Source organism: Bos taurus, chromosome 19 (genome assembly GCF_002263795.3).
Source record: "Bos taurus isolate L1 Dominette 01449 registration number 42190680 breed Hereford chromosome 19, ARS-UCD2.0, whole genome shotgun sequence".
In the NCBI taxonomy this organism is placed as follows: Eukaryota; Metazoa; Chordata; class Mammalia; order Artiodactyla; family Bovidae; genus Bos; species Bos taurus.
This window is the reverse complement of record NC_037346.1, coordinates 36216965-36356913: the sequence shown is the minus strand read 5'-3', so window position 1 is coordinate 36356913 and position 139949 is coordinate 36216965. Positions and strand designations below refer to the sequence as shown.

At 48.7% G+C, this 139949-nt stretch overlaps 7 protein-coding genes, 1 long non-coding RNA gene and 1 other non-coding gene across 16 annotated transcripts; 4 read left to right on the top strand and 5 right to left on the bottom strand.

Moving 5' to 3' along the window:
* Positions 1 to 27198: 27198 nt before the first annotated feature.
* Positions 27199 to 40481, top strand: XYLT2 (xylosyltransferase 2; the record flags this gene model as incomplete). Its single annotated transcript, NM_001008667.1, is given in 10 exon segments — positions 27199 to 27333; positions 33374 to 33863; positions 34142 to 34317; positions 34612 to 34814; positions 35283 to 35363; positions 35565 to 35781; positions 36579 to 36755; positions 37580 to 37783; positions 38361 to 38714; positions 40179 to 40481. Coding segments are annotated over 10 exon segments (2340 nt in total), but the record flags the coding sequence as incomplete, so codon positions are not given.
* A 6704-nt stretch (positions 40482 to 47185) lies between these two features.
* MRPL27 (mitochondrial ribosomal protein L27) lies at positions 47186 to 52016 on the bottom strand. Its single transcript, NM_001037453.2, is given in 4 exon segments — positions 47186 to 47582; positions 49300 to 49367; positions 49785 to 49916; positions 51950 to 52016. Coding segments are annotated over 4 exon segments (447 nt in total). The 5' UTR covers positions 51990 to 52016; the 3' UTR covers positions 47186 to 47375.
* Positions 52017 to 52051: 35 nt separating this feature from the next.
* Positions 52052 to 58421, top strand: EME1 (essential meiotic structure-specific endonuclease 1). Of its 5 annotated transcripts, NR_198889.1 has the most exons (10): positions 52052 to 52094; positions 53581 to 54380; positions 54464 to 54591; positions 55376 to 55465; positions 55557 to 55678; positions 55883 to 56009; positions 56215 to 56354; positions 56959 to 57093; positions 57319 to 57508; positions 57755 to 58421. NR_198889.1 is itself a non-coding variant. In NM_001435030.1 (9 exons), exons 2-9 carry the CDS (start codon positions 53606 to 53608, stop codon positions 57929 to 57931), a joined length of 1725 nt encoding a protein of 574 aa, NP_001421959.1. In that variant the 5' UTR covers positions 52052 to 52094; positions 53581 to 53605; the 3' UTR covers positions 57932 to 58421. The 5 variants fall into 5 exon arrangements, 3 of the variants coding, with proteins under 3 accessions (NP_001421959.1, NP_001421960.1, XP_010814417.2); XR_009491478.1 differs by lacking the exon at positions 57755 to 58421 and having other exon boundaries at positions 56239 to 56354; positions 57319 to 57408; NM_001435030.1 differs by lacking the exon at positions 56959 to 57093 and having other exon boundaries at positions 56239 to 56354.
* Positions 58422 to 59525: 1104 nt separating this feature from the next.
* Positions 59526 to 71273, bottom strand: LRRC59 (leucine rich repeat containing 59). Its single transcript, NM_001034578.1, has 7 exons — positions 70981 to 71273; positions 69188 to 69247; positions 67214 to 67372; positions 66879 to 66983; positions 63924 to 63996; positions 61476 to 61649; positions 59526 to 60090 (listed from the first exon to the last, which is right to left on the bottom strand). Exons 1-7 carry the CDS (start codon positions 71083 to 71085, stop codon positions 59846 to 59848), a joined length of 921 nt encoding a protein of 306 aa, NP_001029750.1. The 5' UTR covers positions 71086 to 71273; the 3' UTR covers positions 59526 to 59845.
* Positions 71274 to 74023: 2750 nt separating this feature from the next.
* On the bottom strand, positions 74024 to 84846 carry LOC104975061 (uncharacterized). Its single transcript, XR_009491730.1, has 2 exons — positions 84476 to 84846; positions 74024 to 74444 (listed from the first exon to the last, which is right to left on the bottom strand). It is a non-coding gene; the product is annotated as an uncharacterized lncRNA (long non-coding RNA).
* ACSF2 (acyl-CoA synthetase family member 2) lies at positions 83758 to 115260 on the top strand. The gene is made up of 16 exons (NM_001078112.1): positions 83758 to 83959; positions 102299 to 102494; positions 102872 to 103000; positions 103243 to 103296; positions 103584 to 103702; positions 103808 to 103973; positions 104510 to 104605; positions 104737 to 104894; positions 105177 to 105268; positions 105574 to 105650; positions 112057 to 112164; positions 113360 to 113511; positions 114326 to 114467; positions 114549 to 114659; positions 114792 to 114860; positions 115121 to 115260. Exons 1-16 carry the CDS (start codon positions 83832 to 83834, stop codon positions 115169 to 115171), a joined length of 1848 nt encoding a protein of 615 aa, NP_001071580.1. The 5' UTR covers positions 83758 to 83831; the 3' UTR covers positions 115172 to 115260.
* Positions 97024 to 109966, bottom strand: CHAD (chondroadherin). Of its 2 annotated transcripts, none has more exons than XM_005220480.5 (4): positions 109139 to 109966; positions 106983 to 107146; positions 106571 to 106716; positions 97024 to 97896 (listed from the first exon to the last, which is right to left on the bottom strand). In XM_005220480.5, exons 1-3 carry the CDS (start codon positions 109916 to 109918, stop codon positions 106575 to 106577), a joined length of 1086 nt encoding a protein of 361 aa, XP_005220537.1. In that variant the 5' UTR covers positions 109919 to 109966; the 3' UTR covers positions 97024 to 97896; positions 106571 to 106574.
* On the bottom strand, positions 114992 to 115080 carry MIR584-2 (microRNA mir-584-2). Its single transcript, NR_031337.1, has one exon. It is a non-coding gene; the product is annotated as a microRNA mir-584-2 (primary transcript).
* A 1580-nt stretch (positions 115261 to 116840) lies between the features above and the next one.
* RSAD1 (radical S-adenosyl methionine domain containing 1) lies at positions 116841 to 126496 on the top strand. 3 transcript variants are annotated; one of them, XM_059878246.1, is made up of 11 exons: positions 116841 to 117080; positions 117459 to 117592; positions 117698 to 117902; positions 120387 to 120524; positions 120630 to 120752; positions 120939 to 121002; positions 121413 to 121560; positions 121771 to 121825; positions 122718 to 122821; positions 123001 to 123161; positions 126049 to 126496. In XM_059878246.1, exons 1-10 carry the CDS (start codon positions 116946 to 116948, stop codon positions 123116 to 123118), a joined length of 1224 nt encoding a protein of 407 aa, XP_059734229.1. In that variant the 5' UTR covers positions 116841 to 116945; the 3' UTR covers positions 123119 to 123161; positions 126049 to 126496.
* Positions 126497 to 139949: the final 13453 nt, after the last annotated feature.

Below are 139949 nucleotides of genomic sequence, written 5' to 3'. Positions count from 1 at the left end.
AAACCACAATGAGGTATCACCTCACACCATTCTGACCATTGTCAAAGTCTACGAGTAATAAATGCTGGAGAGGGTGTGGAGAAAAGGGAACCCTCCTACACTATTGGTGGGAATGTAAATTGGCATAGCCACCGTGGAGAACAGTATGGAGGTTCCTTAAGAAACTAAAATTAGAGTTACCATATGATCCAGCAATCCCACTCCTAGGTCTATACCTGGAGAATACAAAAACTCTAATTCAAAAATACATACACCCTAGTGTTCATAGAGGCACTATTTACAACAGCCAAGACTTGGAAACAGCCCACGTGCCCATCAACAGTTGATTTGTTTAAGAAGATGTGGTATACACATATTAATAGATATATGATGGAATATTACTCAGCTATAGAAAAGAATGAAATGTTACCATTTGCAGCAACATAAATGGACCCTAGAGAATATCATACTAAGTGATGACAGAGAAAGACAATATAATATGATATCACTTATATATGGAATTTAATACAAATTAATCGGTATACAAAATATAAACAAGCTCACAGACATAAAACAAACTTATGTTTACCAAAGGGGAAGGGAGGGGGGAGGGATAAATTAGGAGTAGGAGATAAACAGAAACAAATTACTACACATAAAATAGATAAGCAACAAGGATTTACTGTATAGCTCAAAGAACTGTGCTTTCAAACTGTGGTGCTGGAGAAGACTCTTGAGAATCCTTTGGACAGTGAGGAGATAAAACCAGTCAATCCTCAAGGAAATCAACCCTGAATACTCATTGGAAGGACTGAGGCTAAAACTGAAACGCCAATATTTTGGCCACTTGATGTAACAGCCAACTCATTGGAAAAGCCCCTGATGCTGGGAAAGATTGAAGGCAGAAGGAGAAGAGGGCAACAGAAGACGAGATGGTTGGATGGCATCACCGATTCAATAGACATGAACTTGGACAGACTCCGGGAGATGGTGGGGAACAGGGAGGCCTGGCGTGCTGCAGTCCGTGGAGTTGTAAAGAGCTGGACATGACTTGGGACTGAAGAACAACAGAGAACTATATTCAATATCTTATAGTAACCAAACGTGTATACACATATACACATACATTTGAATCATTTTGCTGTACACTTGAAATTAGCACAACATTGTAAATCAACTATACTTCAAAAAAATTCACTTGCAAGATTATTTGCTATGGCAGAAATAGGGGTGGGGCAGGGCAGGCAGTGGTAAATTACAAAGGGAAAAGTAGATAAAAGAGAATAAACAGATGATTAAAAACAGAAAAGGCGGGCTGGCATGGAATAATGATCATAGAGTGCCATGAACAGCAGTATATGATTAACCCAAATTTCTGCACCTAAAGCTTAAAAATGGGGGGAAATAAAAGCAAAGGAGGGAGGAAGGAGACATGGAAGGAAGAAAGCTGGTGTAGGAAAGGAAATGTATGAATAGGGGCTGCCGAAGGGTGCCCAGCCTCTAGTCCAGACAGACCAAGCCTGTATGGGGAAGTCATTGTCTCAAGGAGTTCCTCAGAACCTTCTTCACATTTTTATGAAAATGAGAGACACGTCAAGAGATTGTACAAGGTCCTCATTTCCCAAAAGGATTCCAGAATTTTAAGGCCACTAAACTTGACACCTTTGATTTTGGGATGAATTCAAGTCCAAAGACCCAAATGGAGCCCTGACTTTGCATTCAGCCAGGCGTAAATCATCCAACAGATGGTGGGTGCACATTTAGAAATGAGCCCGGTGCACCCTTGGAGCTACCGAGGCTCCTAAAATGAGCCCTGCCAAGCTAAGCTGCCATCTTCGGGGAGTGGCTGGGGGACCAGGCAATGATTGAGTTCAAGTTTTCTGGCTGCTGGAAGATGTGATTCTGCAAATGCAAGTAGTATTGGAGGAAGGGGCATTATGTGGCTACTGCCAGGAAATGAAAGCAGATACTGGGATCTAGCTCAGCTTCTCTTCCCCTTGCTGGGTCCCTCAAAGTCTTCCCAAGCACCTTCTTGTTGTCTCTCTGCTTCTCACCTTTGACCTTTTCAAAGACAGAGGCTTTCATTGGATTGTTCAGTTACCATCCACAACGTGGTGACTTCTGACTGAATTAGCTTTTGGCTCAGTCATGTTGGCTCATCCAGGCAAACAGTCCTGCTGAAGCACAAGGCTATTTTCTTTTTTTAATATTATTGATTATTTCTGGCTGCACTGGGTCTTTGTTTCTACGAGTGGGCGTTCTTTAGTCGCAGAGAGTGGGGCTACTCCCTAGCGGCAGTGCACGGGCTTCTCATTGCGGTGGTGTCTTTTGTTGCAGAGTACAGGCTATAGGGTGAGAGTCTCCATAGGTGTGACACATGGGCTTAGTTGGTCCAGGCATGTGGAATCTTCCCAGACCAGGGATCGAACTTGTGTCCCCTGCATTGCAAGGTGGATTCTTAACCACTGGACCACCAGGCCTTGTGGTGGTCATTTTCTTATGCATGGATGCCTGGAACTGGGGCTTTGTGGTCTGTCCAGGAGATATATGATGGAAATAGTGGTTCTTAATTTACTAAGTATAGCTCTGTATTGGTCCTGTGCCGGATGCTTGGACACGGCATAACTGGTTGCCCAGGCCACACACCTCTGGAACTCCAGTTAGTACGAAATGAATGCAAACCCTTGCCCCATGGCTCTGCCCCAAGTCAGCCATGTGTCATCACTTCCTTCCCCAAGGCCAAGTCTCAGAGGGGAAGGCTCACAAGCACATGTACTCCTGGTCCCCACTTGCGGACGGACCTTCAGTGGGTCAGGCCCTTCCACTTTAAAGCCTTCTGGGGACTTCCCTGGTGGTGCAGTGGATAAGAATCTGCCTGCCAGTGCAGGGGACACAGATTCAATCCCTGGTTTGGAAAGAGTCCATAAGCCGTGGAGCAACTCAGCCCGGGAGCCACAACAGCTGCGCTTGTGTGCCACAACTACTGAAGCTCAAGTGCTTCAACTACTGGAGCCCACACACCTAGAGCCTGTGCTCCACAAAAGAGAAACCACTGTGATGAGAAGTCCATGCGCTCTATGAAGAGTAGGCCCTGCTCACCACAGCTAGAGAAAACCTGCAAGCAGCAACGAAGACCTAGGACGGCTGATAAATAAATAAGAGTAAATTAACCCCCCCGGACGGAACTAGACTGTTCCATCTAACGTCTCATATTAGTAAATGTTTGGGCTTCATTGACTTCAGATTCTCTCCTCTGAGCCCTTGAGAAAAGTAGAATAAGACACAGATGATGGAATCAGTGCTGGTGATAATTTTGCCCAACAAAGTCCAGAATAACTTGGCACAAAGTGAGCTTCTGACTGGTCTCCTTGGTGGGTACAATCCTGGGGGGAAAGGCAGACCCTCCCCAGAGGGGCATGGGGCTTGATGAGGCTCTGTAAGCCTGCCGACTGTGTCACCCTCCTAAGAACAGAGGATAGGGCTTCCAGGACTATATTAAATCACAACAGTGAAATGTCTCCTTTGAACAGGGTGTTCAAAGGGATGAGATTTAATTTAAAATTTTAAGGGGGGTGGATTTCTGTTTTTATTTGCCAGTGTTAGAGGTTACTGCATCCACGTCATCAGTCCTATGCGATCCGTGTTGCTGCCCCATACCAATCTTGCATTTTCTTGAATTAGTGGGCAGTGTAGAGGTTTTTACATCACTTGCTCCACAAGAAACTCTTCAGATTCTTCCTCTGCCATGTCTTCTTCCCAGGATCTTGGCAGGATTCCCTTTTGGGCCTTCTGAGGCAGCCTGCTGCAATGCTCAGCCCCCTACCCTTTGGCCTTGGTTCTGACTCTCACTGCATCTCCCCTGATTGATCCTCTTCCTTCTGTGAGATGGTTTGGCTTCTCTCTGGGCTTCTGACCACAGTCCTCTGCTTTCCATAGCAATGTTCAGGAAACCCCACCTACCAAGACTTACCCTCCTCTTGGAACAATCACTGGGTCCAGGAGGATATACTGCTAAGTTGGGTCTAGAGTCACATGGCCATGACCCACAGCATTCTCACCAGGACTACAGGGAATTGGGTACATTTGCTCCAAAAGAAAGGGGTACTGCTGGGCACACAAAATCAGTAGCTACCCCAGCCCTCAAGGGTCCCCTTGGAAGTGGGAATAGGATACAGGGAAGGAGGGAAAGAATTCCCTTTCTTATTTTGTACAAAAACAAACATTTTTGGTTATTTTAATCCTGCATTGCCCTCTATGCTGGATTTCCATCCCATGCCATCAAAAGAATCTCAACTGTTACAGAAGCATTGCATAAAAAAAGCATTTTTACATTTATTTTTAATAAAGAAGGCAATGCCAAAGAATGTTCAAACTACTGCACAACTGCGTTCATTTCACATGTTAGCAAAGTAATGCTCAAAATCCTTCAAGATAGGCTTCAACAGTACATGATCCAAGAACTTCCAGATGTACAAGCTGGATTTAGAAAAGGCAGGGGAACCAGAGATCAAACTGCCAACATCCCCTGGATCAAAGAAAATCAAGGGTATTCTAGAAAAACACCTACTTCTGTTTCATTGACTACGCTAAAGCCTTTGACTGTGTGGATCACAACAAAGTAGAAAATTCTTAAAGAGATGGGAATACCAGACCACCTTACCTGCCTCCTGAGAAACCTGTGTGTAAGTCAGGAAGCAACAGTTAGAACCAGACATGGTTTGAAATAACAAACTGGTTCAAAATTAAGTACATCAAGGCTGTATATTGTCACCTTGCTTATTTAACTTCTATGCAAAGTACATCATGTGAAATGCAGGGCTGGATTAAGCTCAAAGTGGAATCAAGACTGCTAAGAGAAGTATCAACAACCTCATATATGCAGATGACATCACCCTAAAGGCAGAAAGTGAAGAACAAAAGAGACTCTTGATGAAGGTGAAAGATGAGAGTGAAAAAGCTGGCTTAAAACTCAACATTCAAAGAACTAAGATCATGGCATCTGATCCCATCACTTCATGGAAAATAGATGGGGAAAATTTGGAAACAGTGACAGACTTTATTTTCTTGGGCTACAAAATCACTGTGGACAGCTACTGCAGCCACAAAATTAAAAAAACGCTTGCTCCTTGGAAGAAAAGTTATGACAAACCTAGACAGAGTATTAAAAAAGCAGAGTCGTCATTCTGGGGACAAAGGTCTGTCTAGTCAAAGCTATGGTTTTTCCAGTAGTCATGTACAGATGTGAGAGCTGGACAATAAAGAAGGCTGAGCACTGAAGAATTGATGCTTTTATACTACGGTGCTGGAGAAGACTCTTGAGAGTCCCTTGGAGATCAAATCAGTCAATCCTAAAGAAAATCAACACTGAATATTCATTGGAAGAACTGATGCTGAAGCTGAAGCTCCGATACTTTGGCCACCTGATATGACGAGCCGACTCATTGGAAAAAAACCCGATGCTAGGAAAGACTGAGAGCAGGAGGAGAAGCAGGCAACAGAGGATAAGATGGTTGAATGGTATCACTAACTCAATGAGGTGAGTGTGAGCAAACTCTGGGAGATAGTGAAGGACAGAGAAGCCTGGCGTGCTGTGGTCCATGGGGTTGCAAAGAGTTGGAAACAATTGAGCAACTGTACCACAACAACAAATGTGCTTTGCTGAAACTGTTTTAAGGTTGTTCAATTTGAGCCTTGAACAACACAGGTTTGAACTGCGTGGATCCACTTATGCACAGATTTGTTTTCTAATAAATATGTCCACCATACCACATGATGTGGAACCATGGTGACAGGGCCCACTATGGGACATGAGCATCCCTGGATTCTGGTATTGGGGGCAGGCCTGGGAACCAACCCCTCAACAGTTACTGAGGGACACTGGCATTTATTTCAAAAATTTTCAGGTTAACTCTCAATTTGATGTGCATTTAAAGAGATGTTTTCAGTGGTTTATATTTTATCTCTTCCACACAAAACTTTTAAATTGCTTATGGTAAATGTGACTTGTTTAATGAGCTAAGTTAGTGGTTTTTCAGGATGTAGATGGAGCATGACAACTTGCCAACAGACAGCCAGAGAATTTAGGTCCTTGTCACTCTGACGAACATGTCCTGGCCTGGTTTCCCACAAGGAAACTTCTTGCTTCATCTGATAACCTTGCTTCTATAGTTTGTTTTTAGCTTCAAGTACTTGTCTGAGCATGCCTGTTTTTCCATAGGTGACTGAAAACACTTTTTGAAGAGGTATCCTTCACAAAAGTTAATAACAGAAAGCACTGTGTCAAAATTCAAGACATGAATATAATTAAAATCACGTTGTATTTCCTGTTGGTCTCTGAAGCAGACATTTAGCAAGTCTTATCTTCAACAGGACATTGAATACCTGTCATAGAAAATTATCTTTAAATGATTGCTCAGAAAGGAAATACAAAAAGCTCTCGTGTCATTTATTATTAATGTGATTTATGTTAAGCTTCTCAGTAGAATGCTGAAAACATGCCAATAAATTAGTTCAAGAAATGATGCAAAATTAAATATTAATGAAGTGTGCAAACAAGCACCAATTACACTGCAGTATAAGCTTGTAAATATTTCCATAAGTAATTCTCACTCCATATTCAGGTAGCACCGCAGTCCAAAAAAGAAGAATCATCATTCATTTATACAGAAACCTTTTTTATTAATAAATTTTCCAATCCACCAATTTAATCCTAGCTTCCGGTTTTTTAAAAGGCAATAAGCTTTACTATTTGTGCTTAGATTCATAGATCATGGATAGATTCTTCATCTCCTCTCTGCTTTCTGCTGGGTCAACCTCTCTCTTGGAGTGATGGACACTGGAGGCACGACCTCTCTCTCGCCCCATCAGGACCAGAGCACTTCATACCCCCAGCTGCTGGAAGGACTGAGTGAAGGCTTGCAGCTGAATTCTTCAGGCATCGTCTCATTTTAGTAAATGCTCAGCCCTATATATTCCCCTCCGAATACTAGCCTCTGTCTCTCTCAAGGTTACATGGCCTCCCAGTGATTGGTTAGTACAGGGGTGCGAAGGCCAAGTCCTCTTCCCTAAATCTAAAATGACTCTGCAGGGCCGCCTCAGCCCCAGAGCTTCTGTGGGACCGGCTGCAGCCTCTGGGACAACTGCATTGCAGGTCACCGCCTCCTGCTCAGCCCTGCTTCATTTACCCTCTTAACATTATCTTCCAAAAACCACACCCTGATAAATTTCTGGCATGAAAATCTCTACCACAGAATCTATTTCTAGGGACCCAGACCTATGACGATTGGGACTAGCAGTGATTTTAGGGAGCAAACTCTAAATACAGGAGTTTGAAGCTAGAAGTGAAGTGGTGCAATTGGTCAGACTTCACTGGGGATGTACTGGGATGGGAGAGTGGTGGAAGAGAAGGCACTGGCGGAGGCAAATTCCCAGCATTTGAGGGGTTTAAGAGAAGTCGTAACATAAAGACCGTGGAATCACATGGCTGAGGTTATCAATGCTTGAAGAAAGACAATGAAAGCTTGAGGATGCCTAATCTAATTTAAGGCAAAGCATGGAAGTCTCCTTGGCAGCACACACAGAGACTCTCATCTTCTGCAGCTGGAGGGTCGGGTCCGGAACATAACTCTAAGCGGAATGGAGCTCAGGAGAGTGTTGTCTCAGTGAAGACAAGTCTGCTCTGCCAAGGTCATGCCCTGATAGAGAAGCAGCAGGACTCAGAGACTTGGAATGGGAACATCTGGGTCAACGCACTTGAAAACCTTAAATCTCCAGATTCCACTGAACCCTCTAGACTGCAGAAATACCCTTTCCTCCCTGCTGAGGGCTAAACCACCATCTTGCTTGAAAGTGACGCCGGAGCCTCTGCTTTGTAAGACAGGAGACATCTCCTTCCAGGCCACCAGACAAAGAACTAGAGTCAAGTCACAATAACATCCAAGGAAGGAAGAGTTGTAAGAACTTGCCAATATGCACTGATAGGAATCAGAGAGTAAATATGGAGATGGGTCCTCAGGATAAAGACCAAGGAGGCAGAAAACAAAGTTCGATTAGAGAGAATTTATTAACGTGGAGCACTGTCCTATGATACAGGACTTCACTCCCTGGCAAGAACCCCAGGAGAAGTGCTAGGCTAGCTCTTTGAAGCCTGCAAATAACAATGGCCCATGAAGTTAAAAAGCCCAATCCGCCACAGTGGTGGTAGAAGAAGGGATCAAATGGCTCAAACAGGAGGGCCTGCTAGACAGGGTTATCCTATGGAGGGCTTGCAGGCTCCCCAGCTGACTGTGTTCTCTGGGAGAGCACACCGGATACTCTTAGCCAAGCTGGTAGAAGGAACACCAGCATCACTGAGAAGTTCACTCCAGTTGTATTCTCCATAGGCCAGGGCTGGGGGTTGGGAGATGCTCTTATAGATCAGTGCTCCTTGATAATAACGGGGATAAGAGGAATGTAGAAGAATAGAGGCCAGCGGGTAGCACTTACCTGTCGGAAGTGGCTATGATTTTCATAAAGAGCAGGAAGATCAGAAAATCAGTAGGAGAGCCATGGAAACAGTTAATAGGACATGGTGTTCCTAGAGGCAACATATACAGCCAGAAATAGTGCTGCTTCAGTTCAGTTCGGTTCAGTCGCTCAGTCGTGTCCGACTCTTTGCGACCCCATGAATCGCAGCACGCCAGGCCTCCCTCTCCATCACCAACTCCTGGAGTTTACCCAAACTCATGTCCATCGAGTCGGTGATGCCATCCAGCCATCTCATCCTCTGTCGTCCCCTTCTCCTCCTGCCCCCAATCCCTCCCAGCATCAGGGTCTTTTCCAATGAGTCAACTCTTTGCATGTGGTGGCCAAAGTATTAGAGTTTCAGCTTCAGCATCAGTCCTTCCAATGAACACCCAGGACTGATTTTCTTTAGGATGGACTGGTTGGATCTCCTTGCAGTCCAAGGGACTCTCAAGAGTCTTCTCCAACACCACAGTTCAAAAGCATCAATTCTTCGGCGCTCAGCTTTCTTCACAGTCTAACTCTCACATCCGTACATGACCACAGGAAAAACCATAGCCTTGACTAGACGAACCTTTGTTGGCGAAGTAATGTCTCTGCTTTTCAATATGCTATCTAGATTGGTCATAACTTTCCTTCCAAGGAGTAAGCGTCTTTTAATTTCATGACTGCAATCACCATCTGCAGTGATTTTGGAGCCCAAAAAATAAAGTCTGACACTGTTTTCACTGTTTCCCCATCTATTTCCCATGAAGTGATGGGACCAGATGCCATGATCTTAGTTTTCTGAATGTTGAGCTTCAAGCCAACTTTTTCACTCTCCTCTTTCACTTTCATCAAGAGGCTTTTTAGTTCCTCTTCACTTTCTGCCATAAGGGTGGTGTCGTCTGCATATCTGAGGTTATTGATATTTCTCCCGGCAATCTTGATTCCAGCTTGTGCTTCCTCCAGGGCAGTATTTCTCATGATGTATTCTGCATATAAGTTAAATAAGCAGGGTGACAATATACAGCCTTGACATACTCCTTATTTAAAAAAAAAAATCAGCCACCCCAATAAAAAGCCATAATCCCTTGTCTAGCTCCCAATTTAAGGTAATATCTGGAACCTGCTGAACAAAGAAGGACCTTTATCTGCCGGCAGATGTTCAGGGTAAGGTTCCCCCAGGTCCTCCCCAGGAAGATCTTGGGTGATTACTTGAGTGATCGCATACTAGGGAAAGAGACTAACCCAGACCTCTTTCGAGAACTGTTGGGCACAAAGTCCAAGTTGACATTGATACCCAGAGATCTGAAGAATCACCATGGCCCTTGTTAGAGTGGGGACATACAGGGTCAGGTAATGAGTGTAGTGTAGCCCATGGACAGCTTTACAGTGGGTCCTCTATGTTCATAGACCACCTATAGTTATTTTCTTGGCCTCTTAATCTGTAACTGGAACAGGCACAGCTGAGGGTTGGCAGAATCCTTGCACTAGTTCCTTGGCGCATAGGGTAAGGGCCATGATAATGAGGCAAAGGAAAGGCAAATGTCTGACACTGCCTCCCACCCAGTCAACTGAAAACTATGTCCTATCCTGGAAGGAATGGCAGAGATCAGTGCCACAGGGAAGACCTAAAGGGCAGTCTTCATCCTTTCTCCCATTTAGTGCCCCAATCTGACCCTCTTTCATCAGCCGCTGCTGAGTTGTGCCTGCTTAGATCACATCTATAGATGCCACCTTCCCTGGAGAGGGCATGGCAATCCACTCCAGTATTTTTGCCTGGAGAATCCCACGGACAGAGGAGCCTGGCAGGCTACCATCCACAGGGTCATAAAGAGTCGGACATGACTGAAGTGACTTAGCACGTAGATGCCACCTTGGGATAGAGGCTTGGGGGCTTAAAACCAGCTGATGGAGGAAGCAAAAAACCAAGTTTGGTTCATGGGTGAGTTGACTTGTTATGTGGGTCAATGGACTACTGCTGCCCTATAGCTGTACACAGGGATGGTCTTGGAAGAGCAGGGAGGAGAACTCTCAGCTTCAGGGGTAAATCCAGTAGTCAGTCCGCTTTGTGTACAAAGAGAAAGACCTGAAGTAAGAATGTACATGGATTCAAGGGTAGTGGCAAGTGGTCAGGGACCTCGAAGGAGAAACATTGGAAGATCAGGAAAAAGGAAGTCTGGGGAAGAGGCATGTGGATGGATGGATGCACGGGAGGGGCACAAAGTGTGAAAATTTTGTATGGTGTTAATGTGATCAGTGAGAACTCGCCTTCCTCCCACCCTCCACCACTAGGGGCTGGGATGCAGCCAATCCTTCCCCAAGCCAGAGGGAGCTCGATGGCAGAAATAGCAGATACCCACTAAAGTGACAAAGTTATTTTTGGAAACAAATAGCCCAGAAAAATTTCCCTAGGTTTATACTTCTAAGACAGATTTGAGGGGTTGTTTTGTCCAGGTTCTCACCAAGAGGTAATTAGCCAGTCTCCACTGAATACTTTCAAACAGACTGCTCATTACCTTTCCAGGTAACCTGCCTCCCTTTAGGACAGTGCAGGCACTCAGGAGTTTCTCCTCCTGTATCAGGTTGGGATTTTCTCCTCCTACCCTCTAAGGAAGGGTACTGCCCCTTCCCATCTTTAGGCTCCAAGCTAAGCTAGGATCTAAAAGAAAGTATTTTGGTAGGAGAAGTGACAGATGCATTGTTAGCAGAATAACCAGTGAGGTTATGCTTGGAGAAATGATCCATTTTAATAAGAGAAAGAACTGTTTGATTGGTCAATATTTCCCTTGGTGGGAACTAAAATCCTTTCCCTTATACAAAAAACACCTCCACTACCATTGAGAGAAAAATTCAGAAGCAGATAGATAAAATGACCCTGAGACTGGCTGGGGACAGAGGGTGGAGAGAGGGGAAGAAAACAAGGAGAAACCAGAGAGAGTGAGCTTTCGGATGCTTATAGGGTTGTGCTCAATGGAAAAAGGAGTAAATTTTTCTGAAGGTTCCAGTAAATTTTCTGGACAATCTGTAGGGTAGATTGTCTAATGATACAGTTTTACTTTCCCAGACTTTCAAATTTGAAGGGTTATACTTACCTTTAGCTGAAACCAGCACTAATTATTTTTGAGTGCAACCCGAACATCTTTTGGTGGAGCCACACTGAGAGGGAGGCCAGCATGGCAGTTCCCTGGGGGTAAACTATTGGCATTAATCAGAAAGGTGGTGCCGGTTACCCGTTTCTCCAAGTGCCCTCTCACATAAGAGGCAAGGTGTAAATTATCCCCTCTCTGGGAGATGCCCTTGGATATCAAATTTTAAAATACTGTTCATCAGGCCCAAACAGTTTCTAGTGAGTATTTCTACAAACATTACAAGGTGCAGCCACAGGCATGGCACCAACTCCAAACCAGCTGGCAGCTCTGATGGGCCTCCCTGAAGCTGGCTGCTGCAGTCAGCTGAAATTGTGAAACCAAATCACATCAGAGGAAGACTGCTTACCCAGAAGGAGAGATTTATTCTATTGTTTAATATTTAAACACTTTAACATGCCTCCCAATAAATTGTCCGAATGGTTCAGAAAAGAGCGTGTAAAAAATAACATGCAATAAATCCCTCCTTTTTAACATAAAGAAATTTATGCACAGATTTTATTAGCACAGCATCTGTTTCTGTCTACAATTAGCAAGTGTTTAGAGAATCCTGGTTTGAAGGGGCATCCACATCTCTCAGTCCCCTGGCCCCTAGCCTCAAAAGCCTATGGGTACAAATGAGGCCACACCATCACTAACGCTCAAACCACAGAAGTCCTTTGCTCTGGCCGGCAGCACCTCAGAGGCTTGGCCACTCTTCCCTGGAGTTTCTGAATGAGGGGCCTCAGCCTCTCTGCGCCCAAGGACAAGCCTTTCTCTGAGGCCTTCTCTGCAGGGTGCCCAGAACGGCACTGCTTCTGGAGCTCTGCGGTGACTGAGGCCTCTGCTGATGCCCTCAGTCATCTAGTCTTTGCTGGGGGACCCAGAGCCCTCAGGCCATGAAAGCTGAGACCAGGGGATGCAGGAGCAGCCGGACAATGACATCCATAGCTCCACACCACGTCCTATCACCTGGACTTCAGAGAGGCAGACAGGTGTCCAGGAGTCTCCTCACATTCTTGAGCTACGGTCCTGCATCTGTTTCCACCAAGGTCCCAGACCAATTCCTTCACTCGGCCAGGACATGAAGCCACTCCATTCCCTCCCCTCTCCTTCCCCCTCACTTTCTCCCTCTTTTCGATTTTCCTGTGTGAGTGCGTGTGTGTGTGTGTGTGTGTTCCATGAGGGAAGGGATTTTTTTTTGGCCTGTTTCATTCACCATTGTATCTTTATTGCTCAGAAGAATATTCAGCAAATAATAGATGCTCAAGAAACTCTGTAGCTTGAATGGGGGGAAAAAGTGAATCCAAGAAACCCTCCTGCATTCTCCTTCAGCACAAAAGCCTATACCCCCGTGTGTATCCTTCCAGACAGAGCCCACAGAGTTCCCAAGCCACTGATTTTATAGCTCAGCCAGGACGCAGCTGCATGATGATGCTGTGGTCAAAACTGTGTTGTCAGCATGCACTGGCCTCAACAGCCTGGGTCCACAAATGGGCACAAGTCTCAGGGACTCCAGTTCCCTCCCACTCCACTACAGAAGGTCCAGCTTCCGCAGATATTCCATGGGGATCCCCGGGATCCTTATGCCATCCTGTGCTCTTTGCTGCCTCACCTGGCCTTCTGCCCCTACTGCTGCTCTGCTCTCTACCCACCCACTGCCTGTTTTGCCACAGCCTCTTCCCAGCCTCTCCTCGTGCCTGGCACTGGCAGGGCAGCTGCCCTCAGGTGCACGGCTTGGCCTTGGCCACCACTCCAACTCATTCCTCTCCTTGCTCATCAACCTGCAGCCCCTTGAGCCTTCATTCTGTTCCAAGAATGTAGCTGGCTCACTTCTGCTGCAGGACTTTTGCTCATCCTGGGACACTTAGCTTCAGGATCTTTGTTGGCTGGCTGGTGTCTTCTAATCTAGTGATCCTAGCGTTGCTCCAGGAGGTCTTCTCTGAATGCACCGTCTACTAGAGGCCCCAGCCCGTCTACTAGGGGCCCCAGTCCCCACAAAACCTCAGCCTTTTTTATGGCCCTCATAGTACGTATCACTGACTGACTAGTTCTCGTTCATTTATTCTTGCTTGTGTATCATGTATCTCTCTTTGGTAGACTGTGGTTTGGTTTTTGGTTTAGTCGCTAAGTCGTGTCCGACTCTTGTGACCCCACGAACGGTAGCCTGCCAGGCTCCTCTGTCCATGGGATTTTCCAGACAAGAGTACTGGAGTGGGTTGCCATTTCCTTCTCCAGGGGATCTTCCCAACCCAGGAATTGAACCCGGGTTTCCTATATTGCAGGCAGATTCTTTACCACCTGAGCTATGAGGAAAGCCCTTGGTAGACTGTAAACCCCATGAATACAAGGGCTTTGTTTGCCACTGTATCCCAACTTTTAGAATGCTGGTGTTCAATTAAAATTCACTGGAAGTTGAATGCTGAATATCCTCCCTACTTGGAGTCCAGGTCCAACAACCGTCCACCCCAGAGAGAAGAGGTTTCCCTCCTCCCAGCTTTAGGCCTGTCTCTGAGGCTCTGGTATTCTATGACAGGATCTGGCTCTTCCCAGCCTGCCTGATGGTGGAATTATTTACATCCTCTGGGGAGACCCCACAGCAGTATTGTCTAGCCCTTAGCCCCAGCCAACCCAGACAGAATTCTCCAACGTCAGGACATTTTCTAGTGATAGTCATTAGGCATGGAGATTGCTCTGTGAGAGCATCAGCAGTCTGGTCAAAATCAAGCCATGCCAAATCCAAGCCAGTTTTCTTTCAGTCGGTCAGAGTGAAGACAGGGTCAAGCCTGTGAGCTTCCTCAGAGCCTAGGTGTCCTGATCTGCCGGCATATGAACCACATACACACATACATACACAAGACACAGACCATCACAATCCATTCTGAGAAACTGAGGTTCAGTTCTACACAAACATATACCTCATTAACATTTGGAAGCAGACCGCCTACTTCACCTCTGGGCATGGACTGGTCACTGACTTGAGGGGCCTCCCCAGGAAAAACAAATGGGGACTTGCTGGTCATTCATGTAACTCATATCCCTTCTTGTGTTTTGCCAGGAATAACAATCAGCCTTGGCCCAAAGGTGACGTTAAGTGTCCAACTCAACTGCTTCTACTTTTCAGAAGGCAGTGTTTTCAGGTCCTGCCATCAAGGTTTCCCAAGGCCTCCAAGCCTCCGTGCCACCTTGTCACAGCCCTGGTCCGGCCTTTCTGTCGTGAAGTACTCTTCACCTGCATCATTTCCTTGGGTGCACAAACTCCAGGGACGCTTGATGACCTGGGAATGGCTTTAGCTGTTTTAGCCTCTCTATGATAATTAATCAAATGCTAAAAGCGCAGAAGATGACTCTTTGTTTTCACAGTCAGAAATCAAAGGGGAAGAGGAAAACTTTTAAAATCAGAGCAGACCAGAATAAGAGATGCTGGCTGCCCGGAAAGTCCCCTCCACTCAGCAGGCAAGGGCTGGAGGCCACGTGACCTAGGGAGGATGGGGTGAGAGTGCATCCCTGAAGCTTTCGTACCACCGCAATGCACTCTGGGTGCCTGGCTGGTCACACCTGGGCTCAGCCTCCCAGAAGCCCTGAGAAGCAAGCTGGTGGCTCCAGGAAATAGAGAAGCATGCCAGCACCCTGCAGGAAATTCCCTAAAGCCTTTCATTAACGTATTTGCAGCAGTTATGTTTTCTTGAGAATTTAAAAGTGATAAAACTAAAAAATGATAAAAAAATTTTCCATTTTTCCCCTTTTCTAAAAATCTATCAATGGAGGAGGCACTGAGTCTCCAGCAGTGGGAGCTCAACTCCTGCTTTCTCCTATTCCTCTGGCTTATGACATCGGAAATGATCATCCCCAACGTGTTCCCTGTCAACTTCCTCCATGCCTTTAATCTGAGCCTGAATGATCCTCTGAGAAAGATTCACCCAAGAACTCTTCCACATAACATGAGTCCCTTGTTTATAGGAAAAAAAAAAAAAAAAGGTGGTAACTCCTTCTCCTGAGTACAGAGTCATTTGAGGAAAAGGTTACAGGAACTAGGCAAGTGGATATGAAACGGTCAAGTTTCTCACTGAGGAGGGACTGGAGAATGCGGTGTTAGTTCCTTAGGCAAATGGGCTCCCTAGTCATTCACACCTCAACTAGACTTTGCCAGCAGGCCCCGACACATTGCCTGCTTCAGGGCCAAGCCAATTATTGCCAGACAAACAGCAGCCCAGAAAACATTCTGAGAAGGAGCTGAGCCACATTCACTCATCTGATTTCTCTGAGAATGAGTGGAAGACATTGTCCCCCCACTGCCACTCCCACTTCTCATATCTTTCCACATGGAAAAGAGAAATCAAGATTCCACCTTCACAGTCACCTTGGGCAGACAGAATTTCCTCTGTAAAGATGAGGTAGAGAAACCTCATAAGATCTGGGAAGATTCTGCAGCCCAAAAGTTAAACAACCCCCCCTCCCCAAGGTTCTGAGGAAGCTGCCTCCCTGGTAGGAAAACCAAAAATATTTACTGCTGCACAAGGTTTTTAAAAAACGTTGAGTATCTGATTCAGATTCTCAATAAGATTCCAGGAGACTCTGGAAAAGATCAAGAAAGTAGAAAAGATCATAATAAAGAGGCAGAAATCTGAGAGCAGGAAATACAGCAGAGAGACAGAAACCACAATAGCTGGGTTAAAACCCAAGATGAACACTGTAAATAGCAGACAAGACACTGGAGAAAATAAAATTAACATGGTCATGGGTAAAATGGTAAAGAGATGAAAAGGAAGAGACAGGTAGTTAGACACAGGGGATATACCTGGGAATAATAGGAATTCCAGAGAAAAAAGGATACAGCAAAAGCAGTAATCAAAGACACGAGAAGAAGGAAGCCTTTCTAGGGCACAGAAAGAACTCAGTTGGAACTGAGAGTATGTTCTGAGTCCTGAACTAAGTTAATGAAAAGAGGACCACATTCAGACACACTATGGTGGAATTCTCCAAGTAGAAAAAGTTAAGAAAATTTCTGAAACACAGACACACAAATACACCCTTAAAACAGGAAACTGAAGGAGGAGATCTAACTTTTAGTTTATATCCTCAGTTCTGTTGTCTGCTTGCTTGTTTTTTAAAGCAATACATCCTTAAAATGTTTTTTTTATTTATTTATTTTTAAATGTTTTTTTAAAACAAACTTAAACTGGGGAGAGGGGTGATAAATAAGGATCTTACAAACAAATGGGCAATAAAAACAAACAGCCTAAATTAAAATGATTTCAGATTTCTCACAACATCCAGAGAAGTAAATGTCAATTTTTAACCTCAACTTGTTAGAAATACATTTTATTTTGTTAACATACATAAATATTATATATAATATTTTAACAGGATAAAGGATATAAAACTTTAATTTTCTCACTCAGATTTTTGGACATTCATGATACATGATAATTATCTTTACTACATTCAATGCACTTTAATGTCTTCTATCCTTGTCTGTGTCATTTTATATATTTTTTAAATGCACTAACAGTTACTAACTTGAGTGGATTGTGACCATAGTTTGAAATATACTGATCTAGAAAAACCTAATGGAGAAGGCAATGGCACCCCACTCCAGTACTCTTGCCTGGAAAATCCCATGGATGGAGGAGCCTGGTGGGCTGCAGTCCATGGGGTCGATAAGAGTCGGACACGACTGAGCGACTTCACTTTCACTTTTCACTTTCATGCATTGGAGAAGGAAATGGCAACCCACTCCAGTGTTCTTGCCTGGAGAATCCCAGGGACGGGGGAGCCTGGTGGGCTGCCATCTATGGGGTCGCACAGAGTCGGACATGACTGAAGTGACTTAGCAGCAGAAAAACCTAAAGGAAAAGCCATGTTGTCATTCATGATGAAGGTAACAAAAAGACCTTCTCAGGTGCAGATGTTGTTTAAAAAATAATCCCTTCCAAGTACTCTTCTTGAATAAATGTATTCTTCTTGAAAATGTATACTAGGACACAGGAAAAAAAATCAGATGCAAAAATTCGTAAATGAGAAAACATCCAGCTTGAAGCACCTTCTTAGAGGTTTAGGGGGAAAACTTTCACACATTGTCCCAGAAAAAGTGACAGTGTGAATCTAGCATCTTTTTTGGCAATATCTTGAAAAAATTAAAGTGTACACACTCAACACAATCTTGGAAATCTAAAAATAAAGACGCCAGTATGTAAGGATATATGAACTATGATGCTTCTTGTAGCAATAAGCACAGTGGCAAAATAACTAGCAATGACCTATATGTCCAATAACAAGTCAATGGTTCAATAAACTATGGTTCATCTACGCTAAAGTAAGGTGGCACAGTGGTAAAAGGATCTGCCTGCCAACACAGGAGATGCAAGAGACACGGGTTTGATCCCTGGGTTGGGAAGAGCCTCTGGAGAAGGAAATGGCAGCCCAGGCCAGTATCCTTGCCTGGAAAATCCCGTGGACAGAGGAATCTGGTAGGTCACAGTCCACGGGGTTGCAAAGAATGGGACACAATTGAGTGTAGACAAACACACGCACGCACACATGCGAAAGTGATAACTCTCACGGCGATTTCTAATAAATTAGCTATCATTTCATTTCTGTAAAATAAAGAGGGGGAACTTACTAAAGGGTTTGCATCTGACCATTTATGTGAGCAGAGAGAAAGATGTAGAAGGAAAAAAAGAAAATTGTCAAGGCTGATTAATTCTGAGGGGTGGGAGCAGTAAGGAAAGAAAGGGAGCCACTGGCTCTTCGGAAACTGGCTTGTTTCTGAAGAAACTCTTCTTTTCAACTGGCTTGTTGCAATAAATATGCCTTACTTTGAAATTCCTAACCCACTTTAAAAATCATCAGGCTTCCCAGGTGGTCCAGTGGTTAACAATCAGCCACACAGTGCGGAGGACACCGGTTCGATCCCCCGTCTGGGACAATCCCACATGCTGCAGGGCATTTAAGCCCAAGTGCCACAGCTACTGAGCTCACACGCTGCAGCCACTGAAGCGTACTAGATTCTACACGCTGCAACCAAGACCTGGCACAGCCAAATAAATACATAAATTTTAAAAAAGTATCCTTTTGGTAAAGGACATTAGATCTAACTTATAACTTAAAGTTATAACTTAGTTATATAACTTAAAGCATATACATTAAATCATTTTTTTAATAGTTTCAAATTGAAGATTCAGAAAAAGTAATTTTCTTTCAAAGATATTAGCTACTATAAACAAAAATGATGGGCTTTATAATCCCAGATAAAATTAAGAAATAGTGGGAACCAGTGGGGGAAAATTTATTTTCCACAACAAGGAACAAAATATAGAGTTCTATATGGACTATGATCATTGAAAGAAGTGAAAGTGTTAGTCACTCAGTCATATCCCACTCTTTGGTGGACTGTAGCCTGCCAGGCTCCTTTGTCCATCAAATTCTCCAGTCAAGAATACTGGAGTGGGTTGCCATTTCCTTCTCCAGGGGATCTTCTTGACCCTGGGATCTTCTTGACCCCGCTTTCTTGCATCCACAGGCAGATTCTTTACTGTCTGAGCCACCAGAGAAGCCCATGATCATTGACTACCATATCAAAAACCTCTGAAAACCTTTAGGGTAAATACAAGCAGAATTAATAAAGAATTCTAATTCTTGCTTTCTAAATTATTAAAGATTACAGTAAATAATCTATACAGCACTAAAAACAAAATTAAGAGCAAAATGTGTTAGGGCTAAAACTAAGACCCAATATTAAGTGCTGCCTTGATTCCTGGTGAAATTGAGAGGGCCTTGAATGGCCTAAGTTCCCCTCCCCACTGTGCTCCCTCCAGTAAGGTCCCTAGTCAAACAACCCTCCTTATCAAGGGGAGCAGGATAAGGTCCTGCTTAATACCCAGAAGTAGGCTTCAGTTCCCTCTCACCTGCACGATTATTCAAATAAGCCCATAACAGCCTCTCGTGAAAACCAGGGTTCATCTCACACTTTTGATACTATAATGCCCGCCTCCCCAGGCTGTTCACTCTGGCTCTGAGTATAACCCCCATATGGCCCTGCAGAGTGTGCTGTGCCCGCCTCTCCTGGACAGTAAGTATATGTGACGAACAAACTGCCCAGAATTGGGCATCAGGTATTCAGCCATCCCCATAACTCTAGAGTAGTAATCTTTCCCTCACCAGTGGAGTGAATAGGAGGTGATTAAAACACAAGTTATTTAAAGAAAAAAAAAGCAGAAGGCATCAAATAAGTTGACAAAAGCTGTCAGAGAGAACTGCAGAGAGAAACAGAAAATAGGAGATTTTATCAACTCAGCAGTAGGTAGAAAAGTAGGAAAAAAGTGGAGAAAAAGGATGGTAAGCAGAAAATATAGCATAATAGTAAAAGAAAGTCCAAATACATCATTAATAGCAATAAATGTGAACTGCTTAAACACACTTAGGAAGATACACATTACCAGATTGGGTACTTTTTTCTATATCTGGAATAATCTCAGCTATTATATCTTCAATATTACTTCCCTGCCATTTTCTTTGTTCTTTATTCTGTAAGTCCTATTGGACATATTTTGGAGTCTCATCCTCCTGCTCATTGAACTGCTCTCTTTCACTTTCAATATCTTTATTTCCCCTTGCTGCATTCAGTGTAGATTCTTTAGAACTATCTTCTAGTTCACTAATTTTATCTTCAACTATATCCAGCCTAAAACTCATCCTATCTTTGAGATTTTTTAAATTTCATGACTATGTTTTTATTTCTGAGATTTATAATTGCTTACATTTTGTATCTATATGTTCATTTCATTCTCATCTGAATTTGAGCATCCTTATTTTCAAATCTTTGCAAGTGTAGTCCAAAAAATAACTTTCATCTAAATTTCATGCTTAGGTTGTTGAGTTGGCTGTCCTTTTTGGCATTTGATTTCTTCATGAGTTTATGCGCTTTGGAATTTTGGTTTTCAGGCTCATGATGGCTGGGAGGTTTTGATTCTGCTTTGTGCTCTATTTCTCTTCTTTCTTGTCTGGTGGATTTAGTTTTACGGTTATATCCACAAGATTAGTCCAGAACATGACTTTTGAACACAAGGTCACTGTGAACTTGTGCTCTTCATTAATTTGAGGGTCTTGTAGATTCAGGCACAGGGTTGACTCAGTTCTTGGTTATGAGGGTATCTTTCCTCTGCTGCCTCCTTGGGCTTACAGTTCTGGCCACAGTTCCTGAGAGCTGGTTGGTTATCCTTTTTTTTTTTTTCAGCATCCTTTCACAAGTAAGGGGCCTCACTCCAATCCCTGGTTTCAGCCAGAAACCAGGCTGGTTTTCGTGTGGCTCTGTCCTCTAGTCCATTGCAATATTTTAGCTCCTACTACCCCCACAGGTCTTTGGTTTTGGTCTTACCACCAGTTGGTTCTCCTTCTTGTCTCCTGAGATGTTTATCCTATTTTTAGCTTGTTTATGTATTTTGAAACTTTTTCTCTCATTTTTATATGTTTGGAACATAATGGCTATGTCAAAGCATGAACTTTACACTTTCTTCTTGTTAATGTTTAAGTCACTTGGCGATAGAGTTTCTACTTCTCACAATGGAAACACTAGCAGATGGAGTTTGGGGGTAAAAGAGCTGAGCTGCTGCTGCTGCTAAGTCGCTTCAGTCCTATCCGACTCTGTGTGACCCCATAGACGGCAGCCCACCAGGCTCCCCCGTCCCTGGGATTCTCCAGGCAAGAACACTGTAGTGGGTTGCCATTTCCTTCTCCAATGCATGAAAGTGAAAAATGAAAGTGAAGTTGCTTAGTCGTGTCCAACCCTTAGCAACCCCATGGGCTGCAGCCTACCAGGCTCTTCTGTCCATGGGAGTTTCCAGGCAAGAGTACTGGAGTGGGTTGCCATTTCCTTCTGAGCACTGATACTTAAATCCTGGGAGTCCAAGTAATGGGCATTTTGTCTGGGCTTAGGGGCCTGGGTAAGGCTTCCCAGGTGTTGCTAGTGGTAAAGAACCCACCTCTCAATGCAAGAGACATTAAGAGATTGGGGTTCAATCCCTGGGTGGGGAAGATCCCCTCCAGGAAGGCCTGGTAACCCACCCCAGTATTCTTGCTGGGAGAATCCCATAGACAGAGGAGCCTGGTGGACTACAGTCCGTAGGGTCGAAAAGAGTACGTCATGACTGAAGTGACAGCACAAACACACCGCAAGCGCCTGGGTAGGGATGTGGAAAACCCCATCAGGACTTCTAATTACAGACCAACTTCAACAGCGACCCCATGTGGCAATAAGATGAATTGCAGGAGTAGAAGGTCCTGCCCAAAGTGCTTTCCTACTCCCCAGCTTGGAGCCAGGAGCCTAATTGACACCTCCTTTGTGAAATGCATGTGGTCACCACAGGCTTTTTAGACAACTCAGAGGACTAAAGAGAAAGATAATACTGGATATGGGCTCTCAGCTGGCTAATTAGAAAACTGAAAGAGCTATGACCCTTTCATTTTGGAATAATCCATACTGTTGACATGCAATACATACAAAATAATGGAGAAAGGAAAATAATAGAGATGTAGTGGAGCATTTAAATTCTTCTTCAGAAAAAGACTCATAAATTCCAATATTGACCCCCCAAAAAAGAAGTACAAAATTCTGAATAGATCAATAACCAAGAAGAAAAAATAAAATAGAAGTTACTGAAGAATTAGCTCCCTAAAAGACTCCTGGGTTTTATGCTTTTGTTGGCAAGACTTTTCCAATGTTAAGAGACAGCAGTGTCTATTGTTGTTATTATACAACAATCCCTATTGTTGCATAAATTATTTCAAAACACAGAATAAAGAAATAATGCACCTCAATTTATGTTGTAAACTCTAATTCTTAAGCCTGGAAAAGAAAATCATAGACCAGACCTTGCAAATTCAAGTGTTTATAAGCACCAGAAACTAATATAAATGGGTGAAGTTGACTGATGTGTGAAATGACAGGAAAAGTGGGAACCACAGGAACTGGAGGGTGTGCATGCCTTATTCAAGAATTCAAAATCAAATGCTTCAAAACACTGCTCTGGTCACATAAACAAGTCCCATGGGTCACCAGTTTGCAGCCTCTGGTATAGGTCAATCTCTATTATAAAATAGATGTTAAAATACTAGCAAGTTAAACTCAACCTATACTACAATTAAAAAAAAAATCTACTAGGACTGTTACATTTACTCTAAGGGATGCAAAAATCTTTTAATATGTGGAAGTCATTTTTAAAACAACCATCATCTCCCATTAGAAAAACACATACATTATTTCAATAGATGTTCGAACTTAATACCTGACAAGCGGAGGCCCAAGAACCCAGAGCTGGGTTGTGTGTGAGTTGGCCAAAGATGTCCCAAAGGTTGCATCTAGGGGTAAAACCAGGATCATGTGCAGCAGACAGACAGCCCAGCCAAGTGTCAATCCAAAGAACTGAACAAAGATGCAGAAATTAGATAAAGGCAAGAAGACAGGGCCCATGGAGACGCTTGGGAAGCATAGCCCAGACATATTACTGCAGGGACCTCCCTGTGGTCTGGTCCTGAGCCAAGTTTGAGCTCCAGCTGCTGAAGTTAAAAACATCCAGCATCCACGTATCATAATATTTCTCCTAAAGCTAAGATCTAAGGATAGTGCCAACATATGAGAAAAGACATATCATGGAAGCAGCCCACCTCAAACTAAAACTGCTTTCCCGCTCTGATTTTCTGAGGAGCCATTTTGTATTTTCAAGATTTTCTACAATAAAAGAAATAAAATGCACAGAGAAAGTTATAGGGGAATCTGATAGAAGAGGGGATGGTGGGAAGCAATGAACTTCATATATTATATGGTCAAATCTAAATCAATCAAGGCATGTTATACCACAATAACCAATTTATCCTATTTTTTTATTTTCTAATATTTTTGGCTACATTGCACATCTTGTGGAATCTTACTTCCCTGGGCCCCTGCAGTGCAAGTGTGGAATATTAACTACTGGACTGCCAGGGAATTACCAATAATCTATTAAAAAACAGTAAAATCTATACGGGTACTGATAGAGTGAAAAGGAATAAGTGCTAAGTCAGGACTCTACACCTCTACTTCATACCATAACACAAAAAATTTCAGATGGATTAAAGACTTAAATGTAAGATGTAAAATAAATATTGTAGGAGAAAATATGTGAGACCGTGTATCTTATCAAGAATCAGAGAGATCCACCCAACCTGAAGGGAAAATGAGAAGCTATAAAAGAAGAGGAACATAACTGATTCCAAGAAAAGTCTTCTATTTTTAGATCTTAAAAAATCAAAATACAGTGATAAATTGAAGAAAACTTTCCATTTCAAAAGGATGAAAAACTCTTAAATTGATAAGAAAAAAACAAACAGTGTAATAGCAATAGATAGACTTATGAAGATTATGAAGAAGCAATTCTGGGAAAAGAAAATCCAGTCAAGAAACCAGTTGAGACACTCCTCAGCAGAAAATCACAAATAAACAACTAAGGCACTCACTTCTCACCTATCAGATTAGCAAAAATTCAAGTGATAATAATTGCTGTTGGAAGGGATGCCTGAAAACTATACTTTCATACAATGCTGTTGGAAAAGTGAATTGTCACAACTCTTTGGAAAAGCAATCTGGCAATAGCTACTAGCATTTAAAATTCCCTTTTCCCCAGTAATCCCATTCCTAGGAAACACTAAGACTTCCCTGGTGGTGACTTCAGATGGTGAAGCGTCTGCCTACAATGCGGAAGTCCCAGGTTTGATCCCTGGGTCGGGAAGATCCTCTAGAAACACTGCAACAGAAATGAAAACATTAGTGCATAGGGATTCGTGTAGAACCATGTAAGGGAATGGCTACCCACTCCAAGAAAAGGCTGTATCAACAGGTGGTTTTCTTGGGGCTTCCCTGGTGGCTCAGATGGTAAAGAATCTTCCCACAATTCAGGAGACTGGGGTTTAACCCCCGGGTCGGGAAGATCCCCTGGAGAAAGAAATGGCAACCCACTCCAATATTCTTGCCTGGAGAATTCCAAAGATAGAGGAGCCTGTCAGGCTACAGGCCATGAAAGAGTCTGACATGACTGAGGGACTTTCACTTTCGCTTTTCATATTTATTATAGACTTGTGGTAGTCACAAAAACTGGAAATCAAGTGAATGTTCAAAAAAGGAGTGGCATATTATGTAACCATTAAAAAAATGGGTTAGACCTGTCCCATCCGTCCTGGGGAAATTTCTACCATGTGTTACGATCAAGGGAGAAAAGCAAGATACAAAGTGTATGTAATATGATTCAACTTTTAAAATATAATGACACATATCACCCCCAAATAAAAAACCCATGTGTGTGTGTACGTGTGTGTGTATGTGTGTGTGAACTGCTACAAAACTGGAAGGAAGAAAGGAAAGAAAGAAGGTAGGAAAGAAACCAGACTGTTAACATAGTGGGGAAGGGGAAAGAAATACTTAAAAGTAAGTTTCTATATTTAAAAACCCTATGTGCAATGTGATGCCATTCATGGAAAATTCTACACACGTAAAGAGATGTGAAAGGATCTTCACCAAAATATTAATGACGATTGTCTCAGGGAGTGGGATTGCAGGTGACGTTTTTTTTTCCTTATTTTTTTCTATGTTTTAAATGATATATAATGAGTACATATCATTTGCACATCAGTGGAAAATAGGACTTCCCTGGTGGTCTAATGGGTAAGAATGCACTTGCCACTGCAGAGGATGAGGGTTCAGTTCCTGGTCTGGGAAGATCCCGCATGCCATGGGGCAAATATGCCTGTGAGCCACAGCTACTGAGCCCAAGCACCCTAGAGTTCATGCTCAGCAACAAAGAATATCCCCCACTCACCACAAGTAGAGAAAGCCCGAGCACAGCAACGAAGACCCAGCACTGCCCAAAATAAAGAAATACATTTAAAAATCAGCGGACAATAAAGTTATTTTAATTGTTGGGTGCAGGGGGACTATGGACAGGTAGACAGTCCCTGGGAGACCTGATTGAATGAGCACACAGATCTATATTTAATTAACCTATCAATTGCTGGTATGCCAACTGATGTTTTCCAAAATCTTGAAGGGTAGTTTCTCTTAAGTAGTCTGTCATCTGAAACATTGTTTACAATTCTCCCACTTAACTAATGGTGAGGAGTGCAACCATTACAAATACCAAAAGGGCAGGAGATAATTAAAGGAGGTTTTACTTAAGTGCCATCAAATAACTACATCTCCTGTATTCAGAATTTCCTCACCAAGCTTATCTCCTGACAACTCCCAAACCCTTTTATCATTGCCTTCAAGCTTTTTTTTTTTTTTTAATCATCTCTTTTTCCAGACCTCTGTGTAGTGATTCTTAAAATCTTCATTATAAATCGTCAACCTTCGCTTTGCTCTTTTGATCGTTTCTTTCTCAGGGAGCTTGGCTTCACCACCTGGCATGGACCTGGTTATGCTGGGCATGCCCTGCTTCTTATCCCCTTCCCTCTCTCAGTGGACCTGACACGTTTAGGGGAGTGCTGCAGGGGTTCAGGCCTTTTCTATGCCCTGCTTGAACATGCCAGGCTTTCCAAAAATGTTAGGATCAGCTGATGAAACAGGAAGTTGGGCTTCATTTGCTCTTTCTTTCACAATATTCATTGAGCATTGCTGAGTGTCCATCGCCGAGCTAAGGGTTCAAATAAGAGGCCATGATTCCAGAGAAATTACAACCATGTATGTGGGCAGTGTTGGACTGTCCTGTGCCGGGGAAGCACTTGGGAGGATGCCACGGATGGGAGGGGAAGTGAAGTCGGGGAGCGGCTGCTAGGGCCGAGACGGGGGAACAGCACATGCAAAGGTCTAGCGCTTCTTCAGGCGTGCTCCCAGACTAGCAGCTCAGCATCATCTGGGAACTTGTTGAAAATTCTGAAACTCTGGGAGCGGGTCCAGCAATCTATTTTATCAAATCCTGCGGATGATTCTGACACACCCTAGAATTCAATGACCACGACTCAAGTAGAAGTCTGAGGATGCTGAGGATGAGAGGGAGAGGAGAGAGGAAACAAGGCTTCGTGAAGGGCCTCAGATGCCAGTCAAAGGAGTTAGACTTTGCCCCGTAGGTGCGGCTTCCAAGGCTTTTAAGCAAGGGCTGTGGGACTTACACAATCGCTTCCAACTTAGGCGTTTCTGGGCGCTCTAGCATTCTCTGCGTGCAAGAGGGCCGAGAGGGAGTTGGTCTCGGCGAAGCTGAGTTTCTCCACCCCACCTTCACCCCACACCCCACATCAGGCGGCGAGTCAGAGACAGGTGAGGCCACAGACCTCTCTGCACTCTGGTTCCATGGGCTTGCAGTTCGGAAGGAGGTGAGAACGCGCAAGAGCTGGGGCACTGACCAAGACAGGCAAGGAACCACCGCGCGAGAGGCCAGTGGCCCGTGGGACAGCTAGGTCGGCGGCCCAGGCTCCGCCCCTGGCCCGCGGGGCGCGGCGTTTCGGGCCTGCGGGCCACGCCCCCGGCCCCGCCCCAGCGCGCGCCAGGCCCGCCTCCCTCGGGAGAAGCCGGTTCTGCCCGCGCCCGTGCACGCGCCCGCGGCCGGGTTGCAGGGCTGGGCGCGCGCCCTGCGTCCGGGGCAGGAAGATGGTGGCGAGCGCGCGGGTGCAGAAGCTGGTGCGGCGCTACAAGCTGGCGATCGCCACGGCGCTGGCCATCCTGCTGCTGCAGGGCCTAGTGGTGTGGAGCTTCAGCGTTCTGGAGGACGACGAGCCGGGCGAGGTGCTCCGACGGCCGGGCGGGCAGACGGGCAGGCCGGGCGCGGGGACGCGCGGGGTCCTGGCGGGGAAACGGATGGCCCCCGCCGGGGAAGTGGGGCACGGGCCGCTTGCGTGTTGCGCACGGGCGGCCGCCTGGCTCGGGGCCTCGGACCCCTGGCGCCCGTTTCCCAGGCGGGCCGGGGGCCTGCGCGCGGGGGCGGTGCATGACCCGGAGGACGGGCCGCGGGCTGGCAGGGGCCCCGGCCGCGAGGAGCGGGTCTTGGTGGGGTGGTCTCCAGCTCCGCGAGCAGTGAAGGTCAGGCGCGGGTGGAGGAGAGCCCGGCCAAGAGGCGCGGCTGGGCCCGAGCCGGCTAGGAGGTGGGGAGCCCCAGGCCAAACTTTCTGAAGTTGGGAGGGGGTGGGGGTGTGCGCGCCGTGGGCGGAGGAATGGGGCCTAGGGACCCCGGGCAATCGCGCCGACCCGCCCCTCAGCGGGGCACTGGCCAGTTAAGAAGTGGAGCCTGGGGGTGGAACTCAGTCTGGCAACTGAGGAGAGGGAGGGAGACCCCGAGGGAGAGAAGTGGAGTGCCCCTGAGGCGTGGCTTTTTCAACCAGGGGTCTGAAGCACCTGCATGGGTCTTCTGGACAGGATGGCAGGGGAATTGAGCTGGTGAATTGGCCTCAGGACATTAGGGAATTGGGGACTCGCCCTCTCTGACCGTAAGAAAATGGGGACAGCAGCAGCTGGTTTAGCAGAGCCCAGGCCGTGGAGCAGGGGCAAACCCTATCCTTCTTAGTGCCCCAGGTCTTCGTTCTGAGAGTCTCCTGGCTGATGTGGTTTTCCCTGGAGGATTAGACATGTCTCCCTCAGTGTGATCAGGAGAGTCCAGTGGGGTCTGAGACCATCCTGGAAGGTTGAAGAGGATAAGTCAAACCCTGACCCTAAGCTGTGGACCAGAAGACAGGGCTTCCCCGCCCCCACCCCTGGGTTTTGGTGGACTCTGAGTCAGACTCTCTGCTCTGCTTGCCCCATCCTCTTGGGCCTCTCCTCCTGGCAGGGTGAAGGCCAAGGGAGCCCTGATATCCATTTTTCCTTCCTGCATCTGGGCAGTATGGAAGGCCTAGTGTGGAAATTGGAAGAATCACTGCTTTTGCCTTTTTTGGGGAGAACCAACAGACTGGGATGGTGAGGGGAGCTGGGACAGAGTCACATGAGATCATAACTCCAAAAGGAGCTGAGCTTAGGGGTTAGGGGAGGCTGACTCTGTGACATCTGAAGGGAGTGAGCTTGTTCTCTGTGGTCCAGTAAGTAGCAGGAAGGCGAAGAGATGATTTTGGGGGCAGATGAGACATTCTAACATGGAATGGGCTGACAAGGAGTTAAGGAGCCTTCTGACCCTGGAATATATATGTGAGTAGGGGCTGGTGACCACTTTGGGGAGGGGCATGGCAAAGCATCCAGGGCTTCTCAGACCCTCTGCTACACGGCTGTGTGAATCTCTGGAAGGGCTGAGAGACTGTTCAGGCCTCAAGGTCTCTGCTGCCCTACCTCCAGCCTGGGGTGGGGAACTGGTGCAGTGCTTGGGATCCTACCTCCTCACCTCCTCCTCCAGCTTCCTAGCAGAACCAGATAGGGGAATCCCTGGACCAGAATGGAAAAAAGATCCTTGATAACCTAGAGGTTGTGCAATCCAAGCAGCCATTAGTGCTTGGAGCCCTTCGGCAGCCACCTCAGGGCAGCCCGGCAGCATAATAAGTATTTAGGAAGATGGGTGCTGAGTTGGACCACCCCAACTCACCGTCGTATGTCCTATTCCAGCACTGCTCCTGGTGAATAGTGTGACCACTGTCTAATCACCTAACCTCTTTCGCGTGCATCCTCAATGGTATCTGCCCCCCACCCCAAGATGGGGGCAATAATATCACCTCTCTCATTGGTAATGCCTGTGAAGTATTTGCAGGAGTTGCTGGCACATGCTAAACCATCAGTAAATATCTTATTATTTCACTACTGCACAATGGTAATAGGGACTCATTCATTCATTCATTCAACAAATATTACGTCCTACTTCGTACTAGGCACTGTGCTAATACTGGGGATACAGAAATAAAATAGATGATGAGGTCACGGCCCTGTGGGCAGACAGTCTGCAGGGAGAGACTGACAGTGAAAAGGAAACTCAGTAACAAGAGGGCTAATTTAGATAGGTGGTTGGGGAGGGCTTCTGCAGGAAGTGGCCTGTGAGCTGAAAGCCTGGGGAAGCAGTAGGCAGAGTTCAGGCAGAAGGCCCCGAGGAGAATGGGCGTAGCTGGCTCCTCTCAAGAAGTGGGAAGGAGGGTGTGGTGGGATCCCTGGAAGAAGTTAGTCCAGGGCACATCCTGCAGCCCGCAGTGAGGGGCTGGGGTTTTATTCTAAGTGCAGTGGGAGAGCGCTGAAACCAAAGGGGTCTAAGCAGGGATGAAATGAGACATGCACTTAAGATGCACACTCTGGCCTTGCGATAGGTTGGAGACCAGAGATGACCATTAACATCCAAAGAGCCATTTTATGGTTTTCAAAGCTTTCACAAACATTGTCTCACCGCTTCCTTTAAGCACAGTCTGAGAAGTCCAAAGGTGGTGGATCAGCATTGCTGTGTTCTCTGTCTCTGGGACTCAGAGAAGGATTCCAAGGAGAAGCTACAGAGCCAGGAAAGGGCTTTGAATTCCTCCTCAGTGAGGAGAGGGGGCCTCGGAGGCCAGAATGCATCCAGGCGGATGTCAGAGGGCCAGTCCCCGTCCTCAGTAATTAGAGGGAACTCTGACTTAGGGGCAACTTTGGGCAACTCCTGTAGGGGTACAAGTATGGGGCCCTGCTGCTGCACATATAAACATCCTTGGGATGAGCAGTGGGAAGGGGCTGGCTGCCTACCAGGGACCCCCACACTTCCTCACTGCTGCCTTCTGGTCCCCCAGCCCCCTCTGAGATTGTCCTTCTCAGGGTCAGCCAGCTCCTGCTGCAGTGCAGGACACCAACGTGCCCTCTCCTCCCACATCCTTCCCCCACCACAGCGAGCCTGGCCCTGTGCCCCAAGCCCTGCCCTCCTGACCAGCTTCCTCACTCACTGATACTGGCTTCCATCTTGAGAAGCCACAGCTCCTTTGCCATCTCCACCCACCTCAGCTTGAGAATGTCTTTCCCTGCCCCGTGTGTGTCCAGGTCCCACATCACCAGTTTACATACGCTCAGTTCAGTGGGACTGCAGCCACCTTTCCTAGGGGCTTCCCAGTGCAGGGTGCCCTCCCCAACATGGGTACAGAATAGAGCCTGTTGCCTCCTCCCCACTCTGCCCTCCCTCTTGCAGGTGTCTCTTCTCAGATGGAGACAGACATCCCCAGTTCTCACTGGGCACCTCCCAAGAGATCAGAGGGCTGGCTGGATGCTGGGCACAGAAGGCTGGGGTCCCAGGGTATAGCGCTGGGGCTCTGGCCCTAAGGCATCTGCCATGCTCTGACAGAGGAGGAGTGGGTGGTCCTAGGGAGGGAGGGGACAGGGAAAACTCGACCCAGTGGTCCAAAGTATCTGAAGGCCTTGGCTTCTCTCCTGACTTCACATTTGACTGTTTCCCTTTCATTAATATTAGTGAGGATGACAGCATTTACTGAATGCTGAGCCTGTGCCAAGAGCTTTTCATTCATTCATTCAACAAATATTTACTGAGGGAATTCCTTGGTGGTCCAGTGGTTAGGACTCTGCACTTTCACTGCCAAGGGCATGGGTTCAATCCCTGGTCTGGGAACTAGGATCCTGCAAGCTGTGTGGCATGGCCAAAAATTTATCTATCCATCTATATATATACATATATATATAGAGAGAGAGAGTCTCCCATTGCCAGACATTCTTCTGGGCTCTAGGAATACATCAGTGAACAAAACAACAAAAAGCTCTATTTTCGTGGACATGGCATTCTTGTAAGGGGAGAGACATAGAATAGCACCATATAAATACATTTATACAGGGACTTCTCTGGTGGTCCAGTGGCTAAGACTTCCAATGCAGGGGGCCCGGGGTTTGATCCCTGGTCAGGGAACTAGATCCTACGTGCTGCAACTAAGAATTTCGTGCCGCAACTAAAGATCCCGCATGCCACAACTAAGACCCTGTGCAGCTAAATAAATAAAATATTTTTTAAAAATACACTTATACATATTACATTATACATTATATATATTATACATTGAAGGGTGGACTGGCCCTTAACTGAACCAGTTAACTGGTCATTAACTGAAGAAGGAGCCGACTGAGGGAAGATCAGGAGCTCACTTTTGGATCTGTGGCTTGAGAGGTCTATCAGACTCCCAAGAGAGGCATCAAGGAGGCTGGCAGTTAGACAACTGAAAGTTCAAGGGAGCCCCTCTAGGCCACAGAGAGAAATTTGGGACTGAGTGAGGTCACCTGGAAAGCCCAGACAAGGAAAGTCCCCAAAGTGGTCTTGGGAGATAAGGCAGGGTCAGCCAAGAAGACAGATGAGGAGTGGCCACAGAGGCTACACCAGGGGAACACCAGGAGGGCATCCTGAGGAGGCTGCTTCAGAGGCTGTGGCCCAGTGAGTGCTGCTGCTGGAAGGCTAGGCCGGAAGAGGACTCACACAGAGAGTGGTGAGAGAGAGGGGACAGCTCTTTCTAGTTGCAGTATCTCAGGCTCTATCTCTTGGACACTCTTCCCTTCTGTATTTGATGGTTGAGGGAACCTGCTCAGAGAGGGTATGTAACTGTGGGGGAGTGACAGAGCTGAGGGAGAAGCCCTGGTGACTCCAGAGTAGTCACACGGAGCCTCTCACTCCTCCATCCAGTCTGTGTCTCATCCAGCAGACACCAACCAGACATCCTACATGCCAGCTACTCCACTGGGCACCGGGGAGATGGAGCTGACACGACAGCCTCTTCCCAAGGAGTTGGTCAGCTAGAAGAACGTCCCACCCTGAGGCAAATGGGACGGGCTCACACATGGAGACTCCGCTAGATCTTGAAGGATGGATGGAATTTGGTCAGGCAGGGAAGAGGGGGATCACAAAAGAAGGACAGGGAAAGCTGGAATGAGTGTGGCTATACACACTTTCAAGTGTGGCTGGATCATTAGGGAGGTTCCTAGGTTTGAGAAGAGGCTGCAGAAGCCGGGAAGCAGGCGTGGAGGCTTTCCCTTATCTCGGTTTCCCTTCGCAAGCCGCCCTGCCACAAGGAGCGATGAGTCGCCAGCCTGCACGTGCAGGCGCCTTCGCGCCCTGCCTCAGCCTTCCAGCCATGGCCAGACACCTCCTCAGCCACTCCCAGCAGTAGTACCAGGGCTCCCATCTCTAGGCTGTCTTTGTCCTGGAGCTTCCCACTAGCTGGTCAAGGCCCTCTCCAAGCCAAGCTGTTGTCTGAAGCTCTTTCATCCCCCTCTGCCCAGATGTCAGGCCAGCTTGGCCATCTGAAGGCTTTCCCTGCAGCTGCCTGCTCCTGCTACCCCGTCATCCAGAGTGTGACCCCCAAGGGAGTCTCCTGCACTCTGTTAGTCTCTGCTTCCCAGAGAACCCAACCAGCAATGGGGTCTCAGATATCACCTCTGCCCTCTCCACCAGGCAAGACCCCTTTGCTCTGTTGCAGCTGCAGCACTCCCATGTGGAAATACTGTAGATGGCAGAATGCTTTTTCCTTCTGAAGAGCATCATCTTGTCCCAGTGAAGCCTGGGTGGGAGTGCTGGATGGACACTCTTGTCTGTAGGGTCTCTGCATGTCTCTCTTATTCATCTTCCTATTTGTGGAAAAAGAAAGTGGTATCTGAATCCAAAGGAGGCTCAGTGCCCTGTGATCTGTGTGATGGAGGGGATGTGGATGTGATGGTGCCTTGGGGGAGGGCGACATTTCCTCCACCGGCTGGTCAGGGAAACCTCCCAGCAGAAGTGCAGAGTACTCAGGCAAACAGTACTTTTCTAGATAAAGGGTGGCGGGTGCTTCTAGGCCTGAGCCAGCCAGAAGCTGAAGGAGCAGGAGCAGGAGGAGACTGACTGTCCTGGTGACTTGTGTTTGCCTATCTTTTACAGAAAGGAAGGCAGAAGAAGTCACGGCCACTCGACCCCAGCGAAGGCTCCAAGGACACAGACAGTTCAGCTGGGCGGCGGGGCAGCGCAGGCAGAAGGCATGGGCGCTGGCGGGGCCGCGCTGAGAGCCCCGGTGTGCCCGTGGCCAAGGTGGTACGGGCAGTAACTAGCCGGCACAGAACCGGCCGGCGGATCCCCCCCACCCCACCCCCAGAGGCCCCAGGCCGCCAGAACCTGAGCGGGGCAGCGGCTGAGGAGGCGCTGGTTGGGGCGGCTGGCTTCCCACATGGAGACACGGGGAGTGTGGAGGGCGCCCCCCAGCCCACAGACAACAGCTTCACACCCAAATGCGAGATCGTTGGCAAGGACGCTCTGTCTGCACTGGCCCGGGCCAGCTCCAAGCAGTGCCAGCAGGAGATCGCCAACGTGGTGTGCCTGCACCAGGCCGGGAGCCTCATGCCCAAGGCTGTGCCCCGGCACTGCCAGCGGGCTGGTAAGAGACAAGCACAGGCAGAGAGGTGGGGGCCCAGGAGGGTGTTCGGCAGGGATCCCCGCCCCCGTTTCTCAGCGATGAAAGCCTGGAAGGGCACACCTCGCTGCCCAAGTTGGGGATGAGTGCACTAAGTGGCTGAGGTGGACCTGGGGCCCGGAGCATCGGGCTCTACGTCCGGGGTTCCTCCTTTGGACAGCAGGCGGCTCCCTCTTCCCATCTTGTCTCCACCCTGTGACCTGGGGTGGGACCTTACTGATGCCCCTGTTTTCTACTCTCAGGAAAGATGAGCCCTGGCATCCCGTGGGACGAGGTCCGGGCCCAGCAGCCCGCAGATGGCCCCCCAGTACGAATCGCCTACATGCTGGTGGTTCATGGCCGCGCCATCCGCCAGCTGAAGCGTCTCCTCAAGGCTGTGTACCACAAGCAGCACTTCTTCTATGTCCATGTGGACGAGGTACCTGCTATGGCCAGGGAGACAGGGCATCTGAGTGGGGAGGGCAGAGACCAGATCGTCATGGACAGACAGTGTCTCTGACTTGCTCAGTGGCCCAGAGATAGGAGAGCAGGGAACGGGGGAGCAGCCAGCACCAGGTGACACGGCTGCTCCGGAGCTGGAGCCCTAGCCCATGCTCTGTCCGTTTCATGTCACTTGTCCTCCGCCCTGGGTGGGGCCGGGTGGGGAGGTTGTAATGCTGGGGGTTCATCTTCCACCGCTGAGTTCCCACCACCGCCACCCCACCTCCCACAGCGCTCCAACTACCTGCACCGAGAGGTAGTGGAGCTGGCCCGGCAGTATGACAACGTGCGGGTAACGCCCTGGCGCATGGTCACCATCTGGGGCGGGGCCAGCCTGCTGAGGATGTATCTGCGGAGCATGCAGGACCTGCTGGAGGTGCCCGGCTGGGCCTGGGACTTCTTCATCAACCTCAGTGCCACTGACTACCCGACAAGGTGTGGGGTGGTGCTCTGAGCCCTGCAGATGGGAGGTGGGCCTCCTCTAGGACTCAGGGTTCCAGGGTCCCGATGGACTTCTTCCCTCCCCAAAGCCTCATTCTGGGATCTGCACACCTCAAACATGATTCCTTGGCCCCAACAATGTTTTAGAGGAGTTGTTGTTGAAAGATGATATGAGGGTTGCAAAGGACAACAGATGGGGAGGAGAAGCAGCCAGAAGTCTGAACCAGGATCTTGGGTCAGACAGGAAGGGGGGAAGAAGGATGAGGTGGTCTTTCTCAGGGACCTCAGATACTCACCACCCCAGAGCATCAGCTTGGAGTAGGTCAGTTGGCCAGAATGGCTCTCAGTAAGAAAAGAAGGGGCCAAAGAGTGAAGGAAAAGAGTGCTGGAGAGGCCTGTCTGCTCTGGGCTGGTGGCTGAGCCACGCTCACACACGCTACCCGCACGCCATTTTCTCTCCAGGACCAATGAGGAGCTTGTAGCTTTCCTGTCCAAGAACCGGGACAAGAATTTCCTCAAGTCTCATGGTCGGGACAACTCCAGGTAAGGGGATGGTGGAGGATGCCCTGGTCCTGGGTTCTCACCACAAGCCCTACACACAGGGGGCTTGGTGGCCTCAGCCCTGGGTTGCAAAACCTCCAAACCAATCACAGATTGAGGAGTGCAGTGCTGATTCCTGGAAAGATGAGAGCCTGGATTCCACCCTGCAAGATCCTCAGCCACAGGCCCGTGTGCCTCCCACAGGTTCATCAAGAAACAGGGCCTGGACCGGCTCTTCCACGAGTGTGATTCGCACATGTGGCGTCTGGGCGAGCGGCAGATCCCAGCAGGCATTGTGGTGGATGGCGGCTCAGACTGGTTCGTGCTAACTCGCAGCTTTGTGGAGTATGTGGTGTACACAGACGACCCGCTTGTGGCCCAGCTGCGTCAGTTCTACACATACACGCTGCTCCCGGCCGAGGTGGGTGACTGGGCCCGCACCCAGGTCGGGGGCGAGTGGTGGGCTCGACGGCTCACCCTCTACCCCGGCCTGCCACCCCCAGTCCTTCTGGGCTGGATGGCTCACCCTCCACCCCGGCCCGCCCACCCCCCCCCGCAGTCCTTCTGGGCTCAGGGGCTCACCCTCCACCCCGCCTGCCCCCCGCAGTCCTTCTGGGCTCGGAGGCTCACCCTCCACCCCGGCCTGCCCCCCGCAGTCCTTCTGGGCTCGGCGGCTCACCCTCCACCCCGCCCTGACCCCCCAGTCCTTCTGGGCTCGGCAGTTCACCCTCCACCCCGGCCTCTACGGCTACCCCTCCACCCTGGCCCACCCCCTGCAGTCCTTCTGGGCTCGATGGCTCACCCTCACCCCGCCTGCCCCCCGCAGTCCTTCTGGGCTTGGCGGCTCACCCTCCACCCTGGCCTACCCACCCCAGTCCTTCTGGGCTCAGCGGCTCACCCTCCACCCTGGCCTACCCCCCCCAGTCCTTCTGGGCTCGGCAGTTCACCCTCCACCCCGGCCTCTACGGCTACCCCTCCACCCTGGCCCACCCCCTGCAGTCCTTCTGGGCTCGATGGCTCACCCTCACCCCGCCTGCCCCCCGCAGTCCTTCTGGGCTTGGCGGCTCACCCTCCACCCTGGCAACCCCCCCCAGTCCTTCTGGGCTCGGCGGCTCACCCTCCACCCCGGCCTCGATGGCTCCCCCCCACCCCGGCCCACCCCCCGCAGTCCTTCTAGGCTGGAGGGCTCACCCTCCACCCCTCCCTGCCCCCCTGCAGTCCTTCTTTCACACGGTGCTGGAGAACAGCCCAGCCTGCGAGAGCCTCGTGGACAACAACCTGCGGGTCACCAACTGGAACCGCAAGCTGGGCTGCAAGTGCCAGTACAAGCACATCGTGGACTGGTGCGGCTGCTCGCCCAACGACTTCAAGCCGCAGGACTTCCTACGGCTGCAGGTGCTTCCCCATGACCCCCAACCTCTGGCCCTTGGTAGAGCCTCACCCCAGCTTTTCGCTGGCTGCTTTCTAGGGTCAGAAACAATCCTGGGTGGTCCAACCAGAGGATCTGGGGGACCCTCACCAGGAGCAGCCCCCGGGGGCAGGGGCTAAACTGGCAGCAGGAAAAACCCTCGGCAGCTGATCTCTAGGCACTGCTGGGAAAAGGCGCCTCCCCTGCTGTGCTCTCTGGGACCTCCAGACCCCTTCACCCTCCTTGCCTCTCCCACTCCAGCAAGTCTCCAGACCCACCTTCTTCGCCCGCAAGTTTGAATCTACTGTGAACCAGGAGGTACTGGAAATCCTGGACTTCCACCTATATGGCAGCTACCCCCCCGGCACCCCAGCCCTCAAGGCCTACTGGGAGAACACCTATGATGTGGCTGATGGCCCCAGTGGGCTCAGCGATGTCATGCTCACTGCTTACACCGCTTTTGCCCGCCTCAGCCTGCGCCACATCACCACTGCTGCGTCCCCCCTGGCCAACCCACTCTGCAGGTGAGACCTCCTTTTGACATTGTGCAGACTCTCAGGATGTAATGCCCTATAAGGAGGACAATCAGAAAGAGACAGAGCCTCTCCCAGGGAGCCCCCAGCTGAGGCAGGGAAAAAATGCAAATAAAACGAAGATGGCAAAAGCCAGGCACATAGGATCTGTGGGTGTGAGATCTGGGCAAAGAAAGCACCTGGGGATGGGACTCCCCCAGAGCCCCCTTCCTGGGACTCCAGGCCAAGTCGGGTGTGCTGATGGCATCTCCCTTTCTCCCTGCTGGAACCTTCTTAGGTTTGAGCCCAGGGGCTTGCCGTCCAGCGTGCACCTGTATTTCTATGACGACCATTTCCAGGGCTACTTGGTGACGCAGGCGGTGCAGTCCTCAGCCCAGGGGCCGGCAGAGACGCTTGAGATGTGGCTGATGCCCCAGGGGTCGCTGAAGCTGTTGGGGCACAGTGACCAGGCCAGCCGGCTCCAGAGTTTGGAGGTGGGACAGGTCCTCCCCTTGCTTTCTCCTGATCCCCAGCAAGACTCAGGGTAGTGGGGAGAGAGGGACAGACACTACGGGAGGGCTGAGGATTGGGTTGCCTTTCAGGACTGGATTCCTGGGTCTTCTTTCCCAGTGATGGCAGCCTTGGGATGCACAGAGGACATGCAGTCAGCGGGGAGGGGACCGTGGTTCCACTACAACGCAAGCCTGTATTCTACACTCAGGGATTTTCTTCTGTAAGGAGCTGGACATTCCAGTCGGGCCAGAAGATTAGGCTTTTGAGTGTCTCCTTGGTCTCTTTCTTGGAGGCCTTTGCTCCATGTGGGGATGGTCTCTGGGCAGGACTTTGAATTTCATTTCTGCCTTACTGCCCCCAACACTTCAGAGCAGGTCAGAACAGGAGCCTAGAATGAATCTCAGAGCTTATAGAGATGTTAAAAATCCCAGTCTGAGCCCATCATTTTGCAGAGGGGGAGACTGAGGACCAGAAAGAGACAGTGATGTCCCACAGGAGTTAGAGGGGGAAGCAGGTAGAGAGGAGGACTTTCCTTCGCCTCCTGCCCAGCTGCCTCCTTCCCTCCAGGTCGGCACCGAGTGGGACCCCAAAGAGCGTCTCTTCCGGAACTTTGGGGGGTTGCTGGGGCCGCTGGACGAGCCTGTGGCCATGCAGCGCTGGGCCCGGGGCCCCAACCTCACAGTCACCGTGGTGTGGATCGACCCCACCTATGTGGTGGCCACATCTTACGACATCGTGGTAGACGCGGAAACGGAGGTCACGCAGTACAAACCCCCACTGAGCCGGCCCCTGCGGCCAGGGGCCTGGACTGTTCGACTGCTTCAGTTCTGGGAACCCCTGGGTGAGACCCGCTTCCTCGTGCTGCCCTTGACCTTCAACCGCAAACTACCTCTCAGGAAAGGTAAGTTTTCCCAAATGATACCCAGGAGTCAGGCAGGATAGGATTTACGGACAGGTGATCCCAAGAAGCTAACCATCAGAGTAGGGGAAGGTGGCAGATTGTGGCTTTGACCATCCCAGAGCCCTGCACTCTGGTATCACGCTTCCCAGGCAGGCAGACCCGGCTTTAGAACCCAGCTCTGACACTTTAATTGGGCTTTTATTCTTGGCAAATTTCTTGGCCTTCCTGAACCTGTCTTATTACATGTAAAGTAAGAGAAATACAATTCTTAGAGACCTCCTGGGTGCGTGGAACATAGATCCACTCAGATTGCTCCAGGGGAAGGGGGGAAATTATTGGGAAAATGTGGGCTCTCCCCCACAGAACTCAGGAAATGACTCAGGTCCCACTGGGACTCAGACGTGCTTTCTGTCTCTCTGGGGCCACCCTGTCCCTCATCCTGTGCTCTCTGTCTGTGTCAGCCTCAGGCTTCTCAATACGTGGCCTCTCAGTGCAATGGAGACTGACCAGGGCCCCTCAGTCCACAAGTTCCACATTCTTAGGATCTGATGTTGGTCATCTTCCCAGTCCACTGGTAGCCAGGTGGAGGTCGTCACACAGCTGAGGCTAGGAGACAGACGCTAAACTAGGCGTAGGCCGTAGGTTCCTGCAGGGCCCAATACATGTGACTGCCTTCTGGAGGCCATCGGGTGAATGTCTGGGTAAAAGTGGCTGGTATACAGTAGGTGTTCAGTAAGCAGGTAGATGTTTTCTTCCTCCAGCCATGTCCCATCACTGAGAAGGTGGGTCAGAGCAGAGGTAACCAGGAAGAGGACGGGGTCCAGGGTGGGGCAGTGGCTGTGGCAGATCAGAACAGGCACCCCTGCTCTCCTAGGACTCACAGTCTGATGGAGGAGACGAAGGGTGGGGTGGTGGAGGCAAGCTTGACAGCAAGTGCTACTGGAGCTGAGTCTTGGAGGAGCTGATTTTTATAGACAGTAAAGGATATCCTAAACTTAGGGAACAAAGTTAGCAGGTGTCTGGTGCATGAGGAGAACAGAGGGTGGAGGGGAGCCGGATGCCAAAGGAGGTGGGAAGGAAGGCCGGCAGAGTAAGCAGGGCCCGCAGCCTGAAGGCCTGAGTACTAGGCTTCTGAGGGCTCTGGAGGCCACCGGAGGGGGCTGGAAAGGGCCATAGGTGACACACACCAGACCATTATCAGAAAGTAACCCTACTTCCTAAAGTACCTGGAGCCCACTGTTTATTTAATTCTCAAGTTAGGAATTAAGGGATTACTGTCTTGATTTTATAAAACTAAGTTTCACAAGCACAGAAAGTTCTGTGGATTAGCCTAAAGTCACTCAGCAAGATGCGACTCAGTGGTAGAGTTGGGACAGGACTAGGGTGCCCAGACCTGATTCCCAGGGTCTGGCCTTCATGAGATCATTTGGGTGGGGCATGCTTACTCCTGCTCTGCACCCCCAGATGATGCCAGCTGGCTGCACGCTGGACCACCCCACAACGAGTATATGGAACAGAGTTTCCAGGGCTTGAGTGGCATCCTGAACCTGCCTCAGCCAGAGCCCGTGGAGGAGGCTGCCCGACTACATGCAGAGCTCACGGGCCCGGCGCTGGAGGCCTGGACAGATGGGGAACTAAGCAGCTTCTGGTCTGTGGCCGGAGTGTGTGCCGTGGGCCCCTCCGCCTGTCCCTCCCTGGAGCTCTGCAGACTGACCAGCTGGAGCTCTCTGTCCCCGGACCCCAAATCTGAGCTGGGGCCTGTCAAAGCAGATGGGCGACTCAGGTAGCAGGGTCCCAGCCAGTGCCTACGGAAGACCTGGGAAATTGCACCTTACAGATGACGGAGGGCTGTCTCCCTCACAGGCAAGAACCAGGGGCCCAGGCTGTACACCCATGTCAGCCATCCAGAACCCACAGACGGCAGGGAAGGTGGGCATAGTATTTACCACTGAAATGGCTCTGCTGGGGACCAGATGTTAGCAGGAACATGGGGAGAAGGGCTCCAGCCTCCTCACATTCTCCTCTAATTTTTTTTTTTTTAAGAAAAATGGGTGGTGGGGGATGAACTGGAAACAAAGATGTGCAATAGGGCCCAGAGCAGCCCCAGGAAGTGGGCCAAGGCTCTGGGGAGCAGAGGCCAGACAAGCCCATCTGCTGCTGCTCTGGAGGAGGCTGGGCCTGCCTCACTCTCTAGGGCCTCACCCCCCAGCTTTGGCCTGTGGTGCTCACGGCTGAGGCTCTGCGGGGCTGCAAGTGCTGTGGCAGGCTCTGAGAGCTAGAGAACAGGTGATCAGGGAAGCACTGCAGAGCTGGACTGTAATGGGTCAGCCTCTCTTGTAGCCAGGGGACCATAGAAGAGGGGGCGGGGCTGGCCCTAGGGCTTTCCAGCATACCCTGCCCCTTAATGGGAAAGACAGGGCACCAGGGCCTGCTGAGACCACTGCAGTCTCCCAGGTACCCAGAACTGCAAGCAGGGCCTGGGCTTCTGCCCTGGAGTGGTGAGCCCTCAGGAGCGACATGGGAAGAAGACTCCTCCAGGGCTCTCAGAAGAACCTGGAGCAGCATTGTGCCTGAAGCGCAGTGTGAAGCCTGAAATATGCAACAGAAGAAATATATCTCTATCTCTCTCAGCAGAGCCTCTTGTGTTTTTCCTCCTGGGTGTCAGAGAGCCAGCACTGTTGGGCCATCTTCTAAAAGTTTTGGCTGGCACTCTGGCAGAAGGTGGAGGGTCTAGTTGCCCCAGAGTGAGAACAGTTTAAAGTCCCATCCAAGAGCCAGAAGGGACCCAAGAACCCATAATCCAGATCCCTCCTTTATGAGGGGTAAACAGGCCCAGAGAGGCTCAGAGACTTCCTCATTGCCACCCAGTGAGCCACCAGGTGAGCCAGTTCAGTTCTTCAGGGTCCTGACCCAGCACTTCCTCCCTTGCTGCCAGGCCGAGGCAGAGGCTGACTCGTCACCAGGGCCCATCCCAGAAGCCTTTGCTCTGTTTCCTGCCCAGCTCAGAGTTTTGTATGGGGCAACCTCAAGAACAGAGGCAGCCAGTTCCAGCCAGGACCTGGTGGCTACCACTGCCCCCTTTAGAAGCAGGCGCAGCAGTGGCATGGATTCCTAGGTGCTGCCTTAGGACCTAGGAGGGCCATACTGGAAAGGTTGGTCCAGCCTCCCTCCTTTTCTCAAGCCCTTTCTCCCTTCCTGCATTCCTGCCATTGTTAGCCATGGCTCAGTACCAGTCCTTCACAGCTTACTTAATGTGGGGAGGAGGGTGAAGGTTTCTCAGAATCTTTAAAATCACCCTATCCAGCCATGCTGGCCCAGTCAGCTCAGCTTGGGAAACAAAGGGCTGTTTGAACCCAGGCCGCCATATGTTAAGTTTTTCAAGCTGCCAGGAGAGGGCACCACTGCCCACCAATGGCAGTGGTGGGATTTTCCGTCTGTTCAGCCGCTGCACTGACCTTGCGTGGAGTATGTCACTTAATCCTCACAACTGTCTGATGCAGGCAATGTTTAGCAGGCCAGGAAAGCTAAATGAACCCAAAGTCAAAGCTATTAGGTGGTGGCTGCAGGCTTCAGGAGGAGGCAGGAGGACTCCATGACACTCTGTCACTACATTCTCCTATGCTGCTAAGGCAGGTAAAGAGGAAGAAGGTAACAGCAAGAACTGCAAGGAAATAGTGTTTGGGTTCAAGGGCTGAGATGATTGCTTTTTTCTGGCTCCTATTCTAGTGAACATCTGAAGCTCTCATTTGGTTCTCTAAAAGGCTTTGTTATACATCAACCTTTAGCTCTTAAAAACCGTGTAATAACTAGGTGTAGAGTATCAGGTACAGGCAGCATTTAGACTCTGCTAAAGGTGCACAGGCCAGGCTGTGGCTATGCTGTCGTTGGACTAGCACAACTGTTGAAAGAGTCTTATTTTTTTGGAACTTAGGTGGGACGTGTCCTGTTTCAGCCCCTGCCACTCCTGTCCAATTACACCAAGTCCTGGTTACTCAGTCACCCACTGTGAACATTTTGAGCTTAGCTCAGTGGATAGCGATCCAAACTGAGGGTTCTGAGTTAGCCAGTCTGAGGTGGCAGCTCAACACTGGTATGGGTTCAGAGCTCCCCCTGGCAATTCTAATTTGCAGGCTGGCAGAACCAGAAGTCCCCTCACCTCCGGTGATCTGGCTGGTTTGTCTTGGCCCTTGAGTTAGAAGCAATGCGGGACCAGGAGTAGGCTTCACGACTCCTGACAGCTTCAGAGGGCCTCCCTAATCCTCTCCCCTGTCCAGGTCACTGAGGCAAGTTTGAGTGCAGCTTTGCTGACTAAACTGGCTAAAGTGTTCTCCACTCTCATCCTTCTGTAGGGATAGCTCAGCCCCAAGGCTTGAGCTTTACAAGGCTTTGAAATATTCCCCTGGTTGGACCCCTGGGGTCAAAATTAGGGTAACAACCAGGTGGAAGTGCGGTAGGGGAAGGTGGCAGGGCCCCCAGAGCTGCACAAGAATCCCTTTGGAGGGAGGGATAGAAACTGGAAAGTCTTTGCTGTTTTGTGCCTGGTTTCCAGGACAACCATGGACACTTCTATTCCATTAGAGATGGGAGCAAAGACCAAAGGACAGCCAATTGGCATCTGCAGCCCTGTTAGCTGGGCCATTGGGAAGCAGGGGGCGAGGCAGAGTAGGGCTGGGAGGGGATCCTGACTGAGAGGTGCATATATCTGGGTGAGTGGAGCTGCCTTGGCTGTCTTCTGGGGTTAGCAGAAGCCTAGCCTGTCCCTGCCAACCCCCTCTGCAGGTTGGTGAGGGACGCTCGTGGCTGCCAGGCCTGCAGAGTGGAGTGTCATCTATGGGACCCTAGGTCCTGGCATGGTACAGATCAGGGGCAGAAGCTGAGAACCTGGAAGGCTGCTCACAGATACCCTGGCTTTGAATGAAGCTGCTCCTCTGGATCAGGGGTCCTGGGTTGGGGGTTGGCCCTGTGGGGATGGTGGGTTGTGGGTGTGTGCAGGGGAAGCCTGTCTTGTGGCTGTCCTTAAGACTGTTTAAGAAAGTGCCCTTTCTTGGCACCCCTCTGCCAAGCTGCTCCCTGTGCAGAGGTCAGCATGGAGAACAGTCTCCTAGCCATAGTTGTAGCCACTGGTGAGTACCACTTGCTGTCCCAAGTCACAGAGTTGGGGCAGATGCACCCTTGGCCCCTCAGCAGAGGCCAGAAGTCCAGCCTCTTCATCTGCAGGGTCACCTAGAGCAAGCCACTTGGGAAGAATGCTGTGTACAGTTGGTATATGAACCCTGAGGTTCCTTTTCTGCTGAGTTCTAGAGGCTGGGTGCCAGGAATCTGACTTCAGACGTTTGAGCCCTCCCTCCCCTGATTGAGTTTCTAAGGGTGTCTGCCCCTGCCACAAGCTCTTTCTCCTCCCTGAGTCTGTCCTCTGTAAACTCCCTTACACTCCTTCTCCTGGGCTGAAGGAAGACAGGTATAGCTGCTCTGTCCTCCTCACAAATCTCTGCCATAGGAAATGGATGCAGCAGCAAAAAGGGAGCTGCCTGCCCCTCAGTTTCCCATGCATGTGAAGCTGATCCTAGTCCCAGCAGGTCATTCCTACCCCCACTTCTGGAGTAGAATTACAGTCTGGGGAGGTGAGATGGGTTTGTGCATGCCAGCCCCAGGCTGAACCCAATGTCTGGTGGCTCTTTGGAAGGAGTTCCATGCTGGTGTTTATCATGACCATCCTGCTAAGCGGCTGTACCCATAAGGCCCCAGCGCTGCCACATCCCCTGCTCTCATCAATTCTTCTGGAGCCCCAACCAATATGTAAACATGCCTACCCACTAACCCCTTACTTTCAGGGCCTCCCACCCCAATCACCACAAAAAGGCATCCACTCTCTGCTCAGTATGGACGGGGCCTCTGGGTCTACTCTATGGACACTGATCTTCCAGTCTGGGTTCCCTCTGGGCCAAGGAAGTAGTGTCGAAAAGGTTAACAACATCCTGGCCCGCTTACTCCCCAGACACTTTGGCAACAGGACCCTGTACTGGGAACTGCTGGTGAAAACAATGGTCTTCCCAGCTCTCCAAGCAGTTGGAGGCCCACACTCTCCCTAGCTCCCAAGGGGAAGCCCAGAGCTAACTTCTGTGGGTGGGGACTACTGTACTGTCAGCCCTCTTCCCCAGTACGGGGCACCACACGGGATGCTGGGTACAAAAAGCAAAAGAAATCTTTGGACCTGCAGCCTCCCCAGTTCCAACCCCAACCCTGAACATCAGACAGAGATGGAGAGGTGAGGACAGGTATTCTCTGACTTTCCCACAAGTGTCATCAGAGCTGGCCACCCAATTGTGAAAGAATGAGCTTGTGGCCAGAAAACAGTGGAATTTATACCTGAGTGCATTTCCAAAATGCTGAGGGTCTGGGCTTTGTGCTTTGGACTGGTGGAGGAAGAGAACAAACAAGATGGGGGAAAGGACATGGGGACAAAAAAGGTTTGGGTTCTGCTCCCTTGCTCACTGACCCTACCCTGAGCTTCACTCTGAGGCATCCTTCATGGTCCCTAGGAGTACACCTCTCCCTTTAGCACCATGGGACCGCCCCACCAAGGTCCAGGCAGTGGAAAGATGCTGAGAGGCCCAGGGGATGCAGGTGAGATAGGACCCTTGGGGCTGCCCCTTGGGAGTTGGGGGGGGGGAGCGTGTGCCACCTAGTGGCCAGAGGAAGGAGGGGAGGAAGTGTAGAGAGACTTCTTGGAGAGAAGGGTGTGTGGCACTCTGATCTTAGGTTCATCCTGGTGGAAAGGACCCAGATGGAAGCTGGAGAACAGCTGTGCAAGCCTGCCTGGCTCCCTCAGTCACAGGGCTAGCCTCAGGGTGGTGGGCTCGCAAAGCAGCTACCAGCTACCCCTATGGGAGCCAGCTTCCCTGTCCCACTATGAAGTTCAAAAGGACCAGCAGCAGCAGATGCTCCAGCTGACTGACTGCACAGTGCTTCTGGCTCTGGGCCTGCAGGGAGGTTAATGTTCAGTCCTCCCACCCTTGAGTGCCCTGGAGAACTCAGCATTTTTTCCTTATTACTTTTTAATTGTTATGTAAATGCCTAATCAGAGCCCCTGGGACAAGGAAAGATCACAGATACAGAGCCTAGGATTTGGCTAGAGGCTAGAGGCTCCACTTCACCTCTTTGGTAAAGGATGGCAGATCCTAGTCCAGGAAAGTGATTTTCCTGGGCAGGAAAATTTTCCATGGAGACAACAGCTCTAAAATTCAACTTGTCTCCAGGAAGGACCATCACTGGGGGAGAGGAGACACAGAAAGCAAAAGCCAAAGATGGAGTAGGAGTATGTGTGGGCGGGGGTGGGGGTGGGATTGTAAGGAAATGGGTAATATCTTTGCTCTACCTCTCCCAGCTGCCATCCAGCTATAAGGAGGCCCTAAGGTCATATCTGCACCACCACCCAACCAGGGCTCTGCTCAACCACCACAGGAAGCAGCCAACTGCTTGCTCAGGGAACCACTATAGGAGGGAGCAGTTCTTCCATCTTGCCCCTTCCTGCTTCAAGGTACTGGCAGGGACAGCACCAAGCCTATAGAGATGCTCCCAGCAATCTCCTCCAGCTGGGCCTTAGTACAAGACCTCAACATACCCTGGGTCACTTTTGCAGGAGGTAGGAAATCTGGGGTCATGCCCCGAGAATCAAGGTGACAAATCCAAAGCAGACCTCCAGAATTAAGACTTCTCAGCCCTCTACCCCTGAAGCTCCTGCCTTCAGGACAGAGACTAGTCCTTGGGAGGAAGCCACTAACTGTGCAAGTTCTCTCTGCGACTGCAGCCAACATGGCCTGCCTCTAACACCCAGGATGACTGTCCATCCCCACTGAGACTTCCTTCTTCACCCTTCCACTGAAGCCAAGATTTTAAAGGTCTTGGGTTGACAATGAAGGCCTGTTCTCAGCCCACTCTAGGACCAGAGTGAGTACTCCTGAAGACAGATTCTTTGCTGTAGTTTACAGTTTTCGATAAACCAAGAATCAGAAAACAATGCCAGTGTGGTGTGTCTCTGGGTGAGAAGAAAGCAGCTCATTTGTCACCCAATCTGTCTCATCCCTGGAATCGTATCCAGTGATATATCTTCCTCATCCCTGGAAGGACCCTATTATTCCAGGCCAGATGGGGCCTCTCTGCCCTGGACCCACACAGTCAGGAAGGGATGTGCCACATGGCCATTTCTGGGGCTGTTGCTGCAGTTCCCTCTGAATGTGGCTCCAGGAAAGAACACGACCACGTTGGGTTTCCCTATTGGCCCCTCCTACCCACTCTTTCCCAGCCTGACTTCTGTGGGATCCAGGAGGGGAAGGAGCCATGACACCCTCAAGTACAAGCTCTCCTCTTCCTTGTGGAAGAAGGCAAGTCCTTCCTCACGAGTCCCCTCTTCTCATTCCCGTGTACACCTGAGAACATGAATAAACAGATCAGTATGCCGCTCCATCTAGGTTTGTCCACAAATAGCAGAAACTCAACTCTAGCTAACTTTATTGTTGGCCCCAGATCAGGTCTTCCAAAGGGCTTCCACCAGTCACTTCAGAGTCTCCTGCAGTCACCATCAAGCAGACTTCTTCACTGGGAGACCTTGTCATCACTCCAACTCTTGACATCTGGTACCATCCTCTCCTGTCACCTGGGCTCCAAAGGCCTCAAACAGGAAGTCAAAGCATAGCTACCAGCTTGAAGGTGCCCTCAGGCTTGGCAGGAACCACGTGGACAAAAGTCTTGTAGAGCACAGCCCCCTCGGGCAGCCTGGTGACCAGATCCACGGCCTCCGAGTTGCTGGGACTGGGCACGTAGACCTCCTTAGTGTAGCGGACTACCCCCTCCTCCAGGGCATACAGGCATTTGTTCTTTCCCAGCCCCACCTGCAACACACAGAGCAGTCAGCTGGACAGCCAGGGGGGCGCATCCCGGGGCTCTAGGATAGACTCTTCACAAAGATTCAGGCCCTGGGGCCAAAAGGGAGGGCTCAGAAAGCTCCAGCTAAGGCTCCCTTTCCCTCTGAGTTTGGTAATGATTCCCTGACAAAGGTGGGAAAAGAAAACAGCCAATCCTAGTGGTTATTCAGTCCCTAAGGGTAATGCCTGGACTTCTATCTGTACAGGTGGCCAGAAGCCACACTGGACAGATGCCCAAACCAGGCCCAGGAATAGGTCTAATCACTGCTCCTGGGAGCCTGCTTCTGGGAGGCTTAACATAACACTAGTTTGATGCAACATTTTCATCTATATGGTGAAGTTTAGGCTCAAAGCTATATAAATAATGCATATGCTAATTAAACAAAAGTAATGATAAAAGCTGATACTGCGTCATACTTACTGTGTGTAAGCACTATTCCAAGCACTATTATACACATTAACTCACTTAATTCTCACCTTGTGAAGTAGGTACTATGTCTAAACCTGATTTTCAGGTGAGAAATATGAGTGAAAAGATTAAAATAAACTGTTTATTAAATATATACATATTATTAACTATACATATCTTAGCTTTTTTCATTTATCGAACTTGAGATTAGATGTGTGGCAAGTTTTATCCAGGCAGTCCTGCATTATTCAGTACCTCTCAAATTAAAAGAACAGACTCTGGTTCAAATCCCAGAACTACTACTTACTACTGTGTGATCTGAGCAAGTTAATTTACTTCACTGTGTCTCACTTTTTTCAACTGCAAAATATGGATAAATATTAACTACTTCATAGGGTCATCTTGAGAATTAAATTAATAATCAGAAAGAGCTTAAAATACTGCCCAGGTAAAAACATATTAGTTTTTATTACTGTTGTCATTATTTTAGTAGAACTAAAATGAACATCGCCACATACTGAATGTCTCGAGTTCTTAAAAAAAAAGTTACTACACATACAGTCAATTCACATACAAATTAGCATTTTTGAAATGATTATAGGTTACTATCAGTCTTCCTGTGTCTACTCAAATTGCCAAAAAAGAGGTAAGAAGGGAGGAGGAAATAGATTACAGAGGAAACTAAACTAACATTTTAAACAATGTAAAGAATAGAGCATAGATCTGTGTTAAAGAACTTTCCTACCTCAGCAAGTGATACTAACTTGCTGATGCTGAAATTCCTGCCTGGTATGGACCTAATTTCTGGCCCATATACTGAATCCTATTTTATTAAATTCAGGTTATCTTTCGGGCACCTAATAACAACTTTATGCAAAGGAGGAATTCTTAAAAATAAGAAAAAATGAATGAACTGAAATTAGTTTCTCAAGATTAAAAAAACACCTTCAATCACTAGAAATCTCCTCTTCCAAGAAATGGGGGTTAGGCAAAAAAGTGACCTGTGAGTCAACAGACCTGGTTCAAATCCCACCTCTGTCACTACCCTACCACCCCCTTTCTAAATTTTTGGCATCCCACCTATAAAATACAGATGATTCCTACCTACCGTCAGGATGGGCGTAAAGATGAAATAAGATAATGCAGGACCAGGAATCAGCATAATGCTTGGCATTTGGTATGCACCCAACAGATGCGACTGTTATAATTACTGTGCTCAGGAGCACGGAGAGGTGAAGAAAAAGTGGGGGTGGAGGGAAGCACAAAGCAACTTACATGGGCACCTGGGTGCCAGCGGAAGTGGCGCTGAGTCGCAAGGATGTTGCCAGCATGAACATAGTGACCTAGAAGAGAAGTCCACAAGTGCGTTGCCTCTGGGTGCCAACAATGAGGCAGACAGCAAGCTGCTAAGAAAACACAGTAGCCCCCACTTTTCCTGGCCCAAATGCTGCATACCAACCTCTAGACCCAGCCCTGGAAAGGACCGACTCCCAGAGGGTCTGACACAAGCAGCCCGCAACCCCTCCCTGGGAACCTCCACTCTAGTCACACGGCCAAGGTTCCCACCCATTTGCTCTTCCTCAGCCCCTCCACCTTGCTTCAGGTCTTATCTGCTTCTTTAATTTGGAACTACATGTTCTGGTAAGCAACATGGAGAGTACAGGGCCAGGCACTTGTGTGGTTTGCCTGCTCTTCAGAGGAACATCAGGGCAGCAAGGGAGGTTGCTAAGTGGGAAGGGGAAGGCAGGCCCCACCCTTACCCTCCATTTTCCTGATGCCAAAGCGTTTGCCTGGAGACTTGCCACCGAGGTTCTTGGAGCTGCCACCTGTCTTCTTGGATGCATATCTGACAGCAAGAGCTGCAGCCTGAGGAGGGCTCAGCAGGGCTGTAACTGCACAGAGAACAGAAATGCTGCTCAAACAGAGAGGCTTCCCAGGAGATTCTCGTTCTTTGCCTCAGTGGGCCATTTGCTAAGCTGAGAGGCGGCAGGGGGCATTTTCAGGGGAAGTGAAGATGTGTGAGCAGAAATGCCACTGGACTGTGTGGGGCTTCAGGCAATGTCTGAAGTCCTTGTATTGCCCACAGTGTAAGCGCTACATGAGTTGTGTGTGTGGCCTAGGGTTTGGGGGAGGGAGTAAAATATTAATGGAAAAAAAAAATACTGTGTGTCCTGGGTTTTGACACATGCAGTCCTACTGAGGAGAAACAAAACCACAGAAACAGAAGCCAGCAAGAGGACACCACAGAGCTCCCTGTTTCAGTCTCACTCACCATTACGCCCTCAAGATTCCATGCACTGTGGAGGGGCCAGACCACAGAGCCCAACAAAAGAACACCCAGAGAGAGGCTCCTGCTTTGACCTCACCCACCACTTTCTTAGCCATCCACCCATCCATACCACACCAGATACTTGTAAACAAAAAGGGCAGCCTCTCTGAGGGTGGCTCCCACAGGCTCCTGTGCAGTTCAGAAGGCTGGTCCCTTTGTTTGGCAAGCCTATTAAGCATAGGGAAGACTGACTGATAACCATGCCCTTGTTAATCTGACCTCTCCATACTCATTCCAACGTGCTCAATGGTATTTATTTTAAAAAGGAAAGTGAACTAAAATTCATGCTGACCAGGATGGAAACCCTGTGCTAGGGACAAGCCCTTGCCAGGACAAGCCCAGGATTGGTAATCCTTGCATTCAGGTCTTCAGATACAGCTGTGTTAATCAGGGTCATGCGAGAGTCTTTAGAGAAGCCCTGTGTGACCCTGGAGCCTGTCGGTTCATAGTTTCTAAAACCTAGGTTTCTGAAGTTTTAATTAGAACAGAGACTAGCTGGGGCAAAAGACCAGAGATAAAGACTTAGAGCGACATCATATTAAACGCCCAGCATCAGGACCTACCTACCTTTAAACACCTATACATCTGTTCACTCGCTAAAGTTAAGAAACTGGATTTTGGCTTTACCTACCTTATCTCATTCACAAATCTTTCCCCTTCACCCTATACCCCATCCTCCTCAAAGAAAATGATGCTATCACCTACACAGCTGGTCAGGCAGAAGTCAAAGAGTCATTGTAGATTCCTTCCCTTCACTAACCTCAGGTACGGAGGGAGTCCATCAGCAAGCTCTGGATTCTATCTCCAAAACAGATCTCAAACTCACCCATTTCCCTCCCAGTTCACTGACACCAACATCCTGACTAAACCATCTTTCATCAGGTCTGCTGTTACTGTTTCCCATCTGGCTTCCTCATTTCTATTCCTACTCCTTTTAAGCTCGTAGAGGAGCAAGAGCTTCCTTCTCAAAATGGAAAATTGGGTCAAATCATTCTCTAGCCCCTCACTCTCTTGCAAAACTAGGCTTCCTACCATCCTTAAGGTCTTAACTTGTATGTTACCTCCTCAGAGGGCTTCCCTGACTACCCAACCTAAAAGAAAAGACACAAATTTTCCCCTCTAGGTCACAGCACCTGTAATGATTCACAGTTTTATTTATGTGCTTATTTACTGGCTTATCTATTACAAGTAACTCTCCTGGGGCTAGAGACTGACTTCATCTTCTCTACTGAGAGCTTCAACACCTATCAGCGTCCGGCACAAATGCAGACCTCAGTCTACTGAACGAATGGATTAACTTTTTGAGCGCCTATGTACCAACGATAGCAACCTATTTTTGTAGATGAAGGGATCCAAAGAAACCCAGAAGAGGCGACAAATAACAGCAAGGGAAACTGTAAGAGCAAGCGAGTCCAGGTAAGGTCACGTGCTCCACGCCCCAGATGTCACGTGATCAACGACTGCCCCGCACATTTCCCCCAGTCTCCTTCTTCCCCCAGGCTCCTCCACGGGGTACTGCTTCCACCCTCAGGCTCCCTGCAAGGTATCCACTGCACTTCTACCCCTCTCCCCGCAACGGCCACGGCGTCCGATTACCAGCAGTCCGGGTCCTCCACGCCAGCACCGCCAACGCCATGTTTTACGTACTCCCGCTTCCGGTGTTAGAGTTGTGCTTCCGCTACCGGGAGATCTATTTCCGGGTCCTGCGTGGCAGACGAAAGAGTGGCGCGACAAGCTACTGGTGAGCGCTCCCGGGCTGGGCTGCGGGTGGGCCGACCGTGCAGGACCTGCTTCCTGAGCTAGGGTCGGCCGGGGCTTGGTGGCCGCGGCCTTTGCCGCCGCGTGTGGACGAGCTGTCCGCCCTGTGCCTGCGGGAGAGACGTGGAGCGAGCTCAGCAGGGGCCTGCTTATCCGATACCCGCATTTTGCCAGAGTTACCGAGGCTGACGCCTCAGACGGTAAAGAAACTGCCCGTAATGCAGGAGAACCGACTTCGATCCCTGGGTTCGGAAGAGCCCCTGGAGAAGGGAATGGCACCCACTCTATTATTCTTGCCTGTAGAAGTACATGGACAGAGGAGCCTAGCAGACTACAGTTCATGGGGTCGCAAAGAGTCAGAAACGACTGACTGAGTGACTAACACTTTAACCGAGGCCTGAGCAGGGATGGGGGCCCCTCCCTAGTTGTTCAGCTTTACAGAGCACTTCCTGCGTGCCAGATACAGTACTAAGCACTAATTACTTAAAAAAAATTTTTTTTAACTTCTCACATCGTTGTAAAGTAGGTAATGTGACTATCCCCGTTTTACTGAAAAAGCATGGCCGGGACAGGTTACATGGCTCATCCTGCAGTGTTAGTGAGTATGTTCAGATTGTCTTGCGCACCACCCATTAATTGCGACCCTAGATATTTCTTAGAAGTGAAAGCATCCCCACAAAAACTAGGAGGTGAATGTTCATGGCAGCATTCGCAATGGTCAAAAGTGGAATCAAACAATGTCCACCAAATGAATGGATAGACAAAATGTGGCACATCAATGGAGTGAAGTGTTACTCAGCTATAAGCAATGAAGTCCTGACACATGCTACAACATAAATGAACCTTGAAAACATGCTAAGAAGCCAGTCACCAGAGTTCACATACTTAGGACTCCATTTCTGTGAACTATCTAGAATACGTAGTAGATTTGTAGAGACAGGAGTAGGTTTATGGTTGCCAGGGACTCGAGGGAAGGGGAAACGGACTGACTGCCTAATGGCTATGGGATTTCTCTTTGAGGTGATGAAAGTGTTCTGGAATTAGATAGTAGTGATGGTGATACAACCTTGCAAATATACTGAAAACTGCTGAATTGTGTACATGTTAAAAGGACAGAATTTTGTGGTATGTGAGTGATATCTGTTAAAAAAAGAATGACTCTTGAAATCTCCATTTTACATGCAGAGATCAGTAAAGAGGTGGTATTGGGTCTTGTTCCTACCTCATTAACGTTTTTTAATAGTAACCTCCACTTTGTTTATACCTCACAGGGATGTGAGGAGGGTTCCTGTTAGACTACAGACATAGCTGTTCTGAGTTCCAGATTGATCGTATAGGACCATGTCCTGTTTCTCTGTTTCTTCATTTCTCTGTATATCATTTTATTTCCGTAACGCTTGGCCATAGAACACAACAGCTGGACTGAATTCAGTGCTACAGTCTGCGTCTCATCTCTGTCTTCATTGCAGGGGATTACCCTGACTGCACGGACTGATGGCTGTAAACAAGTCCTCACTCTCACTGGATTCCAGTTACAGTGACTCTGAGGAGCTGCCAACGTTTGCCTTTCTGAAGAATAAACCATCTTCAATAAAGAGGAGGCAGCCTCAGGAGGATGAGAAGATTGTAGTGGTTGACATCTCAGACTCTGAGGCCTCCTGTCCATCACCAAAATTGAAAGATCCACCACCCATTCCAGAGGCCGCTGAAACTGTCATACAAACAGAGCCAGTCAGTGTGCTAAGCAGTGGAAGTGAGAATGAGGAGGAATTTATGCCCCTGGCTAAGAGGCTTATTTGTAAGTTTTTGACTCACAAACAGCAGAGCCCTGAAAAATCCAGCTCCCCATTTGAAAGAGTTTGGGATCATCAAAAAGCATCACATGACTGGCAAAAACAGCCATTTACAAAGATCCGTGATGTTCCCCTCTGTGGTACCTCAGAGAGGCATGCATCAAATAACAAGGACCCTGTGGTAGACAGTCCATGCCATCAGCTGCCAGCCTACCAGACTACCTGCTCTGTCCAGAGCAACAGCTTGACAATAACCAAAACAAATGCTGAGGTGCCCCTGCCTCAGAAGAGACGCAAGTATAGTCAGAAGGTCCAGAAGAGCAGCACACAGGGATGCCAGCAGTGGGGACGAGCAAGCCAGAAGGAGAGCACCCAGAGGCAGCAGGAAGGGAAGAAGAAGGCAGCTCTGGTGAACAGGCTGAAAGCTCAGAGGCCAGAGGAGTGCTTAAAGCACATCGTTGTGCTGCTGGATCCAGGTCCTACAGGAATCTTTCCTTCTCTTCTGCTGGGTAAACTGCTTTCTGGGTCCCGCTGACAGTCCCTTTCCCGTCTGTTGCAGTGCTCTTACAGATGGAAGGTGGGGGTCAGCTCCTCGGAGCCCTGCAGTCCATGGATTGCTCCTGTGTGATTGAGGCGCAGGCTGTGCCTTGCAGCCTCACGTGGAGGAGAAAGGCTGGGCCCTCTGAGGTAGGGGTTTTCTGACTGCTCTCTCTCCTTCTCAGAGTTACAGGATAAGTATGCTTTTATTCTAAAGACTATATCTCAGTCAAGGCCCCAGCTGGAAAGCAGATGGCACACTCAGTATAAATTTGAGGAGGGTTTAATAAAGGGCTGTCTTTCAAGGTGTGGACAGGGTGCAAGGAAACTACAGGGGAAGCACTGCGCCTCATATAATAACAGCTTTTACTCGGTTTCGCCATCTGGGGTGGTGCTGCCATTTCAGATTGGTTAATACTGCACTGTAGGATGGTGGGCTGTTACGGGACCTTGGCTTTGTTTGATTATACCTTAGTGTGGTGAAAGAGAGGTGCTCTCACAGACTGAAGTTTCCTTGGTGATTCTTATCTTTGTCACACAAAACCTATTCCTTTCCAAGAGCCACTCAGCTCATACTTCGCATTTACCCTCAAAGCCCAAATTACATATTTGTCCCTGATTCTTCAGAAGAGTTTCCTACCCTCCATCCCCCACTTCAAAATGCATAGAATATTGGCAGTTACTTCTCAGCCTATTTCATATTCACTACTTCCAAAGTGTAGTACACCAAGGTTGAACCATTGAGGACTGGGAGGGACAGAATCATGGGTTACTATTTCTTGCCACCATGATTTCACTCCAGAAGAAAAAGGATACTGCAAAATGGACTAGGCCAATGGGGATGAAGTCATTCACCCAGAAGGCCTGGGTTTCTCTCCGGTGCTGAGCACCTGCTGACCTGCCTCCCTCTTTGGGGTTCTGTGTCCTTTAACAGGATGGCGAGGAGGGCTGGGTGGAAGAGCCCATGGTTCTGGTGCTGCTCCTGGCAGAGGTGTTTATGTCCATGATCTACCACTTCAAGCAGGTGGGTACAGCCAGAGGGGTGGGTGCTGAGGCCAGGCAGAGGGCTGGCTCTAGGGAGCAGGCATTCATGCTGTTTCTGCCCCTCCATGCAGGGAAGTCTGGGCAGCACTGAGGAAGGGAAGAAAACACTTGAGAGCTTTGTGACTGACATCACAGCAAGGACAGCTGGGAAAGATCTGTCACTGGTGATTGTGGATCCAGAGAAGTGCTTCAGGTTTGGATTTGTCCTCAAGACTTAGTATTAAAGGGGGAAGCTCTTGGGCCAACAGGGGTGGATTTATTCATCCCAGATCTGGGTCTCTCTGCAAAACAGCATCCCTACTAGCCCTTTGTGACTCTCTGGTCCAGCCTTCTCACACCTCTTCTGCCTGAGCTCAGCCTGGAGCTGCTGCACTTTTGATTTCCTCCCCTGCTCCAGTGCTCCAAATCCTCTAAGAAGGAAACAGAGGGCGGCAAATAGAGAACAGGCCAAGGAAAAGAAGAAGCAGCAGAAACAACCAGAGGCCAACACAGGGGCCATGGTGACCAGGGTAGATGTGGAAGAGGTAAGAACTTCTGTTGCCTGAATCAGCGTGGGCGCCCACTCTCATCTAACCTGAGTTGCTAAAGAGTAAAATGCCTGCTGGACACTGCTTTCTGTCCTGGCACTAGGTGGGAAAGAAGGGCCAAACAGGAAGCCAAGGGACTGGGGTATAGCTGCAGTGAACAGTGAGAGAATAGTTTCAAACTGGTCTCTCCATACTCTTCCAGTCCATCGTGCTTTGGGGTTTCTAGGCACTGGTAGATCTGCAGCTGCACACAGAAGCCCAGGCTCGAATTGTGCAGAGCTGGAAAGAGCTGGCTGACTTGGCATGCGCGTTCACAAAGGCTGTGGCTGAAGCGCCCTTCAAGTGAGTGCCCCTGTCAAGTCCTGGCTCGGTTGCTGGGCCTTGTCCTTTACAATGATTCTGGTACCCAGAGAAGATGTCTCCTTCCCCTAACTCTGCTGCTAGTCTGTTGTTGCTCAAGCTTGAGGCAGATGCAGCTGACTTAACCCTGGGGATTCTTGGAAGGAGGCTTCAAGCACGGTCCCTTTAAAATGTTCTCCTTTTGCTTATATGTGTTGGGATCACCTGGTGGCTCAGATGGTAAAGAATCTGCCTGTAGTGTGGGAGACCTGGGTTGGGAAGATCCCCTGGAGAAGGGAATGGCAATCCACTCCAGTATTCTTGCCTGGAGAATTCCACGGACAGAGGTACAGTTCATGGGGCTGCAAAAGAGTCGAACACAACTGAACAACTAACACTTGAGCTTATGTGTAAGTTTATGTTCTGCAGATTCGTACTGGGTTATCAGTGGGCCAAGTTACCAGGGTTCATTTTGCAGATCAGGTCACAATCAAACAGGCTTTTGTAAAACAATTTTTTAGCCTACTTAGCTCAAGGGCTGTTCATAGTCAGAACTTAAAATTAATGAGACCTGAGAGACAATGGAGTCCTTCATTTTATACCTGAGGGAACTGAGGCCTGAAGAGACCAACTTGTCAAAGTTCTGAGCAAATTAGAAGAACCAGAACTAAACTGCCTGATACCCAGTCCCCTGTGCCTACGCCTGCGCACACTGTCTCCCCAAATGGAGCCCAACCTCAATGTAAGCAAGAATCTGGTACCTTTCTGGTAACTTCTTTTTTAATGAAAAGGATTAAATGTTGTTTTTAAGGGAATCTAGTTAGTTTTTAAGCAACTAGCATTGCTTGGGTGGAACATTGTATACACCTCTTCCAAGGTCAGTGCAAGGTTTTTAAGTTCCTAGTTAAAGGGACAAGTGCAGCAGAGAAATGCACAACTTTTAGCTCCTCAACTGTGTTGTCTGCAGGAAGCTCCGAGATCAAACTAGTTTCTCCTTCTGCCTGGAGAGTGACTGGGCTGGAGGGGCCAAGGTGGACCGCTCTGGCAGGGGGCTTGCACTGGTCTGGAGGAGACAGATTCAGCAGCTGAACCGGGTCAGTCTGGAGATGGCCAGTGCCATTGTGGACGCCTATCCGTCCCCACAGCTCCTGATCCAGGTATGCCATTCCAGGGGTCACTGTCCAGTGTGCTGTGGCCTTGGTGGACTCCCGGTTTCCATGGACAGCACTGGTGAGGGCCCAGGAGTGCCTTGTGAGTCAACAGTGTGGGTCTGAGATCAGAGTCAACACTGACCAGGGAAGGAGGACAGATTCTCATCCTCCAACACAAGCTTCCCATCCCTACTCATAGACGAAGAATGGCTGTGGGTGGAGTGGTATTAACAGGTCATTTACTACTTTCAGGCTTATAAGCGGTGTCTTTCTGAGCAAGAACGCCAGAATTTGCTCGCAGACTTACAGGTGCGCCGTGGGGAAGGCGTGACAGCCACCTTGCGCCGTGTTGGACCAGAGCTGTCCAGGCGTATCTACCTTCAGATGACAGCTTTGCAGCCAGATCTCTCCTTAGACAGTGCAGACTGAAGCCAGCCCTCAGGATGAGCTGCAGCACGACTACAGCATAGCAGTCAGGAGAACCTCCTGCGGCACAAGCCTGGGTCCTGCCCACTGCAGGCTTTCCTTGGTGTTGCTATTTGTGATGGTGTCTCTACCTGCCCACCTGGGGTGGAGGCCGAGATGCCTTCCTCTCCTAGCAGGTCGACTGCCATGTATGAACCGCCCCTGTGCTTGCCCCTGCCAGCCCTCAAAAATACAAAGAACAAAGACAGACCACTCAGACATGTATTTAATAATTGTAGAAGTCCAAAAGTACCCCAGCATCAAATCTCCAGGCCACAAGTGAGCTGTCCTCAGCTGGTGGCCTGACGAGGCTGGATGTGCTCTTGCCTTCCCCCCACCCACCGGAGCTCCCTCAGCCAGCCAAGGAATGGGGATCCAGTCACTATGCCGACTTCTGTATTCTCTTACTCATTTTATGTCCTGTGTTTAATTTTAATAAAGCATTTGTACCATTGGTTCTGGAGCTTAGAGGAAAAATTAAGGACTGTGTAGTGATTCTGAATAAGGTGTGGGCCTATGCAGCAGTTCTCCCTGAGGGAGAAAAGAATAAGTCTTTTCTTCCATTATCAGGACAGTCACAAGTGCTGTCCGTGGGCCACTAGTGCTGACAAGCTGGACCCCACTGTCTCTGAACATGACAGGTTCTCAGTCTCCCTGGGGAAAGGCAGGGAGCTTTCAATCACGAGTATTCTGTGAATGAGCACCATGACGGCCATTTCTGATGTAGTGAAAAGAGGTAAAGGAGGCCACAGAGCAAGAAAATGCTGACTCTGGCAGATAAAGGGAGTGGACAGCGCTGTCCTTATTCATGCTAGTCGTTAATATACCACTTTTTTAAACTCCATGATGTCTAGGATCAGTTCTAAACATCAAGTCTCTTATGAAGCTTCGTTTTCAGGTTGCCCATGTGGTATTCAGTCACACCAATTATGTCAGAGCTGTCACAGACAATGTGGCTTTGCAAGGATCCACCTTGTTTATTGGCAGTCAAGGGATTAATGGTCTCAAACTGATGCCAGGAGCCTGGACTGTGCCCATTTTATAGAAGCCACATAAGTTGTGGCAGGACTCTGCAAGAGTTGCCCAAGACCCTTGCGGCTATGAGATTTCTATTTATAGGTCATAAATCTGTTTCCCATGAGAGACTCTATACTCCAGCCAAGAGACACCCAATTCTGGTGTAAGTTTTGTTTACTCAGGACATTATAAAGAAGGTAAATTGATGGAACAAGAAAGATACCAGGGTGGGAATCCAGTTCTGCCCCAAACTAGCTGGAAGACCATAGGCAAGTCATGGAAAGCCTCAGTCTCCCTGTCTACAAGTGTTACATTGGACTGGATGATCTGGAAGTCCTGTCACAGCCCAAGATTTTGTATGGCTGTTAAAATACCAATGTCTGAGATCCTTAAAAAATAGGTATGCCCCTCCCCCCCAATTTAGATGAGATTTGCCAAGTATGGTGTTTCCCTAGTCCCCAATAACACACTGCCTCCTGATCTGCCCTGGCTCCCCAGGGAGGAATGAAAGAAAGGGTCTGTGACATACAAAAGTATAAATGTAGTGACAGCTGACCTTTAGTAGAAACGCGTCTTGCCTTTACACAGCTTTGTATAACAACTAGAAAAGGCTCTCTCCTTACCCCAAGCCTATTCTCTTAAGCATGCAGGTAACTGTCCCCACCTCCTATTTCTCCTTATTCCACCAGGGAACCCTGACTGAGGAACAAGTCTTACAAAGAGGAGGTCTCAGGTACCAAATGGTAGCCATTTGATGATGGCAGGTAGGTCTGACACTAAAAAGAAGTTGTGTCCAGCAGAACCCAATTCCATAGGAATCCAAGCTCCAAGGCTGGGAGGCAGCAGGTGTTGAGGACAAGCTCACTGTTGAGAATCGGTCTGCAGGACCCACTGGAGGATGTCATGGCTGCGCAGGCCCCGGACGGCATTGTCGTAGATGGTGTTCACACTGGTGCAGAGGGGCTGCTGCTGCAGCTCGGTCACCCGACAAGCAACCAGCCCACCGGCCACACACAACAGCAGCAGCAGCAGCAGCTTCAGCACGGCCCAGGATCGAGTGTGTTTCCGGGGTGGTGGCTTACGGGGGCGAGAGCTGGACTTAGATTCTGGAGGGACAGAGTCATAGTAGACAGAGTTCAGGCAGTTTAAGGAGAGGCACGCTATAGTCAGTGCTAGTCTCCTCCATGCACATCCACTCACACCCCTCTGCTCTGATGAAAACTCCCCAGGTCTTTAGGAGAACACAATTACAAGAAGACTTGAGCTCTTAAAAACTTTGCTATGCAGAGATTGAAACATGAACTTTGTCCCTTGGATCTCAGAGACTAGACTGCAAACGGATTCATTCTGGATGTCTCATGTAGCATACAGTCCTCAGGGTCCTAAGTTCTCCTCCAGAACATGCCAATGATCCAGGCCCCTAGGGCCAAGGGCAGGGCTTTATCAGGAGGTGTCATGCATGGATAGAATGCTGCCCATTTGGGGAAACAGGTTCAAAATTTATAAATACTTCTAATATATAAAATAGCCTGACACATATTGGCAACAGTGATGAATGCTGGAAATGGGATTACAGGTGATTGCCATTTTCCGATATATACAGAAATTCTCTGCAATGAATATATTTAAAATTAGGGGGGAAAACTGATTTTGAGATTTTCAGGTAAATTTTTAAAAAACCTGTCTGAACACCCATATGCCAAGAACTACATGATCCGGTCAGAGGTTTTTTTCAATCCTATCACAACCCTGTAGGGAGGTATGATCCTCATTTACATGAGGGAACACAACGGCAGTGAGGTTGGGTGGCCTGCTCAAGGCCAGTGCGGGGCAAGCAGGGACGGGCACAGGCCTCCCCTCCCCACAGAGCTTCCCTGTTCAGGTGCCTTCCCCTTAGGGGCCCCTTTTGGCCCAGAAGATACAGTCCTCACTTACACATGGAGCCACGCTGCTACACAAATCCAGCAGGGCATACTCAGGCAAAACGCTAATGTGTTTTTACATGACATGGCTTCCTGAATGCAGGCCACAGAATTCTTCTGGTGCTCACTATAGAGTGATCTGGTCCAACTTGGAAAGAAAATCACAGGCCATGCTGGCACCACTGAGACAGCACCACACACTCAGGAGCCCAGTCCACTTGCTGGATGATGGAAGGGTCTTCTAAGAGTAATGTGACCATACGCAATCTTCACCTTTCTGAGTGATTTTAGAATCTAACCTTTACAAAAAGTGCAACTCTCTGTTCTGGAAATGTTCTCAGCCACATCTGATCCAAACACGTGACACTGGGAAAACAAGCCAGTCAGGGCACAAGGAGGGTTCCCATTCCCTGTAAGTGGGTCCTCCAAGTTACTCCCAGACTTTAGAGTATTTTGTACCTGACAAGGTCTGTAAGCTTGTTCGCTCGCTCACTCAGCTATGCCTAGAAATCTAAGCCATCTTCTCACCACACCCGTCCTGGAACCCTGCAACTGACAGAAAAACCTACTCGGGGCCTGATTTGTTTCCTTCTTAGGTTTCTTCTCCTGCTCCCGCTTGGCTGCTTTGAGGGCGTCATACTCCTTTCTCCGGCGCTCCTTCTCTTCTGCCTTCTCCCGCTTCCGCAGTTCCCGCTCTTGAGCCTCCTTAGCTCGCTGCTTGGCCTCCCACTTCTTCTCAGCCTCTACAAGAAAGTATACCCCAAAGTGGCTTCTCTCAAACCTCCAGTATCCCAAGTAATTCATATGGATTCGGCTCCCTTCCCCTAATGTGGTGGATCACATGTCTTTCTGTTCACTGGGAAGTAAGCCCTCTCTAAAATACAATAAGCTGCTCTTAGGGTTTGCCCAATGGATTCTTATTAAGGGGTTCCTAGCCACAAGCAGCAGAAAGAGTAGGGTGATATAGCAAGAGGGGCATAAGAAAGGTATGGGTGATGAGTCTGGTGCTCCTTTAGAACTGTGAGACAGCCATTCGCAGCCTTGCACAACTCAACTATGAGCAGAGGAAAGAAGGGAGGTGTTGATTCTATGGGACTCCCATCTTTCCAAGCTTTGGAAAGAAATGTGGCATGGCAGGGCAGGATGAAAAAGTGAGCATTCAGGTTCAGAGTTCGAAAGGTTGGAAATGTTTTCCTGAAAATTAAAACTAGTAGCTTGTCAGAGGGTACTCTAGACTTCAACTCAGGAGTCTATGTAACATTCATATTTATCCCACAGCTCAAGTATGTTTACATACGACACCCACCTTACAAATAATTGGTTTCTAAAAATGCATTTCCAAATAAGTTATCTGACAGACTGAAGTACGTTCTTCCACAGCCAGAATGCCACAGGTGGTGGTTAAATGTCCTGTTAGTGCTCAAAAGGCCATTTGAACTGTCATGTATCTGAATGGCGGTAGTGTTAGCACTGTAGCTTCCCACTGCTTTTCTACGTGTAAACAAACTCCAAGTTCCAGATGGGCACCAAGAATGCTAAGAACACACTCTGCCCAGCCTTAGGAGAACATGTGCCATTCAGAGGCAAAAGCAGCAGCAGTCACAGTGAACACAGGCCGCACAGTAGCCATGCAGGTACACGGGACTGTCACAGCGCGGGGCTTCTGATCTCAGGGCCCGCCTGCAGTCAGCACTACACATGTCCCTCTAGCCATGGGAGTCCTCCAGTAAGGGGGCTCAGGAGTCAGCCATCGACAGGGCATGTGTGTGTGCCGGGGCTTGTTCTAAGTGCTTGGAGACAGCAGTGAAGAAAAGTCAGGCTCTAGTGCCTAAGTCATCTGCTTTCTAGAGAAGGAGACAAACAATGAACAAGTGAACAAACAGTAAAAAAAGATAGTGATGTGTGCCATAAAGGAAATAATCAAGGATGTGATAGAGTGTGGCAGGTGGGCTGGCAATTCTAGTTTGAGTGGCTCTGAAAGGGTTATGGTTAACCTAAGGCAACATCTGAGCAGAGATAGGGACCATATGAAGCCAGTAGACAGCCACATAAAGATCTGAGGGAAAAGGAAATCAAGCAATGCCCCTAAGATGATACTGTACTCGGTGTGTTTTGCAACAAGAGAGGCTTGTGTGGCTGAGGGTAACTGTACTCTCTCCCTGGCACGTGGAATGAGGACAGAGAAGCAAGTAGGCCGGGCCATGGCAGGCCTTGTCAGCCATGTTACTGAGTTTGAATTTCATTCGGAGTTCAAATGGAAGCCATGAGAGGGTTTAGCCGAATAGTAGCAGAATTGATTTATGTTTTAAAAAGATCTCCCTGGCTGCTGTGTGGAAAGGGCACAAGTATGAGCCAGGGCATGGTGCTAGGAGGTACTGTGGCAGTCTACCGGAAGGAGACTTGACTAGCACTGGAGGTTCCACAGCTCACAGACTGGACATGGGACTAACAGAAGAAAGCAATCATGGACACTTTCCCAATTTCAGGCTTGAATAAGGATGGTGATTTCCCATTATGGGGGAACAGTAGGAGGTACTAAAGGGGATCTGGTTTCAGTTCAGTTCAGTTCAGTCGATCAGTTGTGTCCAATCTGGGGTTGCTAAGAGTCGAACACGACTGAGTGACTTCACTTTCACTTTTCACTTTCATGCATTGGAGAAGGAAATGGCAGCCCACTCCAGTGTTCTTGCCTGGAGAATCCCAGGGACGGGGGAGCCTGGTGGGCTGCCGTCTATGGGGTCTCACAGAGTCGGACACGACTGAAGCGACTTAGCAGCAGCAGCAGCAGCAATTTGAGATAACTTACTAACCGTCTAAGCAGACAGAAAGACAAGCAGTTGAATATGACTGTGGGTCTCAGTCGAGAAGCTGGGACTGGAGAGATGCTGCCATCTACCACCACACTATTCCCTACTGCCCTGCAGGGCTCCTTTCCTGGATCCTAGCTCCTTAAGCATGAGAACCAGCTGGCTGGGATAAGGACCAGGAAGATGGCTAGAGGAGGGGTGGCGACCTACCTCGGTCTATTTCCAGTCGCCGCTGCCTCTCCCGCTCCTGATCCGCCTGCACGGCCTTCATGTGCTGTAGCACCTGCAAAGGGAGAGGAGGGTGCTGAACCACTCTGGGTAACTGTCTTCACGTGGGGAATCTCAGAAGAGACTGCCCTTTTCAGCAGCCCAGATCACCAGAGCCCAGGAAGCAGGGCAGCTAACGGAGTGAATCCTACCCCGTGTCCTCACTGCACCAGCCTCAGTCAGAGAAGAGACATGAGCCCAGTTCACTCGAGCTCATGAAAAAAGTTTGTGAAATACAATAGCAATTGGAATCTGTAAAAAAAGTTCTGCCATTTACAATCACTTCTTACAATTCTCCCAGCAGCTTTTGTGTTGTGCAGGGACAGCACTTTCACTAAGACATCTTCCTGTCTGACCCCTCCTTTGGCCGCCTCAGGTTTCCCTCCTCCCACTTATGGGGAGTTTTCTTCCCCATCTCAGTCCTAGACTGTAAATGGGTATGGACTGTTGTCCTTAGCTCTGCAGGTAAGCACAGAGCTTAGCTAATTACAGGCAGAGGTATGATGAACAACTGACTGGATGCCTAAGCAACCGACTGGATGCCTATTGTAAAGGTAGGGAAGAAAGCCAAGCTCTGATGTCATGCGGCTAGAAAGTAGCACAGCAGAGTGCAGGTCTCCTGAGTTCCTAGGCCTAGGCCATAGCTTGTCCCTCTTACTTCCAGTGCACAGAGGCAGGAGAGTTCTCAGAGAAAGGCATTATATGTGCTCATTAAACACTGTTGCTTTTTTTACCTTATCTTCTTGACTGCATTAATAAGAGAAGAAAATCTAAGGCACTCTAATTTAAGACAGCAAATTGTCTCAACTGTCTGTTTCATGAATACACTAGATTATTCACTACTGAATACTAGATATGTATTCAAATGTTAACATCTTTCTTCATGGAAACTTCAGACATGGCTACATCTATCGTAAGAGGGTCTCACGGGCAGGCCTGCAAAAGCCGCTCCCTCCAAGAACCTGGCTTAAAGCCACAGGAACCCTGTCCTGAGTAACCCAGGACCAGCATCAACAGTGCACTGTCTGACCCCTCTCCAGAACAGTCACACTTACTTAAAAATGGCTGCTCAGCAAGGGGCTACAGGATCTGGAGGAAGGTCAAGCGTGATGGGGAGAGGTGTGGCCCAAGTCCCTGTCTCACTCTGAACTCTGAATTTTATATGAGCACCAACCATGCAGTTGGTTTTAGTTGGGTAAAAGCTGGCTAAGTAAGCAACTGGAATGTTTAAGAGCTGCCCCTTTTAGCTTGGCTATAATACATGAGGAGTTAAGTTATCTGACCACACAGCCTGTTCAGAAATGGGAGAGGCTCCTCTGGAGCCTCTGGAGGGTAGATTTTGTCTACCTATCCTAGTCCACAGCAGGTAGTAAGCAGTTGATGATTTCTACTGAACTAACAAATTATGTTTAAAAGGTGCTTTACTATGAACCAAACAGATCAGTTACTATGTAGCCACAGGGTCAGAGCTGGCAAGAAACTCTTGAAGACAAGTAACCTCCTTCTGGTTCGCCTGCACCACTCCTGTACGTGCCTAAAGGTGTGGACAGGAGACAGCTCTGGGCAGTGGGGCCAGGAACATGGCTTCTCACCACATCCACAATGCACCGTGCTCCCAGAAGCTCTGTCTGGTGAATATCTGTGAATACTAAAGACCTTTACACTCAATAAGAATTATTTTTGTAGGTAAAAAACTAGAATATCAGCATCTTCTGTGGTTTAATATATTATTAGGTGAATGAATAAATGGATAAATCAAAGATGTTGCACATTCAGAGTTTCTCATATCAGAGATACAAAAGTAATACCTACTTCCCAAGGTTATGAGGATTAGGAGATGAAACATGCAAAGAAATCAAAGATGTTGTGCATTCAGAGTTTCTCATGTAAGAGACACAAAAGGAATACCTACTACCCAGGGTTATGAGGATTACAAGATGAAACACGGAAAGTACGTAAGACAAAAGAATAGTCAATGGTGGCCATTGTTAGTCTTCAGAACAGACATCACCCTTAAAGCACAGTTTCCAGAACAGGACTTCACTCATCACGTGTACTGTCCCCATTGAGGGCAAACTGTTGCCTCGGCTTCTTGGATGCACTGATGTTGCACTTGGTTTCTTGTAACAATGGGTGATATAGACTATCTAAGAAGTCCTGAGCTAATGGTAAGAAAAGAAAGGCCATTACTCCTGAGATTCATACAGAGAACCCATCATACACACATTTCACTTACATTAATCTAGCATTTAAAGTTAAATCCTCTTTTGTTCACAACACCCCCTAAACATATAGCCAAGTCATCTGGTGCTCAACTGAAGCAGCAGCAACCTGTTCTAAAGCTGCAGGGAAAAAATGACTATAGCTAGAATTGTTGAGAGGTGGGTACAGTGCTGTTCTTAAGAAGCAATGTAAAGCACCTTCAAGGTTATTGGAAATGTTCGCCTTCCAGGCTGCCAGTTAGTTCCTTTCTCCTATGTCAGATGACTCAATTGAAATCAAATGCCAAGTCTGCCCAAGATGTGTCTGTTTCCAGCTATAAACTTACAAATATTAACAACATCTTTATTATCAAAATTCCTACATAACTTTACTCAGAAAGGCCACAGTCCCTAACCTTTTTGTTCCATATGAACAGCTATCAACAGTACAGTGTTGGGTCATGCCAGGTCCTGGTTTCTAAGAACAGAAGCATGGCAGCAGAGCAGAAGAGAACACTGTTCTGGGCTTACAGAGTGAAAAGAGAAACAAAGGTGCCTTTGCCTGATAGACTCATAGTAGACCTACTTTAGAGACGTTTGTGTTTTAAAAACACAGCTACAGGTGCCCTGGCAGAGAAAAACAAGAGGCAAACCCCAGGGGAATGTGTGAAGGAGCCGCTGGGGAGCTCCTGCTTACCTTGTTGGCACACTGTTTACACTGCTTTTCATCCAAGCAGTCCCCTGCCACCTTGGCCAGGACAGGATCCAGCGGGTTATCCTTCAGGTCCAGCCACTTCAGGCTCTAAAGAGATGGGGCAGAGTGGCTGGTAAGCCCAAGCACACATGAAGAGTCCCTCAAAGTAGAACAAAATGAGCAGGAAGAAAGCCCTCTGTGTTCCACTTACAGGGAAAGCCACCTGAGGCTGTGGCAACAAAGTGGTGTGCCTGTCGGCCTCTCTCAAAGCCACACTCCCTCAGTTGCCAAGCGCTCTGCCACACCTGGCTATGAAACACGGGCTCAGCAATTGTTACCTTGAGCTGAGCAAAGCTGACCGGCAGGGTGACCAGCCTATTGTTGAGGAGGTCCAGGTGCTGGAGGTTGACCAGGCGGCCAAAGTCCGCTGGCAGCTGCCGCAGTTTGTTCTTACTCAGGTCCAGCTTCACCAGATGTGTGAGGCCACAGAAATCCGACTAGGACAGAAAAGAGAGAACACCTGGGCCTTGGGCTCACACACTGACTTAACAGTCCGGGAGCCCCCAAGTCAGAGGCACCTATGCACAAAGCCCAACTCTATCTTGTACCAGCTATTCCAGCTTGAATGAAAATGGAGATAGCAAGCATCGCTGCTGGTGGTAAGCAGTGAGACAGGTGCAAAAAGGCTGAGCTGGAAGTAGCCACTAAGCATGGGTTCCTTCACCCCCAGTTCTCTGACCTGTCATCAACAGCATATTGTATTCAACTCTCACAGAAGCTGCCCAAACATGGTGTGACCATCCAATTTTCTGAAAAGATCAAGCGCTCCTTGTGTGCATGTGTGCAGCTGCATCCGACTCTTTGCTACCCCATGGACTGTAGTCCACCAAGCTCCTCTGTCCACTGAATTCTCCAGGCAAGAATCCTGGAGTAGGTCTATTTCCTACTCTAGGGCATCTTCCCTACCCAGGGATCAAACCTGCATCTCCTGCATTGGCAGCTGGATTCCTAACCACTGTGCCACCTGGAAAGCCCCTGTTCTGTGTGTACCCAGTTTTATTCTTCATTGTTCTTTGCAGCACCTAGCACATTACTGAGTACACATGCTCAAGGAGTATTCTTTGAATGACTAAATAAACAGGCTGGGGCCCATCCTACTCATATCCTGGCTCTTTAGCACAGTTCAAAACATCCCTCTTGTCATTAAGCCTTTGCTCGGCACCCATCTGAAGTGATGGTCCAACCTCAGTTAATGATGCACCATTTGCGTTCTCTGGGAACCCGTAAATGCCAGTGGATCTACACTTCAGGGAAACGCATGACAACTGAAAAATTCAGACTGAAAAATGCACTTGGTGGTACCAAGTGACAATCTGACAAAGTTGCAGCAGGCTGCAAGGAATTGCTGCCCTTCTTTAACTAGATATAAAATACCCCTGAAGAAGTGGAATCTCAGATGCTTTTTTCCAGTGTTAGAAACAAATCTTGATGAGCTGCAGGAAGATGCTATAGATGATAAGTGAGGCCCAGGAGAATACTGAGATGGAAATGGACTAATGATCCAATGAAGAAACTGCCAACTTCTGAGACTTGATCCCTGAGCCAGAGCCAGAAGAGTAGGGCAAGGAGGGACAAAGCCAGAATAATGGGCAGAAAAGGCAACAATGACAACAAATTTAGGCCTGACAGTGAAGGAGCACCGTCATGGGGGAGAGGCCAACCAGAACCCAGGGGAGGCTGAGCAGGCCTGAATGATTCACAAGTGGAGCAAAAGGAGACCTGGGAGAAGTTGTACAAGCAGAGTCACAAGTATCAGGTTGGATGTGCTAAACAAAACTGTATTTCGAGTATTGGGAGGATAATGATATGATAGTTCTACAAAAGCACACTCTCTCCTGTTCCACACTGAAACATGCACAAGGAGACCAATCCGAAAAGCTTTCTCTCTGGAATGCAAAGAAATTTACAGAAGAGCCTGTAGCCTCCTCTGCTGCAACAAGGAGGTAAACTGTTTTTCGAAGGAATAAAATAAGGCTGAAAAAAAGATGAACCCAATAAACAATTCAGCCAATATCCTGTTGACTTTAGTTTTCAGTGGCCTGCTTCTCCCACTGTTCTTAAAGAATGAGGTGTCTACTTTGCTTCCCTTCCCACTGAGACAAACCACCCCACTCTACCTGCAACACACTCCCACTTAGTGGTAGCCTGCCTGCAGGCCTATCCTGAAATTATATTTTATGACATGACCCCCCCAGACAGGAAGGAGAAGCATCAGGGTTCTCAAAGAAATCATGCTTGCTTGCCAGCCTTACCGGTAGAGTTGTCAGTTTATTGCAGGACAGATCCAGTACGGTGGCCTTTGGGAGGGCAGCCTAGGAGGGGAATGAGAACAAAATGTCAGATCAACACATGGAACAATTCAGCGACATCTGCTAATGAAGCGTTTTCCAGAGAAAGTTCCCACAACTAGAAAAGGCCTTGTAAAAAAAAATACCAAAGTACAATGTTCCTGGAGACACGAAAGGAAGCCTAAGCCAGTCAACCATGACCTAGAGAAGAATGTAAAGAGAAAGGATGTGGCTGTGAAACATCCAAGAAAAAAAACAGGTTCTTAGAAGTTCTCCATAGCACTTTTAATATTCTCTCTAGCACCGTCCTTATTAGGTTTCAGGAAAGAGACTCTGTCTCATATAGTTTTGTGATTTCCATATTCTCCAGTTCAGAACCTTCCAGGCACTCAACATACCCTTGTGACTAAATGAATGAGTGAATGCAGAGTGAAAACAAGGCTCTCCTAGCCCAGCTATTTTCCCATGGGGTTCAGGCTGGAAAGACTCGGCAAAAACTGACCCTTCTGTCTCTGAGGGGTGGTGCTGCACTAACCAGATTCCTGGGGTAAATGATTTGGGACATCAGTCCTAAGGCCAGGCTGAAACATGGGGAAGAAGGCAAATATTCAGTTAAGGACGTGGGGCCAACATGCACTTTCCAAATGTTAGAAAGTCCCAAGAAGGAGGTTTGACCACCTAAAACGTTTGAGATATAACAGTGGAAAGAACACCTCAGTAATAGCTACATGCATCAGTATTTGCTACCTCCCAAGTATTTTACATTACAATCTTATTTAATTCTCCCAACAATCCTATGAGATGGGAACAATTATCACCATTTTATAAATGAGGAAATTTAGGCTTAAAGGTTAACTAGCTTGCCAAGGGCACTCAGCTATTATGCAATGAAGCTGATATACGAACTAGGAATCCCATTCTAACCTCCATATTACACAGCCAAGGTGGAGGGAAAACTGGGCCCAGTGCCAAAGGTAAATGTAATTCATTAAAGGCAGTGAGGAAAGGGTATGTCATCCAAAGTGAGGCTACGGTAGGGGATGTGGGTAGGGAACCAGGTAAGCATAGCCGGGATATACCATCCAACTCCACTTTGGCAACAAACTTGTTTTGTAATGTCCCAGGGGCCTCAGGCTTGTTTCCCAGTTGGGGATGTGGGAGTAGGTGGGTGGAGGGGTGGGCCACAGAGGCGCATATTCCTGCCAGTTTCAGAGTTGGGAAAACTTTGCCAACCAAGCAGTGAGACTTCACTCTCTTCAAGGAAGGACGCCTCAGGGCTGGGGCAGCAAGCTGGGATTGCTGACTTCCTAGACAAGTCAGCTTCTGGGCCACACCCAGGAGTACCCGGAGGCCTACTCGGACCGAGTCATTCATTCATTTGTTCATTCATTCTCCGAATACATCCAGCAAACGCTCCAACAGCTCCGACTTTGGGTCGTGCACGGAGCTGAACGCTGTGAAAGCCTCAGAAATGGGGGGGGGGGGGGCGGCGCGGGGGGGACAAGATTCACTCCTCACCCTTAAAAAGTCCATAGCCAAACAAGCAGCTCCTTCCATCTCCTGGAATTGCGCCCAAGTGACACGTGTACATCCCAGGAAGAAACTGGAGCCGGACGCGGCCTCCCCGGGGACTTAGTCCCACTCCCCCCACCTGTTTTAAGCCATGGAAACTGAGGCATGGGAAAGGAGGTGACCTAGGCAGCAGGGGTCAGCGCCAGTCGCGGGTGGGCGCCTGGGCCTTGCGGGACTGTACTGACCAGCTCCTTGACCGGGACCTCATTCAGGTCGCTGAGGCTCAGGTCCAGCTCGTTGCCGTCCAGCTTGTCGCGGAGGTTCCCGCCCTTGCTACCGGCCTTGGTCATGGTGACGCCGGCTAAACGGGACCCAGCTGCGGGGTACTGACGGGCAAGGGAAGCGCTGAGAAGCCGCTCGTCAGCTCACAGGACTCGCACCCAACCGACAACACCTGCGTCCTCCGCCACTGCAGGTGCGAGACCGCCGCCTCCCCTCCGCCTGCTGGCCGCACTCTAAGCCCCGCGCCCTGCTCCCACCGGTGCCACCGCGACGACGACCACTTCCGTGTCCACGTCACCTTCCGCGGCCACTGAGACGGGCTGGGCCAGAGGGGTCTGAGCGCGTGAGGGAGCGCCCTCTGGCGCCCAGGATGGCGCCCCGCTGTCGCCGCCAGCGCCCGTGGCGGGGTGCGGAGCGGAGGAGCCGGGGGGCGGGGGCGGAGGAGCCGGGGGTGCGACTCGGAGGAGTGGGGCAGGGAGGCGGGGAATCGGGTTCAGGCTTTAAGTTCCGCTGCCTGTTGAAGTAGCCACGTTCCCTGGTGCCCGGAGGGTGGGCTCCCAGGCAGTCGTCGCTAGTACTGTCAGGAGGCGAACAGACTGGGGGCCAGAAGACCTTTCAGTTCAGTTCAGTCGCTCAGTCGTGTCCGACTCTTTGCGACCCCATGAATCGCAGCACGCCAGGCCTCCCTGTCCATCACCAACTCCCAGAGTTCACGCAAATTCACGTCCATCGAGTCGGTGATGCCATCCAGCCATCCCCTCCTCTGTCGTCCCCTTCTCCTCCTGCCCCCAATCCCTCCCAGCATCAGTCTTTTCCAATCAGTTAACTCTTTGCATGAGGTGGCCAAAGTACTGGCGTTTCAGCTTCAGCATCATTCCTTCCAAAGAACACCCAGGGCTGATCTCCTCTTGAATGGACAGGTTGGATCTCCTTGCAGTCCAAGGGACTCTCAAGAGACTTCTCCTTGGCTCCATCCAAAATTGACCTCATCAAATCTCCCCCATTCTCTTGGATTAGGAGCAGAAACTGAGTGTTCTTCAAAATTGCTCTTTGTCCTTTATTTAACAATCCCCAAACTATGATCATCCAGAAAACTTTGCCTCTCTCATCTCCTCGCTGCCCCAAGCCCCTGTCCAGGCTACCATCAACTTGAGCCTGGATTACTACTTTGAATCTCTCTCCCTTCCATCCACCCCCAACCCAGCTGCCCAGATGATCTTTCTAAAAATTTAGCCAAGTCTCTCCTTTGCTTAAAACCCTTCAGATAGCTACGTGTAGGATATGGGCCTCGCTCATTTCTGCATTGAGTCCTGCGTGCTCCTGCAGCCTCCTGACCAGCCCTGGCCCCTGCCTGGGATGCTGTGGAGGCCTCCAATAGATGGTCTCCACACATTTCCCTCTCCTGAAATGGCCATGCCTTCCCCACCACCTTCTCTGCCTAGTTAATTCCTAGTCCTTCAGGAAACTTCCCTGAGGTTTATGAGTCCTTAAGCAATCACCATTAATGTACGGATACATGAGAATTGTGCATAATAATGGTCCCTGGCTGATAGGACTGAAGGAGTAAAGCACATACGACAGTGTCTGGCACTTAGTAAGTACCCAACAAATACTAGCTATCACTCATAATCCACCTTGTGTTACACTTTCCTTTGTGTCTCTTTCCTCCACGCTGGCTTGTGATGGATGGCAGGGATTTCGTTTTTGTATCCCTCCCCAGAATCTGATTCAAGGTAATTGCTGATTCAGGGGTCTGTTGAATGAATGAATGAGTCACTTTACCCACTGCAAATCTCAGTTTGCTTATCTTTGAAATGGACATATTAAAATTTCTTTCAGAGGGGAACTGTGAAGACTGAATGAAGTCAGCGCTGTGGCCTACTCATTTAACAATCATGTGTGCGCCTCTTCTCATCCCCCACAAGGCACTGTGCTCTGGGCTTCTGGGAAACAGACAAGGGCAATTGGGTAACAATCCATTAGCACTTGGCAGTCTCTGAAGCCTTTGAGCATCCGTTCTTAGTTTGATAATGTACATGAGGAAACTCTGAAACACATTTTATTGTTAGCTCTCTTTTATGAAGGGAGAAGTAACTTGACCTCAGTCACACAGATGTTTGAGGGGGAGACCCAGATTTTTTATTCCAAATCCTATTTCTTTTCACTACACCCTATTTCTCTACCCCAACTCTGGGAACCTACACAAATAATTATTATAGAAGGAAAAAAGAATAAGGGCCTTAACACACACAGGTAAAATCTGTCTGTGATTGTGTAGGGCTGTGTGGGTATAGATTTGAGTGTGGTAACATCAGAACAACATATGTAAGAACATTCTGTGTGCTAGGACTGTACATATATTACATGTATTCTTTCTTTTAACTTTTGCCTTGCTGTTGCTGCTGCTGCTAAGTCACTTCAGTCATGTCCGACTCTGTGCAACCCCATAGACAGCAGCCCACCAGGCTCTGCCGTCCCTGGGATTCTCCAGGCAAGAACACTAGAGTGGTTTGCCATTTCCTTCTCCAATGCATGAAAGTGAAAAGTGAAAGTGAAAGTGAAGTTGCTCAGTCGTGTCTGACTCTAGCAACCCCATGGACTGCAGCCTACCAGGCTCCTCTGTCCATGGGATTTTCCAGGCAAAAGTACTGGAGTGGGGTGCCATTGCCTTCTCTGAACTTTTGCCTTACAAGGCAGATATTATTTCCACTTTACAAAGGAAGGATTAATAATTAAGGCCCATAGAGGTCAACTATTTAACTCTAAGGACAGTCACAGCAAGTGAGTGTATTTGGAGGAAGGTGAGTCATACCTGGGCTTCTCTGGTGGCTCAGATGGTAAAGAATCTGTCTGCAATGTGAGAGACTGGGAAGATCCCCTGGAGAAGGGAATGGCAACACACTCCCTGGAGAACTCCATGGACAGAGGAGTCTGGTGGCCTATGATCATACCTAGCATGACAGAGAGGGGAACCTGGGAGAAAGGAAAAAATCAGAAAAGTCTCCATGGGAGGAAGTGGCATTTAAGTTGGGCTTTGAACAATGGGTCAGATTCAGACAGACAGAGATGCCACACACAGCAGCAGAGTGAGGAATTGATTGCAGCTTTTCACTTTGAGACTTCTTCACTCCCTGAGGCTGGAAACCCACAGCTTCATGAGAAAGTGAAGCCTATCATCTGTTGGCAGCTGTTTCCTTGGGAACGAGACTGGCCTTGTGCTGCATCCCATCAAATGAAGTGCCATCTTGTGCCAGGATATTGAAGCTGTTTGAACAACTGCCACAAGTAGCACAGCCCTTGAGAAGCCAAAGGTCAGGACCAGGACAGGAGGCAGCAGCTTCCTTGGGCGTCAGATGGGTGCTGCCGCTGCCATGTCCAGTGCAATCCTGGCAAGTCGCTCCAGTTCTCCAAGCTTCCGTTTCTCTTTCTGTCAAATGAGGATAATAAAATGGGAAAATGTGTCAAGGACCCACAGAGAGACACACACAAGAAAGAGCTGAATGGCACCATGCAGTGACGTGAACCTTTCTGAGGCAGCTTTCATGTGTTGCCCCATAGCCGGAGGTGGACTGAAAAATTAGGTAGACTCAGAGAGCCCTTGAAGGTTGGAGGCCCCAGTGTATTTTTTAAGGCACATTATCTCTGTTTATATAGTTTGCTTATTTACATAGGTTTGCTTTAAATACTTCCACATGTAGAGAGATACATTTATGTTCTTATAAATGAGTCTGTCCCAAAGTAAACTTCAAATTTAAAACAACTGCAATTAGAAATCCCTAAAAGGTTTTTGTACATAAGATGAAAAAATTCTAATTCAGATGAGAGGGTAGATGCATGAGAATTGCCAAAAATGCTTCATGAAATTAAAAAAATACTCATTCGGGTTCTGCCCAACCATATATTAGATGTTATAAGAAAACTCAAAACAGTATAGCATTGTCATGGGCAGGTATCAGTGGAACAACATGGAGAGTCTAGAAACAGATACAGTGTACAGGAGTTCTTAATATATAGTTAACATTGTATTTATAGTCAAATCCATCAAAAGGGGAGAGCTGAACAAATTAGAATGCATTTATACAGTGGAACCTCACTATGGAACATTATGCAGTCATTAAAGAGAATGCATAGAACTACATGTACTGACCTGGAAAAAAATATTTGTTGTATATGCTCAAGCAAAAAATGCAAGTCACTAGAGGCATGGCATAGCATTTTAAAATTCTGACCTTATTTCAGACTTACAGAAAAGTTGCAAAAAAAAAAAAAAAGAAAAGTTGCAAGGATAGAAGAAAGAATTCCTGGATACCCTTCACCCAAATTTTCCAACTGTTAACATTTTACTATAGAAACATCTACATATTTCTGAACTACTTAAGAGTATGTTGCAGACGTGATACCCTTTATCCATAAATACATCACTGGGTCTCTCTCAGGTACAAGTAGAACTCATATAAGCACAGGATAGTTATAAAAATCAACAATTAACACTGATCAATACTATTATCAATCTATGGACCTTACTCAGATTTCATCAGTTGTCCAGCATGATTTCATTTTGGGGAAAAATACATAAAGGGAGAGGTGAAGAAACATTTACATATGTCTGTGCTTAGCTTAGTTGCTCAGTTATGTCTGACTCTTTGTGACCCCATGGACTGTAGCATGCCAGGCTCTTCTGTCCATAGGATTCTCCAGGCAAGAATATTGGAATGGGCTGCTATTCCCTTCTCCAGGGCATCCTCCTGACCCAGGTATCAAATCTGGGTCTCCTGCATTGTAGGTGGACTCTTTACCATCTGAGTCACCAAGGAAGACCTTTGCATAAGTCTACATGTTGTGTAAGAGCTTGGGAAAGGTACAGAACATCCATATTTTTAACCTTACTTAACTTGAACATCTGTTACAAGGTGCATGTATTATAATTTTGTAATAAATTACAATGAAGAAAAGTTTACTATAAATAATGAATGAATTAATAAAATCACTATAGGTTGGACACAAAGTTGAGATCAAGTCCTGGTTCTGCCAACTTTGGATACATCACCTAATCTCTCCAATCCTGGATTTCCTCATCATAAATTTCCATCTATAGAGGAAGCTATATTTTCAATAAGGATTAATTTTGAAAAAATACACAAAGTTCTCAAAATTCCCTAGAAGACACTTAAAAAATAATTCCTATAAAACCAACCAACTCTTGCATGTTCCCACCTCCTCCTCCTTGCTCATGCCATTCAGCTTAAAATGTCCTTTCCTTCCTCTCCACTACCACCATTTTTTTCACCCTTCAAGGCCCCGTCTAGATGCCACCTCCTCCAGAAATCCTTGTCTGATTACCCCAACCAAAAGTGATCTCTTTCCACTGATGCCCTATGGCTTCCCCATGCCCTTTGCATTAGAATTGTTGGCAGGGATAACAATGATTGAACCCCAGGGAGTCTGCTGGAGAGCTCAAGAGAAAGGCTGTCCTTGCTAATCAAAGGCTATGCTATGCTTCTCTGCTGATTCTGTCTGTGTGTGACACCTGGAACTGTCATGATGAAACCATCAGGGATTACACTGCCTCTCCACTGAGAGTGACAGAGGGATTAGCTTGGGTCATGGTACCAGCATTTGGAAGCATCCTGACATACTGCCTAGGCCTTGAAAGGCCTCACTTCTTGGTCATAGGGTTTGAATACCACCAAATGGAGATTCTTTTTCTATTTATATCTCCTACTATATATAGTAGGCATTCTAAGAATATAATTTGAGTCATTTGTTTGACTCAAATCACTCAAGATATATTGAGTACCTACCACATACCACATGCTAGCTAAAAGCATGCTGGAAATAAAATCCATAATCATTATACACTCTGCCTGCCTCTCTTATAGGCCCTGCCTTGCCTCCCACGACTCCCAAAAATGCAGTCCCATAGCAATACTAACAACTTCCAGAATGTACATGCTCCCTGTCTTCACGTATATTTTCTCCATACGCCTGTTTATAGACTCTGCCCCTATAACATCCCATTAGCCGTCCACAGTTTCCCCTCCCAGTCCTGTCTGGGGTGAGCTGCATAATGGCTCCCAAAGTTATCCATGCCCTAATCCCTGGAACCTGTGAATATGCTGCTTTATATGGCAAATGAGACTTTTCGGATATAATCAAATTAAAGATCTTGCGACAGAGAGATTATTTAGGAAATCACAAATGTTCTTATAAGGCAGAGCGAGATTGAACATAGAAGGGAATGAGGCAATGTGACTAAGGAGGCAGATATTAAGAGTGAAGCCTAGAGCCAACAGAAGCTGAAAGAGACAAGGAACAATTCTCCCTGGAATATCTGGAAAGAACTAGCCCTGCCAACACCTTGGTTTTACTCCATAAAACTCACTTCAGACTGGCCTCCAGAGCTGTAAGAGAATAAATTTCTGTTGCTTTAAGCCATTAAACTTGGTAATTTATTCCAGTAGTGTTAGGAAGTAAAGTAAAAGTGAAGTCGCTCAGTCGTGTCGGACTCTTGGCGACCCCATGGACTGTAGCCCACCAAGCTCCTCCATCCATGGAATTTTCTAGGCAAGAGTACTGGAATGGGTTGCCGTTTCCAAACCAATACACTACGCACTCAGCTCAGACCTCCAAGTGACCTTAGGTGACACACTTAGAGTAGGTGCCTGTCCCCTGCGCCCTTCTCTCACGGCACTGGCCATACCACCTACCACCATCAGTTTCAGAGTTCATGTTCTCTACTAGACAGTGAGTTCCCTGAGGGCAGAACCCTGTCTTATTCATATCTGCAGCCCGAGAGCCCACACTTGGCGGTATCTAATGGGAAACAGTGGAAACAGTGTCAGACTTTTTTTGGGGGGGCTCCAAAATCACTGCAGATGGTGACTGAAGCCATGAAATTAAAAGACGCTTACTCCTTGGAAGGAAAGTTATGACCAACCTAGATAGCATATTCAAAAGCAGAGACATTACTTTGCCAACAAAGGTCCATCTAGTCAAGGCTATGGTTTCTCCAGTGGTCATGTATAGATGTGAGAGTTGGACTGTGAAGAAAGCTAAGCGCCGAAGAATTGAAGCTTTTGAACTGTGGTGTTGGAGAAGACTCTTGAGAGTCCCTTAGACTGCAAGGAGATCCAACCTGTCCATCCTAAAGGAAACCAGTCCTGGGTGTTCATTGGAAGGACTGATGCTAAAGCTGAAACTCCAATACTTTGGCCACCTCATGCGAAGAGTTGACTGATTGGAAAAGACTCTGATGCTGGGAGGGATTGGGGGCAGGAGGAGAAGGGGATGACAGAGGATGAGTTGGCTGGATGGCATCACTGATTCGATGGACGTGAGTCTGAGTGAACTCTGGGAGTTGGTGATGGACAGGGAGGCCTGGCGTGCTGCGATTCACGGGGTCACAAAGAGTCGGACACGACTGAGCAACCGAACTGAACTGAACTGAGTGGGCACTCAGTGAATGTCTGTTGAACCAATGATTGAATAAAGGAAGATAAATTAGATTTGGTTTGATAACATTGGGTCTTACTCAAGGCTTGACACATAACTTTAGCTCTTGACTTTGACCCAAGAAAAATTAAAAATTACATCATCTAAAGAAAGATTTTTGTCCCATATTCTTTATGACAGCAAAGCTTTCACAACTTTTGGCCAATGCTAGAACTGCTGTTGCTTTAGTTTTTTCAATTCTGAGCTGTCAGCAAGAAAATATTTATTGTCTAAGATCACAAATGTCTGTGTCTGCCATCAACTATTAGTTGTGATCAAAATAATTTTTACTTTACATAGCAGTTCAGAATGAGTTCCTTATTTTCACTTTCAGTTTGAAAATCAGAAGCATTGTTTTTAGCACAATTCTTGCTAACTTTGTTTTTTGTTTGCTTTGTTTTGTTTTTGGTATTGGCTACTGGATCTGATTGGCAGAGTATAACCATCATTTATCAAGTCACTGTCATCTCTTCTTTCAAGATTAAAACTCTGTTCCTCATCCTCCTCTTTCCTCTTTATGTGGCTGCCAGTAGTCTCTCCTTTTTCCCCCACCTTTCCTTTATGACTGCTGCATCTCGTATTAGATAGTTCCCTTCTCAGACTTACGGTGAAGAAATTTCTTTGAAAAAGACATGTTTCATATAGTACTTGTATACAGTCATTTACAACAGAGAGCTCTGAAAAACTACAGCAGAGGAAAGAACTTTGCTCAAGGTCATTGAGAGGGAAAGCAGCAGAGCCAGATTCTCCCGAGGCCAACTACAGTACCTATGTAACACTTTGGTACTCAGTGGGAACCTCAGGAAACACAATGGGCTCTGTAAATGATCTAGTCAGGATGCCTCCCTTGGGCTGTTAACAACAACAAAATTATTAAGAGAAAACATGTACACTGTCTTAGGAAAAAAAAAGAGAGAAAGGCTTTTTATCAAAAAGTAGTAGTACATTCACATTGTTGGTATAACCATCACAACCACCCATCTCCTGAAGTTTTCCATCTTCCTAAACTAAAACCCTGTACCCATAAGTCCTTCGTCCCCCTCCACACAGCCCCTGGCAACCATCATTCTACTTCCTGTCTCATTGAATCTGACTACTGTAGATTCCTTATGTAAGTGAAATCATAGAGTAATTGTCCTCATCATACTTGTGCAGTCACTAAGTTGTGTCCAACTCTTTGCAACACCATGGAGCCTGCCAGGCTTCTCTGTCCATGGGGTTTTCCAGGCAAGAATACTGGAGTGGGTTGCCATGTCCTTCTCCAGGGGATCTTCCCAGACCCAAGATCAAACCTGCATTTCCTGCACTGGCAGGCAGGTTCTAACCTCTGAACCACCAGGAACACTTCAGTTATCATACTTAGCATACCTTAAATGTTGCTACAAGGATAATTTTGGTAGCACGAATCAGAATTTCCTTTAAAAAAAAAAATTTATTCACTTATTTATGTATTTGGCTGTGTTGGGTCTTTGTGGCACGTGTAATCTTGGGTCTTCATTGCAGCCTGCAGGATCTTTTAGTTGTAGCATGTGGGATCTAGTTCCCTGACCAGGGATCGAACCCAGATTCCCTGTGCTGACAGCACGGAATCTTAGCCACTGGACTACCAGGGAAGTCCCAGAATTTCCTTTCTTTATAAGGCTGAATAATGTTCTGTTTTACACACCACACTTTGTTTATCCACCCATCCAAGGACATTTGGGGGTATTTCTGCCTTTTGACTGTTGTGAATAATGCTGCACTAAATACTAATGTAGACACATCTTCTAGAGTCCCCGCTGCTGCTCCTGCTGCTAAGTTGCTTCTGTCGTGTCCAACTCTGTGTGACCCCATAGATGGCAGCCCACCAGGCTCGCCTGTCCCTGGGATTCTCCAGGCAAGAACACCGGAGTGGGTTGCCATTTTCTTCTCTAGAGTCCCTACTTTCAATTATTTTGGGTGCATACCCAGAAGTAGAGGGCTTCCCTTGTGGCTCAGCTGGTAAAGAATCCGCCTGCAATGCAGGAGACCTGGGTTGATTCCTGGGTTGGGAAGATGCCCTGAAGAAGGGAAAGGCTACCCACTCCAGTATCCTTGCCTGGAGAATTCCATGGACCGTATAGTCCGTGGGGTCACAACGAGTCGGGCAGGACTGAGTGATTTTCACTTTCACTTTTTCACCAGAAGCAGAATTGTTAGATTATGTGGTAATTGTTCTTAATTTTTTGAGGAATTGCCATACTGTTTTCCACATCCACTGCACCATTTTACAATCCTACCAGCAATTGTTCCAATTTCCCTATATCTTTGCTAAAACTTGTTGTTCTATTTTTTTGATAGAAGCTATCCTAATGGATGTGAGGCAGTAACTCACTGTGGTTTTGATTCGTATTTCCCTAATGACCAATGATGTTGAGTACCTTTTCATGTGCGTATTGGCCATTCATACATCTTCTTTGGAGAAATGTCTATTCAAGTCCAAAGGGAACCATCTGCATTATTATAATTGTTTCTGTTTTATCTTCTATTATTTATCTCTAAACAATATACATATTCAGCCATTTCTTGATTTTGTGTTTAATAGGTAAGAATTTTCACTCTCATCTTTTCTCAAGTCCTTCTAATATAGTTTTATTGCTATTTTTGTACATACACTCTTGCTTTGTAACTTTAAATGACATACTCCTTTATTTCATGTTCCATTATCAATAAACAGGATTCCCTGATACCTCGATTTATAAGGTAAGTATATCCGCCTCCACTTCCATCTCCTATTTCTTACGTCTCAGCTACTGTCAAGAGTGACTTCCAAGGTTTGTAGCATTTACATTCTATTTCCTAACTTCAAGTCTTCTGGACTTTTTCATAGGTTGATGCTAATAATTTTTTTTAAAAATCAATAAATGGTGTTTTCAGTGTGAGACTGATTTTGAAGCACAGGAAGGGGAGGGAATTGACAAAGAGGAAGGAGTAGGGCTTTCTCAGGACAGCCAGTGGCATGAGCAAAATCACAAGGGCCATAAATCATGCAAGTCACGTGCAGCACAAGCAGATTTGAATCAGGCAGAAAGCTCCCCTTGGGCAGCTATGAGGAGCTGAGCTGGCTGAAGGAAGGAGGAGGAAAGTTGGAGGGCCTCAATGGCCAAGGTGCCCAGCTCCCTTGCTCACTACTCCCTCAACGTGACCCAAGAATTCTGATCACCATGATTTGCTTCCTGGACTCAGAAACTCTTGCATCAGGCATTTCTGTATTCCTTTCCCCCAACCCTCCTCACCTTCCTTGGAACTTCTGCCTGCCACAGGTCTCAAGGCTTTGCAGAGACGAAAAGTAACTCCTCCTCCCCCCAAAAGTTTGCAGTATACGTCATGCAGAGGAAAGTGTCAGAGTGTAGACACAGGAGGAAGAAGAAGGTGGAAAAAGAAACTACCCAACACTGAAAACTGGTCTGTGCTACTGTACTCAATGATTACCCTGGCCCTCTGGGTGAGGCTGGTATTATTCCATTTTAAAGATGACTGAGGCTAGAAAGTCCCTGTGACTTGCCCAAAGCCTCAAACTGAGTATAGACAGAGCCTTGGCCTGTGTTTGTTGTGCCCACTTTGATCTTGAGCAAGTAGCTAAACCTCTCTGGGTCTCAATTTCTTTATCCATAAAAATAGAGACATATTCCAAGACATTCCTATTCCCGTAGGTTGATTGTGAGGGCAGAGATAACGTCCTTGAAGAGTCTAGCCTGGGGGGATACATCTTGAAATTGGTGGCTGTGGTTCCACATCTGTCTGGGAAGTCAGGAAAGCCCAGTGTATGCAAAGCCGCGGCTGGAGCAAAGTTCAGGAACAAACTCTTCCCACCCTTCCCCCAGGACTCTCAGACTAGCAAGGAAATTTCAAGGGCCTGCAAGGTCACTAGCTACTCTCCACTTCACAGGCCCAGAGAGGAGAAATGACTTGCCCAGGGTCACCCAGCAAGCTAGTAGCAGAGCCTTCCAAGTAGGGCTTAGTACCCAGACTTGGGATACTCCCTAGGGCCCCACATTCCTTGGGCTGAGCCAGCAGAGTGTGTGAGTTAGTCTGTTAGGAAGACATGTCCTTGCAAGTCCAGCTCCTTATAATCTGTGCCCCTCTGTCTTTCTTCCTGCACCATCCCCATATCACTGAAATGTGGGGACCCTCTCCAAGAGCCAGGGTTTCAGGGGGTTCTGAAGTCACTCTCAGGATCATGAAGAGGAGCAGTGTACTCTCCTTCTCACAACCCCAATTGAGCCCAAGTTCCCAAATAAAAATAAAGGGTTAGGCCAAGTCCCACCCTCAGCCACCAGTTCTTCTTGGCCCAGTGTGTATCCCTACCTCTGGGTCAGGACGGGGAGGTCACCCTGCCAGGGCCTTTCCCCCAGTGTTCTCCCCTTCTCCTCTGGAGGAAGGGTCATGGCTACAGGGACACTGCGAACCTGGCACATGTGCCGCCTTGGTGCCCAGTGCCTCTTCGCCTAGCCAGGTCCAGAGATGGGCACTCATCTTCTGAGCATTCTGCACCTGCACCTCAGTCTCCAAGGCCACAGGGAGGGCCTTGAGAGAGAGGTTTATTTTACATTCACACTTTGGAACATCATAGGGCACAGGTTCCAATGCCCAGGGCCACGGGGAATAGAGATGGGAGACTGACGCTTGGGATGTGGGGGTACCAACTGGAGCCCCTTCTGAAGTTGACATCTATCCTCAGCCAGTACTTGGGCCCGCCGGGGGCTCTGCACCCTTTGTCCCAGCTGCCTCCCCTCCCCCGAGGGCCCTCTCCTCCAGCTGGCATCTCTGGGAACGCGGGCTCCCCTGGCTTCAGGCCTGCAACCCGGGGCGGGCGAGGAGGGGGTAGGCCCACACGTGACCCGCCCCCCCTCCGGGCCAACACGGCTCGCGGACGGGAGACCGGGGGGGGTGGCCGGGTCAGGGCGGGGGGCGGTGGCCGGGTCTGACCTCGCCGCGCAGCTGGCTGCCCCTCCACGAAATCAACAAAGTCTTGCGCCTCCAAACCCAGGCCCCTGGTGGTTGGGAAGGGAGACCTGCCTTGGGCAGCGGCCGTGGACGCCCGATCCGGAGGGAAACCAGGGCAATTCTCCGAGGGTGGGGGTAGGAGGGGGAGGGCTGCGGGTCCAGGGGATGGTGGCCCGCGAGCAGGCTCTTCCTCCATGCCTCTCTCGGCCTCGCCTCGCTCCGCCCCGCCCGCCCGGCACCGAGTCCTCCGAAACCCATAGGCAGAGGCGACCCTCCCGCCTCCCCGCCCGCTCCGCGCTCGCCCCGCCTCAGCGCACTTTAAAAGTTTTCTCTGGCTGGGACGCGGGCGTCGCGAGCCATGGCTGTCTACGTCGGGATGCTGCGCGTCGCGAGGCTGTGCGCCCGGAGCCCGAGGGTGCTGGGGGCCCGGGTCGGCCTCTCCCGGGTTTGGCAGGAAGCGAGGTTGTGGGGCGTCCGTCCTCTCAGGTACGCGGCCCTGGAGGAGAGGGACGGGTCAGTCCCCAGGGATGGGGTCTTGAGGATCCTTCAGAGCCTCTCTGGGGGCCGATCGCGCTCAGGCTGGGAGGTCCTCGGCTGCCCCACCTCCGCCGGGTGGCGCACGCCAAGGAGTAGGTACCCCCCCCCCCCCCCGCACCTGCACTCAGGCAACAGGAAATGCTGGCCTGTCCCAGCAGACTGGTGGCTGCAGCTGGTGGCTGTCAGGGACCCTGCACTGACTCTGGGCTCTGGTCCGGGGCTTTAGGCTCTCCCATTGGTGGGCACACTGATGACCAGAAGTGGAGCCTCTAGCAGCCTGTCCTGAGGGGGAGGGGCAAGGGCAAGGCCTGTGCTCTGTCTCCAGGACACTGCCTCTGAGCTAGACCCCTTTCACTGATAAACTCGGGGACCTCCCACGCCATGTTGTCCACCCCAGGCCACTAAGCTCTGCAGTGTCTGCTCTTCTCACCAACTGCTAACACTGCTTGGCTCCTTACTACTTACTGGGTCTGTTTTCTTCTGTCCTTAATGCAGAGGGTGGGATGGGGGCTGGCAGGTGGAGGATGTGCTCTGCAGCAGTGAACTAAGTTAATGCTACCTCTTTGTAAGTCTGCAGTTGTGAAATTGTGTTGATTAAGCAGAACTGGGCTCCCACTGATATGATCAGTGGTGGCTTTTACCTTCAGCACCCAGCAGAGGGAGGCCTGGGCACCAATGAGTCTGCCCTGCCACCCAGCTAGGCCACATACTAGGTCTGGGGTCAGGACACAGCTTTGAACACCAGATGGAGTGTAGGCCTGGGCATGGAAAAGGGACAAGAAGCCGGAAGAGGTTTCTTGTCTGAGAGAACTGCTTGTTTAAAAAAACAAAAGAAGGAGGAGGGAAGTTGGAGGGAGACAGCAGACTCTTCTTGGGCTGGAGTTCCAAGATCACAGTGTTTTGAACATGCTGGTTTCTGAAGATGGAAAGCATATGCCGTGCTTTCGGATCACCAAGCCTAATTTTCTGGGGAGACCCAGTGGCTCAAGGAGCGTCAGCAGATGGGATTCTGATGAAGAAAACAATTCTCCTCTAGCTTGGTCACTCACTACCTCCCGGTGCCTCCCCAGGCAAGCTCTGCCATGGCTAGCCTGTAGCATCCAAGCCTCACCTCTGGTCTTCAGGATGCTCCTGAGACTGTGAGGGCTTTCCTTATTTACTCTCCAAAGTGAACATGTTTCATGATGCTAGGTCAGGCCACCTTTGGCCACATGGTATCCTTCCTGACCTTTGACTTTATGTGCAAACAAAGCAGACCTCTTGCCTGCTACAGGCTTACAATCACGGATTAGGGGCACCAGGCCTCAGAGAAATTCTGACTCTGTCAGGAGGAGATCCATGGATCCAGAGAAAGATTTCCTGAGCATTTGGCCTAATTCCCTTCCATGCCTGCCACTCCCTTGTGCTTAAGGCCTTGCCTACTGACTGTGGTGGTTTAACCTGATTTTGTTCCTACATTGCTCTTAAGAAACCCTCAAGAGTCTCAAGCATTCAACAGATATTCCTGAGCGCTTACACCATGCCAAGCACAAGGTGGATGCTGTTGTTATGAAAGCCAGAGAACCCAGTCTTCCAGGAACTTGTAGTCCAATGAGGGAGAAGATAAGTCAGCATGATTACTACTCAGTGTTCTAGGAGCCATGGTGTGAAAAACTCCCGGACTTCTGTACTTTACTGTTTCTGATCTGGTCACGTACAACCTGCTTTCTTTCTTTCTAGGATTTGTTGATTTATTTTTTGGCTGTACTGGGTCTTCATTGCTGCACACGGGCTTTCTCTAGTTGCAACAAGTGGGGCTACTCTCTAGTTGCAGTGTGCCAGGCTTCCCATTGTGGTGGCTTCTTTTATTGGCCAGAGCACGGGCTGTAGGCTCACGGGCTTCAGCAGTTGCAACACATGGGCTCAGTAGCTGCGGTTCACAGAGTCTAGAACACAGGCTCAGTAGATGTGGTGCACAGGCTTAGTTGCTCCATAGCATGTGGAATCTTCCCGGACCACAGATCAAACCGGTGTCCCCTGCATTTCAGGGTGGATTCTTAACCACTGAACCACCAGGGAAACCCTAGACTGCTTTCTTGCTGACCAACACCCCATGCCTGTTACTTATCAGATCCCCAGTTTTACCTGTTAGGAAAAAGCAAGAACTTTTTGGGTTATAGACTAGACTGTATAGATTGCTTTGGGTTATAGCCCTGGCTCCTCTACCTACTTGCTACATGACCTTAAGTACGTTACCTAACCTTGGAGCCTATGTGGAGTTTGTCACTAATGCTACTGCTTGCTGTACTGACAAAGGCTTGCTCTTCTCAGTCTTTGTTTTGGGGCAGGGTTGGTCCCTGAGAACCTCCAGATGGGGTCTGTGTAGAAATTTCAAGTGATTTGAAGGTAGGAGAGGAGTCCCTCAAGAAAGTGTCCTCTTGCTTGCATCTGGTTCCTCTCATGGCTAGTTACCAAGATGTCAGCCTCTGCCAGGCCCAAGTCTAGCCCTTGGATCTGCTGGACAATCCCTTATCCACCCAAGTCAGGGATGTCCAGAGTCTTTTTTCCAGAAGGAAAGAAGAAACTGTCCATTGCTGTCCAAACCTCCTGAACTACCAACGCCTTCCCTGCTTCCCCAGGGAAGGCAGATAATCTAATCTGGAGCTTCAGGCACTCTTGGAGGACAGAATCTGATGCTGATTCCTGGTGAACCTATGATAAACAGGTTTCCTTCAGACCTCGAAAGCTGGCCTGGGGCTGCCTGAGAGGCAACTGTATCTGGGGTGCTGGAAGCACTCAGAGGTGGTGAAGACAGAGGGAACCATGGCTCAAGCCTCTCAGAATCGGGTGTGACCCTCAGTGAGGGTGGCGGGGTGCCTCCAGTGACTCAGCGCTGATGGTCGGGGCAAGGGTGTGAATGGACTTCATGGAACACCTTCCAGAGGGATGACTATAATCAGGTGGGACTGGTAGTGGAAGCTATAAAGGGATGTCCCTGTATCAGGGGATTATATTAAGCTACGAATTATTTTGGGTAGAAATCAATGTACAAAAATATGCTCTTCTCATAATCTACCGAAGATGATTAACAAAGTATTTGGTAATGATATCTCTACTCATTACTCCAGTCTAAGTGTAATCATAGAAAATAAACTATAAACGTGGACACTGGACATTGTAATCAGTGAATGGTACACAATGGTTTTAGTTACGTCTCCTGCCTTGCATGCAATCGGTATGCAATCCACTGTGGAGGTCCAGTGTGGGATACAAGGATGAGTAAACTTGTTTCCAGATACTTCTTTGCCTAAAAGGGATCTGCAGATAAGGATCACAGACCCACTGATTCAAGGCAGTAAGGGTGCTCAGTCAGAGCAGGGAAGAATCTGATAGGTTGGAATGGGATTAGGTTAGACTTCCTAAACAAGTTGGGATTTGAATCTTATCCCTCCAGTAACAGGGCTGTGGTTTGAAGGATGAAGCCTATATACTTGTATAAACCCTTGCCTGTGCTTGAACTCTTTAAACCCTGGGTATGAAGCCCTCCCAACATCCCCACATTATTTATTTATTCAATCTACAAAGACTTTGGAACCAGACAGATCTGAGTTCAAAAGAATCACTTTCTAGCTTTGGGACCAAGTTGAACTTAAGACTTTAGTTTTGTGTAAGTTTTGTTTTGTACTTGTGAGAATTAAATGAGGTCACATAAGAAAATCCATAACCCACAGCCTAGCACTCAGATTTTCAACCCACTGCATTGATGAGACTATGATACAGATAATACTTATGAAACAGTGGCTTTGCACACTCCTTCAATGACCCCAAGGCCCACAGGTTAGAGCCTTGCCTGGAGAGTAGGAGAAAGACAGTTCTAGCAGAGGCAACTGCTTGAACCAAGCTGTGGCTGCTCTGTGTTGGCAGACCTATCCATGCTTATGCTGAGTGTTAGTATAAAGGGCTGCTTTCCCCCACCCCCAATTATATACTGAACAAAGTACAGAATATAGTTTCATCTCTTGAAGGGGCCTTGCTAGAAGACTGTCCTGATAAATGACAGGTACCACTAACTCTGCCAAGTGCCTCTCCCTTTAGAAATAAACAAGCTGTTTTTCTAGTTTAGAAATCATGTTCTGTGACTCTCATTGGCATGTATGTGTTTTTCAGTTTAGGAGTCAGGTGACAGGAAAGCAAACCCAGCCTTTGTATGGCTTAGTTCAGTATGGCTTTCGGCAAGTCCCTCAACCTCTCTGGACCATGATTTCTTTGTAAAATGGACCACTTGGACAAGAAGCACTCTACAATATTTCTGTGGACATTTTGTGATTTCCAGGGAGTCTGGGCTTTGAGGCTTGGATCCCTGAATCCAAGAGGGCTGTGGTGGAAGTTCGAAGCCTTAATACTTATATGAAATGTTACTTGTGCTTGAACCCTTATGAACTCATCCTAACCTCTGGACTCTCTGGTTTTCTCTAGCCCTCTGTGAGTGAACAGAAAACATTGAGGGTTTGACCCTAGAAAGTAAAGATCTAAACCTTGTATGTGGGGTTTTCCTGGTGGCTCAGATGGTAAAAAATCTGCCTGCAATGCAGGAGACGTTGGTTTGATCCCTGGGTTGGAAAGATCCCCTGGAGAAGGAAATGGCTACCCACTCCAGTATTTTTGCCTGGGGAATTCCATGGACAGAGAAGACTAGTGGACTACAGTCCATGGGATCACAAAGAGTTGAGCATGACTGAGTGACTAACACTTTCACTTTCTTTTTCAAACCACGTATGTGCCTTAGTGATGCCACCAAGGGCAACTGTTCTGAATCAGCCTTCACCCTTGACTTCTGTGTACTTTCCCCAGTAGCTCGGAACAGTGGCCCAGTGGAAAATCTGCAGCATAGATGCCTCCCGTCCCCAAGTATTTCAGGCTTTTGAAAATGCCCTCTGTCTTCTACAAACACGCATACACTATCAGTTTTATTGGAGTTAAAAACGGAAGCTTCCACCAATATAGAGTGCCCTGCCCAAAATCTTTATTGTAGCTCTTACCACTCTGGGGTTCTTTGTAGTCTGTGTTCTTTGTAAGCTGTGGACTCCATCAGGAAGGTTATGTTGGGTGGTGGAAAGACCATGGGACTTTATGGTATAATGCAACTGTAAAATGTACAAATCATAAGTGTGCAGTTTGATGAATATTAACAAATGTATACACCCATTACTCAACACCCCAAGATATAAAACGTGTCCATAACTGTAAAGCACTGCTATTCGGTAGAAATATAATGTGAGCCACATATGGAGTGTCATGTTTTTCAGTAGGCATATTTTTAAAAGTAATAAGAAATAGGCAATAAGTTTAATGATATATTTTCTTTAACTTAGTATAGCCAAAGTATCATTTCAGCATGCAATCAATCATGTAAAAATTGCTAAGGAGGTATTTAATATTCTTTATTTCATGAAGTCTTCTGAATCTTGTGTGTATTTAACACTTACAGAATGCTTCAATTCAGACTAGTCATGCTTCATGTGTTCCAGAGACCCATGTGACTGGGCTGCCATAGAGATAGCACAGCTCGAGAAATTTCTGTAGTGCCTCTTTCCAGTCAGTTCCCTCCCCAACCAGAGATTATCACTATTCTGATTTCTAATCTCTATAGATTAATTTTGTCTATTCTTGAATCTTAGAATGTATACTCTTGTGTCTAGTTTCTTTTGCTCAAAAACCAAGGCTTGCTTTGGGGAGAAGTGACCTATTGATCTTGACAAAAGAATTCATGGAAGTGTGTGTTATACATTAAACAGTTTAGCCTTCCTTCATAACCGTGGGGAAAAGGACATGATCTCCTGTGCCCAATATTTCACCTCTTGGGTGTAGCAACAGAAAAGTAGGCTGAGAAGTGGGGTCCTCAGAAGAGGTGTAACAAATGTGTCCGGGGACTGTCCCAGCAGAGAGCGGTGCAGACAGTGTGACTTCTAGGCCCACTGAACTGGGCAGCCCAGTTATACTTTGTGGTCCTCAATATTTTCTCATCTAAGAGCTGTTTTTTTAATTAAACATTTTATTTTGAGATAATTGTACATTCACATGCAGTTGTAAGAAATAACACAAACAGATCTCATATAGTTTCCCCCAATGATAACATCTTGCAAAACGGTGGTGCAGCAGCGCAGCCGGGATATTCGCACTGATACCGCGTCACCACTGCAAGGATCCTTCAGGTTTCCCTGTTACAGCCACACCTACTGTCCCACTTCCACCCCTCCTTAGGACCGCTCACGGTCTGGTTTCTGTTCTCCTTTAATTGGATTTCATCATGTCCAAAGGTTATGTAATGGAGTCATACAGTATACAGTCTTTCAAGACTGGTTTTTTCACTCAGCATAATTTCTGGAGATTCATTCAGGTTGTTTTGCGTATCAGTAGTTCCTTTTTTAATTGCTAAATAGTATTCTTTGATATGGGTGCACAGTTGGTTTAACCATTCACCCACTGATGGACATTTGGGGGTGTTTCCAGTTTTTTCAAATAAGGCTGCTGTATGCATTCATATGGAGAAGGCAATGGCACCCCACTCCAGTAGTCTTGCCTGGAAAATCCCATGGACGGAGGAGCATGGTAGGCTGCAGACCATGGGGTTGCGAAGAGCCGGACACGACTGAGCGACTTGACTTTCACTTTTCCCTTTCATGCATTGGAGAAGGAAATGGCAACCCACTCCAGTGTTCTTGCCTGGAGAATCCCATGGACGGAGGAGCATGGTAGGCTGCAGACCATGGGGTTGCGAAGAGCCGGACACGACTGAGCGACTTCACTTTCACTTTTCCCTTTCATGCATTGGAGAAGGAAATGGCAACCCACTCCAGTGTTCTTGCCTGGAGAATCCCAGGGACGGGGGAGCCTGGTGGGCTGCCGTCTATGGGGTCTCACAGAGTCGGACACGACTGACGCGACTTAGCAGCAGCAGCATGCATTCATATACAGGTTTTTGTGGGATTGTAAATAAGTCTTTGTTTCTCTGGGAACATAATTGCTTATAGTTCTTCTCAGTATCTTCAGGAGATTGGTTCCAGGACCCCTGCAAATCCCCAACTCTGTGGTGGTCAAGTCCTTTATACAGCATGGCAGTAGTGCAGGCAGCTCTCCCTGTCTCCTGTTCCACGTCTGCGTATGGAACCTGTGGATACAGGGGGCCAGCTAGATGTGTTTCTTTAGGATAATTGTCAGCAGTGCAATGGCTGGCTTGTATGGTAGTTGCGTGTTTAGTTGTACAGAAATTGTCTGTTTTCCAGGATGACTGTACCATTTTCCATTCTCACCAACAATATATGAGCGATTAGCATCCTCATCAGTATTTGGTATTGTCATTGTTTTTAATTTTTGTCATTCCAGTAGGTGTATAGTGATATCTTATTGTGTTTTTAATACACATTTCCTAATGGCTAATGATATTGAGTAACTTTTCATATGCTTATTGTATATCCTTTTTGGTGACATATCTCTTTATGTCTTTTGCCCATTTTCTAGTTGAATTGTTTGGTTTTTTTACTGTTGAATTGTCAGAGTTCTTTATGCGTTCTGGATACTAGTCCTTTGTCAGATGTGTGGCTTGCAAATATTTTCTGCCACTCTGTAGCTCATCCTGTTGTCCTCTTTAACAGGATCTTTCACAGAGCGGAAATTTTTAATTTTGCTGAAATTAGTTTATTAAGTTTATAGATTGTGCATATAGTGTCAAGTTTAAAAATTTATTGCCTACCCCTAGATCCTGAAGCTTTTCTCCCATATTTTTCTCTAGATTTTAAAAAAATATTTAATTAATTAATTTGTTTACTTATTTTTGGCCGCACTGGGGCTCTGTTGCTGTACGTGCGCTTTCTCTAGTTGCGGCAAGTGGGAGCTAATGTTGGTTGTGGTGCGTCGTCTTCTTATTGCAGTGGTTTGTCTTGTTGCGGAGCACACGCTCTAGGCGCACAAGCTTCAGTATTTGCAACATGTGGGCTCAGTAGTTGGGGTGTGCAGCTCAGTAGTTGTGGCTCGAGGGTCCTAGAGCACGCAGGCTTCAGTAGTTCTGGTGCACAGGCTTAGTAGCTCTGTGGCATGTGCGATCTTCCTAGGCCAGGGATTGAACTGGTGTCCCGTGCGTTGGGGCGGATTCCTATCCACTGTACTAGCAGGGAAATCTGCCTGTTGGTCTTCGTTCTGGCACACAGACTTCTCTCTAGTTGTGGTAGACTGGCTTAACAGTTGCAATGCATGGGCTTAGTTCCCTGACCAGGGCTCAAATCCACATCCCCTGAATTGGAAGGCAGATTCTTAACCGCTGAACCATCAGGGAAGTCCCTCTAAATGTTTTTCAGTTTTAATGTTTTACATGTAAGTCTGTGGTCTATTTTGAAGGGTGTTTTTCCCTTAAGAGACAGGTTGAAATTCCTATTTTTTGCTGAGGACCTTTTAACATTATAGTCATTCTTGTGCTCTTGGTGGCCACTGTACAGTAAAATGGCCATCAATTAAGAAAATGACCATTCACTAGTGCTCTGGATTTTTATCTGTCACAACAGCATCTACATTTTCTTAAACACTAGGTTGCATGTTGTAGCTGGTATACATGTGGCACTCATCTTCATGGGTACATAAAAAGTTTAACTTTCTTTCAGGGTAAAATAGATATTACAGTTTAAAAGTTGTTCCCTCCTTCACAAGCATCTGCCATCTCTATTCCCAGATCAACCACCAGCCTAGTGTCTTTCTGCAAATAGCGAAAGGAGCCCCTCTACACCTTTGAGAATGCAGCCCCCATGGTGTGTGGGTCAGTCCAGGGGCTGCTGGGTTGAATAATGAATCTTGGGGTGATGAGCAAGCGAGATGGAAGAGGAGCACCTGCCTCTCATTTGCCATGAGCTAGATGTACTGGTACACTTAGCTGGAACTGTGTCTTACACAAGGGTGAGTGTATTGACTGAGGACTGAGGCTTGCCCAGGAGGATAGGATACCACATGAACATCACGGGCAGCCTGGGGCCCTTCCTGTTTGCATTAAAGTTCATCTTGTCCTGGCCCTTTACACAACAGGTCCAGTGGGTCATTCTGTCCCTCCCAGCAAGTTGTTCTATCTTTCGAATGTTGAAATACCCTTCCTAGAAGATTATCAAGCCTCTTATATTTTTTTTTCTTAAAAATTTCACATGGAAAAAAATTTTTTAACACAATCATATGATCAAATAACAAGCACCTGTGTACCTACCACTTCAAATTAAAATATAGCCATACTTGTTACACAAAACTACAAATAAAATAAATATTATGGATCAAGTTGATGTCTGTTTTGTAAGCCTCCTCCTACTCACCCCTCACCAGAGAACTACTGTCATAAATTTAATGTACATCATGTCAGAGCACGTTTTTTGCTTTTAACATGTCTCTGAATCCATAAACAGAATAGCGTATCATTTGTAAAGCACATAGAATCATGCCAAGCAAGCAATAAGTGCTCTTTGTTTTTTATCCATAAAAATACTTATGCTTTTATAATTTTAGCAAAAATTATATCACCGCGCCCTTCTTTTTTCACCCAAAAGTATGTTTTGAGATCTGTTTACACCGACACCTATAGATATAGGTAATTCTTTCTACCTGATGTTTACAAATCCATTATATAACAACATCTCCAGCAGTGCAATTCCCACGTTAGAGGGTTGGCATTTTCAGCTTTTCTAGAAATTATTCTGGAGAGGCTGCGCTGCTATGACCACCAGCAGCAACTGAGAGCTGCTGTTTCCCCTCAGCCTCGAAAATACTTGGTATTCCTGAATGAGAACGTGTTTGCCACTCTGGTGGGGAAGCTAAAGTGTTCTTGCTGTGGGTTGATCTACATTTCTCTGATTACCAGCGAGATTGGGTGTCTTTTGAAATGTATTCTGTGAATATTCATATTCTTTGCCCATTTATTGTTAGATTACGTGTCCTTATTGATTTGTGGGATTTTTTTCCCCCTTTAATACAGGCTAAATGTGAATCTTTTGTCTCCTATATATAAAATGAAATTTGTAAACCCAGGCAGTTGCTGTCTCTTAGCTTTGTTGATGATTTATTTTTTTCTTAGAGCCCAAGAACCAGACTGGCATCAAATGCCTGTAAGGGGAGGAGCAGAAGCCAGCCCATGACTTGAAACAGAAGCAGACTATTGATTAAAGCTTTCTTGCTGGTGGCTGGCATGGCACCTTGCCCAGAGTAACAGTGGTCGGCCTCAGTGTAGGGGCTGTTCCTGTGTCCATGGGCCCCTCACATCTAGTCACCATGCCTCCCTGGTGGCTTCTGAAAGGATTAAGAGGACTTGTGCAAGACCTGGGGTTATTCCAATTTCTGATAGGAACAGGGTTCACCTGCAAGCTCCTGGCCCAGATCCCAAAAAAACTCTGCCCAGGAAGTAATATGTAATAAGAGGCAAAACAAACTGCTTCTCTCCCAAGTATATCGTCATACCTATGTACTCAGGTGGCGTGGTCATCCCTGCCTCTGTGGCTCCTTCGGCATCCAGCTCTGCCTGTGGTCTCTGCCTGACCCTGTCAGGACCTGCGATCCTTGGTGCTTACAGAGCCTCTGGCCCTGACTTTGGTCATCTGCCTTGGAATGTCACAGAGTGCTGCAATTGCTCACAGAAGTTCCCTGAGCTAAGCAGACCGTGTTTTCTGACTAGGTACTGCTGGAAGGCTAGGCTACATGGGGGAGGGCCAACAGCAGTGCCTAGGTGAGTATAACCAGAGGACTGTGCAGTTAGCGTGCAAAGCCATCGTGCTTGGGACTAGAAGTGAGCTGGAAAGATGCGTTCAGAGGCAGCAAAGAAGATGAATCAGATACCGCAAGTAAGTCATGGAAAAGAGCCAGTGTGTGCTTGAGGGCTGGAAGGTGGGAAGTAAATGGGGGTGGTTTTCCATGGGCCTGTGGCACCATTAGCTTCAGGTTTGCTGCCCTAGGCCCTGTGCAACCTCAAAGGAAGCTGTGGATGGGCTGCAGTGTAAAGAACATACAGAAAGAGGCCCAGGGTTGCCACCCACTCAGATAGGGTCACTTAAGAAAATGAATCTCTAGCCTCATTAATAAAAAAATTATCCTTTTTATAGATACCTTTTAATAAACACACACATATTTTTGGTCACCATTTGAAAAATCATAGACATCATACTATTGATATTTTCCATCTTTGCCGATCTCTCCTGGTTGTTTTGCTTTGTGACATGGACATCTTGCTTACTGGGCACTTGTCTTCTTTCCTCTGTGCATTTGTGGCGGATTGGGCTATTTTTGTGTTTCCTGTGTCAATGGCACTTATCTTTTTCATGGAAAGCTGTTTGTGATTGAATGATGAGGCTTTTTTTTTACCACCTTTTATGGTGGCATCTTGGACAAGCTGCTTAACTTCTCTCTCAGTTTCTCTATTTGTAAGACAGGGATACGCACACTTGGGATGATTTGCCTGACAGCATTACAGGGCACACGCTCACTGTTTTCTCACTTCCGTAAGTTCACTGCCCTTCAGGAGATTTACCCATCTCTGCCCTTCTTCACTGAACATGCCCATCTTTTTCATAAATCAGAATCATTACACTCCCTACTTGTCATAAACATCTCTACAGACATTCCTGTAAATTATATTTGCAAGTAGACAACTATTTGGTGGATCCTGTTTTCCCACTGGAGCAAGGCCAGAGCTTTGCCTCTGGTAAGCCACATTCTAAATAGTAAGCAGTGTGTCCTGACCTGCTCTGTTCTGCTGAATGTAGGGAACATGCATCCATGTAGGAAACCAGTTGGCTGGCCCAGCAGTCACGGGCTAACAGGAACTGCACAGAGGCCACAGAACTGCTTTCTCATCTGCTGGAACTCTCAGAAAGGAAAACTCTGCTGCCTTCAAAACTGGGCTGATTTATTTTCTCGAGTAGTTTCTAAGATGGAAATCACAAGCAGATGTGTTTGCTCGGCTTGCCCAGTATTGTTTATTAATGTATGCATGTATTTTGCAGAGAAGCAATACATGCTGCTTTTATTTTTCTGACAGGATGGTAAATACCATAGTCAGTTGCTAAATTTAGTTTATGAATTGTGTTTCTGTCAACACTGGTTTAAGCCCTAGAAAGCTCTTCTTTTTAACTTTATTGTGCACCATTGTGCTCACTCAATTGTGTTCGGCTCTTTGTGACTCCATGGACTGTAGCCCACCAGGCTCCTCTGTCCTGGGAAGTTCCCAGGCAAGAATCCTGGAATGGATTGCCATTTTCCTCTCCAGGGGATCTTCCCAACCCAGGGATCGAACTACATCTCCTGAATCTTCTACATTGGCAGGCGGGTTCTTTACCACTGAGCCAGCTGATTAACTTTGTGTTCAAATATAACATAGATTCAGGAAATTACACATATTTTATGTACTTGTTGATAAATTTTTGATAAATTGAACACACCCATAGAACCAGAACCTAGTGAGCCACTCCCTTGATTTCTAACAGCATAGAAAATAGTTTTGCCTGTTTTGTACATATAAATGGAATCAGATGGTATATACCTTTTCCTGTCTGGCTTCTCTCATTTAACAGTTTTTAATGAGTTTCATTCATATCTCTGGGTGTAGTCATAGTTCATTGGCTCTCATTGCTATATAATATTGAAATAATCATCACCATTTATTTATCTATTCTACTATTGAGTAGGTAGTTTCCATATTGGAGATACAAATGCAAATATCCTGTCTTTTGGTGGGCACATATATGATTTCTTTTGGCTGTATACCTAGGAATAGAATTTTGTACATTATTTTAAAAAGTGTACAATTCAATCATTTTTATTGTGTTTATGGATATGTGTGAGTCACACCCTGAGCTATCACCTCTCTATCCTCCCATCCCCTCTGCCCTAAGCAACCACTTACTCTACTTTTTGTCTCTACAGATTTGCCTAACCTCAACATGACATAAATGAAATTATACAATATGTGATTTTCTGTGTCTGGCTTCTTTCACTTACTACAGTATTTTCAAGGTTCATCCGTGTTGTAGCACGTATCAGTATTTTATTCCTTCTTATGGTCAAATAATATTCCATTGTACAGATATTCCCCATTTTGTCTATCCATTTATGCATTGCTGGATATTCAGGTTCTTTTCACTTTTTGACTATTGTGGATAGTAATGCTCTAAACATTTGTGTACAAATCTTTGAACACTTGTTTTCACTTCTTTTGGGTATGTGCCTAAGAGTACAATTGCCAGGGCAAATGTTAACTCTATGTGTAACTCTTTGGAGAACCACCAGAAATGTTTTCCACAGCAGCTGCACCACTTTACATTCCCATCAGCAATGCAAAAGAGTTCCAGTTTCTCCACATGCTCCCCAAATTTGTTATGCTGGTTTCTTGTTTATACCTTCCTAGTGGGTACAGTTCGGTTCAGTTCAGTTCAGTCGCTCAGTCGTGTCCGACTCCTTGCGACCCCATGAATCGCAGCACGCCAGGCCTCCCTGTCCATCACCAACTCCCGGAGGTCACCCAAACTCATGTGCATCGAGTCGGTGATGCCATCCAGCCATCTCATCCTCTGTCGTCCCCTTCTCCTCCTGCCCCCAATCCCTCCCAGCATCAGGGTCTTTTCCAATGAGTCAACTCTTCGCAGGAGGTGGCCAAAGTACTGGAGTTTCAGCCTCAGCATCAGTCCTTCCAAAGAAATCCCAGGGCTGGTCTCCAAGTGCTATTTAATTGTGGTTTCAGTTTACATTTCATGTGCTTGTTGGCCATTCATATATCTTCTTTGGAAAAATGTCTACTGAAGTCCTTTGCTTATTTTTTAATTGGGTTATGTGCATTATTTATAATTCAAGCATTTGGTTATTCATTTGAGCACTTCTTACATTCCAGGCCCTGTGAGGCACTGAAGACAAAACAGTGGATCCATTAGTTGCCAAACAAAACAATTATTTTTTTAAGTAACCCTTGTTTCCTAACTTGTCTTATGAAATAAGATCTGGCAACAGATCTAGGCCTGAATTCTCACATGCCCATTCTCTGCGCACACCTTTAGGTGCGGCTGTGCTTTGTCTCCATTCCCTCCCAGCTCCTGCCTAGCTGACTGACTCCCAACTGGCATTTTATAACACCCACTCCAAGTAGCTAAAGTCTTACTCTAGTTGTTTGAGTTGGGAGCACCTGGGACTCTTGGCGTCCTGCTCCAGCTCCTTAAACTTTCCACAAACAGACAACTTTTCCTAAAACCATATCTAGTTTCTTTTTCGGGTATAAATGGGGTATCTGCCACTTTGTTTAAGAATAGAAAAAGAAGTGGCCGCCCTTCTTGCTCAAGGTGTTTTGGGTGTGTTTGAGGAAGGAGAGAACTAGAATCAATGGTGTTTGCATTTGGGCTTTTGAAATGATGGGTGGTTCTTAAATTTATGAGCTTTGACATGAGTTTCTCAAACTCTTCAATCTTTTGAAGGAGCAACCTGTTTTTACTTCAACCTTGTCCTACCCCAGTCCCCGTTTCTTGGCTTCAATTAGTAAACAACTGTGGAAAAATAAAATTGAGATTAGACAATCTCTAGTGATCAGATAAGGACTAAATCCAGAGCCCATCTCATCCTTTCTCCCCAAATTGGGCAGGCAAGGCTATCATGCTGGGGTAGTGGTGCTGGATTCTCCATTCTCCACTTCAGGTTCAGCTATTTACCAGCTAGGCAGCCCACTTGGCCTCTTTGCACTTCAGTTTCCTTACCTGTACAAAGAGAGTTCATAACGCCCACCTGTATTTTTTAGAACTGGCTTAGTGTGTATCAGAGAAACCCCTTCTCACCATGGTTTTAGTAGATGGAGTTTTTCTGGGAAATGGCCAGTGTGTGGCTGGTGTGGTACAGCCTGCTGTCAGGCTCCATGTCCGTCTGTCTTGTTGCTCTGCGATGCCAAGCTCACCATGTGCTCCAAGAGAACTATCACAGGCAGCATTCCAGCCAGCAGGAAAGAAAAAGAGAAGATGTGCTTCCCTTTAAGGGCTCTTCTCCGAAGCTGTGCACACACATACACACAACCTCTGCTTAAATCCCATTGGCCAGACTTTATTCTTCAACCAGACCACCTACTGTGGAAGCTTGGAAATGTGGTGTCTATTCCACATGGCCATGGCCAGGTAAACATCTGAGGGTGTATTATTAAGGGAGAAGGGGCTACTGGGAGTCTCTGTCATTCCACCTATCAGAGCCGCTGTGAAGATAAAGGAGACAATACACTTTTGAACTACATTTGGGGATGCTGTGCTTAGTCCCTCAGTTGTGTCTGACTCTTTGCGAACACATGGACTATAGCCCACCAGGCTCCTCTGGGGGATTCTCCAGGCAAGAATACTGGAGTGGGTTGCCAGTATTGCCTGGGATTGCCAGGGGATCTTCCCAACCCAGGGATCGAACCCAGGTCTCCCACACTGCAGGTAGATTCTTTACTGTCTGAGCCACCAGGGAAGGGCACATAAATCAACCTGTTGATTTGTCAGCTAGGCATTCCAAGAGGCCACTGAAAACCATGGTGAGTGTGTAGAAAATCATATTCCACACCAAACAGAACTCTGGGACATTTTGAGAATAAGGGGATCCGTGTTGTGAAACAGATGCCCCAGCTCCCCACTTTTAATGCTTTGTTGACAACAAGACCATTAAACTGGCTGAAATCTGTGTTTTTCTGCCTTCTAATCCAGATGCTGGGCTGTTGGGAGGTGGCTTACCAAGGCTTCAAGGGCAGTGGTAAACCACTGAATGCAAAAAATGTATTTAGTTTGGATTCACCAGTTGTAAGCAACAGAAACCCAACTCAGACTAGCTTAAATGTTTGTTCATATTTTAGATTACATATATAAGTAAGATCATGCAACATTAGACTTTCTGCTTCCGGCTTATTTCCCTTAAGCATAATGTCCTTTGGATTCATCCATGTTGTTGCAAATGGAATTCAGCTCCTCTCTCCCCTCACCAAACTAGTTTAAATTCAAGGAGGGACTTTATTGACTGGTGACAGTGAAAAGTCCAGAGGCAGGTAGACTCAACATGTGACTGTCTAGGTATTCGACAAGCTCAAGATTAAGTCTGTCGCTGGGTCTTCCTGGCTGTTTCTGTTTTTGTCTCTGTCTTTCCATCTCTCTACTTTCCCCTGTGTTGACTTTCTTCCTAAGCAGGTTTTCTCTACATGCTTGCTCTTACACCCATCACTGTGGCAAACCCAAGAAAGGAGCACATCTGTTTCCTAGTGGGCAAAAATAGTGCCCTCCACATTATGCCTGTGAGAGAAGGATTTGGGTACACAGTCTCTTTTGAGGGGTGTCATGGTGACTACGAGGAACTACCTCAGTAGTTCTTTAGGTCTGCCAACCTGAGTGGTAGAATGCGGGGGCTGGCAGGGCTTCAGAGGCCTGTGACTTCTGGCTGTTTTCTGTCCTAGCACACCTGAGGAAACCAGCTGGCTTAGGTGGCTCACTACAATCTTTGAGAAGATTGCCCAGGGAGGTGATCTAGATAGTATCCCTTTGAGGATAACCACAGATCCAAGTCCTCAGACTTTATAGGTGGGGAGGCTGAGGCCCAGAGAGGAGAAGACACAGGTATCTTCACTTGGATTTTCTTGAGAACAGGTACATGGGTGCAGGTGGTTTATTTGTGATCCTGGGAAGCAGGAGTGAGGGAGTATGGAGAGGAGACAAGAAGTCAATTTGGGGCGTGTGTGGGCAACCAGGATCTTACCGCACCCCCCCCCCGCCCCCAGGCTTGATGCCTCCCAGAACCGCCCAGCCACAGAAGGAGAAACTTGAGGGAGTCCCTGAGGACAGAACCACAAGACACTGCCCTATCAGTGAAACTAGAAATGTGCTGAGGACACATGTCAAGGGACACCGAAGGTGTTTGTGACAATCTCCCACCCAGCCAGTGGCACACTTGGGATGAGACCTCAGGCCCCCAGCTCCATCCAGTGCTCACTCGCTCTCCAGTTTGTGACTCATCTTTATTGAAGTCAGGACAACCTACCCATCAGCCTGCACTGGGACACACCCTCATGTGACGTGAGGTCTCCTCTCTCATTTATAGGGAAACCCAGTTTTGCTCCCCTCTGCCCTGCATACTTTATTCCGTCCAGAAATTCTCCCTCATAAGCCAGAAGCAGCCAATCGGTGACAATTAGGATTGGCCTTTTCAGCTCAGCAACTGTAGGACTGAATCATCAGGAAGGGCCCCCAGGGCCCACACCACCCTGGGGTGGTGGTCTGGAAAGCCTGGATCTGGAGCATGCCCTCTCGGATGAGAACAGGGTCTGAGAGCTGTCATATACTTCTCTGGGCCTGGATGGGAGCCCAGCACCTGTCACCCAGGTCTGGCAAATAGGCATAAGCAGGCCTAAGCTTATGATACTTAGACTTCTGGGGACCTTTTTTTAAAAAAATAATAATTAATTGTTTTAATAATTCATAACAGTTTTAGTTACAGAATAACTGAGTAGATCATACATGCAGTTCATTATGCCCACCCCCGACCCCATCCCTGGCACTGTTTCTCTGATATTAACATCTGCATTCGTATGGCACATTACAATTAGTGAACTAGTATGGTACATTATTGGCTTCCCAGGTGGCACTAGTGGTAAAGAACCTGCCCACCAGTGTAAGAGACACAGGTTCAACCCCTGAGTCAGGAAGATCCCCTGGAGGGAGGGCACAACAACTGACTCCAGTATTCTTGCCTGGAGAATGTCATGGACAGAGGAGCCCGGGGGGCTACAGTTCATAGGGTCACAGAGTCAGACTAGACTGAAGCAACTTAGCACACATGCACGCATGGCACAGTATTGTTGACCATGGTCCAAGTTTACATCAGGGTTTAGTCCTTGTGTTAGATTATTCTGTGGGTTTTGACAGATACCCAGGGGTCTTTTTACCAGGAGGAAGTGGTGTCTAGAATGAGGCCATTCCCAGCCCGCCCAGGCTACCTCTCAGCATGACTGACCTTAGAGTCCCTTTCCAGGGTTTGGATACCAAGGCTCCAGACCCTTGGTACTGAGTGGAAACTGAGGAGTAGGCTGGGGAGAACCTTCTCTCTGATTAGGGACAGAGGTCAGCATCCAGGTTTTGATTTCCCAAGGGCAAAGTAGCTCCTATGTTAAATGGGTCCCTGGCGATGGGGCAGATCAGACAGTTTCTGGAGTTTCCTGCACACGTTGTATGCAACCTGCTTCCTAGCATGATGTGCCAGCCTTTGGTTCCAGGGAGGCCTGGCTTGGTGCAGTTGAGCGCATAGCCCCTCTTCCCACAGTTCAGGAGAGCTGGATCACACCGTCCCCTTGCCCGTCGGAGGCTTCAGCTATGTCCAGGGCCACGTCGGATTGCACCTCAGTAACAAGACCGTGGGGCGGTGCCTGGATGCCACAGCACAGAGGGTCCCAGACCAGGAGGCCTTGGTTGTCCACCATGAAAACATCAGGTTGACCTTTGCCCAACTCAAGGAAGAGGTGGGTCCTGACTTTGAACCTTCAAAGTGGGCAGGTGCTGGCCCCCAGGTGCCAAGCTTGGTGGAGCTGCAAGGGTGGTGCCTGGCTATGGGGCAGGGTGCTGGGGCTGCCTGAGAGACCCCAAGGAATGTCAGGAGAGGAGGGCAGGGCCGAGGCAGAGGAGGTCCAGGTGCCTCCTGCATCAGTCGTTTCTGGGACACTGGTTAACTATGCATGTTCCCAAGTCCCCCTCCAGACCTCAGGCCTGCGTATCTGCCTGTCCCTCATTCCCAAGTGCTTCTGATGTGAACCCCTGGGCCAAAGGTTAAAGTCAGACTCATGGGCTCCTTTCTGCTCACCTGCATCTCACTCCTCTGTTCCCCTTCTGTTTACTCTAGGTGGATAAAGCTGCTTCTGGGCTCTTGAGTATCGGCCTCCGCAAGGGTGACCGGCTGGGCATGTGGGGACCCAACTCCTATGCATGGGTACTCATGCAGCTGGCCACAGCCCAGGCTGGCATCATTCTGGTGAGGAGGGGATTACCTGGCATAGCTGGGTATGCAGGGGGGAGGGCATCATTCAGGGGAGCTCCCTGGACCCTCAGCCCCAGAATCACACCAGTGCCTGGCTGGTTTCAGACCAGCTAGTGCTTTCTGCTGAAGCCCACCAGGGAAGCCTGAAGGTACAGGGTGCTGCCTCTGAGGGTGGAGGGGCTGCAAATGGCAGCATCTGCCCAGGACACGTGACGTGCCCTCACTGTCTCCACCAGGTATCTGTGAATCCAGCGTACCAGGCTATGGAGCTGGAGTATGCCCTCAAGAAGGTGGGCCCATTCCTTGGGTACTGTGGGAGAAGCCAGCTAGTACCTAGCACAGGGGGCTTCCAGTTGTCACAGAAGGCTGAGAGGGGTGGGGGGCATGCACAGGGAACACCCTGAGTCTGTCCTTCTTCAGGCAGTGGGTGGGAGGAGGGGATGGTAGGTCATACAGGCTAGTGTGTGTGTCGGGGGTGGTGGCTGTGTGTATGGGAGAGAGAGCAACTGTCAGGACTCTACCACATTCCCAGGCTGGGGCTTCCTGCTGACCGTGGTGGGGGGCTCCCCTTCTACAGGTGGGCTGCAAAGCCCTCGTATTTCCCAAGCAATTCAAGACTCAGCAATACTACAACATCCTGAAGCAGATCTGTCCAGAGGTGGAGAAGGCCCAGCCAGGGGCCTTGAAGAGTCAGAGGTGGGGGTGTCTGGGTTGAGAGGGGTACATCATGCCTTTTCCTGGCCCCCTCACTCCTTACCCATCTCTGTGGGCCATCCCTCTCATCATGCTCCCCACCGCCAGGCTTCCAGATCTGACCACAGTCATCTCGGTGGATGCCCATCTGCCAGGGACACTGCTTCTAGATGAGGTGGTGGCAGCTGGCAGTCAAGAGCAAAATCTGACCCGGCTCCGGCACACCCAGCAGTTCCTGTCCTGCCATGACCCCATCAACATCCAGTTCACCTCGGTACGGCAGAGATCTCCAGGTCCTGAACCCAGGCTGGCATGCTAACACCTGCCTGCCCTGAGACCCGCCCCGAGAGCAAGGAGGCAGCAGAGATCAGTAGAGCACTCTCCTGCGGCCAGCCCTAGCTGTCCCCTCTGCCCTGGAAAACATCAGCAACTAGAGTCCTTGTCACATGCCCCTCTCCCCTGGCCCTCTTGTCCCAAGCACAGGGGCAGATGTGCTGAGCCGCCACAGGTCAGAGCCCCTCATTTGGCAGATGGGGAAACTGAGACCCCGAGAGGCCATCTGCTGGTGAGCCTCTGAGCCACCTTATAAGTGGCCTGAGAGTAGACCTTCTCTGCCACATTTCTGAATCCTAACACCTGGCACCGTGCAGGCACAAGGCAAGTTGCTAAATATGTACTGAGTGAATGAATGGATCTAGGGCAACAATCTCAGTCTCCTGACTCCCAGTCCAGTGCTCTTCCATGCCGTGGCCCAGGGTGGGAAGGGGATGGGATGAAAGAGGCCAAGCTATCAGCTTCTTGTCTTGTCAGGGGACAACCGGCAGCCCCAAGGGGGCCACACTCTCCCATTACAACATTGTCAACAACGCCAACATGATAGGGCAGCGCCTGAGACTGCACCAGAAGGTGAGGGGTGCTGGCCCAGCAAGGGCTTCCTGGCACCCTGCAGGGGTGGGGGTTTGCTGGGTTCCCCCTTCTGGCTAGAGGAGCTCGGCTTCTGGCCCCACAATAGACCCAGCTCCTGCTTCCATCTCCAGACGCCAGAGGAGTCGCGGGTAGTGCTGCCTAGCCCCCTGTACCACTGCCTGGGCTCTGTGGGGGGCACAATGGTGAGCCTGATGCACGGTGTCACCCTCATCCTGTGCTCTCCGGTCTTTGAGGGCAAGAAGACGCTGGAGGCCATCAGCAGAGAAAGGTGGGCATCAGTGGGCAGCTATCTGTGGGCTGATAAGATCCTCCTGTTCCTCACTCCTGGGCCCTGATTCCTTTCCAAGCTGTCTCCGCCCTCCAATCAAGAGAAATGGAGATGGGGTAGTGGGAGATTCTCAGGAGACCAGTCCCTCCCTCCAAGGAGCTTCTGCTTATATCCCACAGTTGTAGCCGTGGCCCTTACTGTAGGCTTAGAGTCTGGTGGGTGAGAGGAGGAAGTTCCCTTCTACTTCCAAGCCTGATTTTGAGATGCACCTCCCTTATACAGAGGCTGCTTCCTGTATGGGACCCCCACAATGTTCGTGGACGTTCTGAACCAACCAGACTTCTCCAGTTACGACATCTCAACCATGCGTGGAGGTGGGATGGGGCCAAGAGTGGTGAGGCCAGGACTAGCCTAGTGAGCTGCATAAGTGCCCAATCTTTCATTTAGGGGCAAAAAGGCCACTAAACATGGGTGGGAGGGAGGGAAATCCTCTATGTCCCTAGACACCAGCCTAAGACCAGCTGCCTAGACATCAGCCTAAGGACAGCTGCCAGGTCTAGAAACAAGTCCAGGGTTGGGAAGCAAAGGGAATGTTATTTCCTAAAAAGGGCTACAGGTGAATGGGAGTCTACTGGACCTGGAGAAGGTGGGAGCTGTGTCAGCCCTCTCTCCGATTCAGGTGTGATTGCTGGGTCTCCTGCACCCCCAGAGCTGATCAGAGCCATCATCAACAAGCTGAACATGAAGGAGCTAGTGGTAAGTAGAGGCAGGGGCTGGGGTGGAGGGCAGGCCAGGGCTGGGCAAGAACAGATTGCTGGATGTGTCGAGGAGTCCAGCCTGGGTCTCCAAGGAAGACCCTTCGGCTGGCCCTCCTTCTAGAAAGCAGATGTGAGAAACTGCAGTCTGACCTCATCAATAGCTCTCAAGTCACAAAGACAGGTGACAGGGGAGTAAATATTATACATACATAAATTTATATTTATAGAAATCTGGGGAAGAAATGCAGCGTGGGAGGATGTGTGGCAAAGCACCAGTGTCCTGGCAGGTGGGGGCTGGCAGAGTTGAGGGTAGGGGCTTCAGACCCTTCCTAGGAGCAAGGGGTAGGGCAAGGATCTGATGTTTGTTTCCAAATGACAGGGAAAGGGAAATCAAGAGGAGGATTCTGGAAGGGTGGCCATCCTGATGGTCACCCTGTTCTGGTCCTAATGGACTTGGGGGTCTTAGCAACAGCTTCTCTGAGAGGAGCTGTGGCCGTGAGGCCAGGCGTGCTGGAGCTCTCAGCATCAAGTGGAGCTGGGTTTGTGCTGGAGTGCCCGGGTGCCCTGCCAGGACATGTCTAGGTGTGAACAGATCTATGTATCAGCAGAGGGTGTTGGGAGAAGATGGGAGTCAGAGGTGAGAGGATCAGTAGTTTCTCCGGCAGAAGGCAGAGGCCAGTCACCAGGACTGGCTGGGTCAGGACCTGTGGTGAGGCAAGGACTGGTGTCAGGACGCCAACAGTCTAGATGCTGTTCGGAGAGAATGGTGGGAGTCCTAGGAGGTATCATTTTCCCCCTTAGAGGAGGGAGCCCCAGTCCTCCCCTCCTTTCCCTGTAAAAATGGAAGTATCCTGGGACACCCTCCTCAATTCCAGAGTCTCCAGAGAGAGAATAGGGGCCATGCCCATTGGACCCCACCTGTTTAATGGCGGCCGGCTTTCTTGGACCTCTTGGTGGGGAACTTGCAGCCGCGGAAGGCGTCCGTGTCACGAATGTGCTGGCCCCTGAACTTGGCGGGTGATGCACAAGTGGCATCAGGGCGAGAGGTCTTAGCTTCCAGCCACCTGGAGAGACAGAGAGTTGCTGGGGTTGGGGAAGGGATGGAAGAGTACTGGAGGTAAAGACAGTGAACCATGGGGTCAGGTTGACTTTGCTTTGGGGTAGTCTGGAACTGTCATCTTCATTTTACAAATGGGGAAGTGCCCAGCGTCCCACACCTCTTAGGGAGCAAATCTAGGACATATGCCTAGGATGTCTTAGTGCAGGGTCAGTATGTCTCCACTCCATCACAGGAGGATGGCCTCTAGGGGTACTACTGGGGCCCTCTCACCTCCGAAGGCCCCGGAGCTGGCAGGTACACTTCCAGGGGTTGTTGGTGAGGGTGAGGGTCTCCAGGCTGTCAAAGGGGAAGTTGGAGGGCAGCTGGTGCAGGCGGTTGTTCTCCAGATGGACATGTTTCAGCGTGGTCACACCCAGGAAGGCACCGTCAGAAAACTAGGGAGCAGGGTGGGTGTGAGTGAGCAGCTCAGTCCCAGTGTCCAGCCTCTCCTAGCTCTATGCTCCCACGGGGCAGGGTCCACCCCGAATGCAAGCAGTGGTGCCCTGAGCAGGTTCACAGCGTGACTAGGTTTTCTCAGAAGATCTAATCCATACAATGGTCTGCTGAGCTAGGTAGTGTTATTTTCAATATGTAGATTGCAGGGCAAGGTTAAGTCCCTTGCTCAGGGTGGCACTAGGGAGTCAACAGTAGCTGCAGGGCCACTTCTAGCTCCTTTTCCTCTGGCACTGTGCTCCCCGTGCAAACACTGGGACTGGGGAGGCAGCCAGAGTTTGGCCTCAGTGGCCCAAGCTGGCACAGAGTGAAGCTGGCCAGTGTTTGGTGGGATGGGCCGTGGGCCCAGGCTCCCCACAGCCCCAGGGTCCTGCATGCCCCCAGCTTTGTCCTCCCTGCTCCCGCACTGCCTGCCAGGCACTATTTGTGGAGCCACCTTGGTGGAGTCTTGGGCCAGGCTGGCTGGCTCCAGAGGAAACATTCTATTGGTGCCCACATCTTGGCCCAGACGTCACAGTTCCTGCCTGGCCTCGCCTGCCCCAAATGAGCCCCTGCTTCCCCGCTGTACTTCCCACTGAAAGGCCACGCTGGCAATAATGGGCCACAGGGGACTGTGACTTCAGCTGGGGAGTGTTCGGGGCTGAAGAAGGGCAGGCTCGGGCAGGCTCTGTCCGCCCAGATGAAGGCCGGTTGCTATCCAGGTATGATTCTGCCCTCATCTCTGTGCCTGTGGTCCAGGGAAGGGTGTGAACCTCCCTGGTATTCAGACTGTTCTGATCTATCTTCCCACCTTACCCTGTTTCCTGCCCAAACCTCCTGGTGAAGCCCCTGCGCCAGAGCAATTTTCTAGTCCCAAGAAGGGATTCCACCCTGACCCAAGGCAGCAGCACCTGGCCAGGCACTGGGCATCTGAGGGAGGACAAAGTCAGGAGATGGGTCTGGTGACCAGGGTGGGCAAAGGGCAGTGAGTGGTCTGGGGCACAGTGAGGCATGGCCAATCTTTCCTGTGGGGAGACACCTAGGGTCCTTGTGCCGAAGGTTGACAGTAGTGAGTGGCTCTTGCCTTTTCCCCTTCGTAGAACCCATGGATGCCATGCCTGCAGCCTGGGGCAGGCCCCTGGTCCATGGTCCCCACTCAGCTGAAATGACCCTGAGAATGCAGTGGAATGTATGTGTGTGGACTGGGGGTGGGGTGGGGGATCCACCAGGGCCTCTGGGAGGCATGGAGGCGGTCTTCCTCAGTTATGTGCTCCCTGCTCATTCCCCAGCCCCCCACTCCACCTTAGCACTCATGCACACTCCCCACCAGGAACAGGGTCTCTTTGTGGGCCTGATTTGCCCAGCTCCTCTGGAAGGCTTCTCAATAAACAAACCTCCCTTTATGGGGTGGTAGGTTTACTGGAGGCAGGAAAAAAACAGCAGAGGAGGGGTGGAAGGCCTAACAGGAAGAGGTGGCTTCTGCGCACAGCAGGGGGGTTGAGGGCCCTGGATATGCCTCCTGGGGGCCATTGGTGGGGCCAGGACAGCCTAACTCTGTTTATAAGTAGGAATCTTAGGAGGGTAGTGGCTGAGACTCAGGACAGGGACAGCAGGGCAGGATTTGGGGTGGGGACATGATAAGAAGACTGAAGCGACTTAGCATGCATGCATGCATTGGAGAAGGAAATGGCAACCCACTCCAGTATTCTTGCCTGGAGAATCCCAAGGACAGGGGAGCCTGGTGGGCTGCCGTCTATGGGGTTGCACAGAGTCGGACACGACTGAAGCGACTTAGCAGCAGCGATAAGATGAGGACAGAGCTCCACACCTTGGAGACAGCCACTGGTAGAGGAATTTTAGGGGAGAGGGGATGGTGCCCAGCTGTGGCCCTGGATCCCCGGGCCTCCTGGCAGTGAAGAAGGAGCCAGGGCACAGCCCCGCAAGCAGGAGCTCACCTTCTCCAGGTTGGTGTTGTCCAGCCAGAGCGTCTCCAGGTATCTGCCGAAGGACTGGAAGGCATTATCGGGAATGCTTTTCAGGGGATTGTGGGACAGCTTCAGCTCCTCCACCACCCTCAGCTTGCTCAGAGCAGCTGAGGGGTAGCTGGACAGCTGGTTCCTGTCCAGGTAGAACTTGGCAAGGTTTTCCACGTCGTCCAGAGCGCCGGGCTGCAGGGAACTGAGTGAGTTTTCCGACAGGTAGAGCCAGCGCAGGTCCTTGGCGCCCTGGAAGGCACCTGAGCGCAGCTCTCGGATCTTGTTGTTGTTGAGCTGCAGGATGAAAAGGTTGACCAGAGGGGAGAGCAGCCCCCGGGGCAGCTCCGTCACCTTATTGTGGTCCAGGTAGAGGTAGGTGAGCTCGGTCAGGTCGTCAAAGGCACCGGCACGCAGCACGCGGATGTCGTTATGGGACAGGTACAGGTAGATGAGCTGCTTGAGGCCTCGGAAGGCGCCAGCGGCCACCTCGCGGATCTGACAGTGCTGCAGGTGCAGCGACACGAGGTTGGGCATGGCCCGAAATGAGTTGGCTGCCAGCACAGGGAAGTTGTTGCGCTGGAGGTTAAGCAGCTTGGTCTTCTCTGACACCTTGGGGATCTTCTGCAGCCCCACCTTGTCGCAGATGACGTGCTGCAGGTCGCTGTGGCAGTGGCAGTTCTGGGGGCAGGCGGCCAGCGCAGGCAGCAGGCTGGCCAGGAGGCCCAGGCTGAGGCTGAGCAGGAGCATCGGGCGGGCCATGGCCAGGACGTCTGGGGCCAAGGCAGGGGGCAGCGGCAAGTCCTCGGCGCTCGGTCTCCCGCCCTATTTATATGGTGGCCCTGACCGCAGCCGGCAGCCAGAGCCAGCTCCTACGTGGAGCCGGAGGCCACCGGGTTAACTCCCTCCCGCCCAGAGCTGCGCCCCTGCCCTCGACCGGGAAGGGCCCTCCCACCCTGGGGACTCTGCGGGGGGCCGCACTGGCCCTGAACCTCGGCCCCTAGCTCGGGCCCCTGTCTCCCTGCCCTCGGACCCACTCCCTGCCCACCCCATCTCCTCTCCGCCCGGGGCGGGGGAGGGTATGGGTGTGTCCAGGACCCAAGTTTACTCCCTAGTCGGGGAGAGGGGCAGCCCCCGAACTTATTTGTTTGCTCAAGTCTGAGCCTCCACGCCTCCCCCCAGACGCCCTCGGCCGCGTGCCCTGGACCCAGCGAGGGAGGAAGCAGGGCCTGGCAGCCGGACGCGAGTCTCGCCGCGGTCGCCGGCCGGCGGCGCTTTAATGGGGCTCTTGTGCAGCGCCGGCGGAGCGTGAGAGCCACCCTGGCGTCGGGCTCCCCGCTCCAGCTGCTCTCGAGAAGGTGGAGCTCCTCCCCGCCCTCGACTGGCCCTGGCCTCTCTCTCCCAGCCTCAAGCTGGCTTTCTGTCCCCTGCACCCCCTGTATCCCTTTGCCACGACTGAAGGCAACCAGAAAAGTGGGAACTGGCGGCGAGGGGATGACCCACAGGCCTCGGCAAACACCTAAAGACCACAGGCACGGTGGCTCTGTCTTCCCCCCTCCCTAATCTCCCTAAAATGTCCACATCTCCTCATACCTACCCCACCCTGCAGTGGTCAGGACCCTTTGTGGGGGGTGGTTCTCTAGGGGTGGTGGCCAGAGTGGCGCCAAGGTGTACCTGGCAGAAGCCACACCCGGGCAGTGGCCCCAGGACTGTAAGGGTGGGTGAGAGGGCTGGGTCCCAACAGCTCAGGCTTCACGACCCCAGGTCCTGTGGGCAGCCCTACCCCAGCCAACTGGGTCTCTGTGTGTCTACTTGTCAGCCACGGTGTCTGGGTTCCTGTGGAAACGGGAGGGTGGGCAGGCAGAGTCACAGCTCTGGCCCCAAAGCAAGCTCTGGGCTGACTGGTAGGAGTTCTTGTCTGTGTTGGGGGGTGCGAGGAGAAACCAGACCCCAAGTCTTGCCAGACCCCAGCTATGCCTGATTCATGCCCACTAACACAGGAGGGGAGGGGAGGGCTGAAGGATGAACGGACGAACAAAGGGCTGGTGTCTTTGCTGGCTGGAAGGAACCTCCCCAGCCCCTCTCCCTTCATGCGGTGCTCAGGTGCGGAAGCCTGCCGTCTTAAGCCCCTTCCAGCCATTGCCTCTGGATGGGGGTCATACTTGGGCCAGAACACTGTCTTGTGGTATTCCTCCAAGGCTGACTGCTGCTTTTCTGTTGCTCAGGATGTTCCAACCACTAGAAGGGGGGCTGGGGTGTGTGCCACTGGCTTTGTAAACCCTTGCTTTGGCTGTATTTTTATTTTGAGCAAAACAAATTTACAGGAAACTTTCCAGAATTTGAAGGGGGGGGCACCCTACCCCAAGACCAGGCATTTATCCCGGGTTTCGAGTGGATGGGGCAGGATAGGGGTAGGTGGCTGGTATCTGTGTAGCTCCCGTCTGGGCCAAGGCAGGCTGGCTTTCTCATCAAATTTATGGATTCTTCAGCTTGGAAAGAAGGGGCAGGGGATGCTGTGGCCTGAAATCGGGAAGGGGGTGTTAAGACAGCCTGGGGATGGGGTGGGGAAGCTGAGATGTTGGTAACTGGGAGCCACAGGCTAAACCATGTGGTTGCTCCAAGGAACCAGGAAGACTGAGAGCCCGGCTGGAAGAGAATGGCTTCCCTGCTCTCAATTTTATTTCAGACCTGGGCCCCCTGCTAGTTGAGCTAGTCTGACTCTATATCCAGTGCCTTTGCCTCCTGACCCCTGACCTCTGCCAAATATGCCTCTTTTCCCACTGTTCAACTGCTTCCATCCCCCACAACCCACTCCCCACCCCAGGTCCTTCCCTCAGGGTAACTTCCCCATCCTTCTGCTCCCCAGGCTCTGTTCCAAACACCCTTTCTGGCTCCTCTAGGTGGCTTATGGAACCACAGAGAACAGCCCCGTGACCTTCATGAACTTCACTGAGGACACTGTGGAGCAGAAGGCAGAAAGTGTGGGCAGAGTCATGCCTCACACAGAGGTGGGCCCCAGACACCCCCCTCCCACCACTCACCTGGGTGTGCCCCTGGGACATTTATTGCTTTCAATTAGAGATCCAAACAGCTCACTCCAGACACTGAGAACCCCCAGCCACGAGGTCTTCCTGGGCCTGGCCTGGGGCTTTCTCTGTGGGCTGAGGCCTGAACTGGGAAGAGCTGGAACAGTGGCCAGCTGCCAGCTGAACTTCTCTGCAGCCTCCCTTCCTGTCTGAGGTGTGTTTTTGCCAAGCCCACTGTCTGTTTTGGGGCAGCCAGAACAGCCTCATAGAGGAGCCAGAGCACAGAGATTTTTCCTACACAGCTTTCTCTCCCATAGCCTTCCCCTCCTTCCCCACCTCATTTCAGCAGATTTCCTCTTTGTGCTTGGCATAAACAGTTTCCCAAATAGCTTCTCCCTCTGGGAGTCCCTTGCATCTTGAAGACTGACCCAGAGCACCTTTCACTCTCAAATTCCCAGCCTCCAGTGCTGATGCTTTATGCCAGCGTACCCGCCTTGTACCTTCCCCTCCCGCCTTGTACCTCGCCCCTCTGGGATTACTGCCAATGTGCTTCCCCTGGGGCCAACCTCTCTCCTCCCTAAAGTGAGTGTGCAGTGACACCAGTCCCTCCCATGTGTCTGCCGTGTTCCATGTGTCACTCACTGAGAGGCCCGCCTGTGAGGCAGACAGGCCGGGTGCGGTTCTCCCCATTTCACAGATGCAGACACGAGGCACAAGGGCTAAGCTTTCCTTGCCAACGGTTGTGGCTCATTTCTCGACCAGGCTTTCAGATTCTACCTGTCTGCCACCTCTCCTGTTCATGTGGCCCTGCTCTGCCACCCTCTTTGGCTTCTTTATTTACTGCTTAGTGGGAAGTAAGAGGAGACTCCCTTCCTTCTGCACAGTTTATAATTCTTTAGCTGGTCTGGCCCCCCTTCTGGCCTCCTTCTCTGAGCAGCTCCCACCCACTCTGTTTCCCCCACACCTCCTGACTTGGGCCTCAACTGTTCTTTCATGCCCAGCTCAGGTACCCAACTGGTGACAGATCTACTCAGCCTGCGTCTCCATTCCTTGGGGATGGGCAGAGCCAGGGGGATTCATTATAGGGGGAAAGAAGGCAAAGCTCTCCCCATTCCTGAGGCCCCTCATCCTGAAGTGAGAGGGTGGGAGGCCCCAGCCTGAAGCTGCCTGGTCCCAGGCCCAGATTGTGAACACGGAGACGGGGACACTGACAGAGCTGAACACACCTGGAGAGCTGTGCATCCGAGGGTACTGCGTCATGCTGGGCTACTGGGGTGAGCCCCAGAAGACCGAGGAAGCAATTGGACAGGACAAGTGGTACCGGACGGGGTGAGAAGGCGGGGCAGGGTGGAGCGGTCGGCTGCCGAGGGGAAGCTGGGGGTCCTGAGGCTGAGTTGGGAACACTGAACTAGAACTGGGAGAACCAGTTGTCAAGATAGCCCCTTCCCATCTTGGAGACTTAAGTTTCAAAAATGTATAAAATGAGGATGATGATATTTTCCAAATAGGGCTCCTGGAAGGACCAAACGCAGTACAGATGAGAACTCCTAGGGTAGTGCCTGCAAAATTTGAGCCTAGATTCAGGTAGTCATTTAATTCAGTAAATTCTAATTATGCACCCGCCATGTGCTGGCACTGTTCTAAACACTGGTGGTCCAGGGGAAAGCAATGGGGAGGACCTGCTATTACTTCCCCCATGTCTGGTGGAGGGAGACAGATACAGTCAAGATCGTTTCCAACGTTCATAAACACAACTAATAAGATAGGGTCACAGGAGAGAGAGTGGCTGTGGTGGAGAAGCGAGATTCCTTTCTCTTTGGTGATCAGAGGAGGCTTCTCTCAGGTGGAAATGTTTGAGCTGAAACCTGAATGGTCAGAAGCCAGCCCCAAAAGGTGTATGCATAGATATGTTGAGAGAGAGAGAGAAAATATGCTCTAGGTATGGGTTTACTCGGTTTGGTCTGCCTCCTACATGAGATAGTTCCTCCTGTTTGATCCAGGTAATGTCTTGTTCGTGCCATATGCCCCGGAGTCTAGAGTAGTGTAAGACATATGGTAGGTGTTTCCTAAGTGTTTGGGAGTGAGTGAGTGAGCCAGCCAGATGAGGCAGAGGTCAGAGGTAGCTCCTGGGCTTTCCTTGCAGAGACATTGCCATGATGGATGAGCAGGGCTTCTGCAAGATTGTGGGCCGCTCTAAGGATATGATCATCCGTGGCGGCGAGAATATCTACCCCGCCGAGCTCGAAGACTTCTTTCACACACACCCACAGGTTCAGGAAGTGCAGGTGAGGCACCCAGCCCAGGTGAGAGCCCAAGAGCAGGGGACACAGATGGGGATGTCTGATATCTGTCTCTGACTTTGGAAGGTGGTGGGAGTGAAGGATGACCGAATGGGGGAGGAAATCTGTGCCTGCATTCGGCTCAAGGAAGGGGAGAAGACCACGGCAGAGGAGATCAAGGCTTTCTGCAAAGGGAAGGTGGGAGCCTCAATTCACCCCAAGCATCGCTGTGCTGCCCAGTTCTCTAATACCCTCTGCCTGCCAACCTGTCAACCCACTGCCCACCATGACCCTACCCAACCTCATGCTTTATCCCCCTCTGGCCTACAGATCTCCCACTTCAAGATTCCTCGGTACATCGTTTTTGTCACAAACTACCCCCTCACCGTCTCAGGAAAGGTATGTAAGGAGACCAGGGAGGGGCAGGGAAGTTGGAGCCCAGGTGCAGAAGGTCAGGTGGCCCTGCCTGAGCCTCCCTGAGTGATGAGCCAGAGTCTGTTGAGAGGCTGGCAGTTGGGTCACAAGTTTGTCAGCTCACCCTGGTTTGCCCTGAACTTTCCTGGCTTTAGCCTGAGAAACTCCTCAGTCCCAGGCAAACCAGCAGGGCTTGGACACCCTAGCTAGCTTGCCTAATTCTCACTTCTTTCACTTTCCTCTAGATCCAGAAATTCAAACTTCGAGAGCAGATGGAGCAACATCTAAACCTGTGAATAAAGGAAAAGAGAAGATCCTTCCTCCCTGCCCTTCTCCCACATTCCCCATGTCTGCTTTGTGATCTGGCATAAAGAGCTTCTCTGTTTACTTTGGCTGGTCTCTTGCTGGTGTGCTCTCTTTGCAGCTGCTACAGGATGGAGAAGGGAAGAGACCCAAAGCACTTTAAAACTCCTACTCCTTGTCAACGATGGTGCTAAGCACTTTGGTGTGCATTACCTATTTCATTTAATCCTTGCTCGATCCCTTTGAGATATCAACACAATTAGGGTGTTATCTAATCTAACACAATTAGATATCAACACATTTCTTTTTCACATTGTTGCCAGATTAGTGCAGCAAGAAGGATTTTTTTAAATAGCTTTATTGAGTTATAATTCACATACTACCCAGTTCACCCATTTAAAGTGTTACATTCAATGGTTTTTAGTATATTCACAGATATGTGCACTGATCAACAAAGTCAACATAAAAACTGTTCATCACCTCTTAAAAATAAACTCTATACCCTTTAACTATCATCCTACATCCCCCTACTCCCCTATCCCTCCCAAGCAAACCAATTTGGATCTTTTTTCTTAATCAATGAAACCAAGGCTTCCTTGATGGGCAGTTAAAGCAGGATAAAGCAAGCTGTAGCTTGAGCCAAGAAATAAAAAACAGCTAAGCACATCGATTTCTAGTTCAGAGACAGAAGGAAAAGTTCCTTCTGCTTGCAAGCCTTATCTCCCATTGTTTGCCCTCAGCAGCCGCAGCAGCCTCATCTTTACTTTTTAGAAAATGAACATAAATTTAGGGTGTTCTGAGTGCCAGTCACTGTATATGTACAGACACATCCATATCCTGTTGTATCCATATCCAGATACATCCAACATTTCCTGTAGAAATCTTCCCAAGAACACAGTCAAGCAGGCATTAGCCCCATTTCACAAAGGATGAAACTGTAAGTTCAGTGTCTTGCCCCAATTTACGCAGCTGGAATTAGAACCCAGCTGCCTGATTCCAAAGCCCATGATCCTTCCACTTCCTGGGACAGTTCGGGTGTCTGATTGTCCAGCCCTTCTTCTGAACCCTATCTGTCCCACATACACCATCTCTGACCCTCCTCACAGCAGATGCCTGGGGTTGGCCCGACCCAGGTGACAGCCTATGCTCTTGACCAAGCAGGGATTTGCTGCTCCTGCAGCATTCAGTCCAAGTGCCCTCTCCTCCCCCACTGACTGCACAGCCCTTGTAACAGACCAACCTCACAGCACGAAGCACACAGGCCTGGTGTCCAGGAGGTGCTGAATTAAATCGGTTGCCTGTTGTCGCTTGTTGGTTTACGTATCCCGTCTCCTGTACCTGCACTTCGCCCTAATCTTATGCATCTGGATGTCCTCAGCGCCCAAACTCTGAGCCAGGCACATAAAACGTGAAGAAACCTATTGAACGGACTAAGAGGTCCTGGATCGATCCAGGGACTCGCTCGCGATGTGGTGCCAAAAAGTGGGGAGCTGCCCCTCTACACTTCCAGCCGCCAGAGAAAGGACGGCCGGGAGGCTGCGGTGAGGGCATCGGTGCCCAGCAGGTGGCGCTACGTCCCCGAGCCCTTAGCGCGGTGCTCCGGCAAAGGGCGCGGCCACGCAGCCCCAGTCCTTCCGCCGGGGCGGCCGCCCCCCCACCCCTACCCCGACCCCGCCCGGCTCTGCGCGCACCGTAAGACCTACCCTGGGCTTGTCTCGGGCTCGCGTCCTGACCCGCGCAACGGGCCGCTCAGCCATAGCGGGCGCCATGGCCCTCCCGCGGTCCCAGGCCCGCGGCTGGGTGAAGGCCGCCAAGATGGCTCAGAGGCGCCGCCCCGCGGACGACACGGGAGGACCCCAGAGTCCTGCGCCCGGGAGCCAGCGCGCCGCGCTTTACGTCCACGTGAGTGGGGAGGGGAGGCGGAGTCGCGGGAGCGGAGGACCGCGAGCCCCCGTGGCGCTTGTCACGCCGTGGGCCCACCTGCCGTCCTTCACCGGCCCTAGACGAGGTCTGGGACCTGTTCCCTGGCAGGGAAAGATCTTGGTCCGGAGAACTGAAGTCTCTGGTGCTCACAATCTCGTTGACCTTGACAAGTCATTTCCCTTCTGAACCTCAGTTTTCTCCTACTGAAATTGGCTTACTAATCCCCTTGGAGAGTTGTGTGGCTTAGATGTTGACGGACCTCGGAATCAGGATGGGGGCGTGTGCTACTGAACCCTGGAAATGGCCGGGGCAGCCCAGGGTCACCTCTCATCCGGTTCACATGCCCCCTGCCCCCAGTGGCCCTACTGCGAGAAGCGCTGTAGTTACTGCAACTTCAACAAGTACATCCCCCGTGGTGTGGACGAGGCTGCTCTGAGGCGCTGCCTGGTGATCGAGGCTCAGACGCTGCTGCGACTCAGCGGAGTGCAACGGTGGGTACTGGGGCCAGGGTCTTGGGAATTATGTAGGGCAGCAGAACAGGTTGCAGGTATCCTGGAGGGCTCCCCCACATTTTCATCTCCATTCTCTTTCCCTAGAGTGGAGTCTGTGTTCTTTGGTGGGGGTACCCCCAGTCTGGCCAGCCCCCATACTGTGGCAGCTGTCCTGGAGGCAGTGGCCCAGGCAGCTCACCTGCCTGCAGACTCCGAAGTCACGCTGGAGGCCAACCCCACTTCGGCCTCAGGCTCCAGGCTGGCAGCATTTGGGGCAGCAGGAGTCAACAGGTTGTCCATTGGCCTCCAGGTAACCCATCTCACCCACCTTATCCTGGGGCATCCAGAATGTCTCTCATCCAGTCACATTCATTCACAGGGCAAGTATTTACGAAGCTCCTTCTGTGTGGGAGGGCCCTGTAGGCACTGAAAAGTGTGAGGTGACACCTACTTGTCTGTTTCTATGCTAGACTACAAGCCCTAATAGGCAGGGATCATGCATGCCTTTTTGTTCATCATGGTATTACAAGCAGCCACTACAATTCCTGGCACACAATAGATGCTTGAAAGATTTACTACCTGACTGGAGACACAGAAGGAGGCAGACAGGTGGTCAGATCATTGCAGCATGATAAAGTCTGGTTGTGAATGGGGTCTCTACAAAAGGCTTTCAAGAGTATGGCCTTAAGGGCATGTCAGTCTGACAAAATCATGGAAACTTTCCTGGAGAAGGTGATGTTTGAATATGGAAGAGGAGTCCATCAGAGGAGGATGTTGGGGTGGGGAAAGACAGGATTTGGAAGAGCTTTCCTGTTTGGGGGGACCTTTGAGCCATTCCTTGTGACTGGAGAGGCTGGGGACAAAGTTGCAAGCTGGGGCCCAAAAGTCTTCAGCACCATACTAGGAAACTTGCGGTTTTGCCTAGTGGTGACAAGGGAGTCACTGAAGGGTTTTAAGTGGGGAGAGAAACGTGTTCCTCTCAGGTTGGCCCTTGGTATTTCTATAGCCGGTATCCCCACCCCCACTCCACACACACCCATTTCAAGTACATGTACCACTTACCAAAGAGTTTGGGGTCAGGGCTTTGTCATTATGGGACATATTGAAAGGGACACACCATTTCTGAGATATTCTGGCCTCCAAATACTTATATATCTTGAATCTAATTGTGAGAAAACATCAGGACACCTAAGAGACTTTGTATACGCACGGATAAGAACAGATAACATGAGATAGATCTACCCTGTTAACAACTTTTTAATGTACAGTACAGTATTGATGACTGTAAACACAATGATGTACCGGCGATCTCTAGGACTAATTAAGAGATTTTGTTGGGGTGGAGGGGGGTTTGGCCACAATATGTAGTTGTGGAGTCTTAGTTTTCTGACCAGGGATTTTGAACCTGGGCCCCTGTCAGTGAAGACGCTGAGTCCTAACCGCTGGACTGCCAGGGAATTCCCTAAGAGGCAGTTTTTAAAACAACTGACCTGTACTGTTCAAAAATGTCAGTATCATAAATGACAAAGGCAGGATGAGGATCTCAACTAAAGGAGACTAAAGAGCCAGTGACAGCTGCGTGCAACGTGTGACCCCTGACTGAATACTGAATTGGGGTGGGAAGAGGAAATTACTGCAGCAGACATTTAGGGACAATTGGCCAACTTTGAATAAGACTCTGTATTAGATAATGGGATTGTGTCCATGTTACATTTCCTGAGCTCTGTAATTAGATTGTGGTTGTGTAAGGGAATGTCCTTATTCTTAAGAAATATTTTTTACATTTAGGTAACCATATTACAAGTACCTACTAGCCTGTGGGCAATGGCTATCATATTCTACTAAAATGTTCTGTATCTTTATCTTTACTGTATCATATTCTACTAAAATGTTCTGTATCTGTATCTTTACTGACTAATATAGTTGCCACTGACCTCATGCTAGGAAACACTTAGAATGGGAGTATTTAAATTTAATTAATTTCTAAAATATAAACAACTACATGTGGTTAGTATCTACTATCTTGGACAGTGCAGTTACAGAATATTTACATCATCTCAGATGGTTCTTTTAGACAGCATGGTCTATAACTTACTCTCAAAAAATTCAACATCATAATAATGAATGTGTATATTTAGAGAGGAGGCTCCCGAGGTGGTACTAGTGGTAGAGAACTCGCCTGCCAGTGCAGCAGATGTAAGAGACACGAGTTTGATCCTTGGGTCAGGAAGATCCCCTGGAGGAGGGTATGGCAGCCCACTCCAGTATTCTTGCCTGGGGAATCCGATGGACAGAGGAGCCTGACTGGCTTTGGTCCATAGTGTTGGAAAGACTTGGACACAACTGAAGCAACTTAGCATGTATTTAGAGAGAGACAAAGCAAAAGTGGCAAAAATGTTAATTGCAACTTTTCTATAAGTTTGAAAATTTCAAAAGAAAAAGTAAAATCAAAAAAAGATTGTTGGCTTTGGAGTCAGACAGTCCTAATCTCCAGGTCTGTCTTCACCATTGTTTGACCTTGGGCAAGCTACTTAGTGAACTCCGGTTTTGTCATCTGTAAAATGGAGCCAGTGTTGGAGGGTTCTAGGCGTAAATTAGATATTGCATAAGAATGCTTTGCAGATGGTAGCCCTTTAGTGAATGATACCCTTGCTACTGGCTTGACCATCCACCTTCTGGCTCCCTGCCATGTCCTGTGTTTTCCCCTGGATCTGCGTCTGCAGTAAGTCCAGCCAGGTGTTTCTGTCTCCCTCTGAGCTGGCCTGCGTGCTTATACTCCACCCTCTCTCTCCAGTCTCTAGATGACACTGAGCTCCAGCTGCTGGGGAGGACACACTCGGCCAGGGATGCTCTGCAGACCCTGGCAGAGGCCCAGCGCCTCTTCCCAGGGCGTGTTTCTGTGGACCTGATGCTAGGACTGCCGGCACAGCAGGTGGGGCCGTGGCTCAGGCAGCTGCAGGGACTGCTGCGCTGCTGTGATGACCACGTGTCCCTCTACCAGCTGTCCCTGGAGCGGGGCACCACACTCTTCACCCAGGTGCAGCAGGGTGCCCTTCCTGCCCCGGACCCCGAACTGGCCGCTGAGATGTACCAGGAGGGACGGGCAGTCCTGCGGGAGGCTGGCTTTCGCCAGTATGAGGTCTCCAACTTTGCCCGGAATGTAAGTCCTGAAGCTGAAGGTGGGGCCTGGGCGGGCTAAGGCATGACACGGCAGTTGTGGCCCTTTGGGGAGAAGGGTGCTTCCAAGGCCTGAGATGGTGGGACATTGTAACCAGGTGCCTCTTACCTGAACAGGGATCAGCCCAACTACTTCTCTCTGCATTGACTGTTCCCTCCCTCCCGACAGGGGGCGCTTAGTACCCACAATTGGACTTACTGGCAGTGTGGTCAGTACCTTGGCGTTGGGCCCGGTGAGTCCCATGAACCACAGATGGGATGACTCAGGAGAGCAGTATCATGGCTGTGTGCTCTTGGGCCGCTTAACCTCTCCGGCCCTCTGTTTCCTCATATGTAGAGTGTGGCAAAAAGTATTACCTACTTTGTAGAGCTCTTAAGTATGTGTTTTGAGGTGCGTGGGATAGTACCTGGCACTGTGGTTCTTGATCTTTAGCATGCATCAGAATTACTTGGACCACTTGTTAAAACCCAACTGAATCCCAACCAAATTCTGGAATTTCTGGAATTGGACAGGACCTGAGGATTTACATTTCTAGCATATAAAATGCTGTTGGTCAAGAGGCCGCACTTTGAGAACCACTGACTTAGTTAGCATCTGGCAAGCACACAGTATAGGCTGCTGTTAACCTGTTTATGTTGTCAGGGGCCCATGGGCGATTTATACCCCAGGGGGCCGGGGGCCACACCCGAGAGGCTCGGATCCAGACCCTAGAGCCTGACAGCTGGATGAAGGAGGTGATGCTGTTTGGTCATGGCACCCGGAGGCGCGTCCCCCTGAGTGAGCTGGAGCTGTGAGCACTTGAGGGCTCTCCGCCCAGGCTTCCCCTGTACCCCAAGAGCCACCCACCTACACATCTTTGTTTCCTGCCTTGCCCTTCCCCCGCCCTGTCCCATGCTGTGTGATCCTCATAAATCCCCCATACACATATCCCAACTAGAGTCTGACGAATGGGAGAAGTATAAGTCTTCTCTCCAAGACCCCCTATTGGTTTTTCTTTCAGGCTGGAGGAAGTTTTGGCCATGGGGCTACGCACAGACGTGGGCATCACTCACCAGGTAAGAGGTCTGTCTTACCTGGTAAGAATCACTCTGTCTCACTCTGTCTTCTATACACACACACACACCCTCCCATTCCTCTGGCACTGGCAGCTAGAGCTGGGCCTTGGTCTAGCTGAGACCGGATGGGCGGGAGCACTGGGTAGGGAGGCGATGGGGAGAACCCAAGACCAGGGCTGCAGAGGCCTGGGCTCTAGTCCTCATCTGCTGCAGCTTAGACACCTTTCACCTCTGAACATTGACTTTCTCAGCCATCTAAGGGAATAGGCCGGATTAAGAATTTTCAAATGTTTTTTAAGCAGAGCTAAAAGCTCAGATAGTAAGTGCAATAAAGATCAGTGAAGCCCAGAACTGCTCTAGATGAAATTAGAGCCCTAGAACCTGGACTTGTTGTTGAGTTGCTAAGTCACGTCTGACTCTTTCCAACCCCAAGGACTGTAGCATGCCAGGCTCCTCTGTCCTCCACTACCTCCTCGAGTTTGCTCAGATTCATGTTGTCCATTGAGTTGGTGATGCTATCTAACCATCTCATCCTCTGCCACCCCTTCATCTTTTGCCTTCAACCTTTTCCATCATCAGGGTCTTTTCCAGTGAGAGCTCCAACTAGGGTTGGCCATACTCTGACCAGAACAGGGAGGGGAATGAGCAAAGGAAGACCTGGCTTGGCTGGGAGCCGGATCTGGCTTGGACATGGAATAGGAGTGAAGGAGCCCACCTTCCTGCTGACCCATTGACCTGGTCCCGGTGTTCGTGATTTCTAAGTCGGTTTCTAAGATCTCTGTGCTGGCCTGGAGCCACCCCTCACTACACCCCCAGGCAGGTGGCCTAGAAAAGCCCCTGCCAGCTCCCCACCTTGTGGTTCCTGCACCTCTGCCCCTTCTTGTTTTCCCAGCACTGGCAGCAGTTTGAGCCCCAGCTGACCCTGTGGGACCTGTTTGGAGCCAACAAGGAGGTGAAGGAGCTACAGGAGCAGGGCCTGTTGCTGCTGGATCACAGGTGTGTTATGGGGGCAGTGGTTAGGTGTCCCAGGGAACCCTGACTACACATCTGCAGACCAGAGAGAGGTGAGAAAGATTGACAAGGAAGGGCCTCTGGCGCCAGGGCCTTGGCATTGGCAGAGGGTGAGGATTGAAACTAGTAAGAAGGGGCAGTCACAGCCAGGCCTCTTGTTCCAGGGGTCTTCGGTGTTCCTGGGAGGGGCTGGCTGTGCTGGACTCTCTGTTGCTGTCCCTTCTATCTCGGCTCCAAGAGGCCTGGCAGCAGAGAACCCCCTCTTCCGTGCCCAGAGGATAGCCACCGGAGGAGAGCCACGTGTTCCGTAGCCAGGACTCTGCAGGTAGGCTTTGGGGGCTGGGATGACTGCAGACATCGCCACTGGCAGGTGCTGTCCTGGTTCTGATCACTGCCCAGACCTGGCATCCCCAGGGGAATGGCTACAGTGAGGCAGATGTGAGGAAAGGGAAATTCCTCCCCTGGTAATTCTCCTGGCCTTTTACCTGCAGAAACGGTCACCTGATTTTATTTAAATAACCTAATAAGCCTATCTGGAACCTGTCTTAACTGTGGTCCTCTCCTTTGTCTGGGCTTCAGTGAAGTGTGGGATCCTGATTTGGGGGCTTGAGGATCAGTGTAGGGCTGAAATTCCTTCCTGAACCTCATCATTTGGCTGTGATCTTAGCTTTTATCGATTATCCTCGCCTAAATCAGTGGTTAGGTTGGAAGCTGTAAAATGTAAATTTCTGACTCTATCATTCCCTCCACATTCATTAACTGGCATGTATCCATAAAAAAAAAGCTTTCCCTTTCTTTTTTTAAGAAGCTAAGTTGCTTCAGTCGTGTCCGACTCTGTGCGACCCCACAGACGGCAGCCAACCAGGCTCCTCCATCCCTGGGATTCTCCAGGCAAGAACACTGGAGTGGGTTGCCATTTCCTTCTCCAGTGCATGAAAGTGAAAAGTGAAAATGAAGTCGCTCAGTCGTGTCCGACTCCTAGCGACCCCATGGACTGCAGCCTACCAGGCTCCTCCATCCATGGGATTTTCCAGGCAAGAGTACTGGAGTGGGGTGCCATTGCCTTCTCCATTTTTTAAGGGCAGATACTCTTAACCTACTAATTCTATGCAGTGTGGGGGAGGCTGGTGGAGAGGAAGGTATTTCCTGTGAAGAGGCAAATAACTTATCATGTCAAAGGGTTCCCTGTTGCCAAAGGTAATTTAGTACCCTTGCAAATCAGGGCATGCAAAGCTCAGCCTCTAGCTGGGTGACTAAGGGTGGGGTTTCCCCACCCCTCAGAGGTGAGCACATGCATTTCCCCTGTGCCTAGTGGGTGTGAGTATCAGGTTTTTTTTGACCTGTGGTAACATGGTAAGTGTTACCACCTCTCCTTTATTCATGAAATATTCAGCAAGCACTGTGTGCCAGCACTGAGCAGAGAGGAGTAAGACCTAACCCAGCCCTCAAGGCACTCACCACCATGTTGACAGACATATAATGAGAGAAACTCCAGGGCTATTAGTGAATGTGTATAGAGGAGCCGGGGAAGCCTGCAGCGCCTTTGGTTCTGAGGGACTGACAGCAGAAAAGGAGAAATGCCTTTTCCTACTACCTCCTCTGACCCCAGCATAGCTTGCACGGTGACCTGTGTGTTCTGCCTGGGAGCCTCTTCTTGAGCCTTCCCCTGATCGTGATATTCAAGATGTGAGCACGGGGCCAGTGCAGGTGTGCCATCAGATAACCTGGGCCCACTCAGGTTTCTCCCTGCTGCCAGGGCTCGTGCCACCTGAGATGCCTGGGCCCTCCCTGCTGGGGCACCTCATGAGGTCTGTGCAGAGGGGCTGAATGGGAGTCCAGTGGGGGTGGCACAGATCACCTTCTGTGATTCAGCCTGCCCCCCTCCCCATCACCAGGTTGTTAGGTAGGTAGAACAGGGAAAAGGAGTCCAAAATGGTGGTGGCTAAAAGACAAGGAAGGGAAAAGCCCGCGAAAATAAAACAAAAGGTCCGAGGACCGGAGTGAGGACCTCAGGAAAAACAAACAACACTCCTGGCTGGCCCAATTTACATAGGACAGGCCCAGGGAGAGGAAAACATATAAAAAGAGGAGCCAAAGCTAGCTCGCTCTCTCTCCCGCGCTGGGGCGCTCTTCTCCTCATGTCCTTGGATCGGCATGCCCTCACACCTCGAAGATGGATTTTCCTGCTATCTTCTAAATAAAATAGAGCTATAACACTGAGCTCTAACACTGATTTGTCTAAGAGCTGTAACATGGTCCATTTGAGACCTGAGAGCTATAACATAGTCTATCCAAGACCTGAGAGCTGTGACACGCCGAGGGGGCTTTAATGTCCGTCACTCCAAATCTTTGTTGTGACGAGACAAAGAACTGAGGAACATATGCTCGTGTGACAAGGTGAATCAGAGTCTCCAGAAGGTGGAGCCCAGGAATCTAGTTTTTAATCGTGGCTCTAGCGGTCAGGCCAGGTTGAGAAACCCCATCCTGTCCTGCCTTCCATTCTGAGGGATGGGTATCTGGTGAAATAAAGGAAATGAGGCTTATTCCAGACATGGCCAAGTGGAGTGAGGTCCTTCCCTCTGCGTCCAGGCCTTCTCAGGATCATTCATCAGAGGGGTTCTCCTCCTGCATGTGGAGGCTTCTGTTGGATTGCCATTGCCTTCTCCAGGGGATCTTCCCAATCCAGGGATCAAACCCGGGTCTCCCGCATTGCAGGCAGACACTTTACCGTCTGAGCCACCAGGGAAGCCCTGTTGAAAGGCATATGGATACAAATAAGAAGGGTGAACAAACTACTCTGATGATGAGGTGATGAGAGGAGTTAGAGAAATGTGTTGTGTGTGTGTGAGTGTGGTTACAGCTTGCAGGACCAAAGCTTCCCCACTTGGAGTGCTGACAGTTTTAGGGCTGACAGTGGAGCCACCCCAACCCTCACCCCCACCCCCACCCCATTCCTACCCCCACCCTCATTGACACCAAGTAAAGTAAGCCGGACAGCTATTTTGACTTGCGTTCTTACATATGAGGACATTCAAAGAGGCCATCTAAGTTGACTCAACTCATATAAGCAGTAAGGTAGCAGACCTGGTGTAACACTTCTGGACATGTAGAACTTTCTGTCACATTGTTTTATTCTGACCATGGGTCAGGTTGATTGACCTGTCTCTTAAATTAGCCAAAATCCTGACCTCTCTCTGGCCCCTCTGCCTCAGGCTTGAAGCTGCCATCTCTGCCTTGGTGCTTGGCCTCAGTTTCTGTGTTTTCCCTCCGGGAGAACCCACGTGTCCCGTCTTCGAGAGACCATCCACTTCCTGGAGAGGAACTGCATCCTGCAAAGAAAGGACTTTAAGTAATGGGGTTGCTGTAAACTGAATGTTCGTCTTCCTCCCGAATCCATGTGCGGAAACTTCATCCCTGGAGGCATGGTCTTCAGAGGTGGCGCTTTGGGAGGTAATTAGGTCATGAGGATAGAGCCCTCATGAAAGGGATTGATGTGCTTATGAAAGAGAGCTCCCTGGCCTCTTCCACCATGCGATGACATGGAGGGAAGACAGATGGCTATGTACCAGGAATCAAGCCCTCACCAAATCTCCTGGGACCTTGATTTTGGACTTCCCAGCCTTCAGAACTGTGAGAAATAAATGTTTGTTCTTTAAGCCACCCAGGCTATGGTATTTTTGTTTTAGTGGCCTGAATGTGCTAAGACAAGGATGAAATAACTTACACAGTAACTTGTTTTATTGTTCAAAATATTTACCAGTATATATTCCTGCTCTGTTGAACCTGGGAAGGGCCAGGAAACTTGCCCAACACAGATTGTAAGAGCCAGTGGGTGGTCCACCATCTCCTCCTGTTGCAGGAAGGGGGACCCCTTCCAGGGCCCGAAAATGAGCTCTTGTCTAACACTCAGAAATGAGTTGTCTGAGGAGACACATGTGCTGACAAAGCAAGAGGTTTTATTGGGAAAGGGCGCCCAGGCGGAGAGCAGGAGGGAACCCAGGAGAACTGCTCTGCCACGGTGGCTCGCAGTCTCGGGGTTTATGGTGATGGGATCAGTGTCCAGGTTGTCTTTAGCCAATCATTCTGACTCAGAGTCCTTCCTGGTAGTGCCCGCCTTGTTCAGCCAAGATGGATGCCAGTGAGGAGGATTCTGGGAGGTGGTCGGACATGTGGTGTCTCTTTTTGACCTTTCCTGAACTCTCCCAGTTGGTGGTGGCTTATTAATTCCATGGTCCTTACCAGGACCTCCTGTCATAAAACTCATTCTAATGGTTACTGTGATGCCTGGCCAGGGTGGGCAGTTTCAGTCCGTGTGCTTCCCCTAACACTTCCACCACAGAGGCCTGCAGTGTTAAAATAGAGGCCCTTGCATTCACCCGGGTCCTAGAGTGGAGAAGATGTTGGGCAGAGGACTGGCCGACCACAGCAGATAGGAGCAGGAGGGGGTGGTAACACTCGCAGTTATAAGCCAGTAGACGGGGTTGCGTATTACAGTTGGACTATACTGCTTGATTCCATTTGTAATCCCGCCATTCAGAGGTTGACTACTTTTAGATCTTGGTGTGTATCTTAGCAGAGATTCTTACATGCGAATGAACATCTTTAGATAAAGTCTTACGAAAAGGGGACAATACGCATCTTGCTTTCGTCGCCTTCTTATTCTCCCTCAGATGTGGTGGGCATTTTGTCGTGTCAAATTCATATCTACATCCTAATTTTTTAGTGTAGCTTCATAGGGTACCACTGCATGGTTATCCCCAAATTTAGTTTACCAATTCCTTTTTGGTGAAGCAGAAGGTTTACTTTTTTATTTTTATAAACTTTATTTATAATGAATGTCTTACGTAAATATTTTTATACACTGGCTCGATAATTTCCTTACATTTAGGCTAAATCCCAAGGAGTGGGGTTGCTGATTCCAAGGAGATTCGCATCCTTCATTTGGATACACAGTGCCAAACCGCACTCCAGGAGGCCTGGCAGTTCACGCCTTGCCAGCTCACTGGTCATCAATAGCAAGCATGATCAGTTTTTCCAGAGGATTTCAGTCTGCAGAGCGCTATTAATTCTCACTTTAGTATCAGCTAAGGTACTGTCTCCCTAACTCAGGCAACTGTTTTGTTCCGCCTGATCACTTCCACCCAGGCAGAAGACCCAGCTGAAACTGTGCCCGTGTGTTCAGATTGCCTCTGAACTCCTCTTCCAGACCCCACTTCTGGGAGATTCATCTCCATCCTCTCTTCTTCTTCCTGCTTTCCTTTGTTTTCCCTGAGGGGATTTTTGAAGCCAGTTTTTCAATTTTTTGTTTTGTTTTGTTTTCTTGGCCCTTGGCATATGGACTCTTAGTTCCCTGACTAGGGATCGAACCTGCACCCCTGTATTGGAAGCGCAGGGTCTTAACCATTGGATCACCAGGAACGTCCCAAAGCCAATTTTAAAAATTATACAAAGAACATTATAGAAACATTAGTCAGACTTTTAAGTGAAAAAAAATGTCTACAATCAGTGGTCCCAGCAAACTCAGCTGTGTCTGTCTTCTCTCCCAGTCCTCATGCAAATACATGCAAGACTTTTGCCTAATTGTGCTCCTGACACAGACCTAATTTTGCATTCTGCTCCTTTTTCTTCTCAGTCTGTCTTAAGCATTTTTCCATATGGTTACATGGTCATCATCTTACTCATTTTAATTGTTGCACAGTGTTCCAGTAAGTGAATAATTATAGTAAGTATTACCCTAATACATCATTTAAATGGTTCCCCATTTTTCTCTATTACAAATCATATTGTAGTACATGGTTTTATGGATATAGCTTCTTCCTGCATTTGAATTATTTCCTCAGATTAATTCTCAAGAATTGATCTGCTGCTGGGTTGGGTATTAAGAGGCAATCAGAAAACAACTCTTTTCCAAATCCTATTCTATTTACATATGTATGTACATATATACAAATATAGTTTAAAAAATAGTCTAATGTGTCATAATGGTACCTTGTTTCAATTTACATTTTAAAGTTTTCCAGCTGATTGGGTCAAAGGGTATGGATGCTTTAATGATTCTTGGTATGAGTTGTTATATTGTTTTCCAAGGGACGTTTCTTTTTTTTTAGAAATTTTCCTGTTCAAAAAATAATGACGATTTTTTCCAACCATATAGAAGAAAGCAAAACTTCTACTCTCTAGGAATTACCACTACAACATTTGGCCAACCATCCCTCCAGGCATTTCTTGATATACATATCTATGTAGAAATAAAAATAATTTTTCACAAAAGGGATCATACTCATGTGCCAGCTTTGCAACCTGTTTCTTTTACTCAACAATATGTCCTAGGTTTTTCTGGTTGGATCTGCCATAATGTGATAGCATAATGTAGTACAGTAATAGCTGTAAGCCAGGCATGGTGCAAGAATTTTATCTGCATTAATTCATTTAAGCATCACAACAACCCAGTGAGATAAATTTTGTTATTATCATGCCCACTTTACAGATGAGTAGACAGGCTCAGACAAATTGACTGCCCCAGGTCACATCACTAGGAGGCGATAGGCAAGCTGAGTTCACTGAGGCTTCAAAACAGATACTTATATACATAATACACGAATATATTCTAAATATAAAAGGGTAATAATAATAAATGTAAGCATTACCATAGTATAGTCACCTTTATACTCCTACAGAGGTTGATACACGTATCAGATAAGTTTAGGTTCAACTGCACATGACAGAAAATCAAACTAACATAAGCTTAAGCTTGTCTTCGGAGAAGGCGATGGCACCCCACTCCAGTACTCTTGCCTGGAAAGTCCCACAAACGGAGGAGCCTGGTGGGCTGCAGTCCATGGGGTCGCAAAGAGTCAGACACGACTGAGCAACTTCCCCTTCACATTTCGCTTTCATGCGTTGGAGAAGGAAATGGCAACCCACTCCAGTGTTCTTGCCTGGAGAATCCCAGGGAAGGCGGAGCCTGGTGGGCTGCCATCTATGGCGTCACACAGAGTCGGACACGACTGAAGCGACTTAGCAGCAGCAGCAGCAAGCTTGTCTTCTTCTTCCACATAGAAGACGTCTGGACAAAGCATTTCAGGCCTAGCCTAGTGGACCCATGGTTGTTGGTCATGAAGAATCCAGGCTTCTAACTCTATACACTGTATCCTTGTTTCATAGCATCCATCCCTAAGGTCTCCACATGGTCTAATGTGGTCCCTGCAGCTCCACCCATCATGTCCGCATTCCAGGTAGTAAGCATATTGCTGCTTCCTCACCATTCCCCATAATAGAAGGGTTAATTTAAAAAAAGGTGGGGGGTAAAAACAGATATTAAGAGGCAATCAGAAAACAACTCTTTCCAAATCCTATTCTGTTTACATATATATGTACATATATACAAATATAGTTTAAAAAATAGTCTCATGTGTCATATTGGTACCCTGTTTCAATTTACATTTTAAAGTTTTCCAAGCCAGATCAAATGTTCTCCATTCAGTATTTGTTTTTAAACAACTATTTTGGCTATCCTAGGTCTTAGCTGTGGCATGTGACCAGGGATCAGACTTGAGGGCCCTGCATTTGCAGTGCGGAGTCTTAGTCACTGGGCCACCAGAGAAGTCCCTCCATTTAATATTTGTTTACTAACTATTGTGTTCTGTGCACATTTAAGCTCATTGCTTATTTGTATTTAGCCAATTGCTTATTTAGCCTTGATGATGTCCTGATCAAGTTGAATGAAATATTTACACAGATAAATAATTACAAGTATATTAATTCTTTGTCGCATTTGCTGCAAGTATTACTTCCAGCATGTTTTCCTTTTTATCTTGCATAGATTCTACTTTTTGGAAAGTGAGTTTTCTAGAACTTTCAAATGTTTATCTATCGAGTCTATCTTTGCCCTGGGACTTTTTCTGTCAGTTCCAAGCTCCAGAGATATTGTCAACTTTGAAGTTGGCTTTCTCCTCCCAGGAGACCCATCTAAGGTTGAGGGTGTGTCTTCCTGGGACCAAATCTCCACTGTGCCGCTTCTTAGCTGTAAGACTTACCCTCAACTGAGATCGGTTGTCTTGACTGTTTAATGAAGGGATTGAACCAGCCCCAGGCTGTCAAACCTGGCTCTGCATCAGAAATACCAGAGGCTCCACGCACATCCCTAGGCTTCCCTAAGATCTGTAGAATCCAAATCTCTGTATCCAGGGATCTGTATTTTTAAACACTCTCCAGTGAACCTGATGCTCAGACATATTTCAGAAGCTCTGGACTAGCCAGTGTCGGAGGTTGCTCCCTGTGCTGGGCTCTCTGAGTAGTAAGTGAGAGGAGGCCACAGTCCTTGGTCACTGTGTCTGTTGAATCCAGTTAACCCTGCCCCTTTTTCTTGGGTCACAGCCCCCATTTCACATCCAGCCTGAGCAGCAGCCCCTCTTCCTACTTCCTCGGGGGTGGGGGTGAGATTGAGTGGCAGTCCGGCTCCTGGGCTATGGCCTGAGAGGCTGCCACAGCAACGCCTCTGTGAGGGGTCAGTATCATTACTAGCCTTAGTTAAGTCACTCAGTCTGTGAGCTTCCATTTCCTCACCTCGGCAAGCAGGGACCACACCTTAGTCAGGGTTTTAATAGGGTTGGAGATGATGGATGGATGGATGGATGGATGGATGGAAAGAGCCTAGTGCAGTTCCTGGCACAAAATGCACATTTGCCAAATGTGATAGTTATTACTATTAGGGTTTTCATTGTGATTTACAGGGCCTTGGGCATGCTGGCCCTAGGCAAAGAGGTTCCAAGCAAGAATTCCTGATTCCTGACAAGACAGAAGGAACACCTGTCATTTCTTTGTGATGCTGAAACTTGTCAGTAGGTAGCCCTGGGTTTCTGGAAAATCCCCTCTCGCCCAGTGTAGAACTTGCTACCTTTCAGGTGGATGTGGGCCACGGGGCAAACTGACCGCCTCCAGGCAGTGTCACCCGAGCAGAAGGTCCCTCATTTGGTGACTCCTCAGAGCAGTGCTCCTTGCCCCCGCCCCCAGCAGGTCAGTCAGGAATGGCCCCATTCCTCAGGTGGCTACCTATGCAGGCGGGGCTGCCCCTACTTGCCTCCCAGGCTCTGACACCTGGGAGACACTTCCACCGGAGCACACCTTTCCTTTGCCCCTGCCTCTGGATTAGGTCGTTCCTGGTGCCCACTGCTCACCCCTCCGAGACCTTGGGTCTCCTTGCCTCCATTCCTGCTGTCCCTGACTCAGCATGGGACTTCCCCCTGCCCTTGAACCTGACCACTTACACAGGCCTCACTTTCTTGGCTGACCTTTCTTACTTTGATTAGGACCAAAGTGAGGGGCAAGATCCCCTGTCTGAGGCCTTGGCAGCCCTGATGGAGGGCAAGGTGGGCAGGACCTGGGCTCACAGAGGCTGCTTCACAGCACTGGGGACGCTGCTGTGGACATGCCCCGCCTGAGGACCCCTCCCCTAGCACTTACCCTTCAGATTAATTCATGAACAATGAAAGATGAACTATGAAAACTGTCAGCCTAATCTTGAACCAGTCTTGATGGACCAAGAATAATTTAAGGATCCTCTTCCTCAAACTGAGATTGAGCAGAGCAGCGGTGAGGTCTTCCCGCTTGGGGACCCAGAGCATGAATGCATGTGTTCAGCTCTGCCGCCTGTTAGCTGCTGATCTCAGGCAGTGCTTCCCTCTTCTGTACCCTAATTTCTTCATCTGTAAAATGGGGGTGCTAAAGATACTCTCTACCTCACTTGGTTTTTGTAAACTTTCAAGAAGTTAGGAACACATAGCTGAAACAAACCAAAGAAAAGATATAAATTGGATTTCATCAAAATTTAAAAATTTTGTGTGTCAAAGGACACGACCAAGAAAGTAAAAAGGGACTCCCCTGGTGGTCCGGTGGCTAAGGCTCTGAGCTCCTAAAGCAAGGAGCCTGGGTTTGATCCCTGGTCACGGAACTAGATCCCACATGCTACAACAAAGAGTTCGCATGCCACAACTGAAGATCCCGCGTGCAACAATCAAGACCAAAGATCCTGTGTGCCACAACTAAGACTTAATAAATAAGCATAAATTTTTAAAAGAAAGTGAAAAGAAAACCTACAGAATGGGAGAAAATATCTGCAAATCATATATCTGAAAAGAGTCTAATATCCAGGATATATCAAGAAGTCCTACAACTCAACAACCAAAAGACAACCCAAAAAAGTGGATAGAGGGGACTTCCCTGGTTGTCCAGTGGTTACGAGTCCATCTTCCAATGCAGGGAACACAGGATCGATCCCTGATCAGGGAGCTAAGATTGCCACGTGTCATGGGGCAACTGAACCCCCTGAGCAACTAGAGAAAGCCTACATGCTGCAATAAACAAACAGCATAGCCTACCCACCCCCAAAATGGGCAAAGGATGTAAATAGACATTTCTCCAAAGGAGATATACAAATGGACAATAAGCACATTAAAAGCTGCTCAGTGTTATCAGCAATTAGGGGTATACAAATCGAAACCATAATGAGATACCACTTCACATTCACTAAAGTAGTTACAATTTTAGAAAAGGAAAATGTTGGCAAGTATATGGAAAAACTAGAACCCTCACACACTGCTGGTGGGAATGCAAAATCATGCAGCTGCTGTGAAAAACAGTCTGGCAGTTACTCAAAAAGTTAAATATAGAGTTACTATGTGACCCAACAATTCCACTTCCAGGTATATATCCCAGAGAGTTGGAAACATATGTCCACACAAACACATATACGCAAATAAATGTTCATAGCAATGTTATTCACAATAGCCACAAAGTAGAAACAATTCAAATGCTCACCAGCTGATAAATGGATCAATAAAGCTTGGTATATAACTACAGTGAAATGTTATGTACCAATGAAAAGAGATGAAATATTGACATGTGCTATGTGGATTTAACCTTGAAAATATGCTGCGTGAAAGAAGCCAGACACAAAAGGCCACATACTGTATGATTTAAGCCAATTTTTTCACTCTCCTCTTTCACCTTCATCAAGAGCCTCTTCAGTTTTCCTCTTCACTTTCTGCCATTAGGGTGATATCATCTGCATATCTGAGGTTGTTGATATTTGTCTCAGCAATCTTGATTTCAGCTTGTGCTTCAAACAGTCCAGCATTTTGTATGACGTACTCTGCACAGAAGTTAAATAACCAGGGTGACAATATATGGCCTTGACATACTCCTTTCCCAATTTGGAACCAGTCTGTTGTCCCATGTCCAGTTTGTTGCTTCTTGATAGGCATACAGGTCTTTGAAGAGGCAGGTAAGATGGTCTCACATTCCCATCTCTTATTTCCAGAGTTTGTTGTGATCCACACAGTCAAAGGCTTTAGCATAGTCAATGAAGCAGAAGTGGATGTTTTTCTGAAATTCCCTTGCTTTCTCTATGATCCAACAGATGTTAGCAAGTTGATCTCTGGCTCCTCTGCCTTTTCTAATTCCAGCTTGTGTACATCTGGAAGTTCTCAGTTCCCATACGGTTGAAGTTTAGCTTGAAGGATTTTGAGCATTACCTTGCTAGCATGTGAAATGGATCACAATTGTACACTAGTTTGAACACTCTTTGGCATTGCCCTTCTTTGGGACTGGAATGAAAACTGACCTTTTCCAGTCCTATGGCTACTGCTGAGTTTTCCAAATTTGCTGACATATTGAGTGCAGCACTTTAACAGCATCATCTTTTAGGATTTGAAATAGCTCAGCTGGAATTCCACCACCTCCACTAGCTTTGTTTGTGGTGATGCAAGTGATGCATCCTTGACGTCACACTCCAGGTTGTCTGGCTCTAGATGAGTGACCGTACTATCATGGTTATCCAGTTCATTAAGACCTTTTTTGTACAGTTTTTCTGTGTATTCTTGCCACCTCTTCTTAATCTCTGCTTCTGTTAGGTCTTTGCCGTTTCTGTCCTTTTTGTGCCCACTTTTGCATGAAATATTCCCTTCGTATCTCCAATTTTCTGAAGAGATCTCTAGTCTGTCCCATTCTATTGTTTTCCTCTGTTAATGCAAATTGATTATCTTATAGTTCTGGAGGTCAGAAGTCTGAAATGGCTAAAATTAGATGTGAGCAGAGCTGTGTTCTTCTAGGACAGAATCTGTTCTTTGTCCTTTCCAGATCCAAAAGATGGTGCCTTCCTTGGCTTGTGGCCATGTCACTCTGACCTCTCCTTTCATCTTCACATCTCCTTCTCTGACTCTGACCCTCCTGCCTGCCTCTTCTTACAAGGACTCTTGTGATTCCATTGGGCCTATCTGGATAATTCATGAAAATCTCCCCATCTCAAAATCCTTACTCACATCTGCAAAGTCCTTTTTGTCTTGTAAGATAACAAATTCAGAGCTTCCAGCAAAGATATGTGGACATCTTTGGGGAGCCATTATCCTGCTTACCGCACTAAGAGAGAAATTATCTAGTGGATTTGAGTGTTCTGGGCCTTAACTTGAATCCCTTTCATCTGTATCATTTTCAGGGTACTTACACACTTGTTTTTTCTCTTGCATTGATCCTGGGAAGTCGATGATGGCATTATTGAGCCCCTTCTGTTAGACAGTAGACGAGACTCAGAGGGGAGGCACAGTGCCTTGGTCGCACAGTTAGAAAGGAACTCAGGACTGTTAATTCAGCATTCTCCCACATCATCTGCCGCCACCCCAGTTCTAGGCCATGTGCCCCTGGAATGGTGTCCTCACTGATGGAATGGGGGCAATTCCACAACTACCCCCACAATATAGGTGAGTCAGTTCCCTGGGCCCAGATCCTGCCCTCAGCAAGCAGCCTTCTCCTGATCGGACAAGGAGAAAGGAGGGGAGCTCAGACAGAGAACCTTCCTTTTGGGAGACAGCCTCGGTCCAGAGCCCAGAACTTGATATCCATCCATCTTGGACACGCCCTCAACAGCAGTCCAGGCAGATGGTCCCAGGGTTTTTGCCCTGGGATTTCCACACCAGGAGGGAGCTCTGGTTCTCAGGCACATTGTGCTGCAAACCTCCCAGGGATGTGTCCTTGTGGTTTACAGTTTTGCCTTTGAGTGCTGTTGTCCCAGAGAAGCCGGGTTCCAGCCCCACAGGTATTAGAAGGCAGCTACCATGAACCCATTGATGTTTCCCCAGGCTTCCCCTACCCCTATCCTCTGTTGACATACCAGACACCACTCCAGGAACTGGGATACATCCCTGAATCTGCGAGGTGAAGGTGCTGCTCCCTTGGACCTCATACTTGAGTGGGAGCAGACAGAGACCATACAGAAGTTGGGATAAAGATTCTAGGAGCAAAATGGGGTGAGACATTAGAGGATGAGACTGAGATCCATACTGTGAGACTGGTATTGTCCCACCCTAAAGGGGAGAGGGACAGCCTAGGATGGAGCAATGTTGAGATGTAAACCCATGTTTTACTCTAAATTCCTGTTCTACGTGGCCTGCAAAACATTTGCCCTGTGTCCTTCCCCAGAAGGGAGGAAGAGCAATTGAGCCTGAGGTGGTGCCCAGAGTCTAAGCATCATTCCTGAGGTTGAAGTCAGTTCATTCTGGGAAGTGTCCAGCTATGGCCTAACTTCAGGGCCAAAGAGTATTTAATATTCCTACTGCGTGTTATCTGAGCAAGTTTCTATTAAGTAGGGGAGTGGTGTGATATGTCATTTAAGGAGTCAGCCAGATTTCAAGGAGAATAAGGCTGATGTGGAGAGTGAGCCAGGTGTGTGAGGGGATGGCCAGATGTAAGAAGGAGGGCAATGCAGATGATGGGCTTCCTGTGTGGCTCAGTGGTAAAGAATCTGCCTGCCAAGCAGGAGATGTGGGTTCGATCCCTGGGTTGGGAAGATCTCTCTCCAGTCTTCTTGCTTGGGAAATCCCATGGACAGAGGAGTCTGGCGGGCTACAGCCCATGGGGTTGCAAAAAGTCAGACACAACTTAGCAACTAAATAATAACAACAATGATAAGGGAAAGGGCCAGGCCTGTATGCGGAAGTAAGACAAGTATTAGGATGGACTAGTAGGAAGGAGCCAGACCTGAAGGGGTTGACCTAGATGCGAGGGGCTTCAGACAGACCCCTGCAGCCTCAGGCTTTGGGGGATGGTCCCTAGAAAGGGATGATGCAACCTGTGGAGGAAACACACTATTATTTAGGAAAGCTGTTTAGCCTCTGCAAAGAGTAGCTGAGGACAGGCCTGGTACCTGGCTTCAAGGAAATAAACAGCTGTGAGGTGATAATTGACGTCATATCCTCTATCGACCCAGCCACCTCATCCTCCCCAGGCTTGAGGAGGTTGCTCAGAGTTGCCATGCTAGGAGGAGACTGCAGTGGCTAAAATGACATTGTCCCCTGAAGACTTTTATCCCCTCGGGATTGGGTCCTGCTGGGTCTTCCCGTGGAATTCCTGCCCCCCGACCTGCCTGTTGAACTTTTCTTTAGCAGCCCTTCTCAAACGCTACCCCCCTAAAAAGGCTCTCCTAACATTTATATCCTGCCTTTCCCAAGTTGTGATTAATCCTTAGCCCATGAGTACGTACATTAGAGTTGGAAATCCACTTTCAGATGACCCAACTCTGTTTCTAAGGCACCCTGAACTCAGCCCACCCCACACCAGGGCCATGTGAATGAACTTTAGAGAATCTCTAGAACTGAGTGCAAAAATCATGTGCAAAACCAAGTGTGCAGATGAATGAATAAACAACATGGGTATATCTATACAATGAAATATTATCCAAATACAAAATGGAATGAATTGCCACGACATTGATGGAACTTTAAAAACATTATACCTAGTAAAAATAGGCAGACAGGAAAGGCCAAATATTGTACCATTCCATTAATAGGAAATATCTAGAATAGGCAAATAAAAAAGACAGAAAGTAAATTAGTGGTTGCCAGTGGGTGGGGAATGGGGAGGAATGGGAAGTGACTGGATAGAGTTTCTTTGGGGATGAGGGGAAAGTTCTGGAACTAGAAAATGGTGATGATTGCACGACATTGTGAATATACTAAGTGCCACTGAACTGTGTTCATTAACATGGTAGATTTTATATACATGTATTTTACCACAATTTTAAAAAATCAAATGTACATTTCTTGGAGAGAAGGTTCCCAACTTTGATCAGATTCTTTGAAGTTTAAGCAGCTCACATCTGGCCTGATGACTTCATGATGAGGATGGTGCTATGCAGGCACAGAGTGGGGAGGCACCTGCCCAGTGTCACTCATGGGCTGGGGGCAGAGCCCTGCCAGGCTGTGTACCTGCCTGACCATGTCCCGTCTTCTCCTGTCCTTCAATCTACACTATACTCTCCCTGAACAGCTCCCAGGCTTCTGTCCCACTCCCAGGCAGGCTATCCACAAGCTGTGTAACTTCCCAAAGTCCCAAGACCATCCAGAAGCTAAGCACATGAGTTTCACAAGTGCTTGTGTTGTGGACCCTGAGCTCCTAAGAACAGGAGTATGTACTTTCCTTCATATCTCAGAGTTCCAGTGGTACCCGTGGATGTGAGCTCGTCCTATCTCCCTCCAATAAAGAGCTTGCTGTTCTCCTGCAAGGAAGGCGGTTAGCCGACAACCTCTGAATGAACATTCTTTTCTCAGATGTCCACACTGGGTTGGCCAAGACTTTGACAGATCTGCAACACAGCCTGAGGCTCTCCCAGCCTGGTCCTGCTTCCTCCCCTACCCTCTTCACAATAAACCTCTTGCACTCCTATCTCCATCTGTGTGTGTTTCCTGGAAGACCCAGATGACACAGTCCCCAGCTGGGAGTATCATACTGCTGCTGCTGCTGCTAAGTCGCTTCAGTCGTGTCCGACTCTGTGCGACCCCAGAGACGGCAGCCCACCAGGCTCCCCCGTCCCTGGGATTCTCCAGGCAAGAACACTGGAGTGGGTTGCCATTTCCTTCTCCGATGCATGAAAGTGAAAGTGAAGTCGCTCAGTCGTGTCCAACCCTCAGCGACCCCATGGACTTCAGCCTTCCAGGCTCCTCCGTCCATGGGATTTTCCAGGCAAGAGTACTGAAGTGGGGTGCCATTGCCTTAAGCATTCAGTAAATGTTCATAAAGTAAACTGAACTGGGGACTCCCTGGAGGTTGGAAGAAGGTTTGTGCCGAGGCCTCAGAGAACCGGAGAGGAAGAGCTGCCCATGGAGGACGCGTCAGTCATAAGCAGAGTAAGGTCTAGAGGGGCATGGAGAAGAAGTCATGCCCCTGGAAGAGTCCCATTAGTGAAGAACACATAGGGAGCCCAGGGATTGACCAGACCTACTGGCATTCTTCCTAGCTCTTCCTCTGCTGGGGCAGAGTGTAGCAAAGCTCAGAAATGTCCAGAGCCTTAGCCTTGGGAGAACCAGGTTTGAATTGTGCTTCTGGTTGGTCCAGTGATTTTATATTCTCTTCTTTGGTGGATCTCAGTTTTCCCATCTGTAAAATGGGGATAGAGAGAGCATCTCACCAGCCCCAGAATGATTTTGAGAGTTGACTGAGACATCCCTACAGTTTATGGAGGGTACTGTGTAGCGCAGTTTAAATGCACACTGTCAGTTAATCCTTACTGTATAGGAGATATTATGACTTCCATCTTACTTGAGAAAACTGTGGCTCACAGAGGTCAGGGACTGGCCTAAGATCACATAGCTAATAAACAAGGAGAGCTGAGATTGGAATCCGGTTCTGTCCTGCTGTAGAGCCCCTTCATTATTCCACAGTTTCTGAGCCACTCCTGCTGCTGCTGCTGCTGCGAAGTCAAGTCAGTCGTGTCCGTCTCTGTGACCCCATTAGATGGTAGCCTACCAGGCTCTCCCGTCCCTGGGATTCTCCAGGCAAGAACACCGGAGTGAGTAGCCGATACTGTGTGCTAAACTTTAAGTTAGGATGGGGACAAAGGACAAGCCAGCCCCACTCTCGCTGCGTTTATGTTCTTACAGACAGCAGCCAGCCACTTAAACACAGTAATTCCAGAATGCATTAGGGGAAAAAAATATACTTGGTGCATTTATATAACTGAGACAACAGAAAGAGCTACTTTAAATTGGGAGTAGGGGTGGGTCAAGGGCAGCATCTCCAGGCACAGAAACACTGCGAGAAAGCCCCAAGTCCTCAAAACTGCGTAAAA

Coding starts and splice junctions, on each gene's coding strand:
- LRRC59 (NM_001034578.1), bottom strand. CDS start 71,085: ATGACCAAGGCCGGTAGCAAGGGCGGGAACCTCCGCGACAAGCTGGAC. Junction 69,248..70,980: donor AGGTCCCGGTCAAGGAGCTG/GTCAGTACAGTC, acceptor TTCCCCTCCTAG/GCTGCCCTCCCAAAGGCCAC. Junction 61,650..63,923: donor GCGACTGGAAATAGACCGAG/GTAGGTCGCCAC, acceptor ACTTTCTTGTAG/AGGCTGAGAAGAAGTGGGAG.
- EME1 (NM_001435030.1), top strand. CDS start 53,606: ATGGCTGTAAACAAGTCCTCACTCTCACTGGATTCCAGTTACAGTGAC. Junction 56,355..57,318: donor GTGGCTGAAGCGCCCTTCAA/GTGAGTGCCCCT, acceptor TGTTGTCTGCAG/GAAGCTCCGAGATCAAACTA. Junction 57,509..57,754: donor CCCCACAGCTCCTGATCCAG/GTATGCCATTCC, acceptor TACTACTTTCAG/GCTTATAAGCGGTGTCTTTC.
- RSAD1 (XM_059878246.1), top strand. CDS start 116,946: ATGGCCCTCCCGCGGTCCCAGGCCCGCGGCTGGGTGAAGGCCGCCAAG. Junction 117,593..117,697: donor CGACTCAGCGGAGTGCAACG/GTGGGTACTGGG, acceptor CTCTTTCCCTAG/AGTGGAGTCTGTGTTCTTTG. Junction 120,753..120,938: donor TCTCCAACTTTGCCCGGAAT/GTAAGTCCTGAA, acceptor CCCTCCCGACAG/GGGGCGCTTAGTACCCACAA.
- ACSF2 (NM_001078112.1), top strand. CDS start 83,832: ATGGCTGTCTACGTCGGGATGCTGCGCGTCGCGAGGCTGTGCGCCCGG. Junction 102,495..102,871: donor TTGCCCAACTCAAGGAAGAG/GTGGGTCCTGAC, acceptor TGTTTACTCTAG/GTGGATAAAGCTGCTTCTGG. Junction 103,001..103,242: donor CCCAGGCTGGCATCATTCTG/GTGAGGAGGGGA, acceptor TGTCTCCACCAG/GTATCTGTGAATCCAGCGTA.
- CHAD (XM_005220480.5), bottom strand. CDS start 109,918: ATGGCCCGCCCGATGCTCCTGCTCAGCCTCAGCCTGGGCCTCCTGGCC. Junction 107,147..109,138: donor ACAACACCAACCTGGAGAAG/GTGAGCTCCTGC, acceptor CCTGCTCCCTAG/TTTTCTGACGGTGCCTTCCT. Junction 106,717..106,982: donor CAGCTCCGGGGCCTTCGGAG/GTGAGAGGGCCC, acceptor CTGTCTCTCCAG/GTGGCTGGAAGCTAAGACCT.